The sequence below is a fragment of the Mauremys mutica genome, chromosome 3, assembly GCF_020497125.1.
Source record: "Mauremys mutica isolate MM-2020 ecotype Southern chromosome 3, ASM2049712v1, whole genome shotgun sequence".
NCBI classification, from domain to species: Eukaryota; Metazoa; Chordata; order Testudines; family Geoemydidae; genus Mauremys; species Mauremys mutica.
The window spans coordinates 46,416,253-46,560,431 of record NC_059074.1 but is presented as its reverse complement, the minus strand read 5'-3'; the positions used below and the strand labels follow the sequence as shown (position 1 = coordinate 46,560,431).

The following is a 144,179-nucleotide window of genomic DNA, read 5'->3' as shown; positions in this document are numbered from 1 at the left end:
CCTACATTCAGTGGACACAGAGAATAATTGCTGTTCTCTTTATAACAGACCTCAATATATTTGAAGACTTAACAGGTGCTCCCTTAGACTTCTTTTCTTTTCTCAAGAATAAACATGCCCATTTTTTTTAAACCTTGTCTCATAGGCCATGTTTTCTAAACCTTTTATCATTTTTGTTGTTCTCCTCTGGACTCTTTCCCATTTGTCCACACCTTTCCTAAATTGTTGGATATCATACTCCAGCTGAGGCCTTACCTATGGCTAGTAGAGCAGGACAATTATCTCATGCGGTTTATATACAACACTCCTGCTAATACCACCGAGAATATTAGCCTTTTTTGCAACTGCATCACGTTGTTGGCTCATATTCAACTTGTGAGCCACTAAAACCCTCATATCCTTTTCAGCAATATTATCTCTTAGGCACTTATTCCCCATTTTGTAGTTGGGCATTTGATTTTTTTCCTTCCTAAGTGTAGTACTTTGCACTTTTCTTTATCAAATTTCATCTTCTTGATTTTCACACCAATTCTTTAGTTTGTCAAGGTCCTTTTTAATTCCAATCCTGTCCTCCAAATTGCTTACAACCCCCTCCCAGCTTGGTGTTTTAAGCATACTCGCCACTCCATTATCTAAGTTATTAATGAAAATATTGAATAATATCTGATCCAGAACAGACCCCCAAGGAACCCTAATAGATATGCCCACCAGTGAACCATTGATAACTACTCTTTGAGTACGGTCTTTCAACCAGCTGTGCACCCACCTTACTTCATCTAGATCATAGTTTTGTAGTTTGCTTATGAGACTGTCATGTGGGACTGCATCAAAAGCCTTACTAAAATCAAGATCTATCATGTCTACTAACTCCTCCCGTATAGTAGGCCAGAAATCCTGTCAAAGAAGGAAATCAGGTTGGTTCGGCACGATTTGTTCTTGACAAACACATGCTGGCTCTTCCTTTTAGCCCTATTATCCTCTAGTAATGCATATTGGAAAACATAATCCTAACTATACATACAAAATGATGGGGTCTAAATTAGCTCTTACCACTCAAGAAAGGAATCTTGGAGTCAATGTGTCCCCCATGAGTTCTGGAAGATCATCACTAATGATTCAGAGCTTGCTTCAGCTAATTCTTTAAATACCATAGGATAAATTCCATTAGGCCCTGCAGACTTGAATACATCTACTTATCTAAATATTCTTTAATCTGTTCCTTTGTTATTTTGGCTTGCATTCCTTCCCCCTTATTGTTAATATTATTTGTGTTGAGTATCATGTCAAGACTGAAGCAAAATAGGTGTTAAACACCTCAGTTGTCTTGATGTGATCAGTTATTAGCTCTCCTTCTCCACTAAGTAGAGGACCTAGTTTTCTTTGGCTTTTTCTTGTGCCTAATGTACTTGAAATACCTCTTCTTCTTGCCTTTTATGTCTCTCGCTAACTCATTTTGTGCTTTAGCCTCTTTGAATTCGTTCCTATATACTTGTGCTATTTGTACTCCTCCTTAGCAATTTGTCCATGTTTCCACTTTTTGTAGGATTCCTTTTGATTTTCTGGTCATTAAAATGCTCCTGGTGGAGCCATATTGGCCCTTTACTATTCTTCTTTTCTTCGCATCAGAATAGTTGGCAATTGTAATTTTTATATTGTCTCCTTAAGAAACTGCCAGTGCTCCTGAACTCCTGTATCTCTTAGATTGTCTTCCCATGGGACTTTATCTATCAGTTCTCTGAGTTTCAGGAATTGTTTTTTTAAGTCTGTTGTTCTTATTTTCCTTCCTTTCCTTGGACTCATGAAATCTATTATTTCATGATCACTTTCACCCAAATTGCCTTCCAGTTTCACATTTGCCTTTAATTCCCTCCTGTTGGTCAGAATCAAGTCTAAAATGGCTATCCCTCTGGTTACTTCCTCCATTTCCTGAAACAAAAAGTTGCCCCCAATACATTCCAAGAACTTCTTGGACATTTTGTGCTTTGTTGTATTCGTTTTCCAACAGATATCTGGGTAGTTAAAGTCCCCCACTGCTACCAACTCTTATGTTTTCAGTATTTGTTATTTGTTCTAGAAATGCCTCATCCTCCACCTCTTCTTGATTTGGTTGTTGGTAGTAGACCCTCTCTCATGACATCACTCCTATTTTCCCCTTTTATCTTTACCCAGAGACTGGGTGGAAAGTGTTATTGTGGTGGGTGGTGCTTCCTGCCAACGGCCCTAGGGGAGGCAGATATTGCTGTGTGAGGGCTGTGGCCCCATTAAAGTTAGTTGGATTTTTAATGTGATCTCACCTCATTCCTTCAGCTGCCTCTCATGTTGCAGTAGGTGGAATAAAAATGACAGCATCCATATGAGGTGTCATGTACAAGCTAAAATAGAATAATTAACTGCATGTCTTGTCTAAACCAATACAATTTCCATTTGGCACAAACCATATGGTGTGTATTATAGCACTAATCAGTGTCCATGTAAAGGGCCAATGGTGGCACTTGAGATCAGTTAAGTAATGTTACCAGCTGAAAGATTACACCAAAGAGGGAATAAGGAAGGCTGATGATAGCGCTGACAAGAGTAGCTTCTTCACAGGGCATTAAGTCAATACAGGAAGGAGCTTGATCTTCTGAACACTGTGTAATAGCTTACATCCATGCATTCCTGTGATCAGCTATTGGGTTTCATCACACTCTGGCACCTGAACAAAAGACATTCTACAGAAAGTTACACTAATTTCCCAAAGTGCTGTTTAGCAATATTACGTGGTGTTTCGATGAACTGTGATCCTCCTGCCAAAAGCATTCCAGGCTCCAGATTTTTTTCACCTACTTGTGATTTCTTGTAATAGAAGAAATATCAAAGGAGAGTGTATGAGATTTGCTGTGGCTATGGTTTTAAAGAGTGTCCTTCCAAACAATGAAACACAAATTGCATCGAATTAGTGTGTATGTAGTAACGTAGGAGTTGCCAGACTGAATCAGACTCGAGGTCCATCTAATCCACTGTCCTGTGGCCAGATAGTTCAGAGGCAGATACAAGAAAGCTCCTAGTCCCTTTAGGAATTAAAGATTGGCTTAAACACTGAAGCATGAGGTTTAAATATCTCTTCCAAAAGGTCTGTTAGCTTCTCTTAGATGTTCCACAGATGTTCATATTAACTATTATAACACTGATTATTGTTAGCCATATACATATTCATTCCCTTTTAAAATCTTGCTACATTTTTCATCTCAACAACATCCTGTAGCAATGAGTTCCAGTCTAATTATGCATTGCACGAAAAAGTATTTCCTTTTTTCAAGTTTTGAATTTATCATGTTTAATTTCATCGAATGGCCTCTTGTTCTTGAGTTGTAAGAGAGACTGGGAACTTCTGTTTTACCTGCTCTTTACTCTTCCGTATTTTATACACTTTTATTATACCCCCTCTTATTCATCTCCTTGCTGAAATAAACAATCCCAGTTTTTCCATTCTCTTATGAAGAGAGATTTCCCGTGCCCCTATTTGTTTGATTTTTCTGAACCCCTTCTCATTATACAATATCCTTTTTGAGATGAGAACAGTACTGCACAGTATTCTAGATGAGACCACCGCATTGGTTTATATAATGATATTATAATATTTTCTATATTATTCTTCACCTCATTCCTTATGTATCCTCACATCTTGTTTGCTTTTTTGACTGTTGAACAGAAGTCATCACTGAGCTGTTCACAGTGATCCTCTAGCCCCTTTCCTGAGCTGATACCGTTAATTTAGAACCCTGTAAGGTGTGTATATTAAATATTTAGATATTTCCCTGCAGTGTGAATTACTTTATATTTATCAACATTAAACTTCATTTGCCATTGTGTTATCCATTCACCTTCCTCTGAATTTCAACACAATCATCTCTGGTCTTGACTAACCTGAATAACTTTGTCATCTGCAAATTTTGCTACCTTACTGTTGGCATTCTATCACACACAAAAACAGACTGACTATCTGAATATTTAAAGGAATGTGGTACAATTTATGTGAGGGACAATATGAGCTGGAAGCCAGACCCCAACCTCCCATCCTACTAATGCTGTAAATGAGTTAACGTATAGGACTCTTTACAAGTTTTCTTACCAGTCTCTGGCTGTGAACATCTAAGTTTTGATTGGATAGCAGCCAAAGCACATTAGCATATAGTATCTGATCATGGAATAGAGTACACCTACTGAGACTTGTAAGTGATTGAAGCCTGAGAGTTCTGCCCTCAAAGAATCTCTTCATTCAGATGACACTACATCAGTTTCATCCACATAAGAAGTTAAGGAGGTAAGATATGCCATAGAAGTCCTAACTGGTGGTTGACTAAGAGGATTGCTTTAAAAAAACCAGAAGGATACAAACTTATTTGCCATAAAGTAAAATTTAGATTTTGTAAAGTTGATATACTCCAGTAAGAAGATAAACAAATAGCAATCAAAATAATTTGAAAGCCACCATGCAATTCAATTACTAGAAGTTTTGCAAGTATTTCAGTCCATACCAACACCTAATTGTACAAACATGGTTCTCTGCAACTGTCTTCTATGCTGTATTAATCAGCCATCGTTTGTCATTCACTGGATTTTAAAGTAATATTTAATTATGCTTTTTTCTTTGACAAGCCAATATAAAAGGAAAACGCTCCACTATAAATTGTTAATGATTAATTCTTATGAAGAAAGAAATTAAAAATCAATTTTCAAGCCAGTTCATTTTGAAAAGTAATTGAAGAAAGGTTTGGACTGTCTTTCTGAATTATATAACAGGTCATTTAATATTCAAGGGTAATTTGTTTCATAAATTCAACACAGCTTTCCAATGCAACTTCCATTTTAGATTGTCTGTTCTAATGTTACTGTGCCTGTCTGCAGCGGTGACTATATTAGCCCTCATGGTGTAATATGAAAGTATATGAAGACCTGATGTTTTCTATAGCCTTTTGTATGTTCTATGTAGTAAAGCAGCTTTTCCCGGAATAAGATCATTCTGATAACATCTTTTCTGGAGCAAAAATGACTTAGTTGCCTACTAAGAATTAAATTGCCAATTCAGATCGCTAAGCAATTAATGTTAAATCCCAAGTGTCATGTTAGTGTCTTTCTGCATGCATTTTGCTCTGAATATCTGATCACAGTACTCTGCAATTCCCTTATTGTTTTACCGTTGATATGGTCTAATTTACTTATTGGGGAGTAATACTTTGAATATACTGTTTATGTATATACCTTTCATCCATGGATCTCAACATGGTTTACAAATGTTCACTGAGCCTGATAACACTCCTGTGAAGTATTATCAGACCAATCTCTTAGATGGGTAAACTGAGGCACCTCTCCAAGATCCTGTCACTTGCATAGCCAATAAAATAATGGCTCCCAGTTCCCTATTCCAGTTACTGGACAAACTGCCTAATACATTATGATGCTATATATATTATATATTTGACCACTCAGCATGCTGCAGCTGATCCTTAGCTGGTGTAAATCAAAGTAACTCCACTGAAGATAATGAAGCTATGACAGTTTCCACCAGCTGAGGATCCAGCTGATACTTTTCAGATTTATCTTCTCTCTTCAGAAATAATAATGATTTCACTCAAGAAAAAATAACTTTTTTATGTGTGCACACTGCTGTTGTGGTGCTATGCTTAGCTGATACTGAAATTATGACTGGAAAGCATAAGGAACTACAATAATTTTTAACTAACATACCAAATTGTCTTCTGTTTGCCTGCTAGTTGAGATAGGAAAATGCATGAAGCCTGTGCAGTTCCATCCATTTTTGTAACTGATGGGCTCTCAGAGGTGCATGCAATTTAGGAAATGGCCAAGAACCATTTCAATTTAAATGACATGATTAGGGTGACCAGACAGCAAGTGTGAAAAATTGGGACAGGGGGTGGGGGGCAATAGGCGCCTATATAAGACAAAGCCCCAAATATCGGGACTGTCCCTATAAAATCAGGACATCTGGTCACCTTAGACATGACAGAGTCACCTATTGCACCTTATCTTTGTAACGTACATTATGAGAAAATCCTATTGTGTAACCAACAAGAAAAAAGAGGCCTTAGCAAGTGCTGAGCTTCCCAGTGGTTTTGGCTCTGAAAATATAGGGCCTGATTCTGATCTCACTTACAAAGAGGTATGGGAGTGGAGTTACGTGAACATAAATTTGGTCTGAAAGGAGAATGAGCAAAACAAAACCGTCAATAAACTCATGGTGTGCTTTCAGTTAATGATGCCTCCATAAGATCACATTCTATCTCTAAGCTATATTTTCCATTGCTTTGTCTGCTTGCAAAACTTTTAATGGAACAAGTTTTTCTGGCAGAAGAACACTGATTTTTATCTTTAATGGGCAGCCTCTCTATCGTTTAGCTTCAGGAAACAGGTTCCTCATTGTAAACTGCCTGAGAGTGGTGACAGCTAGTCAACTTCAAAAGAAGGCAGTGGAGATTTGCTTGCTAAGTTTGGGAAGGAATTCAGAAATGCTGAAAGCTGCAGATGACATTATGGACCAGGAGGATTCTACTTCTCAAAGTGGAGAAATGACAAGCTGGGATATCAATGACATCAAACTGCCTCAGGTACATGTGTTTGTTTTAGAAGGTATTTTAGAAGTTCAGCCAATCATGGAATACCTTCTGAAACATCCATATTTTATCATCTTTCCTTTTTTTCCACTTTCCCGGTATCCCTGGTGTAGATGGCAAAATGAGACATTTTGTTGAACAGCTAGAAAATGATTCAGTAAACCATGTAAGCATTCGTACATTTATCCTTGAATTATACACCTGAAAGAGCTGTCTATGTGTTAGAACTAATAGTGATACTATAGTTTCACTAGTTTTCTAGTTCACTGGTTGGATGATGCAGCTATTCAATATTTTATTTTGTCATCTCTCTTGAATGTCTTATTTACTGCATATCATTCAAATGTGCTTTGAACACACAATTATTAATTTTCTCATTGGTGTAGGACTATAATATCTGAGTGCTGCACAAACACTAGTGAATTTTTTTAACAGCAGCACTGTGAGGTGAGCGGATGGTATTTTATCCCATTTTACAGATGGTACCTGAGGCACAGAGATTATGGTCAAAGTGCCCAGTAACTTTAGGTGTCCAATTTGCGATACCTAGGACTTAATTTTTCAGAGTACTTTGCATTATATAGCATTTTATATTTTCAAGAAGCACAGCTGCCACTGCTTTCAGTTGCAGATGTGAGTTCTTAACACTTCTACACATCAGAGCCCAGATTCAAGCTAGGTACCCAGAAACTTTGCAGCCTTAAAGTTCTTTTAATGTAGTTTTGTATGTGTGTAGTTTTCTAGGTGTTTTAAAAAAGCAAACTGAAAAAAGGTGAAACTCCAGTAAGTGGCAACATCTTGACACTAATATGGGTCATCAGCATTGTTGGAACATTTAGACCCAAGCCTCTGCAACTTGAGCTACCAGCGTAACAGAGGACACGAGCTGGTTGTCATCCTGTATGGCATGAGACACACACTTTGGCTGGAGGTATAAGAGATTTGTTGACAGCAGATGAATGGTGACCCCCAAGCTCTTTATCCCAGTCCCAGTTTCCCTCTTCACGCTCCCCTTCTGAGTCCCAATCTTCCACTATATCAGCATCAAGTCTCAATCTCCCTTCCTGAGCTTCTCATCCCAATATCCGCTAGGCTCCTTGTCCCAGTCTCCTTATCAAGCCAAGCCAGTCCCTCACACACGCAACCCCAACTCCTCATCCAATCCGTCTCCCCACCTTGGCTCCCACTCACAATCACCCTCCCCGCCCAGGCTCCTTGTCTCAGTCCCCCTTCCACACCAAAGGCTCTTTGTCCAAATCTACTGCCGCCACTGGCCCTCCTCCTGTAGGTCCGTCTCTTGTCCCATCTGCATTTGAATCAGGCGGATTCGACCTCCACACTGCCTAGGAGCCAGCAGATGGAGCACAGAGAGCATAGAAGAGATGTCTCCCTGTTCTCAGTTCCCAAGCCTGGAACCACAGCAGCTCCCAGCAGCTGGAAGTAGTGATTTCTGGGAGAGTTTTTAATCAGCCATTGGGTTCCTGGGCTGGAACATGTGGAGTGCAGATTAAATCTTCAGGGAATTTAGCTGCCAAACTCTAACAAGTCTCTACTGAGCATGTGTGAACTGAGTAGAGCTGGCCATAACTCAGGATTTTCACTTCCCAAAATTTTTTGGTACTTTGGAATTTGTTTTTTTGTTCTGAACTGAATCAAAAACAATTATACCAAATTCTTTTTGCACCCACAAAGCCTGAAAAGTTTCATTTTGGAAGCAGGGAACTATAATATTTCCAAAATTAGAGATGTGAAACTATATCTGCTGCACAGATAGCAGCAGAATGTCACTTTTATTCAGCAGCTGTCTGGGCTTCCCAGGTCCAGGCAGCACCACCATGTAGATTGTGTCAGTGCTGGGGACCCCAGGGCTTCCAGATTCCTGGGCCAGTTAGCACCTTGGCTACCTACTCGGGTGTCTGATAGACCAGGGAGCCTGCTGGCCTGGGAATCTGGAAATGGTGCACCTCCTCCCCCCCAGTGGGAAGCTGTCTGCATAGAAGAGCTGTCCGGTGGCAGCCATGAACACTGGAAGCCCGACGCAGGACTTTCAGGTACCCAGTTCTGCAGCAGGCAGCCTGGAAGACCTGAGAGCTTGTCTACACAATATATAGTTCACGAAAAGCTGGGGTATAAATCCACCCCACATGAGCCTGCGGCACACTAAGTGTCCATGTGAACCCTGCTACTGCACACTAAAAGTTCTGTAGTGAGCTTTGACCTACCCAGCTTTGAAACAGGAGTAGATTAACTTACCCTGAGTGGGGTTCACAGGGCTTCCAGGCTCTGAATCTGCTAGCTGAGCTGTCTCTAGAGTCAAGGCACCTTGAAGCCTGCCATGATGGTGTTGTCCTAGAGCCCGAGCTGGAGCTCAAGCTTGCGGAGTTCTATAATTCCTGCTCCAAGGCAGAGAGATGGGCAGTGCTGCTGCAAATGAGGGGAGCATAGCAGCCCTGAGAGCTCCAGCTGGGGGTGCTAGACTCAGGGCTCCTGGGCTTTTGTGCTTGGGGTTTCTGGAGCTGTCAGGCTCTCTGTGGAAAGGGGAGCCTGGAAACCCTGCAATCCCCAGCACAAGGCCGTCTGCATGGTGGGGCTGCCCCAGAACATGGGCTCCCCAGCAGCCATCCAGGAAACCAGGTTTTAAGTAAAGTTTCATCAAATCTGTAATAGATTCAGTGAAATATTTTGCTCTGCTGAGCTGATACTTTCTGATTAAACTCAGATTTGTCAGAAAATTTCTGGCCAGCTCTAGAATCAAGATTTTCTCAAAGGAACAGAACTTTTCAAACTTGGGTAGTTTTTCACAGGGATGGCAAAGAAATAGCCCTGATGCTAGTCTCTCTCCATAGATCTCCCAGCCAGTGCAAATTAGCAAGGTGCTTCTCTACTGCTTTTGTGGATCTCAGTCTCCTTTGACCTTTTCTCCTTTCTTTGCTTTCATTACACTCAAGAAAAAAACTCAGTGCTTTGCTGAGACTAATTCATGTTGTCACCAATCTATTGCCCATTAAGGCATCAGACTGTTTGTTTGGTTCTTTATAACCTATTTACATTTTCTTCTTTTACTGACTGTAGCCATTGTGTGGATGTCTGGCTGGCCCCTTGCTAAAATGTCATTCTCTTTGTGTAGTTTTATATTTGTTGGTTGCAATATAGATTTTGGCTCAATCTCTAATAGAAAAATAAGGTCTGACTGAAATGCTGTATTGGGGGGGCTAACCCAAACCAAATGCTTGTCTCCACTTCCGAACTTTGCAACACAGGCGCATCTAGTAATGGTGAAATAGGCCATGGAGCATACAAGACATTAACCAGCTAACAACTGCTAAGCTCGATGGCTGTGTAGGGTACTTCATTTAAAGTAGGTGGCTTAAAGTCACTTGGCACCTCACCTTCCACTCCTGAGGCTGCTCTGCACCTGGCTGGGCCCTGGAATGAGTTAGAGCAGCCTGAAGGCCAAAGGGCTGTTCTGGCAGCTGTTCAGATCATTGGAGCAAAGGGGAACTGTAGCCACAGTCCCTTTCCCCAGCCATCCCCCAAGCCTATACTGAAGGAATCCTCCTGTTACTGGCTAGTCTGGATTTAGGCCTGCTACACACTGCCAGAGTGACAAGGATCTAGCCTATTGTCCTCATATTGAGAAACTACTTTCTTTCCTTGGCTAAAATGTGGCATTCTTTGGGTTCTTAACAGGATGTGAAACAAACAGATTGGTTTCAGGAATGGCCAGATTCCTATGTAAAGCATATCTATAGCTCGGATGATAAAAATGCTCAGAGGCACCTGAGTAGCTGGGCAATGAGAAACACCAATAACCACAACTCTCGCATCTTAAAAAAGTCCTGCCTTGGGGTAGTGGTCTGCAGCAATGACTGCTCAGCCGCAGATGGGAGGAAGATCTATCTGAGACCAGCCATATGTGATAAAGCCAGGCAAAAGCAGCAAAGTAAGTATGGCTATGTGGAAATGGCAACACCTGCCCTGGTTCTCTTATTAATACCCTACTTAATAAATTATTATAATATCATAGACGTTAGAGATGGAAAAGACTAATTGCATCATCCAGTCTTTCCCACTGCCATTACAACAGTATTCCCTATTATGAAATACAACTTGCATATTTCAGAAGAATTCTAATGAATATTGATTCCTTTTTATTTTTACTGATTTGGCTTCTCAAAGCTTTCTTTTGCAGCCTGGCTAGTCTTAAAAGTCAGCATATATTGTCTATTTTGCTTTAGCTAAAGCTGGATATCCAGCTTGGTACAGATGAGTTCCTAGTATACTTATCTGCACAGGAACCTCACTTAAAGGTGAGGAAATATTTTTACTTAAAGGTGACCTCCAAAGGGAAAAATGAGTTGATTTTTTTATGATGCAGAAAAAATATTTTTCTAAAGAAAAAGTATTTGGGTTTTTTTACTTGTGTCTGTGTTAGAAATTCAGCCTGTCTATGCTGGAAGACTCTATGATTAATAGAAAATTACTGAAAAAGTGACAACACAAAAGCTGAGCGATCTAAACTTGAGTAATTGAGAAGGGAAGAGATTTTTAGCTAGACTAGTTAAAATTCTTTTTGATTGTTTGGTTTTGTTAATGGTGACTAATGAACATTTTAGATAAAGGAAGATTTTGTTAAAGACTTCAGTTAAAGTTAGACTTGGAAGGATTACATTTTATTGGTAAATGTCACAGTGATATCACAGTGCATAAGTTAATTGACAAAAAAAATCCTTCAATAATAATCAAAACTTACAGATAGGCAAAGAAAGAAAAATGCTGGTTGAGAACTTCTTAGAGTTTGGTTTAAGGATATTTACTTAGCATATTGTTATATGTGATGTTATCCCCCTGATAATTTTGCACAACTGTGAAAATTTAAATCTATAAAAAAATATTTAAAGTGTTTAATCATAAACATTTATATTATCCATTGAAATTTATTTTTAAAAAAATCAAATTCTGCCAAATCTAGTTGAAGTGTTGGAGCCCATAATAAACATCCCTGAGCTCTCACGAAGGTCCCCCAGCCAAACCAGGGAAGATCAGACTTGAAATTCCTGATACTTCAAGATAGAGCTGGTTGAAATTTGGCATTTCCATTCCTCAGGAAATTCTGGCATTTCAAAATTTCCTTTCATCCCAAATCCCAATGAAAAGTCAACATTTCTAAATGTCCCACAAAATAGAATTGCCAAAACAAGTGGTTACAGAACTATCTAAATGACCTGATCAAAACTTTTTATTTTGATAAGGTTGAAGTACTTTGTTTCAACTGTATCATTCAAAATATAATATATTAGTTGAAATGATAAATTTGAAACAAGGCACTTGAATGCATAGTCAACCTGTGGAACTTCTTGCCAGGGGATGTTATAAAGGCCAAACTATAACAGGGTTCCAAAAAAAACCAAGATAAGTTCATGAAGGATAGACCTTATCAATGGCTATTAGCCAGGATGGGCAGGGATGCAACCCCCTGCTCTGAATGTCCCTGGCTCTGTTTGCCAGAATCTGGGAGTGGCCAGAGGCAATGGATCACTCGATAATTGCCTGTTCTGTTCATTCCCTTTGAAGTGCCTGGCATTGGCCACTGTTGGAAGACAGGATACTGGGCTAGATGGACCATTGATCTGACCAAGTGTGGTGGGTCTTATGATAATTTTTTATTGAACCTTTTGATGAAATTGGTGGAGTTTAGCAAAATGCTTATTGTATTGAATCAGCATTTTCCAGTGGAAAACATCTATCAAAATTTTTTTAACCAGGCCTACTTCTAAGTTGAAAAACAATCAGAAAACGAAAACCCTCATTGCCCAGTCTTTCAGCCCTTTTTTTATACTTCAGTGAAAAACCAAACTAAGTGCAAAAAAGTACAATTTTTAAAAATATCCTTTGCAGGTCACCTTGAGCTATAAAACAGGAGAAAGGTCATTCTTTGCCAGTGTTTGATTGTCTATATGTATGAAAGGGTTTTTTGCACAGTTCCACTCAATGCATCTTCTGAGCACACAAGCACCATAAGGTAACAATCCACTGCAAATGAACCATTCTCACAGATTGGATTCAGCTGACTACTAGATCCCCTGCACAGATGCAAATGTATCTTCCTACCCTTGTTACAGGGAAATGTTGTCCAAACTGCAGTGGACCTTTAAAGCTTATTTCCTGTCGAGGCCATGGTGGGTACCCTGTCACCAACTTCTGGAGGCATGAAGGGCCATTCATATTTTTTCAGGTTGGTGTAAAACAGTTTTATCCAGACCAATTTAAAAAGATATTGAATCCGATTAACTAAAGACATTTATTTGTCCTACCTAATAAGAATCCTATATTATCATTACTTTGTACTGCATCATACCCATGCGGGCAAGTCTACACTGCAACTGGGAGTGTGCTTCCTAGACCGGGTAGACAGACATGGCCTAGATCTGCTTGAGCTAGTGCACTAAAAATAACAGTGTAGATGTTGGGACACAGGTGGCAGCACAGCCTAGCCACTCGAGTATGGGCCGGGAGCGGGAGGGAGGGAGGGTGTTGTGTGTCAGGCGGGCTGGTACTTAGCATCCACACTGCTATTTTTAGCATGCTAGCTAGAGAAGGGAGGGAGATGCTCTCCCAGCTGCAGTACAGACATAGTCTAAACTATAGGACAAAGCCCTGACCCTTACAACTTCAGGAATGCTATTTTGCTGTTACGTCCTTCCCAGAATGCACCATCCAGGAATAAGGATTTCTTCGAGCAGTAAGGAGTCATACCTAGGCATGTGTCTGTGGTAGCCCATCATATACACGCTATACTTTTTTTAGCATTTAGTACCAATTGCTCAAACAGTTAGATAATGGGCCAGATCTTGACTGGTATAAACAGATTTTTTTTAAAGCTTTACTGTGACCCTTTGGGAAATTTGGAAGGAACCATTACCATAGTTTTTGAGCACCTCACAATGTTTAACATATTCGTCCTGACAACACTACCCTGTGCGGCAAGGTAGTGCTATTATCCACATTTTACAGATGGGGAACTGAGGCATAGAGAAGCTAAGCGACTTGCCTAAGGTCGCAGAGGAAATCTCTTAAGTCCAAGGCTAAGTTCTGGACTATCCTTCCTCTCCTCCAGGTCTTTGCACCTGCTGGGGACCTGGCCAAACATATTTCATTTTAATAACTAACATATTGTATTTACAAACATGCTTATATCAAGTTAATTCTCAAAGAAATAGAGATGGAAACAAATGTTCTGATTAAGCATACCATCCATCTATATATCTATATCTCTATATATAGATATACACACACACAGATTCTTAGTTTTGAAAGATATGTGTGTGTTCATTAAAGAAGCAACAAAGAGTCCTGTGGCACCTTATAGACTAACAGATGTATTGGAGCATGAGCTTTCGTGGGTGAATACCCACTTCGTCAGATGCATGTCATTCATTAAAGAACTAATGGAACTGGCTTCTCACACATACTATAGAGAGAGAAGCTTCCCCACACCCCTTAGTTCTGACTGGCAGCAACCCTGCAAGTCCGGCCTCTGTTGAGAAGAGCCCTAGCTGTAAATGTTGTGCAATGGTTTTGTGATTTCTGCAAATGTTCATAATCAGCAGAACACCCTATTCTGTTTTTCTGAGTTGAATACACCATGTGAGGTGAAAGGCTCTAACCCTCTGGGACACGCAGCCCCTATGTGGATTTTAAATACGTACCGTAAGTGCTGAACTCCTAAAGTTACTGCTTGGGCTCTGATTTAACTTGAACTTAACCCATTCCTTTCTAAAGTCTAAGGGGGCCCATGATCACCCCAGGCCAGAAACAAAACTAGAAGCAGAAGCAAGAAGATCAATACAGAAAGCACAGACAGCTGTTTCTCCCACCTCTCCAAGACTAAAAAGATGCCGGGAGGCTCAGGTAACTTTTATTATTAATATACAAAACACAGAGGGCTCAACAGTCTCTTGTCCTATGTGCCATGCTGCTCAGGTTACCTGGACCTTGGGTGTGGGAGTCAGCAACCTTGGCATGCCTACCACTGAATAAAAACTCTGGCCAGATTCTCCCCTCCCTTAGAAAAGCCCACAGGAGAGGAGACATCTGTCATTGCAGAATGAGCTGTGGTTTTATCAAAATAACCTGCAAATCCCCATGATGTGTAGATATCAAGGATCCACAGGCATAGGATTCTCCATGTGTAGGCTGTGCAGTAGCTCCAGGTTTCCTTCCACCACCACACCACCACCTCCATCTAGCTGCCATGCTATTCCAAATGGGAGTTGTACTGACAAGACATTCCCCACTTGCTATGTAGGTCCTACCAATGATGTCGAGGGGCCATCACAGAAAAGTTAATGCCACCTTAGCTTGAGTTCAGTTTCTATGAATTCCACATGGTTGGTGAGGGATAACGTGCATCCTTCATGCTTAGTCCTGTCTGGCCCCCTTCCCACATGAGCATTTCTAGACCCATGGAGAGTTCTCCGCAGAGCCAAGGGGAGGATGATACAGAGATGGCTTCTCCCTGTCCTGACTGTGTGGAAAGGGTGAGAATCACACACACAGAGGGCAGCATCCATGCACAGATCTCATGACTGTAATCCAGCCCTGAGTAAGGAAATCAGGTTGGTCATCAGAGCTATCCCTGGTGTGAATTATCAGCATTCTTTGAGAGAGGTCACAAGTACCCAGCTGCATCTGCCGTTTGGTGGATGGAAGACAGTGACACTTATCACAGGTTGGTGCGCTTGACATTGAGGCTTCTTATGGCTGCTGAAGGAAGGGATTAATAATTTTCAGAGGGGGTAACTACCCACCGATCTCTCAGTTCTGTATGAATGTGTGGGGAATCAGAGAATCCTTGAAGCTCCCAGGAATGAGTCAAAGATAGAACAGCGGAGGTTAAACCAACCAGAATGAAACAACGATGTGGAAGATCTAAGTGACTTTTAGTGAAAATATGCTGGGAGGGTGTGAGAAAGTGGCACTCAAGAGTGACTCTCTGTGGGAGATACTGGCTTCTGAGGAAACAGGGAGCAAATACATCATGCATTGCTATGGCAGCTAATGTCTGATACAAGAACAAGGGGACATGAACTTTTGAAAAAGCCAATGAGCCAACAGCTGTTCTCATATGGTTTCAAGTCTGTCCTTATTTGCATAGGTGCAGTTCTTCTCCCATGTAACAAGATTGGGTCCCATTTGCCATTTTTCCTGTGTGCCTGATCCTGATATTCTAATTCAGGCAAAACTCCCATTGTCCACTTCTCAATTCTTCTCCCATTAAAGTCAATGAGAGTTTGCGCCCAAGACTCCATAAATACATGTTGTTTGGGATAGATCCTCAGCTGGTGTAAATCAGTATAACTTTTCCAATCATAATTTGGCTCAGTTTCTCTCAAGCTCATTTGTTTCTCTGCTTTTTCTTTTCCTGAAATCATGATCCCTTGTTACAGACTGATAATTCCCACAACAACTAGTTGTGAGGTCACAGAAGATTTTGACTTCAGATGAAGAATAATTTGCTGAAGCAGAAAAAACTCTCAAATAATAGGTCTTATTATATCATGCCTGGAAGTAGAACTATAGAAAATATATGATCTAGAAATAGAATAATTTTCAATAGAATGTTTTCAAACTTTTCCATATGGCTTCAGCTGGTCTTTAACTAAGGCAGGGCTGGGCACTAAAGAATGTACAGTCGGTGGAATTTCTTCATACAGATAGTTCAAGAATATGTGAAGGGAGTTTTACTGTGGTTGGGTCCATCAAGTCATAAAGTTGCAATAATTAAAAGGATGCAAAAGTAAAATGACAAAGAACAGAGGACTGTAAGCACTAATCATTAAATGTACACAAAAAGAAGGTGTTCTGCAAGGAATTAAACCTTGTAAAATTATAATCCAATAATTAGAGTATTTAAAGAGATTGCAAAATACCCAGAAAGTATGCTTAGCAGAATACTTCCAGTGTGCTGCGCCTTCATTGAATGAAACTGACATTCATGAAGCTCTGAATTTTAAAGAAATAAAAATGTCAACTAAAAATAAGGGGAAATACTTTTACAAATGTCTGAAGAATCAAATTTATTGGCATAGCATCTGAGCACTCCACCTTTAATATATTTATTTTCACAACCCCCCATATAGTACTATTATCTCCATTTTGCAGACAGGGCAGAGTGATTATGTGACTTGCCCACGGTTACACAGGAAGTCTGTGTCAGAGAAGAGAACCCAAGTCTTAAAAGTCCCAGACTAGCATCCGAAAACTAGGGCCATCCGTCTTCTTTCTCTGAACTTTGACTTTCCTTTGCTGTTTATCATTTGGGGCCCCAACCATGCTCCTCTATTAACAGACAAGTTCAAAGGAAGAGACACCAGACTTGGATGGGTTTCTTTCCATTTTAAATTTCTCTTATACTGTACCATCGGCCTACTAAGATTCACCATTACGATGCACAATATTAACATAATGCAAGGAGAGAAGAAATATAAATTCAGATACCTTTGGTAGTCTGATTAGATCTGTTTTATTGTTTACATTAAGAGTATTAATTGGGCTGCGTTAGTTATAAAGGTTTCTTTTTCTTTTTTGTTTGTTTTGTTGAGTTAATTATTAAATTTTATTTTTCTTTCTTAAGTCCCTGACAGGTGAGATGCAAAGTCAAGAAGCTTGGCCTTTACTTCTTTCCAATCAGGAAAACTACATATCATCCTGTAGTTTTAATGGACATTTACTAGACAAAAACCCTCAAGAGCAAATAATAAATAATTGTTTGTCTCTTGCTAAAAACTATGGTTTTGGAAGATCCCCTTACCTAACAGAACACTCTCAGGACATAGGATCTAACAAATACTATGAGAAGTGCAAAGAAATTGGCAGCAGGGAGCATGACCGCAGAGACCTGTCTGGACCGTCTGTGTGCAATATGTATGCTGACTATGGAGAGCCACAACCCTGGAATAAGAACACTACCCTAGAAAGGAATCCATGTACTGACAAGTGTTGCAATGGTTCTACTTTATCTTTGGCTGATCTGTATTGTGAAATTGTTTCTCCACAAAACTGTATGGACTCCAGTATCCAACATGTTCCCAATATACCACCGACAACAAAGGCTGGCTACCATCCATCCAGGCCTAACCCAGGCCTGTCTGGAGATGATTTTTATGAAGGGAAATTGCATGTGAATTACAACAGCAGCTACATCCCTTCCTCTTTCTACCATCTCTCTTCGGAGGATCCCTACCTCATTATGAATTCTGCACATCACCATCAACAGCCTTCGCCACTCACGAAAGGAAACGAATGGGACTTTGAAGAAGAAAGAAAATACACCAATCTGGATTACTGCAACAATGAAATGATTTTTAGTCTCTATCCTTTACGATGATCATGTTGATCATTTCCCCTCTTCCCTGCACCTGTAAAAGTGGGCCTGATTCTCTGCTCTGTGTAACGGGGATGTAAAATGCTGCCTTTCTGATTGGGCAGCCCTCTACCCCTCACTCTACATAGGCATAGAAGACTGTGCAGGGAGTAGATAAGCAGGGTTAGGGAGCACAGCCACCCTGCACCTCCCTGCAGGCCTCTCATCTCCCCTGTGCAGCAGGACAGGGGAGCCATAATCAATTCCAGTTCATTTTACCCCTACATCATTCCCTGGGGTGTATCTACTCCCTGTTTGTGGCCATGTCTATTCATGCCTCACTGATCTCTTCTGTCAGTCACCCTTGAATTGTTCTTAACATTAGCCATTTTATGTTTGCAAAACTTGCCCTACTTTTAGTTTAAGGCTGCAACAGTCCTTGAATATGTATGTCCCTTATTCCACTCCACATTTAAATTATGCAAACTTGATTTTAATGAGAGCTATCAGAGGGCACCACTCATGAAAAATCAAGCCAAGTATGTAGATGCCTAAATATGAGTTTTGCTGCCTACCTTTAGGTGACCAACTTTGAAAATGTTTGCAGATTTCTTTAAACTTCCCTTGGAGCATGTATCTTTTCAGCAGCTATATAATCTGTCGCTCTTTGGATTCTGTTTCTTTGTTCTCCATTCCACAGCAAAGTGTACAGTATTTCAAATCTCTGGACTAAGTCAGAATTTAGCAGTGATCACTAGAAGAGACTGCTCTGGACCCAGATACTCTGAGGAAGTTCAGATCTAGATCCACATTTCATGGCTGGCTCCTATTAATATAATGGGCTGAACCAAAACCCTGGATCCAAACACCCTTGGGCTTTGGGATCCAGATCCAAACTTTGTAGTTTGAGCTCATTTTTACTCTCTAGTCTTCCAAGCAATGCCCTGACAATATGTTATGATGTGAGATGCCATAAAGTTTTTATTGGTACTAGCCTGGGTCAAGAATATTACAAAATAAGTGGCAGTAAACATGTTATAGTACTCCACACCATGAAATACTTGGTGTCTGTCAAACAGGTTCAGTCTAATCATTTGTCTTTTGTTTGCATGTTTCCTTTCATTAGATTCTCTCTGCCTTTTCTACTTTGAGGTACTTTCGTTGCTATGGAAATGATACCATCAGCAGTAAGGGTGGAGTTTAGTGACATTTACAAGAACAGGATAAAGTATATTTATAGAATGTTTCAAAATGTATATTGCAGTTTGTGAAATATAAGGGTCTGCAGCAGCTTTCATGACCAGGTATGTTGTACAAATCTAATATATATCCCAGTGTGGTAGTCATCTTTTTAGGTGTTGGCTAATTCAGCAACCTCCCTATTTAGTCTGTCAACCATTATCAACCCAACATATAATTTGGCACCTTTTATTTTTATTATTCATCAAATCTATCTGAAGATTTCTATGCTAAGTTTCATTAATGACAATAGCCGCATTTATATTCAATAAGATAAAAATATTTAAGACGGGTTATAAACCCTCCTGCTTCAGGACATAAGCCAACAAGTAATTGATGAGGGTGAGGGAGGAGCTCTCTTGAGCTGGTTATTCTGTAACTGTTTCTGCTGGGAATCTTCTTCAAAAGCTTCTAGTGCAGATCCTTGCCAGAGACAGAATACTGGGCTAAAAGAACCACTGGTCTGATGCTGTATTGCAGTTCCTGTGTTCTTTGCCAGATCCTCTAAATTTGCTTAGTCGGTAGTACTACTGTTACTATAGCTAATACTTGGTATTGATACAGTGCCTTCCATCTGATGTTTTCAAAATGCATCACAATATTAAAGACTTGGATTTCAGAAGATGCCTGAAGGGAAGTATTATTAACCCCATTTTACAGATGAGGAAACTGAGGCAAGAGTAGTTAAGTGATTCTCCTAAAGTCACACAAAGTCTGCTCAGATCTGCAAGCTCCCAGTCCGAAGCCATTCACTCAGCCTTTCCATACTTCTAGATTGGCAATCACACCACTTTCAGTATGATCAGTACCTGGGAGCACTACGCTGCCAACTTTGCAATTACTTGGCTCATGGTCTGGAAATAGGAGTCCCATGGGTGAGCCTTGTAAAGCACCATTTAATAGTGACATATGTTGCAAAAAGAAACACATTTCCTTGTTTCTACTTCCTTGGCCAACTACCTCAGAGTTGGTTGCAAGTAAATTTAAATTTGCTCACACTTGTAGGGATTCAGTGGTGAAAATGGGAGCAAAATCTATTTTTGTCCTGCAACTAGAACAAAACATACTAAATGTTAAAGTTGGTCTGACAATAGAAATAGAAGCAGCATGGAGACACCTGCTTGGATTACATTCACCAGGGAACATCACAGCACAAGCCCTCTGCAATATACTGCTTTTTACAGAAAATTGTTTTAGAGATGCCAGGGATAGCTACATTGTTAGTAAATATAGACAGCAGAAATACAAGTCGGTTAGGGACATGGATGTTTTCAGGGACAATGCTGGGTTCCAGCTTACTGGGTGCTCCTAGGATCAAAGCACTGAGCTACAGAACTACTATTTAAGCTTTACTAAACATGCTTATGTTGCAAGAATACTCTCCTTATGCTGAAATCTCATAGTCTTATCCAAGAATGCATTGGATTCAGTATAAAACATAGGATGGATTCTTGGGGTGCAGTCTCTTCTTTGGTTGCTCCAAAGCAAGTTCTGGTCAGGACTATACAGGAGCTGTTTTAAGGATATTACAGGCACCATCTCTACTGCCACAACACGGTGTGCCACATGTTGCATACAGTCAGACTGTGACTATCTTATAGATACACGAATCTTTCACAACTTTTTAATCTTATGCAGCATTTAAAGATGAAACCCTATGAACCAATTTGTTAGAGGGATCACTCTATTGTAGGTACTTACATGACACCTACTACCATAGTACGAGTGCCTCACAATCTTTAATATATTTATCCTCAGGATACCTCTGTGAGGTAAAAGTACCATTATCCCCATTATTTACATGGGGAGCCGAGGCACAGAGCGACTAAAGCCTCGATCCACAAAGGGGCTTTGACATCAGGAGTGGCCCTTGCCATTTTGCCAGTCAGCTGTGGGGGGGGGGGGGAAATTACACATCCAGCCAGAGTGGAGCAGAACAAAAAAAAAAAGAAAGAACAAGGCAGAGTGGCAAAGCAGCTGGGCACCCCCTGAAAGTTGACACCCAGGGCATCCGCCCCTAGAATCAGCCCCACTTGGCACTGGGACACTGAGCATTGTAACACCTAACTTTTAGGCCTCTTGAAAAATCACTGGACTCCACAGAGCCTGAGTTAGGTGCCTAGTCTACTTGTACAATGCCTGGGGGGAAGAAACAATTCACAGAAGCCAGCATGCTAGGCAGAGAGCCATCTAAAATACCCAATGGGAGCTGCTGACCAGAGGGGTGCGTTCCAAACCCCGCCCCTCTCACAGAGCTAGGTGCCTAAGTCTGGGCTGCAAGGAGGCACCTGTCTCAGCTTGCAGTCCACCAACAGGAATCTCTTGCCTATGTTGCCATTTCCCTTATAACTTTTAGCCCAGGGGTTAGAGCACTCACCCAGTAGGTGGGAGACCCAGGTTCAATTCTTCTCTCACCTGATGTGTAGAAAAGATTTGAACAGGCATCTCCCTCAGCACTTAGCTAAGCACTGAGCTATGGGATATGCTGACATGGTGCTCCTTCAGTCTCTCCTGTGAAAGCTGCTTCACTTTGGCTACATCATTAAATAGTCATCGGAGCAGGGGCACTGGACCCTGCCTCTCCCCTCTCTCAGATGGTGCCCTAACCACCAGGCTACAGAGTCATTCTCACTCTCTCTCCCTGGCCCAGCGAGCACACCTACCAGATCAGGCCATGAAACACCATAGGCAGGTTTGAAGATCCTACTAGGCCTTAGGTGTGAGATAGGCATTCAGATGCGTAGAGTGAGGCAGCAGAGAGTATGCCCAGAGGCAGATAAGTAGGCACCTAAGGGACTTTTACAACCAAAATTTAGGCTCCAAGTGAGTTTAGGCTCATACACAATTAGGCAGCAGCTGAGCAGGGGTTTTGTGGATTCCATGAGAGCCTAAATCTGGAGTTTAGGCACCTAAGTCCCTTTGTGGATCCAGGCCTAAGTGACTTGCCCAAGGTCACACAGGAAGTCTGTGGCAGAAGAGGGATGTGACTCCCACATCCTAAGCTAACACTCTAACAACTGGAACATCCTTAACCTGATATCTATTTTGCACCTGAAAACAATTGCTACTTCAGCTCGATGCAATCAGGTGATTGGATTTCTAAATAGTGCTCTGTGGAACGGCCACTGAGGCTGCAAACTGCAGTTGATTCCAGAGACAAAATTACAGGCTGCTTTTAAAATTTGATCCTAAATATACTTCTGAAATTTTTGGAAAGGAAAAAAAAATGTATGTATCAATTTGCTGCTGATGAAAGGGAGTCTAAGAGCACCAGGTGTACTCTGTCACAGCTATTCTCAAACTGTGGGTTGTTAGACTTGCTGGGGCCTGGGGCTGAAGCAGAAGCCTGCGGGCTTCAAGCTGGGGCAGCAGGGCTCAGACTCTCCCTCTCCCCGGGGTTATCTAGTAATTTTTGTTGTCAGAAGGGGGTTGCAGTGCAATGAAGTTTGAGAACTGCTGCTCTATCATGTAGCTTGATCAAAGCATTTTACTCATCATGGCTTTTGAAAGCCTGGCTATTTCCATTGCTCCTGCAAATTGTGCTAACCATCAGCTCACATGGTGGTTTCTCTTTTAAGTAATTGTGCACAGGGGATCGGGATAGGACCATCAAATGTATTTCACTTGTGACTTGAAGGAAAGTTTAAAGTGATCCACATGGCATGTTTCAGAAGCGAAAAAGTGACTGGCTCCAAAAGGAATACTAGCTAGTTCTTCTTGGGTGGGAGGATGGTGACTGGAATGTGGGATGGCAAAGGACAGTTGCATAGTTTTTTAAAGTGGAAAGGACTGGAAAGTCTGTAAGTAATTGAAGTATAATAATCATTTGAAGCAAAATAGAGATGGTCTTTTATTGCATCACCTAAGAACATTCTCAGTTGTTAAAAGCTGATCTTGCAAGGTGCTGAGCACTCTAGCCCTGAGTCAGCAAAGCACTTAAGCAGCTGGTTAACTCTACAGAATTTCAAGAACTGCTGCAGACCCCATGTACAATGAATCTTTCTTGCAGAAAGATATCTTACCGAGGCCAATCAAACAACACTGAATTATCAAATCTACTCATTCTAATAGTTCATTGGTCAGAAAGACACAAGCAGGCCACTTTGCCTCATGACAGTGCAGGTGCCATTGCCTGTGGCATCTCTTTGTAGAACTATGCGTGATATGAAGATTGACAACTCTTCCAAAACCATGTATAACATCAATACCTGACAGTTACGGCAAGAGATAGATCAAGTCAGTAAGTGTCCTAAATTGCACTTTCTGCACTGAATATAAAGGAATGTGGGTTTTCATTGCTTCATTTATTACTAACTGAGGAAAAAAATGGATGTATTAAAGAGTTTGAAGGGTTTGTTTTAGGTGATCCTGATTTTTGTTTCTCAGAAACGGTTACATTATAAGCCAACTCACCATTATGTGCATTACTTGGTGCAGTAATTGTATCATAAGCAATATTTTTATGTCTGATGTAGCTGAGGCTTGCTCAATGTACTTGTTTCTTTGAAGACAACTAGTCATAAATAAAGTTACCTATACCACCAGGAATTTCCACTCACTGCTCATAACTTTTATTTTAACTAAAACTGTTAGGCAAGGGGCCAATCCCACTACATCCTGGAACTCTGCAATATATTTGCAATGAAGAGCAGGTTCCTCAGATTCCATATACATGAAGAACAATACCATGTCAACCCTGAAGTTGTGGTTGAGGCCAGAAACACCGTGCAGTGAACTGCTGACCTCCTGCGAATCTACAGCGAATATTGTAAGTGTAAATGTCTGTGCACACCATTAAGAGATGATCAAGTGTTTCTCTCACCAATTCTGCAACTTCTCCCCTGGTATGTGTGGAGATGGAGGCAGCTTTGTTGGCCCCTGCAATCATATGCTTATTCAGGTAGTCCCCAGACACATTCAATAAACAGCTGCTATGTGTGAAGCAGCAAAGAATCCTGTGGCACCTTATAGACTAACAGACGTTTTGCAGCATGAGCTTTCGTGGGTGAATACCCACTTCTTTGGATGCAAGTAGTGGAAATTTCCAGGGGCAGGTATATATAAGCAAGCAAGAAGCAAGCTAGAGATAATGAGGTTAGATCAATCAGGGAGGATGAGGCCCTGTTCTAGCAGTTGAGGTGTGAAAACCAAGGGAGGAGAAACTGGTTCTGTAATTGGCAAGCCATTCACAGTCTGACATGCATCCGATGAAGTGGGTATTCAGATTAATTCAGACTGTAAATAAGGTGAAAATTTAACAGTGAGTGTAATTAACCACTGGAACAATTTAGCAAGAGTTGTGGTGGATTCTTCATCACAGACCATTTTAAAATCAAGATTGGACACTTTTCTAAAATCTCCTTTAGGAATTAATTCAGGAGCGTTCTCTGGCCTGTGTTATACAGGTGGTGAGACTAGATGATCACAATGTTCCTTTCTGGCCTTGAGATCCTGGCCATCTCCCCACAAAGCTCCAGGAAGCATGTTAGTGTGACAGGAAAGGCCAGATTACTCACTAGGAAAAGTTGTGGTAAGGTGCTTCACACACAGCACAATCATCACTCTGACCATGTGCAAATGGCAACAGAAATATTCTCCACTCCCAAAAGCCTGATACAAAATGCTCGCATTCTGCCTGGGAGAGAGCCAGGTTACGGTTGGGTTGTGTGTGAAACAACGCTTAACTGGGCAGACTTGATTTGGTGTTTTTATTTGTAGCACTAACATTTTTGGGGGAGAGGGAGACCTTAACTCAGCCTCACCTGGTTTTCTAACATTTAGGGGTTTGAAGTCCTATGTACTAGAAAGGTTCAAGAAGACTGTTGTGTGGGAGCAACTTTAACACTACCTGGATTAGGGTTTTGTATGTGTGCTCAGTTTAGCTGAAGGCTCTTTTATGACTCAAGACCCCTCTGTTAAAGTAGTGACAAACCTACTGTTAATTAAAATGCTTTAAAATCAAAACAAAAAGCAGAACTTAGATCCCGTCAATTGTGCAAGTCTCTGGTTTTCCTGCCTTTTCCAAAGCTGTGTTGCCTTTCCTGTGTCCTAACCCACACAGCCAGGCAAGCAAGGAGCAGCTTTCTGACAGCTAATTAAGCTTCTAAAAATAATTGGCTTCAGCAAGTTATACTTTGTTTTGTTGATTTACTTCTCTCTATAATTTAGATGTAGCCCCTAGAGCTGTGTGTGTGAATGGTGGGTTGTTGTTTTTTGCTTGTTTTTTTTTTAAATCATACTGCAGTTTGCTGTTCCCAGCATGCTCTGCTGGGGCTTGCAAACCCCACACCAGCAGGGAACCAATGTGTATCGCCTATGCATGGCCCACACTTCTCTGCAGATCATCACAACCTGACCTGACTCCTGCATTCAAGTGCTGAATACCTTTGAGGATGTTGGCTGAACAAATGGACTCTGCAGAAAGAGAGAGTCATCATTTGGACCCACAAAATATTCCCCAAGCCTGGGACAAGCAGGTCAGTTCTGCTTCTCTTCCTGTCCTCTCCTCCCCGCTGACATCAGCTCCTGAAAGGAGGGGCCTGGAGCTTCCATTCCTCCAGAGACATCTCCTGCCAGACAGGACACAGGACGGGGTGCTGAGGTGACAGAGGCAATTTGGTGACGTGTAGAGATATCAGCAGCACCTACTTTGGGGAAAATGAGGTGGGAGGATGTGCTGAAGTGTACATAGTTGGGGATGTGTAACAGAATTATAGGGCCAGAACCTTAGCTGCTGTAAATTGGTGTAACACCATTGACTTGCTTTTTTTATACACACTTAATTCAGGCCCTGATTATTCATCCCAGGTTTCACCTAATATGTGCCCCTACACTCACGCTCTTTCACCTACACCTGCCATTGAAGACTTACCCATACCTAGTCAAGTTCAGTGATTCCCCAAACCAATCAATCTCCCCCTGTCTCCTGCCTCTTCCCTACACAGTGTCCTCCAGCTCTCCACCCACCTCCTTCCCCTCAGCAAACAGCCAGCTGGGGATGCTGCTGTCAGAGAGGTCCTGAGGCAATGGGTGTGTAATGACCATTTCACTCAGTGCTGCTTCTGATGATCTCAGTTGGGGAGTTTTTACTTCCCAGGGAACCAGGCTCCTCCACCCACGGAAGATAGTTACTGGGATTCTAGCCTCACAGGGTTCCTTGGCTTAGAGTTCTCCCCCACTCTTCCAGTCACTGGATCCTGTTATACCATTCTCTGCTAGAGTGAAGAATCCTTTATTAACTCATTGTTCCCAGGTAGGCACTTACACATTGTAAGCAAGTCACCCTTTAGACTCAAAGAGAAGATTATCACTGAACCATGTTTTCTAATCCTTTAATCATTCTCTTGGCTCTTCTCTGAACCCTCTCCAATTTATCAACATCCTTCTTGAACTTTGGACACCAGAACTGGACACAGTATTTCAGTAGCGGCCATACCTGTTCTAACTACAGAGGTAAAATAACCTCTCTATTCCTACTTGAGATTCCCGTGTTTACAAATCCAAGAATTAAATTAGTGCTTTTGGCCACAATATTGCTGTAACAGGGCACTCACCCTCTTGAGCTCCTCCAAGCAGTGAGGTGCAGTATTATAGTCCTTTTCTCACCCCTGGTGCCCCTTGAAGGCTGACCTTGGTAGGTCTTCAGTGGCTTGACCCTCTAGTAACATTACCAAGGCTGAATGAACTCCATTGGGGGTACCAAAGAGTGCAATAACTAAATGGTCTATTTTACATTGCTAATGTCTTCAGCCCTAGCTCTGGGCCCTTAAAATTCAGCACTTTGTTCAGGCTCTCAGATAAGCCTTGTCCCCTTTTGGGGTTTATATAACTTTACCTGTGGGGGAACCCCAGACCCACCCACTATGCCAGATTCTAACCCAGGGACCTTGCACACAGCAGCCATAGACTGTTTAGTCCCATCCATCATTGGGATTTCTCTAGGCTCCTTCCTACCAAGGCTCTTATTTGTAGTCCTGGCTCAGGGGCCTCAGGTTCTTCTCTAGCACTAAACTACAGAGGAGCACCCTTCTTCATTCCTTCAGTCCCAGCCAGGAACTGATCTGTTAAGTTCCTGCAGCTACTTTTATTTGAGCCTGCAGGGCTCTGATTGGCTGTTGCTAGCCCTTATGGCTCTTGGAGAACCAGGCCACTCTAGTTCCTAAAATGGCTGCTTTAGTGATGTCTTGTGAGGCAGGCCTAGAAGACCCAACTTTACTGCTCTTTTGCTCTCACCTTGCTGTTTCCTGAGGTGGAGTGTAACAGAACAATGGGGCCTCCATCAGGGAAGCAGGAAGGCCTGGCACACCCCATCACTGTTACACCAGGCACTCATGTTCAGCTGATTACCCACCATGATCCTCAAATCTTTTTCAGCCTCATTGCTTCTTGGGATAGAGTCCCCCCGCATCTCCACCCTGCCTGTAAGTACGGCCAACAATTGCTGTTCCTAGAAGTATGTTATTTACCCATATTAAAATGCATATTGTTTGCTTGCACCAAGTAATCCAGGCCGCTCTGTATCAGGGGCCTGTCTGCTTCCTTATTTATCCCTCCCACCATTTTTGTGTCACCTGTACGCTTTATCAGTGATGATTTTATGTTTTCTTCCAGGTCATTGGTAAAACTGTTAAATAGTGGAGGGCCGAGAACTGGTCTCTGCAGGACCCCACTGAGTTCAATGATGATTCCCTATTTACAGTTACATTTTGAGACCTATTAGCTAGCTTTCAATCCATTTAATGTGTGCTATGTTAATTTTATATCTTTCTAGTTTTTTAATCAAAATGTCACGTGCTTCCAAGTCAAATGCCTAATAGAAGTTTAAGTACCGGTATATTATGTCAACACAATGCCCTTTATCAACCAAACTTGTACTCTTAGCAAAAAAGATATCAAGTTAGTTTGATCCATTTTCCATAAACCCATGCAGATTAGCATTAATTACATTACCATCTTTTAATTATTTATGAATTGAGTCCTGTATCAGCTGCTCCATTATCTTGCATGGGATCAAGGTCTATAATTACCCAGATCAGCCTGTTTACCCTTTTTAAATATTGGCACAACATTAGCCTTCTTCCAGTGTTCTGAAACTGTATGGTTTCCTAACATTTGGGGGGTTGAAGTTGTACCTTCCAGAAGGAGGTGGGGAGAAGGCAGTATTGAGCAGCAGTGGTCTTAACTCCAGTGTTTCTTGTAAGTGAATACATATTTAGTACTTTTCTTATAACTCATTTCCTCCAGCCCCCTAGACATTTTGCTGTTGTCCTCTGAATACTTTCCTGTTTGTGGTAATCTGTCTGGGCATACAGTGACCAGAACTGAATATAACATCCCCAGCATGGTTGCACTGAGTGACCTAATTTTCTCAACCTCAGTCGTGCAGAGATTAACTTTACCATAACAACTGATGCAAACTCCTAGTTAGCTGATGTAAAACATGGAAATAAAAAAGAAATATCCACAAATAACAACCAATCTGGTGGCAAGTGCAATTTGATGACATTTCTCTTGCACTAGGCAAGGCAACTTAAGAGAGGACCATGTCAGGGTGGATTCTTGACTGGTCTCAATAGTCAGTCATCCTTCAGACAAATCATACATTTTTGTAGTTTTTCCTCAAAACAGTCTCCCATCCCCTAATGATTGTGCTTATGCTATGTGCCAACTAGTCTTCTCTTGCACTGAGCAGTGAATGGAGATTTCTAGAGGACACTCAGAGGGAAATATTGTCAGAATCCTAGGACAATATCTCAGTTTTGTGACAACATTCTGCAACCATATAACTGCAAAATACCAGTACCCTTGAACTTGAAGCCTAGTCGAGAAACAGGCTCCTTAGAAAGTCACTTAGCCTTTCTGTGGGTAGAATTTTCCAAAGTGCCCAAGTGATACAGGAGCACAAATCCCCCTGGAAACTAAGGGGGGTTGGCACCTAACTTCCTTAGGCTCTTCTGAAAATCCCAGCATGTGCCTCCGTTTTCTTGTCGGTAAAACAGGACTTTTCTTTCCACTTCTGGGTGCTGTGAGGCTTAATTCATGTATATGTGTCAAATGCAAAGAGATCTTCAAGGCCTCATGGGGCAACAGAGCAGGACACAGTGTAAAATAATCAGAAATGGTGGTTTCCAAAGCTCAAAGATCACAAACTGATTAGCACAAACAGTGCCCTTAAGATGAAATTTTACACTAGTGAAGTGTGGTAATCATATACATTTACTGTCCAGTGTATGATCTTGCTACCATAAAAGACCTCTTAATTAGACCCCCTTGAAAACGAAGAAGTAAAACCTGATTCAGAACCTCCCTGTATAGTTACATACCCAGACAAACATTTTTGTCTTCATATTTTCTGTAGTTTTTCAGGTTCTTCAAGATTTTTTTAATCTATCTTAAAAGGCCACACTACAGAAGGGAACTAGCTTCAGATTGAACAACTTCACTTTTGGGCAACTTTTTATTCATAGCATACAGACAATTAAAAGAACAACCTTCCCACTGTTATTACCAGTAGACCTGGTCAGGAATTTTTCAATGAAATGTTTTTTTTCATCTCATAATGCCAGTTCATCGAAACTGATGCTTTTCAAGGAAACGTATTGGTTTTGATGACTATTTTGTGGGGAAGGTTTCTCAGGTCCTGAGTAGAATTTCTGGAAGAGAGGGAATGGGGAGGCGGGGGGAGAGAGACCGACTGACCAACTACCCCAGAATAGCCACCAATAGTCAGAAAAATCACCTAGGATGTGGGAGACCCATATGGAATCAGCCTGATAGCTAATTGCCCCAGCAATGTGTACTAATACTTAAGAGAAACAAGATGGGTGAGGTAATCTCTCTTACTGGACTAACGTCTGTTGGTGAGAGACACAAGTGTTTGAGCTACACAGAGCTCTTGTTCGGTATGGGAAACCTATTCAGAGTGTCACAGCTAAATACAAGGTGGAACAGACTGATTAGTATAAGTAGTTAATATATTTTAAGGGACCATTCAAGGTGAAAGAGGCCTTTTACACCCCTCCAGTCATAGGGGGGAAAGGGAGCAGAGGATGGGAGGCGGCACCCAAGCAGGAGAGTTGTTAGTGGGTTACAGCTTGTTGTAATAAGCCATAAATCCAGTGTCTCTATTCAGGCCATGATTTTTAGTGTCTAGCAAAAGTATGAATTTAAGCTCCGACTCATCTTTTGAAAGCATTATGTAGGTTGACTTCTGGGAGAAGGACGTCACTTGACATCCAATGTCTAGGCTGGGATCGCTTGCTATTAATATAATATCCTGGGACCAACACAGCTTCAACAACACTATATACTAATCCTTACGCCTATTAAGCCTTTTACCCATGTTAGAGAACAGCAATTAAACTTAGCTTAACTACATCTCCAGCTAAAATTGTTCCTAATACAGTTTGGTACCAGCCATGCTGGGTCCTTGTGTGCAGTAGAATTTTTCAGCCACAATTCCCAATAGGTGCGACTCCACCACTGTTAGTAACTGTAGAAGATGGATTGATGCCATGGCTCAGGTGAGCTTGTGCAGTTTTTACCACGGAGTTTGTTAATACTGCTCTGGGCACGGTTAGATGACATGATGGTTAAAAACCTGAGGTCTGTCATTGCTGGTACCACTGGTGAAAAAGTGGGAATTATATGTCTGAAAAAGTCCAGTGTAGACGCTTTTGGCAGCCTAGAGCCCCTCCTCCCCCCACTTCATGCTTTAACTTTTAAAAAAACTTTTGCTGTTTTTGCTGATAAATGATTTATTTGCTCCTTTGTATTCTGGTTTCTCAGCAACTCTAGCATCTCTGCCTAACTATTCATATTGGACCTGTTTTGCCTTTCTCTCACACAGTTTGACAGTGGTATAACCCCACTGCCTTCAATGGCAGTTTCTCTTACTTTATACTAATGCAAAGGGAGACTTGTGCATTAAGGCTGTGTTGGACTGACCCAAAATTTGTTGCACTGTATGCAAAGTAAAGTTTGGAGACCTTCGTGATTTCTGTAACTGGCTTAGCAGACTTTCAGGGGAACAACTTGACAACCAGGTATCTGGAGTGGGAGCTCTCACTATATTAATATAGTTAGAAGGGGGAGGATTTTGGCAGCTGCAGGGAGTTGCACCATTTTATATTTATTCCACTCCAGTAAGGAGGAATGATAAGTGGGGAACGTGTAGTTCTGTGCTGAAGGGGTTGCAACACCATGAGTACCCTCACAATGCACCTTTCTATCCATCTGGACACTTGGCACTTGCCTAGGGTTAGATCAGATGCTAAGTCATAACTTGCTGTGTGTTATCATTATTAGTGGAACATTCAATTATTTTCAAAGGAGGGGGGTATGAACAAATGTATATTTAGACTTTATCAAGTACTGTACAAAACAGAATTTAAAAGTTTGGGGCGCCACCTAGTGGCAGCAAAGCAATATGCTCAGTTTGCAATAATGGCTCAGGTCAGAAAGCCCCACTGAGGGCACTGTCCACTGCTGGATTGCAGCAGATGATTAAAACAGGACAATGCCAATTTAAAAGTCGTATATTGTAAACTAACTAATTTCTTTGACAATAACCTCATCATTAGAAAGTTTATATTTTATTTATTTTTATCAGTCACTATTGATGTTGGCTGTTCACTTTCTGCACTTCTCTCAGATTGGCCAATCAAATATCAAGGAAGACAGTCTCACTTTCACGTCCTCAGCATACAATGTTTGGGCTGTAAACAATCTAGAGAGATGTTTAGTTGTTTAAAAACAATATATGGGTGGAAACATTTCTATTAGGTTATATTTAACTAGATAGTAGGGTGACTGCTCTTCGTATTTTCCATCTAGGTCCCCCTCGCTCCTGTATCTGAGTACTTCCCGTGCATTAATTGAGTAGCAGAACACCTCTGTGTGGTAGACAGGTCGTAGTATCCACATTTGACAATGGAATAGTGAGGCAGCAAGATTAAATGGCGTGCCCAAGGTCACCCAAAGTCAATGGCAAAGCTGCCTGCAGATTCCCGGTCCAGCAACTTAACTACAAAATTGCCCTTCTTTTCAAATACAGAATGTCCCATTACCTATATCTTCTAAGACTTGATGCATGTGAATAGGTGAAAAGTATGTTTTCAAATGCACTTAAGTTTCATTTTGTGATTTCTGCTATAAATAATACTGTGTTCCTTAAAACTAAGCTTTGTCCCTTTATTTCCTTGAAATATAGCTGGTTACCCTTTTGACAGTGTCCCTTTTAAAGAACACATTTAGTGCTTTTCTGCCTGTGTGTATGGGTTAGGGTAAAGGGTTTCTAAAGGAATTTCAAACATAGACATCTAAAACTATCTTGGGCTAAACTGTACAAAACCAGCAACATTTATTCAGGTCCAAAGACTCCATTTAATGGTAGCTTCCAGCTCTTCTGTCCCAGCTGAAGCAATAGAATTGCTATTCCTCAGGACGGACTAGCAATTTTGAACTGATTTTTAAAGGCTCAATTAGGGGCTACATAACAGCCCCATGGCTAAATTCCCAACAAGATAAAAGTTTACAGCATAGCATTAACTGTTCTATTTCTTTTAGGTCAGCTATTGTGTAAGAGGTTATTTTACCTTGAAAAGCAGCCAGACTTATCCTGAGGCAGCAAAGCTGCAATTCAGAATTAAATAGAGCCTGGACAGTATTATCAAGTTAAAATTCACATTTAATTACATGCATTAATAATCTTATTAAAGTAGGCCTAATTTCAAAAAACTTACTTCTCACTAGTTTTTAGTTTTCTTTTTGTATTTTTCTCTGCTTGGGCAATGAAAATAAATAGTCTAGTCAGTTTCACCATTTTCACATTCTCTTGCACTGGTGAGCTGTTGCAAATGTTGTAGTTACATCCATTGCAGGGGAATATATTTTAATCAAAACTGATTCCACTGAAATTTTTTTTTAATTATGTATCCATTTCTATTGCTATTCTGTTGCTTGCTTTTAAACATTTTAAGTGGGCCAAAGTACACTTGATAATGCTCCCTTTAAAATGTTTTTGTATTTTTTTTTCACTGACACGATACAGGATCTATAGTGCATCCAATTTCAGAAAGCTTTTGTCTTTTAATGCAATAAATTTGATTTGTACATAATAGCTGAATTAGCTTTTGCAATTAGTGTAATATTTTATGTACAGGAAGTAACACTTAACACCACTACTCAATGCTTACCATTTCACAGAGCACTACTCATGTTAACTAACTAACCCTTGCACCATCCACTGAAGCAGGGTAACATTGCATATTTTACAAATGGAGAAACTGAGACAAAAGTTAAGGATGGGATCTTCAGAAGAGCTCAGCATTGGCCTAATTCATATCACATTGCTTCCCAACAGTAAGTGGCAGAGCTGAGAATTTAGAAGTAAGTAGGCCTGAATCCATAAAAGGACTTAGGTGTTGTAATGCAGAGCATTGCAATGCCTGTTAGGTACCTAGAAAAAAGTCACAGGAACACTACTGCAATCCACAAAGCCTGAGATAGGGAGCCAAGAATGCAACCCACAAAGCCAGCGTGCCAAGGGGGAGCTACCGAAGGCAGCCACAGGGAAATGTGCACAAAAGGGATGTGCCCTAACTCCCACTCCTGACATAAAGATAGGTGCCTAAGCCTGAACTAGTGATCCATGAAGTGGCAGAAGATGGACACAAGTGACTCTACAATGAAGTGCAGTGGTGCCTAAAAATGGGATTTCGGTGCCTAAATCTGGGGATTAGATTTACCCAAACACATTTATGGATTGGGGCCCTAAAGTTGACTCCTGTGCTCCAGCCATTAGACCACACTAGCTCTACGCTCTAAAGCAGTGGTTCTCAAACATTAACAACCCGAGGAACCCCATTTTGATTCAAAATTTTTCAGACTTCCAAGCCCCTCGCTCAGCCCCGGGCCCTGCCCTCATCCCTTCCTGTCCCCGCTACACCCCTGCCTCTCCTCTTCACCACCTCTTTCTGCCCCCCTCCCCCAAGCATGCCCCATCCTGGCTCCTTCCCCTCCCTCCCAGCACCTCCTGCACGCGCTGAACAGCTGTTCCCCCACCGTGCAGGAGGAGTTGCAGGAGGGAAGTGGGGGGAAGAGTTGATCAGCAGGGCCCGCAGACCTCCTGGAGTACCCTTGTAGACCCCAATTTGAGAAACACTGCTCTAACAGATACAAAGTACGCTGCCTGTATAACAGAGTGGGACCACTAATTTTCTTTTATTTTCTATTAGATCTGTCAGACATGGGGGGGGGGGGGAGGGGGGGTTACTCAGATCAAGTCAACCAGGTAAGATTCAATCTTATTTGGCCCCTGTGGTAAAGCATTTAGTAGAAGCTTCCAGGCCATTTAAAAAAAAAATAAAGGTTCTTGTTCCTTTTGTGATCAGAAAATCTTTTTGTGGACCAAATGCTGAGGAGCAGAAATTTCCTTTAAGATACTGAATGTGGGTGTCGTTGATCCAACCCACAATGATACATTTATAGGCACATGCAACAATATGTTCATTATCATTGTTATAACTGTCCTCCCTCTGTTTGTTACACCCCCTTGTCACATCTTGTCTTAATTCAGCAGGAAAGCCCACTGGGGGGATGGCCTCTGCCTGGGTGCTACTGATGTACAAGTAAACTTGAAAACCACATGCCCCTTCAGCATGTTGACTATATTTACTATTGTCCCTAACTGCTGATTTAGCACATGAAGTCTTGAGGGACAACTGTTTTGAAATACTAGAAGTAAGAGCATATTTCCTTAATAGCTGGAGGCCACACCATGGGTTGTTAAAAATTGGTAGACAGACAATAACATTATTGATGGGCTGAGTAAAAATATAGGATCAAACAATCAATATCTTTGCTTGTCACATATATACTTATATACTACAATACTATATAATACTTATATAATACTAGCATGTGAACAAGTGTTAGTAGCCTTTGTTGCTGGCAAACCACCTTGACCTTCCCATATTACTAAATGGGATGTGGAGACAGTACTAGCGACTTCCCAGCTAGGTGGAGAGAAGAGTCCTGGTGTTTCTTTAGTATGGAAAAAATGAGAACCTCCGCTGTAAAGCTGCACTAGTGATTAGATTCTGAAACTATACCATGCCGTGGTTACTGTGCAACAGGACATGTGCCAGCCTTGAAATTACCCCCAGACTTAAGCCTCAGAAGTGTATGTGTACAAGAAATCTAACAAACAAAAGATCAGAAGCAGCAGGTAAATGTCAGATATAGTGTTTTTAAAGCCTTGGATTGTAAGCCTCAGATTGCTTTTATTGTACAGGCTAAAGACTCAAATAGGGTTAGGTTACATACATTATTACACAGTGCATATGTGCAACAAGCTTGAAGTATCACTAAACTACCAAATCAAGAACTATTGATGTCACCTAAATAAAAAGTTGGTATCATCTTTAACCTCTTTCATACAAGTCAAACTGATATTTCTTTATGTACAGATGATATTTGTGGACTAGTTAAAGATAATCTCAAAATCAGAGCTTTAATCATAACCCTTACAATGGATAACTTCGTAACAGGCTCTCCTAGTTTATGTACTTGACAGAACTTCATTATCCTGAAGACCAAAAACTGAGATTTTAAAGCAACTGATATTTTTACTTCTCTCAATCATGCTGTAACACAATGTACTCCTTACTGAAAATAGTGTATTGTATAGGCTCCTTACTGAATGCAGAATGTTTTACTATGTGAAAAAAAGTTAGTGACTTATGGGTACATTAAGAAATAGCAATTAATTGTTTGCAAAATGCTAATTTATTGATATATTTTAACTGTGTAGCTCCATGCAAGGGTACACTTTACAAATTACAGAACAAGTAAAGTTCTTTCAACAGCATTTTGTACTTGCATCCCCTTTAATTCCTAATCAGTATTGTGAAATGAGTTGTTCAGAAGGTAAATTTCTAAGGAATTACTTATAAATCTAGTAGAACAAAAACATTTAGAAGCTTTAGTTGTTTGAGAACCCAAAGTATGTATTTATCATAAGCAGCATATGGTATCTGCACCAAATCCCCAAATTATATATGCAGGAGAAGCCACATACAGTATCTGCATGAAAATCCAAGGAACACTTTAGGTACACATGGTACCTGAAAATCTGTAGCAGCCCCAGAAGTTAACTTAATAAGAATGACAAATGCCCAATGAACTTACAGTTTCTGTAGCAGGGCTAGATGAAGGATTAACAACAAAATACAAACAAACATGTTTGAGTGAGCCCTGTTCTCATTTGCACAATTAAATCTGAACAGTGCATACTCAAATTCAGCACACTAGTGACATCTGCACTATGACACCACCCCAGCAGAACCATGCACTCCAGGAGCCCTTCCCTAGACCACAGAGGAGAAAGCCAGCCATTTGCCCCTTGTGGCTGGCTTACAGATCCTGACAGTGGTCTGCCACCCTGAGATGGTAGGCTCTACTGGGCTGCTATCAAGATCAGACTACATTTATGGTGCAGTATCACCATGGTTTGGCTGAATTTTATGGTTGAACTTCACACTTTTTCAGGTTTCTTTGCACTTAATTTGTCATTTCTTAAAGGCAAACAAAATACATTTACTTTAAAAGAAACATTTATTTTCTCAAGTCACACAGTTTTAAACAGATGTAGGACAACTTATTTCACATTTTGAGCCTTCACCAAAGCGCACACACACTAAGTCACATGTACAGTAAGTGTTTTTCTATTATAATTCTTCCTGGACTGAAATATCATTAAGGTGCATAGGCAGATGAAGACTCGCATTTTAGAGAATGGTTCATAAATCTGTATGAAAAGTGACATGTAAAAACTTTTCATGTTATCAAAGTCTTTTCACAACATAAATGTTAAACAATTCATAAGCTTGATTTCAAAACAATAAAAACCCAGCCACCCTAAATCAAATAGAACATATTACCAGTATATATTCTTCCAAAAAGATTCCCAGAACTTTAAAATAAGTTTCAAATATTTACAGATTTATAACTTAAGTGCTCATTTGCTCTAATCTTTTAATCATGCAAGAGTTGCAAAAGGAGAGATGTGTTTCTTACAGAGGCTTTTCTGAAAATGCAGTAAAACTCTTCACTCGTGCAAAGAACAAAGGGGTGTACATCTTGTCAATGTCAAAAGCAGAGACGGCAGTCTCACCAGTAGATCTACAAAGAATGGTACAAAAGTGAGTTACCTTCATCAAATATAAACTGCCATTTAAATCCTTCAATCCTGTATTCAGGGGAGTGATAAGAAGTAATCCAGTATTTTCATAATGCAAAGTGTGCACAAAGCCACAGACACACAAGCTAACCTCGTACATATAATGCCATGTCACGTTGAAAGCGTGACTTGTATTTTGGCTATCTCCTGTCTATCCAGTATGTGCTTGTATTATTAATAAAATGATTATCAAGATAAGCAATGACATTCCACACTGCATTATACTTTCTATTCCTGATATAGGATTCAAAATTTGGAATACAAGGAGGAGGATATTGCCCTAGTAAAGCAGCCGCAGCTAGGAATGTTTCATGTAAAAATACCATATATGCATGCTTCAGTGAGAATCATGGCTCTATACTACAGTAAAGTGATATATCTATTAGCCTATTTAATGCTCACAGAGTTAGATTCCCAGTTATGCTCTCTAGCACGAGGATAGCCTCCTGACCTATACAAATTGATTTGTGCAACACCGTTGTTCTGCACCAGTGTGAAATTTGCCCGTTGGCTGAAGTCTAGCATAAGGGCTATACACCATGTAAGCCCTGTTTGGAGGGTTTAATTGGGACTTAAATAGTGCATAGCCCTTGTGCTGTCCAACAAGTGAACAACTCCTATAAAACACAATGTCACAGTGTAAGAGTTAAAATCTTTTTAAGGATAACTCAGGTTGAAAATATCAACTACTTAACTTCCCTGAAGTGGGATTCCCCCCCCACACACACACCACAGAAACCATCATTCTGCTCATTCATGATCAACTGCAGGCTCAGTGCACTAAGAATTGGTCCCTACGCAAAACCGGAGCAGAAAACCTATACATGGGGTAGTATAAAAGAGTTGGGGGGCATCACTCTCTCCCCCACCATTCAGCTTCAGGAACATCTGGGTAGCCAAGCTATGGCTGCTGCTACTATAGTCAACAGGCAAGAGTAGTGACCACAGCCCTCTGTGCCCCTACAACTCGAAGGTCTGAGTTAGTGGGTATGCCACGGGTCATCTGCTCATCTCTCTCACAGCCAGACATAGTAGTTGGGCACATTACTCCACAGCTCACAGGGGCTTGGAGAGTATCCTTGCAGAGGCTCTTTGCAGCATACCCTGCTTTTAAAGCTTCACAAGCCCATAGAAAGGAAAAGGTGTAGCTCTAGAGAGCAGAAGTTTTCCAAAACCTCTTTACTAGGAACAAAAATATTTCTGCTTAGGATTGCCGAGTACAGAAGATCAAATACTATTCACGAATCTTACTAAACTGCAAAAACTCCATGCCTTCATGTTTAGGATACTTTCCCATACTTTACATTGCCAAAAAGTAGTGATCCTGTAAGTTCTTAGAATGCTAACAAAATGCCAAACCAAGACCATAATTTTATTTTCAAGTCATTTGTTTAAACCACAAAACTCATTTTATCATTGAACAGATGAATGCTTCCGGCCTTATTACACACAAACATCTTTCCTTGCTCTTGTTCTCAATTTATTAACTTACTTGTAAGTTATGTTACAAGAATGATGTATCCAAACAAGCTTGTTGAATCTCTGGCGGCCACTGGAACACAGCTGTAGTCCTACATGAAAACTGTGCTCTGTTTCTGGTACAGAAACACGGCGGAAATACCTGTATTTGTGGTAGTCAATTGGTTTCTGTACAATAAACACAAAGTTTAGTGACACACAAAGAACATGCAGCACTACCATGGTTTATCATAACACTTTAAATAAGCGTGAAGACAGATCCTGAAACAGCAAAAACTCCATGCCTTCATATATAGGATACTTTGCCTTCATATATAGGATACATTGCCAAAAAGTAGTGATCCTTTAAGTTCTTAGAAGGAAAGAGTGATAACAAAATGCCAAACTAAGACCATAATTATTTTATTTTCAAGTCATTTGTTTAAACCTCAGAACTCTTAGCATGTTTTACCACTTCCTTATTTAGCACATATCCTACACTATACATAGGAAACTCTAGAATTAAGTAGTAATATTACTTGAAAAATTGTTTAACGTATACCAAGCTACATATGGAACAGGATTTCATAGAAAATAAAATTTCTCCTCAAACCCTATATTGAGTTTAAAAAACTGAGACTAAGTTAGCTGCATGTACAATACCACAACCTTGTCATTACTTTGACGCCACTTACTATAGGTGTTTCTTTTTTTGTGCAACATCTGTTGTTGAAAGTTATTCCCAGTTAAATTCTTGACCAGGTATTGATTATTTAGATTCATTTATTTAATGCTGCAAAAATAAGTTTCCTACAGATGAAGGGTGATGTCATAAAAAGGTCTTTGCTGTTCCTTCCACTTTTTTCTTCTTCCTCTGACTTAATTCTCATGCCACCATCTTGTGAGCTGGGGATACACATCTTTTTAAATTTAGCAAGGCTGTTATAAATTAATACAGGCCTTGTGTAGCAATCAAGCTTGGGGAACAGCTGTCAGAAGAGGGCTTACTGGGGGAGAAATGGTGTCTAAGTGTGAACAAAGTCATTTTACAGCAAACAAATAGGCTTGGCACGATAATATTGATTCAGAGAGACTGCTTTCTTGCTTCAGAAAGTTAATATATTTTTGGAAGGAGACAAGTAAGTTGTTATATTTTACAAGTGCTCTAATGTGTGGTAATTTATCTGACATCACTTCATGCACCAAGTTCATTAGCGAGTCTCTGGTACAGTCACACCTCCATATGCTCTTTAAAGACTCAATTGTGGGGAAGCCTTAAGAAAAAAAAATCCCACTCTCCTTACCCTCTTGTTCTCTTATTGCTCCATATTTTATTTTGGTACCTACCTCTTCCTTCTTCTTCATTAATACAGCAAATACTTTGGTTTGATTGTCTGTATCCTGGGAGAGGCGATAATGGCCAAGTAAGATTGCATCAGTTCTAGAAGGTTAAAGGGATGGTGTCAAGCATGTACTGTTAGGGATACTAGTTTTTATTTGTTACAAAAACACCTAAGCATTAAGACTGACAATAGTTGTAAGATCTATTTTTCCTTCCATTACTGACTTGTGTGCCCATTTTAAGGATGTGAGCCTTTGGCCCAGGGAATATTTCTGTGTTTTGTAAAGCATCAGGCCTATTATAGGTGATTAATTATAATGTTCATAAAATTGCTTTTTAGTATTTTTCTTAGGTAGGACAGAGTAGATTGGCTAGTCAGTTTTTTAAAAATCTAATTTCTAGTTATTTTCACTTTCAAATTCTTATGTAAATAGCTCAAAACTGCATTGTTTTAGAGATGCAAACACATTTCCACAATAATTTAACAAGTTCATGGGAACATTTCAAGGAGGAAACATCCTCCTTGACCCAGAGAAACGAATATATTTCCTTGATTTCTTCAACTCCTTCCTATACGTTCACTTCTGTTCAGATAGCCTTTCACGATTTGCCCTCTTTTCCTACTTCCTTGCCTTTCTTGGGAGGGGGAGGGGGGAATCCTGAAATCACAAGACCAACAGTGCAGGTCTCTTACATCTGTTCACTCTGAGTTTCTCCAGACATTGTCCCAGGCCTTGATCTTACAATCAGATGTCTGATTCCAGAATCAGGGTCTTAAATTGTAATGTCCCTTGAAGCAGGGACTAGGTCTTGTATTTTTCTGTAAAGAACTATGAATATCTCTGGCACAATAGAAACAATAAATGATGTTTCCGTTGTTGTTCTTACTTTTTCCTAAATTTAGAGGCTAACACGAGTTAACATGGTTAAGGACTGGAATAAATTGCCTAGGGAGGTTGTGGAATCTCCATCATTGGGGATTTTTAAGAGCAGGTTGGACAAACACCTGTCAGGGACGGTCTACATAATACTTAGTCCTGCCCTGAGTGCAGGGGACTGGACTAGATGATCTTTCGAGGTCCCTTCCAGTTCTGTGATTCTATGAAAAGTGTCCTTTTTCTGCAGGGTAAAAAACAAGGAGTGAGGCAGACAAATGTGCAATTTCAACATACCTTGTATTTTTAGTTCGTAAACGAGGAACAATAGATTGAGGATCTTCAGGAGTTGTTAGCATCATTACCTGACCATCTGGGAAGAATCTCATGTATCTGCAAAAAAACAATTATACAATAAAAACCTGGAAAAAGTAGTAGACATTCTGTTTTTTCATGGGAGCCCTTCACAGAAAGGTGTAGTATTAGAGATGCTAATTCCTGGCATTTAAAAACAGATTTTCAGACGCATAGAAACAGCTCATCAGAAACCAAAAGCCCTGGTTTGGGAGACTACGTGATGAAACTATGCAGACTTTTGCAAGAGCACAAAAGTTAAGAACTTTTGTTCAGAGGAGGAATACAGAAAAGGAGCTACTGTCCAGAAGTCAAGATGAACCTTATATAAACTTTGGGAACCTTCTTCCTACCCAATACCCACTGAGATAAGTGTAATTAGCTCTTAACTCATATTAATCTGAAGTCTGTGTGATGGTGCTGCTCTACCTTAAGTATCAGATTTGAGATCTGCTAAGATCAGATACCAAATCTAGAAATACAGGTTGATACTTTCCAGATCATATGAATGATTATGAAATTGACTGGTATCCTGTAGCTCATTTTAGACTCAGGATGGGACAGCAGAGTAGAACAATTAGCTATGTGAATAGTGGAATGAGAAGGCTAAGAAAGGCAGTGAATGAATAATTGGAAAGAGTTAAAAGGCAGATTTAAAAAACCCAGCCTTTAAATCTACTTGCTTGGTTATGAGAAAATTTAAAGTAATTTTTATTTGATCTCTTTTTTTTTCTTTCTGAGCACTATTTTGAGGGACACAAAGGAAGGAATGATTTGGAAAGAGGGAGAAATCAGTGGCATCTTTAAAGTTCTAGTTTTACCGACATGAGCAGAAGGTGCAACTGAGGAGGAAAATTAGTTTCTAAACCCATCTCTATTGACCAGATCTAACAGTATTCCTTATGGCCTTGATCCTGGAAATACTTACACCAAGTAACTTTACACGCTTAGCGTTTCACTGAGCTCAACTGAACTACTAGTGTTTGCAGTATTGAGATCTATATTTGAATGAACAGTACTTGAAGAGAGGGGGAAATACTTCCCTCACTCAGTTTACTACAGTTCTACCTGTAATATTCCACTTGGTGCCATGCTCTATAGAAACCATCAAGAGACTGCTCTCCTTGACGTATGTATGTTGTCTTGCTGATGTACACACCTACAGAAATGAAGCAAATAAGAAAATAAGTACCTAAATATTTAAGCATCTTTTAAAAGTGCATAAACATACAAAATTAAAAATTATGGCTGTATAGGTTTTCAGCTACATTTTTATTACCTAAAGAGGAGGAAGAAGTTTCTTTTAAAGATGATATGCATATTCAAAACCCAACTGAATTCAGATAAGGCCTAACATTTGTGGCACTATATAATTAGACAGAAATAAAAAATTACCCAACTTTTTTCTGGCAAAATCATACATAACAATGAAGACATCTGTTTCCAAAAATACTCCTTACCATCAAATCGAACACGGGGCCTTTCCAGAAACATTTCTCTCCAGGAGGTATAAGGAACAAGTTTGTTACAGCTTCTGCCCCAAACCCTCAAACAGGCTTGATGCCAGATTTCAGGATCCCTAGTGAAGATATAAAAGCAAAACCCATAGCTTTACAGCACCTTGGTGAACTCCAATATCAAAGCACAAAAGACGAGTGGGGAATTTTAAGAACGTAGTGGTAGATGGGGTGTGGATAGAGTTAAAGGCACTTTTCTTAGACTGCTTAATTACTAAATAATTAAACCACACAGAACTTGGAATCATTGAGAAGCTAGAAAGCCATTTTCTCATCAAAAAGTACAACATATGACGCAGTGACAATAGTGTGTGAGTGTGAGAGAGAGAGAGAGAGAGAGAGAGAGAGAACAAAAAAAAACCTGGCATTGCTTTGTGATGTCTACATGGTGATCACAGTCAGGCTATTATTTTAGGACTCAACTCCATTTAACAATATGTCCTCTCTTTTGTGAGTAAAGGTACTCCTTGCTCGTAAACATCATTCAAATATCACCAAAACATATTAGCTTATATTAGACTAATTGCTTCTATCTATCCAGACATTTACACCACAAACATCATTGGTGTATTCGAGCACCTGATTAGTATTATCAGGAGTTTAATATGGGACTAATGAATAAATAGAGCAGGATTTAGCCCAATATATAGATGTAACAGCCTAAAAGTAAAAACATTTTCTTAATACAGGCAGCTTTCCTCTATGGATTCACTACCAGTCTTTATATACCAATACTAATAAGACCAACCTCTTATATAGTGTTTTTTTCATCAGCAGATCTCAAAGCACTTCACAAAGGTCAGTATCATTATTCCCATTTTACAGATGGGGAAACTGAGGCACGGGGAAGCAAAAAGACTTGGTCAAGGTCACCGACAGGCCAATGGTAGAGGCAGGAATAGAACCTAGGTATCCTGAGTCCCAGTACAGCATTCATCTATGAGGCAGGGTTTTTACACACAAAAATGTACTTTTTGGCAATTTTAACTGTTTATACAGCTAATATACAGTCTCTGCTCATGTTGTTAAGGTAAACAAACTGTATTCTCAAGAAAATGACAATTTGATTAAGCTGAAAAAATTGCTGGTGGCATTTAATTCCCACACGGACTTTTTCTACCTAAATAAATGTCTACAGCTATAATCTTAGTCTTTAAACTATTATAAGTATAAGATTAAGAAAAGCTCCTTGTTTTCCACCCAAAAGAACAGAAGGTGAATCTCTCACTCTATGGATAATGTTTCAATTATACCTGGCACAAATGTAAAATCCTCTGCAGACCAGAGATAGCTGCTCTAATGACCTTAGGTCCAGATCACTGGAAACCACCCATCGAAAAATGTACATTAGCACTTCCATAGGCAGCACTGTGAACAGAAAATAATTAAGTGATCACATGGTAACATGATAATAATCAAAGAAATTATTTCCCTGATCCTATTTTTGATAGCTACCAAAATCCTGTTCTTCACAGGAAATTAGAGAACAAGTTTGACTGGGAATAATCAACCAAATACCTAACATAAAAATACATAATGCACTATAAAGAACTTCACATAATATACAAATGTAAAGACACAACATGGTAACAAAATATTTTTTAGATGTGGTCTTAAAGATACAGCTACATATCTTTACAGGGCACAACAGGCATATCACTGATTTTATGAAACAATTATTCTCCAGCGGCTTTAATATATAGAGAGCTCTTTGCACACATCACACATGTAAAGTAACATTTTATTTCTTACACAACATTTTACATCTTGAGTGGAAGCCAAGATATGATTCTCTGACCTCAAAAGTTAAGTAGGTTCAGGCAATTCAGTACTTGGATGGGTCACCACTAGGAACATGTATAACCTGCAGGAAGTAGTGCTGGTGAATCAATACTGTGTCACTCTTCCCTCTGTCAGTAATGAGCCAATGAGACCCAGGTGTCCGATAGCATGGTACTGTTGAGGACCCTTTCCAATGACTTTAAACATAAATAAATCAAGATCCTGACCAAAGTTATTGACAAGTGAGATACTAGGAAAATTCTCATAACAGTAAAGGTAGAGTAAGAAAATTCGGGGGTTTTAGCCAGTATTCCATCTACTTGCAGTCCAGCTCCCTAAATTTTCTCTGTAGTTTTAGCTGGATATAATCGTCTTTACTACTTAACCTTTACTGTTAAGAGTGTTGCTGTATGCTATTAAGCAGCTGCTGTTTCTACTGCCTGGGGCTGAGTGATTCCTAAATAACCTTTACACCTATTTCACAAAAGACAAGTGTTAGATTTATTCAGTCTGCTCTGATACACTTTAGTAAAAACAGCTAGAGAAGTGTAGTGTTCACCAGTAACAGATGCTGTAGTTAAAGCTACAAAACTGTTTCTATTGAATTATAACTGTTTTTATATGTTTTGGAAAAAAGTTCTCTTTTGAATTGAAGTTTTTTGATATTTGGTCTCAGCCCTAGGTGACTTTTTTCCTGGAAAATCTGGGCAAACAGCATTTAGCCATTTGAGTAGCGAGATAGATTGGGGGGCGGGGGGACACTTATTTTTATGACACCAGATTATTTGTTCACCAGATACAAACATCTGAACTTTGGAAGTTAAAACTCAACATGGAATTATTCCTAACTGAGGAGTCATGCCTTTGCTCTATTTTGAAAACTTAATTTAGTAGCAGATACTGTCAAAATACCATTTGAAGCATATGTAATTTAAAAAAACAGGTATATTAACAACTATATTGCTCCTATACCATTGATAGCTGTACACACATGCATGCTATAGATATGCATGCATAGCAATACAGTACATAAACAGGCTCCAGTAAGTCTTTGGCAACTTAAGTGCTTAAAGGTGCATTAGCTATAACTCCTTAGAATGTAATATGCTGCTTACACAGCTAAGATCTTAAAGAAGCTTAAAAATCTTGAGCCTTTGACAAACTGGGACTTATTAACTTGAACAACACCAATGGTTATCATTTGATAGTCATCAGTCGGCCAAAGCACGTGAAACTGGATACTTATATTCTTTTCTAGTTTAGCAAGATCTAGGAAATCTAATGCAAAAAATTAAGATCGCACAAGTCAATTAAAAGAGATTGGAAAATACATATCTTCCAACAGCAATGTTAATGCAGCCCTGTTGTAAATATGTAGTAATTTTTTTATTCCTGTTTTCTTTAACATGTTACTGATTATGTTAAATGTATGCTTTATGTAGGATACGCAACATGGCCAAGTGAACATGGTACCTTAGCTTTTGACTTTCCAGACTTCTCTTTAGTCAGAATTGTACAGCCATAACATTGCATTAATGCTGATTTGCATTTTGTTATAGAATTTTTGCTGCTTGCCCCATGACTATGAACATCTTCACCTACTATAGAAAGCTATTATTTCAAATTATATGTCCACTGTATGTGTTCAAATGTATAATATTAAACTAAAGTTTTTTTTAAGACTACTGGTGAGGAATGTTGTCCAGATCATAAATATCTTATCTGCTAAAAACAAAAATTATCTATACTCTTGATGGGAAATAAAAATCTAGCATTTATGTTACGTAGTAGAAGTCTGATCTTCCCCTGCTGTCTTGCACCAAGGACTAATTATCACTCCTCCCCCTCCAAACAAACAAAAAACCTGTATGCCACTGCCATCCTTGATTAATCTAGTGTTCTCTCATTCTCTGGGTCTCACTCACATTCTAATTTCTTTCTGTATGCCGGACACTAGTTATGGAAAAAATAATAGAAGTACAGCTAAAGCACTCTTTGCTGGCATTTCAGTGTTGTAAAGGTGAGGAAGTAATGTCAGTTCAGGGCAGAGACAGTGTCTTATGTACGTACACACAGGCAGACACACACACATACACCCTACCTTTTCTCCCTAGGCCAATGGATCTGTGACTGCTGCAGAAATGATCAATAGTGATCCTTCACCCGAAATGGATTACAGATCAAGATTTTAGTGACTTTCAACTCTACTACAAGCTGAGCAGAGCAGCAGAATACTAAAATGCAGGAATATCATGGAGACTGAGGAAGAAATACCAACAGGGAGAGGAGGGCTTGGGGCTTTCCCCCACTCGGCCTGGGATCTCATGATAATATAGTATATAAAGTGCAAGCTTCCAAATTCTTTTGGCAAAAAATCAAGAAGAAAAATGGTCTTTCTAAATGGTCTGAGTTAAACACAGAAGACAATAGAAACAGTGCCAAAGTTCTGAAGTTCCATAAATTTACTCTATTTTGCTTCCTTTGAAAAGTAATGAGGCTAAGATTTTCAAAAGGTGACCAGTGATTTTGGGGAGCCAGAATGAGATGCTTCATAGGGGTCTGATTTTCTGAAAGTGTTGAGCACCTACCCACTGATAATCAGACCCCTCCTTAGATGTCAAGCTGGGTGCCCCAAAATGGAGGCACCCAAAAATCACTGGCCATTTTAAAATAGGGTGGCCAGAGTTTTTTAATGTGTGTGTGAATGGATTCATTTATGATAACAGTTGTGAAAGTGTTTGCTTTCACTGAAAGGAATCTGATACTCTCCATCGTCAAATATAAAATATCCACTTCCCATAAAAGAAATCACTTTCATTCATATAATTGTAGCAGACTCATGTGAAAATGTGATACTGTTTCATTTTTCCAAACACAAATCCACTGTTAAGGAAAGGTATATGGCAGCGTTGAAAAAAATATGCCAGAGGCACAATAATAAAGGTTAAGAAATCAATTAGGACCCACTCCTGCAAAGACTTATACATGTACTTACTTTTACACAGTGGGGGTAGTCCCATGAAGTCAATAGGACTACTCCACAGTATGTAGGACTGAACATCTGCTTATGTCTTTTCAGGATTGCAGCTTAAGTGTTAAGACAGTCCTTCCATATTATATTCAAAAATAAATCAATGTCAGCCTATTCCCTCTCCCAATCCCAATAAACTGTCAGAGGTAAGGAAGACAAGTAGCATGTGAACATTTTTCCCAGGGAACAAGCTAAGTAAATTTCAAAGTAAAGTTCTGATCCTGCAAGCCTGCATGAGTCTCTGCCTGCATGGAATAGCCTACAGGAACAAGGCCAGAATATGTATGAAGAAAGAGCTGTTAAAGCAGTTGATGAGATTTCTTCCCATACATCTAGTTATAATAATGAACAAATAGATACCTTGAATCATTTACAAGAAAGTTATTTAAATTTATATTTTAGAATAAAAAGAGACAAGACATTTTATTAAAGCTGAGCTAAAAAATATACCTCTAAGAATTCCTTCCTTACAAACTTATGACATAATTAATCTCACACCTGAGATATGAGTCTGACTGACATCAAGATCAGGCTGACAAAGTTTGACTGAGGATTCCTGAAGAGCGAGCTGCTGCTGAAAGTAGGACAAAAGATCAGCCATCTTGCCATCATCATCACCATCCTCAATGCTAAAGTAAAGAAAAATAAAACAAAACCTGAGACTGGAACAAAACATGCCAACATATAGTATTCACACTGACCTTTTCTTCTCATTTGATATGATTTCTGATTTGTACTTTGTAATTACTGTGTTTAAGATCAAAGTATAGTCATTAAGATTTCTTATCACATAATGATAATCTAATTTGCGAAGGAAAAAAAAAAAGAGGCCTAATCAGGTTTATTTAGGTTTTGTTAAAACAAGGATGTCTTTTTAAGAGAGTATAATATTAACAGAAACATTTCTGTAGTTATCTATCTTTAAATCCCAAACCAAGCAGTTTCACTGTTTTGGATTTTTACATTCACCTGCAGTATGTGCAACACAATCATTGAAGAACTGTGCTAGTCTATGAGCAGCAAAATATTAACACAATTAATTTATTTTTGTCATCTAAGATGAACAGCACATAAGAAATAAAACAGCAGCATTACCAGTGAAAAGTAAATTATATTTTATAGAGCTCATTATAGTAATTATTATAATGATTTTTTTGGGGGAGGGTGTCACTTTTTAAAACTAATAGTATCCCCTTTATGGTTTTCCTCATCAATATATTGATCTTTTAGAAGAAGTGGTTTGGACAAATCCTGTTTTTTGGCATTATTTGGGAAATTAGTTTTATGAAGTAGTGAAAAAGATGGCAACAAAGACACTATGGCCCAGATCCAGAAAGGGACTTTCACACTATGACACTGAGCATTGTGGCACCTAGAAAATCACAGGAACAACACTAATCCACGAAGCCTGAGTGAGGCACCTGTGCTTCTATACAAGCAATAGGGAGAAGTAAGTACCTTAAGCTCGAAAACCTGTCTTTTTACCAACAAAAGTTTGTTTAATAATAGATATTCTCTCACCCAGTTTGTCTCTCTAACAGATTAGAATGTCATTCTAACTCTTTCTGGCCCAATTAATATTATTCAATTATTCATTTAATGTGGAATAACTTCAATATAGGAAATTGAGGGGGGGGCATCAGAATACCCCATAACCCAGTGATTAGGCAACTCACATGAGAGGTGGCAGATTGCTGCTCAAATCCCTTCTCACCCTCAGAAGGAGGGAGTACTTGAACCAGGAATCTCCCACATCCTAGATGAGTGCCTAATCACTGGGCGGAGGTCCTCTTACATGCCTTTCCCAACCTGTTGTGTGTATTCAATGAGGAGTCCAATCCAGTACGCAACCTCTGAGCATGCCCACCAGATCAGGTCCGCATGCCACTCAGGAGGCTGAACAACTATCTTCCTCAGTTTTCTAGCCCACGAAAGTTTATGCCCAAATACATTTGTTAGTCTCTAAGGTGCCACAAGGACTCCTCGTTGTTGTTGCTTCCTCGGTTTGTAAATCAGAGTGCATGCTCAGAGACAAAAACTTAGGCACTGAGTGACTTCAGGTGCCTACAGGGTACAGTGGGAGTTCTGTGGATCACAGTGGTGCCTAAAAACAAGACTTAGGTTCTTAAGTGCCTTCATGGATTGCTCCCTATGCTAAAGGGTTAATGAAGATTGTTTAATATGCTATAAAATTACATTACTGCAACATAAAGATTAAACCTGAGTTCTCTACAACAGGTGTAACCATTCTACACAGGTGTGTACAAGTAGCCACTCAAACCACATGACTCTACCTAACCTTACTCATGAGGTGCTGCATATATTATTTTTGATTGTCCTTAATACTAACAAGCTCTCTGTGAGAACACACAGTTTGTGTAGAACTTCCAAAAGCTTACTTATATTTCTCTTGTGCATGTTTAGTTTAATTGGGATGGGTTGGAAGGGAAGTGATGGAATAAAGAAAGCTCCAACTCCAGTTGAAAGAGCTAGAAAAGGATCTTTAAAATACTGTAAAGAGAAGATAGAACTCTGTTTTGGCCTTCTAGGCCTAAAACTCTAGTAAAATATTATGGAGAAAGGGAGTGATAATTGATAAAACAGTGTTCATTACTTACCTTGTGTTACAGGAAGAGATGACAACTATTACACAACATTGTTATAGTAGCTTGTTATACTTTTTTGCTGGTGTGACATAGAGAACTTCTACAACTGTTAGAGCAGAAGTACTAATAGTGCTAACAAACATTTCTAGAAAGACATACACTCTGCAGATGCTACTTTATAAAACAAATAAGGGGGCAGGCTAAGAAAGCTGGCTCCAGCCTTAGTATCACCTGGAGTTGGGGAGGGGCAATAAGAAAAAAAAATTTTGAAAGACCACATGGAAGTTCATGTCCTCATCAATAGATTGAACTGACTAATGGAAAGTCACTCAAAGAGGGGGAGGAAATACTAGGAATACAGAAGAACTTAATAAAATTCTATTCTATAATCTAGTATTTTTCTTATCTCACTGTGTGATGTTAAGGGGGGTTCACTTAAATACCCAGATAGTCCTTGTAGCAAGGCAGTGGGATCCCCCACGGAGGGTCGGAGCCTCCCCGAGCATAAATGTGGGAGGAGCCAGCGGGTCCTGTGCCTGCCCCCCAGAGGGCAGGGCACAGGACAGGAAGTAGAAAAGCCCAACTGCAGAGCTCACTTGAAAGCTAGCTGCTGGACAGGCCAGATGCCTGTGGCCTAGCTCTGGGTTAGGACACACTGGCAGGCTGCGGCTGGCATGAGGCCTGGCCCGGCCCGGCCTAGCCTACCTCTGGCCAGCTACCCTAAGGAACCAATGGTGCTGGAAACCTCCAAGGACACCACCCTAACCCAGGTACCCTCTAAGTGGGAGTCTGGAAGTAGCCCAGGGGCAGCTGACCCTGGTCTGGCCGCAGCTCAGCCAGAACCCAAGTCAGTGTGTTGCAGTCAGGATCCCCATTAACACAGCAGCGAGCCTCCTGCTGCTGCTAGGACCCTGGGCTGAGATGCAGTGGAGTGGGTGGGTGGGCTGGTGTCCCCCCTGCTACCCCACTCATGGGTGGCAGTCTCACCCTCACACCAGATACTCAGAAGCCTGAGCTCCAGACTGTTTATTTACTGCCCCGCCCTGACATAGGGCTGGGGCCTATCGTGAACTATTGCGAGGTGGAGGGATTCCCCCACAGCCTTGCGGAGAGACGAGCCTTGGCTGAGCCCTTCTACAGTCCTATACTTGGCTATTATATAGCAGTTAGACTTATTTTCCTCTTAGGGTATGTACAAGCCTACGAGTGCAGACTCTTTTGATACTACAGTGTAACTTTCAAGAATCAATATATCAGCTCTTACTAGCCTAAAAATGATCCTGCCTGCATAGCTTATAGATCTGAATCTCCAAGTAAAAAGTAATATGGTGGTTTCTGTATTTTTAAATCACCTAGTAACTATTTTCTGCTAAACTATTTTAATCCCGCAATTTAAGTTTGAATTGGCGCCAAACAAATTAAGAACTGCATCTCATTGTACTATTTGGTATAAAATGTGTTCCCAGGCCCATTAAAGGATCTACTAATTAAATTGAAGTTAAACAAAAAGATGCTTCTCAAACATTAGGTGACTATATTACAAACAGATAGGTGGCACCTTAATGAATGTCTCTGGATTAGAAACAAAATGTGTAAATTTGTGCACTCCTGTGCTGCTCAGTGGTAAACTTGTCATACTTACTAGTTCTTTCCGACACCATCACCTTCCGGAGACCACGTATAGGTGATCTTAAACTCTATATCAGGTACAAGTTGCATGGCTAGACGATAAAACTTGATGGCTGAAAACAGAGGTAATATTACAACTTGGAGCACATGTAATGCCTACTCTAGTGATCAAAATTGAGCTTCTCCCGAGACATGACTTTAGCTGTAACTGTACTATAACTAAGGCCAGAAAGGCTCTATAGCATTACACTTTTTAAAAAATCATTTTTTTTTGAAGTGGCAAAGCTGCTCATCAGGGTGCCCACTTGGACACTCATCCCATCCCTCCCAGTTATTTCTTTAATATCCAATTTAACCTAAACCAATTGGAATAAAAATGGTAATCTTAGCAGGGAAGATAGACCTATTTGAGACACTTATCAGGGCTTGAAAATCCACTTACCCCTTTTGTGGAGGACACATACCATCAGCTTCTACATAATTAATTTTCATTCATATCTTCTATGGGAGTGCCAGTTAAGGCTTGATACGTAAGGGTGTTTTATACACTTAAATTTTATAAAAGCCTGTCCCGTCCCGTCCCCCCCCCCAAAAGGTGTTGGGCACCCAACAACTCTTACTTGCTTTCAATGTCCATAAAGTTTCTATGTCTTTATGGTTGCAAAGAGCTTTGCCAAATATGAACTGAGCATGAAAGGATGACAACAGTGCACTGGAAGTCTGCAGACAGATGACTCCAGTTTCAGATGATTTCAGATCAGTCTTTCAGATGCTCATAACTTTACCAAGCTAAAGCACAGTAAAAACGCTGCTATTCAGAACCTTGTAGGCATCAGTGACATGGACAAGAATCAGGTCAATTTCACTTTGCTGCTCAATGGCAAAGCAGCAGCAGTGATGGCAGGCACTGGAGCTAGACCCCCAAATTAGCCAACAGGAGATGCCAATGAGAGAGGCGTGTCCTAAACCCCACCCTGCCCCTCTCACAGAGATAGGCACCTCCCTGCTGCCTGGACTTAGGTACCTATCTGCTTGTGATCCACACCTGGGAACCCTTCTCTTGGAGTCAGATGACTTATTTCTTGTGAGAACAAGTTAGGTGTCTCCTTCACTCCACACAAAATGTGTGAAGGAGATACTGCTGCATACCTTATAACTTTTAGCCTAGTGGTGACAGCACTCATATGGAATGTGGGAGACCAATTCAATTCCCCACTCCACTTGAGGGGGGGAGAGGATTTGAAAAGGGGTCTCCCACCTCTCAGAGTGCTCTGACCACTGAGATATAGGATATTCTGATGTTGAGCTCCCTCAATAGCTCCTGTTGAAGTTGTTCCTCTTTAGGTAAATAATAGTCACTGGAGCAGGGGGACTGGAACATGGGTTTCCCACCTCCCTGGTGGGTGCACTAGCACCAGGCTATAAAGTTATTCTCTCTCTTTCATGCCCCACTCCCCTGATTCTGAATGGGACTCAATCCCATAGGTGGCCTAGCAGATCAGGCCTCATGGCTAAAACAGGTGCTCCTCTGCCTATCTTCACCCACTTTGTGGGTCACACTGGGGCTCAGGTGTGAGGTAAGTGGCCAGACACCTAATCTGAGGCAGCAGTGTGCATGCCCAGAGGCAGAAACTTAGGTGCCTAGGGAACTTTTAAAGTGAACATTTAGGTGCCTGCAGCGGTTCAGTGGATCACAGTGGCTCCTAAACCTGGGGTTTAGGTGCCTAAGTACCTATGTGGAGCTGGGCCCAAGGCCTCTGTATTTCTCTTTACCTAGAGGTTTAGTCCTCTAGCTACTGGGTGTCTGAAAAAATTTCCATGCCCTGGATAGAAATGTACAGAAAGAGAGAGCAGGGAGACTGGGTTTGGGTGGAATGAAGGGGAAGAGATAAGGGAATGGAGAGGGAGAAGGAAAAGTGTTAAAAGATACTGAAGACAAAGCTCTCTTCCTGTGTTAGTGTGAGAGCTGGATTGCACCCAGCCAAAAGTGACCGACCAGTTAAGTTTATGCCAGGTGGTCGAAGACGCTGGAAACCAGCAAAAACTGTACTGCAATTTATCTTTTCTTTATTGGGGGGGGGGGGGAATAAACAGGGCTCATTGGCAAATGGAGACAAATGCACCATGATATACTGCATTGATACACTGCTTAAGTTACTTCTGATGTAGATAATGCCTTAAAAGAAGTGGACCTCAAGTCAATGGGCTCCAAATGGCAACTCCTTTCATCTGTAAGGCTGGCTTTTGCATCAGAATTTCAAAGCAAACTGAAGGCAACCATATCCACAATGTAGCCAATGGACTCTATGGAACAGGATCTCTTTTTGCCAACCATTTGTCCAGGCACAGATGTCATGCAATTTAGCGACTACAAAAATATTCTGTGCATTTTTTCCTTGCCTGGCAGAAGAGTTCAAACATGATTTTGACTTATACTGTCAAAGGGCACTTCATATGTCATGTACAACAGCACTTGAATACTGGAAAACTGAAACCCAATCATTGGATTATGTGCACTCGCAGTGCCAGTAACTTCAATGTTTGTGAAAAGATCATTGTCTGGTCAGAAAAGTTCAAGACAAATGTTGCATGTGCCTCTGAAGACCGCCTTGAGCAGCTCCAATGTTTTGTACTACAATAAGGACAAAAGTTTAATTTTGGAGAACTTTCAAAATCCAGAACTGTCTGCTGGCTGTAGCAAAAAATAATTTTGCAGTCCAATACCTGTAACATAAGCCTGAGACTTGTGTGTGTTCAAACCTCCTAACTGTGGGAACTGAAGACTCTCTGGGCAAAAGTCTGATTGAGGCCTGTCTCCATCTAAAACTTAGGTCAATCTAGCTACATCACTCAGGGCTGTGAAAAATTTCACATCCTATGCAATGTAGTTAGGTTGACCTAACCCCCACTGTAGATGCAGCTGTGACTCAAGAGCCTCTGGATGCCAGCTGCCAGAGGGCACAGGGGTACAAGGATCCACAGGTTCACCAAAAGAATGTCATATAAGATCTCTAATGAAAGCTTGTGTCACACTGCTCATCAGTATCACTGCAAACCATATGTACAGATGGGGGGGGGTGTATACACACATTTTAAAGGTCTATATCTAGGGATTGTACACCAGATATATAAAAAGCAGGTTTTCTTTCAGGCAAGTAATGTTTATCTGTTTAAATGTAAATTAAATATTGTATGGTTCACAATGGACGTCCATTTACAATCTGAGCCAAATGCTAATGAAGGATTGTGAAATCTTCAAAGAGGAAATTTTACAGGAAGAAGTGAACCAGCAATGGAGAGCTCTGTTTACAACGAAGGACAATGAACTCAGGGGTATAATAAGGGGTATGGAGGTACATCCTCACTCCTTCAATCTGTGAAGACAAGCTGCTAGCAAGCTTGATCTTATGAAAAGGATCTCAACAAAACTGATTGAAAATATGGGGGGAAAGGACTTGGGGTAACTATCTTGCAGGAGATAGGAAAATGCCTTGTTAAGTTTGAGCTCTAGAAAGCATGTTATGATTTTGTTTGATATGTAACCATTTGTTTCCACTACTCTTTATATCACTTGAATTGCTTTTCTCTGATAAACTTATTCTTGTGTTCATTATCTAAGTCCTGTATGTTAAGCAAAGCAGTGATCCTGAGTTGAATCTTACAAGCTGCTATGCATTATTCCTTTAGGAATAATGGATCTAAGAGTGCTGTTAGTGCTCAATGAAAGAGGGGCAGAGCACTCCAGAGGAATGCTCAGAGGACTCAGGGGTTGGTGTGTGCCTATTACTAACCTGTACAGAGAGAGAAAGGCAGTGCTTGTTGCCAGAGGCTGGTGGTTTCAGGGAGGTGATTCACAGCAGGCACAGACATGACTTCCTCATGCTAAGTGCAGGGGGTAGCATGGTGTTTCACAACCCTGACTACTCTATAGAAACATTGCAGCAGCTAGGTCCATGGAAGGATTCTTCCATGGATCTAGCTGTTGCCTCTGGGAGAGGTGAATTTACTACAGCAACAAAAAAAATCCTTTCTAGTGCGTGTAGTGTAGACATATCTTAGACTTTTGAATTAGGCTATATTGTTGAAGGTTGTCTTTTCTCTTCAGTGAGTATTGGCATCTGGCCAGAGAAAGCTAAGAAGTTATATTGGACTGAGTCTCCTGTCACTTACACTGATTAGCCTATTTTTAATGGAGGCTACAGAAAGGTTTGGAAAAATGGGAGTTTGATTGGGAAAAGCCAGGGGTCTTTACAACAGAGTCCAGTTCAGAGGTCAGCCAGTTCAGGACTTTAACTAGATTGTACAGCATGCCTCTTGCCTTTAAAGTGCCATTAGACAGTAATTGCTGATATTAATACTTGAACTAGTGAAGGGTTATGTTGTTCAACTTCTTAATGCTATAGTACTTCAAAGAAACACTACTAAAATTAAAGTAGCAGGTTACTTAGTCTCCATCCTTGCTTTTCACCCTAATTCAGGCTGAGCCCTCAATGCCACAGTTCCCAAGCTACATTAATGGCATGGTAATATCTCATCTTACTGGAATGAATGTAAACCTGGATGTTACAAGAACTCCGTGTGACACTCCTATGCAGAGCTGAGGTTCATTACCTCTGCATGAATTAGCTTTACCCTATTTGGTTGGCATATAACCCACTAAACTACAGCTGAGATGAAGTTTGTCATTTTGACATGGTTCCATTAAGCAGTCAGCCAAGGAGCTGGAGTCAGAAGAAAAACAGCTAGCCCTACTATAATAGTTGGACTTTTGATAGCTTTAGGGGGAAAATGCAACTCTTCAAACAAAATTAGCTGACCAAAGGATCATCTTAGGGTGAAGGATGGAAATGGCCTTTTAAAAAACATTGGAAAGATGACTGCTTGATGTAAAGCTGAGGACCACTCATGAAATAACTGAGACCTCTGGTGCATGCTGGCAACCCAACCCCAAGGTGAGGCAGGAGCCTTCTCTAATCTCTCTGATGGAGAGGCTTCTGGGGTTCCAGCAAAGATTTCCTTTTTCACACTTTCAGTAGGCATTTACACTATACCATCCAATGGGAGATTATTTTGCTTTAATACATGCTTATGATGACCCAGAATCTTTCTCTAAGGGGGGCCGGACACATGGAATAAACAATAGTGGTACAGATCAGTCTTGACCTGTAAGATCACTGAGGGTAGAGGACTAGGGAAAATTGTTAATAAAACCTCAGCCATGTACCTTTGAAATGTATTGCCTGAGCAAAGCAAATTCCTACACACAAATCAAAAGCATTTCTCTGTTTGTATGTAAGCGGTAATTTTAAAACTGCATTGAATCAATTCCAGAATTTCAGGAAATGTTCTAGGCACTACTGGGCAGAACTCTCCTGATTTTGGTGAAAATCAGAAAAGCCTGACTTCCACTAGCCCTGCAAGAGCAGAATTAGGTCAGGTGGGCCCAATCAGTTAATTAGGCTGCAAACAGGGGAGCTTTAGGCTGGAGGCAGCTCATTAGAGGTTCATCTGTACAGGAACAGATGGGGAAGGCCTATAAAGTCAGGTAGCAGGGTATAGGTTGGTGCTGAAAAAGGACAGTCACTCCCTGGGAAGAGGTGTGTGTGGCATGTTTGGGGGCTGTAGGGAAAGGCAGTAGTCACTCTCTGGGAAGAGGGTTCTTGGAGCTAGTACACTCAGGAAGAGAGAGGGAAGCAACCCAGGAAAGGAGCAGTGAGAGCAAAGAGAGGAAGCCTACAACTACTGAGCTGAGGGTCCCTAGACTGGAACCCAGACTAGAGGATGGACCTGTGTTCCCCTACCAGCCACTGAAGTAGTGGCACCAGGGTGGTGAATGGAAAGACTGCTTAGGATTGTTGATGGATTGAACCCCTGAAGGGAGAACAGTGAGTGGTGTGGCCAGAGGGCTGAATCATAAAGAGGATGCTGCATGTTCTGGAGTGAGAGGAGTTGCTGACCTGAGAGTGATGCCTGTGACAGCATGCAAATTGTGGAAGAGCACATCTATCTCTAAAGTTAATCCCCAGAGCAAGCAGGAGGTGGCACCAGACCAGGGGTGAGTGGTGTACCCCATGAGACTTAGGATACCGGGGTGAGGCAATGATCTTAAGTATAGGGTTAGTGGGCCCTTTGCTTCCTCCCATTTCTCTCCCTGCCCACCCCCGCCCCCTTCCTGGACAGCCTCCTCTAATCAGAACCCTATTGATTTTGCTGAAAATTGGAAAATACTCATTTTCCACTCTTCACCAAAATCAATAGGGTTCTCACCTATATCTCTTCCTGTGTTCATGCAGCACCTAGATATAGTTGTGCTGGGATTTTATGGTATAGTATTTGAGCCCCCTCAGCTGGGGCTCATTACCCAGATGCTTCAATCAGGAAATCACTCTTGCTATTTAACATAGGAAGGATAAGTTACTGGAGCTTTACTCTCCCTGAACATAGGAGCTAAAGTTACAACCACCAGAAATAGAATTCTAACCCTATAAATCTTGAGATCAGATAGATCAAGTGGCTGTAATGAAGGCTTTATTAGATGTCAAGCATTACAGGCTGTCCAGGATTTTTTTCTAACCTTTGCTTGTTCATGTAAAGTGCACCTCTATCCCGATATAACACGACCCTATATAACACAAATTCAGAGATAATGTGGTAAAGCAGCGCTCCAAGGGGGTGGGGCTGTGCACTCGGGTGGATCAAAGCAAGTTTGATATAACACGGTTTCACCTATAACATGGTAAGATTTTTTTTGGCTCCCAAGGACCACCTTATATTGGGTTAGAGGTGTACTAGTAGAAAAGCCAAATAACTGAACAAGAGAATTTAATTTACTATATCAATAGTCTGGAAAATATTAAGTTGGGTCAAAATAAAGACCACTATTGTAACCTATTTATACTAGTGGAAGCTTGCTGGGAAACCTGCAGTAAAGCCCTGCTACTGTCTAGTACTAGAATCATGTTCTTCCAACAACCTAATAATCACTGTTTAAATGTCTTCTTCAAATGGGAATGTCAAGCTCTAGTAGATATTCTTTACTGAAGGAATGCAGAGGAAAACTTAGCCTGAGTTGATGCTGTGATGTTGCACTATGATTTTATGAAAATATGCTAATGTAACTGGAATATGCTTTATGCAAAAGGTCTCTTGTGAGGTATCATTACAAAGCTTATTTTCTGCTGCATGTGATCATCCTATTTGTATAAATGTACCACTCTTCTATCTAAAAGTAGAAATATGAAATATAACTGAGGGCCTATTGTAATTATGCAAAGTGTGGGCCATTAATGGTGGTTTGGAATCTTGATTCCCATTAACCAGGACAACTGACTGCAGATGGCTCTGTTTTACCTGTAAATCTTCCTGTATACCTGTGTGCTGGCAAGTGGGTAATCAAGTCTTACAGCGACATGGGTTCATGTCACCTGAACTGGAATCCATCTTTAACCTGGTGCTTTTCCATTGGGGGGGATGACCCAGAGGGACAATGGATTCCCACCTTATGCAAAAGATATATATAAATGGGTGGAACAGAACAAAGGATTCTCTGCATCTTGACAGGTTTCAGAGTAGCAGCCGTGTTAGTCTGTATCCGCAAAAAAAACAGGAGTACTTGTGGCACCTTAAAGACTAACAAATTTATTTTAGCATGAGCTTTCGTGAGCTAAAGCTCACATGATATATGCCATCATGTGCCAGCAATGCCCCTCTGCCATGTACATTGGCCAAACCGGACAGTCTCTACGCAAAAGAATAAATGGACACAAATCTGACATCAGGAATCATAACATTCAAAAACCAGTGGGAGAACACTTCAACCTTTCTAACCACTCAGTGACAGACTTGAAGGTGGCAATTTTGCAACAAAAAAACTTCAAAAACAGACTCCAAAGAGACTGCTGAACTTGAATTAATATGCAAACTAGATACAATTAACTGTGGTTTAAACAAAGACTGGGAATGGTTGGGTCATTACACCAATTGAATCTATTTCCCTATGTTAAGTTCTCCTCACACCTTCTATGGGCCATCTTAATTATCACTTCAAAAAGTTTTTTTTCCTCCTGCTAACGATAGCTCATCTCAATTGATTAGACTCTGCCTGTTGGTATGCATACTTCCACCTTTTCATGTTCTCTGTATGTATAAATATCTCCTGTCTGTGTGTTCCATTCTATGCATCCGAAGAAGTGAGCTTTAGCTCACGAAAGCTCATGCTAAAATAAATTTGTTAGTCTTTAAGGTGCCACAAGTACTCCTGTTTTTTTTTCTGCATCTTGAGGTCTTCAAACCACAATTTGAGGACTTCAATAACTCAGACATAGGTTAGGGGTTTGTTACAGGAGTGGATGGGTGAGATTCTGTGGCCTACATTGTACAGGAGGTCAGACTAGATGATCATAATGGTCCCTTCTGACCTTAGTCTATGAGTCTAAAGTGGGAACCATCATGAGGAATCCCCTAGCTACCACCTGAGCTGGAACAAGGGCTGTACCAGGGGAAAGGATTATGCCCAGACTAGGAAGGCATCTAGTCTGTGAAAGAAATATATTGAAACATCTTTCAGGGTGAGATATTATCTGTACTCAATTGTATTACTATATTAGGCTTAGATTTGCGTGTTATTTTATTTTGCTTGGTAATTCTTTTACTATATCTCTACCTCGATATAACACCACGAATTTTGGCTATAACATGGTAAAGCAGTGCTCCGGGGGGACAGGGCTGTGCAATCTGGTGGATCAAAGCAAGTTCGATATAATACGGTTTCACCTATAACACAGTAAGATTTTTTGGCTCCTGAGGACAGCATTATATTGAGGTAGAGGTGTACTTGGAATCACTTAAATCCTACTTGCTGTATTTAATAAAATCACTTTTTACTTATTAATTAATCCAGAGTATGTATTATGTGGGGGGGAGGCAAACAGCTGTACATATCTATCAGTGTTCTAGAGGACAAACAATTTGAGTTTACCCTGTATAAGCATTATACAGGATAAAAGGATTTATTTGGGTTTTAGATCCCAGTGGGAGTTGGGCATCTGAGTCTTAAAGATAAGCAAACTTCTGTTAGCTGCTTTCAGTCAAGTCTTGGGGCAAGTAATTCCGACCCTGGGTCTGTGTTGGAGCAGACAGCTGGGTCTGCCTCAGCAAGACAGGGTGCTGGAGTCTCGAACTGGCAGGGAAAGCAGGGGCAGTAGTAGTCTTGGCACATCGGCTGGCAGCTCCCAAGGGGATTTCTGTGATTGAACCTATCACAGATGTGTCCAAGTTGGAAAGGAGAACTTAGCAGATTTATAGTTGATTCTTATCAACTACTTGGTGGCTTCATTTTTGTACCAACCTTACACCACCATGAGAAAGTAACTCCTCAATACATCTGAAACATACTTTGAGAGCTGCAGTGGACTCGTGACATTTCAAGGGCAATGTCACACCCCATACAAGCCCATTTCAGGACCTCCCCACTAGTCAGCAAAGGACTTGAGTACATGCATAAGTGCTTTCCTTAATCAGAGCCATCATGACTTACAAAAAGGAATGTCCTGTCCAAAATTTCCCTTTCTTAGGGTAGGTCCATACTTACCTGCCGGGTCGACGCAGAGAGTTCAACTTCTCGGAGTTCGAACTATCGCGTCTAATCTAGACGCGATAGTTCGAACTCGGAACGCGCTCCCGTCAACTCCAGAACTCCACCACCACGAACGGCGGTGGCGGAGCTGACGGGGGAGCCGCGGAGTTCGATCCCGCGGTGTCTGGACAGGTAGGAAATTTGAACTAAGGTAGTTCGACTTCAGCTACGCTATTCGCGTAGCTGAAGTCATGTACCTTAGTTGACCCCACCCACCCCTGTAGTGTAGACCAGGCCTTAGTGTAATGCAGTATCTCATCTGATCTGATTATCAACATGTATCAGTTGACTGAGTCTTGAATATTAGTACTCAGATCTTTAACTGGATTCAATTCAATAGGGTGTGAGTGGAGACAGAAGATGCAGCAGCCTGTCTACCTACCAGGCAGTGCTCTGCTGTCAGCTGAAGCTATCTCAGGACAAAGGCTTCATTCCTACACAAGTCACTGATTAGGTAGGGAGGAAAGCATGAACTTTTTCTAAAAAATGAAGAAATTAGGATTTAAGAGGTACTGAATTGATAGCCTACACACCTTTTTATCCACAGCAAATGTAGCACTGTTGCAGGTCTGTCTGCCAGTGTAGTGCACCCTTTACCTAGATGCCTAGAGCAGGGATTCTGAAACCTTTTTACATGGCATGAGTCACTTGGTGTGTCTCAGGGATACTTTTCCTAGTCATGATAGCACAGACCTTTTCTGCCATTATCAATCATAACATGTTTTTGGCAGCCACACAGTAGCTTACTGGGAAAAGTAATATAGTGTTTTAACAAACAAACTAGAAAGTAAACTAACACCGGCTCTCCAGCCTACCAGCAAGTCTTCCATTGACTGGTGATGGCCTGCTGTTCTAAGTGATCCCCTCTAATTCAATCATCTTGATCTTTTGTCTAGCTAGAACTTTCAGGTATAGTACAACCTAAGTAATCTATGTACTTTAATCAGTACCAAAACTAGTTAAGGTTTTAGCATGCTGTAGTGAAGTCTCTTTTCTAAGCATCTGGTAAAATATTCTAGAGTGCCTAATCAAAAATCTATTACAATTGTCAAAACAGAGTACACTTTAGCAAATTAAAACTATGGTTATGTTTTAATGTGCAAAACTTAACGTGCAAAGAGTCTCCCACTTACAGAAAGTTAAAGTTCTACTGTGATAGATGTGACCTGATTATTGGCAACTGTTTAGTGGTCTTACTGTGATATCAAATATCTAAAAGATGTTACTGACTCGATGAATGGCTCTAATTCTTACCAAGCTTCTGAGCAATCTAGACCCCTTCAGTTATCTTGAGTAACTTAGACTAGTGTAAATTCTCTAATGCAGGGTTATCAGAACTTTCAACACTAGGCACCATCCTCTGTTAAATTGTTTCACTATTCCCATCCCCCCCATATCTTATGCAGAAGAAATTGTTACAATAATCAACTGCAACTACTGGTTCTGAAGAGTAAACTTATACTCTCCCTTTAAGAATGCATGAGCCTGTCTTTCTGAGGGGAGATTCCACATAAGGTTGAACTGAGTTATCTATCCACAGGTGACAGCAACTATTTTTGATCACCACAAAGAAACCTCACTTAGAGCTACAAGATGGAAAGTTTTCAAGGCTTCTGCAGCTAAAGCAGATAATCTGTCAATGTGTGAAATTCCTCTTCAATTAGGTGCAGGAACCAGTTTCAGGTCTGTCTGTCCTGCAATGGCACATTCAGCACTGATAAAACGGTCTTCTGAATAAAGGGGTTGATGGTCCACCTCTTTACCCTCTGTTGGGTACCAGGCTAATAGTGCCAAAGCTGGGCTAAGGTTTTCTCCGATTGACTGAATTTGATAGTTCCTGACCAGCTCCTCAGTTCCTTCAAAGTTTGAAACCAGGCTTCAAGTTGCAGGTTCACAAGTTTCTTCTTTGTGTCCAGAAAGCCAATTTAGAAGTATTCACCAACACTTGTACCTTCTCATGCAGGGAGAGAACACTCCTATTCTGCTCCTAGGGACGAGTCCAGCTCGTTTAGATTACCAAAGATGCTTAAATTGTCACCTTTGTTAGGCCTGAATAAAGATGTAGCAAAAAACCAGTTATGCCAACCTGACTGAAGTCAGGCTAACAGAGGTTTCTGGGTAATCCCAGCATGGAAAAATACTGAGAAGCAGCATTGTCTCACAAAGCCCTGGGAAAGAGTGAGATAAGTGAGGGGCTGGTACCAGCTGTGTTATGTTAGACACAGTGTTTGAAGAACTGATAAACACTATCCCACAGTTCTGACTCCAACTTTAACTCCCTTACATTCCTAACTTTTGGTGCTTGTTAAGATATTAACAATTCAATATTGTAGAGACTAGGCATGCATATATATTAAAAGGTGTCTAATTTCTAGTTGTTAGACAAAGGGGTGGGTTGCTCAAGTGAATGATCTATGACATAATAAAACTGTCTATATAGGCTAATACTAAGCTGTAAAGGGGGGGGCTGGTTCTCTTCGGATACGAGCTGTTCTCTATTGACGCGTCCACTTGTCAATAAAGAGCTTTTGATCGGACCTTGCTGGTGTTGCCTGTCTCTCTGCGGTCAGACAACGAACTTCGCTGTCGGGGTTCGAGTCCCTGACACCTTCAATAACTTCATCTCTGGTATCAGCAAAAACAATTACTGATAATTGAGATTAAAGATAATCCCTGCCCCAAAATGCTCACAGTCTAAGTAGCCAAACAACATAATGAAAGTTTTTTTTTGGGGGGGGGGGGGGAAGCAAAGATGGAGCATGTGTTTTATTATACAGGAAAACCTAAACTCTGCCTCATGAGTCACCTCACTTAAATGAGAAAATTACCAGTAAAAGGAACCTGTCATCAGAACAATGCATAAAGTCAATTCACTGGACATCTTAACAAAATTCACTATTTGCAACAGCTTCCTGAATGTCCAGGTACTGCTTTACAGGTGCTATTAGTAGCAACAGTTCAGTGTAGAAGGTGACATCCTGGCATTAGTTGCGATGCGTTGGATCTCTCTGATCACACTGCTGTTCTCACCTGTCATTGCCATAACAGCAGCTGTAGCGTTTACAATAAACCATTCTCCTTGAAGGTGGTGGAAAGCTTCAACTACTTCTTGGTACAGCTTTTCAAGAGAGGAAGTCTCCAACAAAACAGTCCAATGTACCAGTACAGCAAAGACTGAAAGCTGTGCAGCACCAGACAGTGATTAAATCTTCAAACTGAATTCTTTAGTCAATTTTCCTAAGCCTTGAAAGCAATTGCTCAGATTTACCAATATAGTACAATATATTAACATACACTTTTCAATGTGGTAGTCACTGTAGGCGCTATAGCTTATGAAGCTATGTTTGTTGCACAGGGAAATGTAACTTTCTGCAACAATATGTGCCTCATGCCAAAGGGATGTATGACACTTAGTTTAAATCAACACTTGCTGACTTCTGTCAAGGCCTCACGTTTATCTTTCACCGAGTTATTGGACTTTTAAATGCTTTAAGAACTTAGAAGGCTTCATGTTCTGAGACAACTTCAGGACAGTGTGTTCTGAAGTTGTCAAAGTATGAAGACTTCAAAGTTGCTGGGTCAACATAAAGCAGTCTCTTTTTTTTTTCTGTGCTCTTCTTAGCAATCATTAGGACAAGAAGCAATAGGCTTAATTTGCAGCCAGAGAGATTTAGGTTGGACATTGGGAAAAACTTAACTGTCAGGGTGGTTAAGCACTGGAATAAATTGCTAGGGAGGTTGTGGAGTCTCCATCATTGGAGATATTTAAGAGCAGGTTAGACAAACACCTGTCAGGAATGGTCTAGATAATACTGAGTCCTGCCACAAGTGCAGGGGACTGGACTAGATGACCTCTCAAGATCCCTTCCAGTTCTATGATTAGAATAATTTGCTGTCCTTCATGAGACTATATTTAATTTGCTTGTTAGCCAGAATCTACCTATACAGATGCAACAGTAAAGTGAGGTTCAGTGTCCTTGGGTCTCTGCAATTACAGCTAACAGGCTGTCTGCATGCACAGCTTAGATGCAGCAGAATGCAAGTTTAATAGGACCTGTACTGTTTTTTTTTTTTTTAAAGGAGTAAATTCAGGCACATAAGTATAGATTATAATACTGTTGGGAACAGAGGGTTGAGCAGTCTCCTACTCACTCACACTGCACTAGACTAAATTGCTAATTGGAGTTCTCAGATAAAGGACATCACTAAGGGCTAGTCTACACTAGAATCACTACTCGCAGTGCAGTTGTACTGATGTCGCTATAGTGCTGCTAGTGCAGATGCTTTATGCCAATGGGAGAAAACTCATCAGCATAATTACTCCACCTACCCAAGCAGCAGTAGCTATGTCAGCGGGAGAACGTCTCCCACCAACAGACGTAATCACCAGTGTGGACAGCGCTATATCACTTACGTTGCTCGGGGGGTGGCTTTTCCACTCCCCTGAGCAACTTAAATTATACCAAAATAAGTTCTCGTGTGTTCAAGCCTAAGTGTTTATCCTTTAAGCATACTAAATAACATTTTTGCAAAGTTTTACTATCTTGCCACCTGTGAGGTCCCTTTGCCCCAAACCACTGCATGATCTCGGAAATGGTGACCCATAACGTAGGGAACCCTGACTCAAGTTCTGACATCGTAGTTGAGCAAGGTAGTTAATTAGGTGCTTACCTTTAGGTATGAGTAGTTCCACTGACTATAGTGGGATTATCCATGTGTTTAAAGATAGGTGTCGCAACCCTAAAAAATGCACGCTCAAACACAGCTTCTTTATGGCCAATCGTCAGTCTATGGCCATTTTTTTTTTTTTTTTAGTAAAAGGACAAGACAGCCTCCATTTTGGGTCAGGTTCTTGTTCCTCGAAAAGGCGAAAGTCTAGCCTTGCCCAGTAACACCGTAGTGCCGTGTGCTATATTATAGTGCTAGGTGCAGCCCCTGTGAGCCATATACAGACATGCAAGCCTGTCTCAGACAAAGGAGAAACATGCCAAGTGCAGCCTCTGCTGACGTAAGGGGCTCCAGCCCAGAACCCGGAAGGCGAAGGAGCTAGGAGCCAATCCAGTGCTAATACAAGTAAAAAGGGAACCAATCCGAAACTGGCACGAGTAAGAGTCCCCAGACAAAACTGTATCCCGTGCCAGAATCGGGAGGAGTCCCCATGTGTTAGCTGAAAGGACTGATCACCCTATCAGCCAGGAGCCTCCTCCGATTTTGCCAGCTCATGTCATGTCATGTATCAAAATGTCATGTCGTCCCACTAACCTGTCATGTGTTCGGGCTGCTGGTCAGCTGCATCTGGAGTGTGGTACATATTTTGTAACTTCTGCAAATACTTTGCCTTTTGCTAAACCCCACCCCCCCTCTTTTTTTTCCTCTCTGCATGCTGTTTTACTCTGTGCATGCGCAGAAGCGTTTGCTTTCATTGCCAACCCCCCCCCCTCTTTTTTAGTTTCCCTTTTGTTTTAGTTAGATAACAGTTTTAGTTGATGATTTGTTCTTCCCTGGCCCAAGTTGTAACTCATCCCTGTTACTGATTAAAGAAAATAAACACAGCCACTGGGCTTTAAATTTAATCCTGTCTGTTCCGTTGTTCCTCCCCCATTAAATAGCTACTCGAACCTTATTTGTCCCGGTCAATAGGCACATGATTCAGTACCTTGTTTAATTGGGGCTTAGGTATAGCTCTTTTTCCCTCCAACTATTCTGAACCTCTATTTCCAGAAGTGTGCCAATAGGGGAAGGAACAGGAAGGAAGGCTGTCTAAAGGTGGCTTTTAATCTTTCATTACATAGGAATTTTCAATTTGGGGGGCAAACCTGACAAATTAAAGATTACCAGATTTAAGTGTCAACCATTTAACACTTCTAAGAAGGCATCTACTAGAAAGCTGTGAACATGTTAAATGTGACAGTTTGTTTTAAAAATACAGAAGCTAGTTTACAGTTAAACTGAAGGTGTAACTGCACAGCAAAGAAAATAATTAAGATATGCGCTTTCCTATTAAAGAAGCTGTCCAGGGCCCTGGTAAAATTACTCCAGACAAATTTCAGTCTACTGAAACTTGGGTGGAGACTGCTAAAGATGGCAAAACATTTCCTTGCCCAAAGACAAGGAGAGACTCAGGGTTGTTTTTAGTCTGCCTTGCAGTCATAATTTTGCTTAATCTTAACTATAGTAATGAGCTTCTTTAGCATTACTGTCTGTTCTTTCTTAGGTTAGTTTAGTCTTGGGAGTGCTTGAGTGACCCAAGGACTCCAGTTCTCAAATTCCTAATTATAATTCTCCAGCTATTAATTAGGAGCGCACAACTCTCACTATTTCAGTAGCAACTAATAAAAAATGGCTCCTGATCAACCATATAGTACTTTTTCTAGGCACTAGATTTGTAATCTCAGAATTGCATGTTACCTTCATAAAGAGCCCCATTTTGTTCTTGTTCCACAGCCTTCAGGAACAATTCTCTTGCCTGTACAATAAATTACACAGAACATTTAAAAAATGTGTTATAAGCACCCAAGCAAATTCAGTTACCAGAATTTTCATCCAAGTTGACAACTCTCTATACTATGAGGTGGTAAGGAAAACAGTAAAAGCACAATTGCATATAATAACATGGAGGTGATGTTTGGGTTCTACTAACAATAACTGAATTTCTGAGCCAACACAGCCTGATCCTAAATCTTGCTTACACCAGTTTTAATTAAATCAGGGCATTAAGCCCTTATAAATAAGGAATTGCATAACTTCTAACACCGTTATAGCCATGGTTGATATAGCACCCACACTATAAACCTATTTTCATAGGTTTCTAAACTAGTAATTCCTTTGTGTTTTTAAAAGAGTCTAACTGTGCCATATTGAACTTACCGTCTGAATGGAAGCTTATCTCAGGAATGAACAAGCTTTCTAAAGTTTTATTGCTTTGCAAAGAAGGATTGATAATTTGTCCATGTCACCAAAATTGGCAGGGGAGTGAAGATCTTCAACTTATTTAAAGTATCACACTTTTACCTCGAGACACTTTGGCTCTAACTCAGTTTTGTTTTCTTAAAAAAAAAAAAAAAAAAAGTACAAGGCAATTCTGGAAGTGTCGTGTAAAGCACTTGTGAAAGCAATGCTCAGGAAGTGAGACAGAAAGCATCTGGCTGATATTAAAGAGTCAAATCCACAGAGTTGACCTACAGGAACAAAAGCACATCAATTGCAAATCCAGTCTGCAACAATAAAGAACAGTGGAACCTGCAAAAGAGTACTAAGTGATCCAAGAAGTCAAGAGTATTGTAGGGGCCATACTGCTACACTATGCTTGGAAAGAACTTTCACAAACGCAGGTGAATAGCCAGAGCAAAAATGGAAATGTGTGCAAGAAGTCAGGAGCGGCACGGGAAGGAAGGCAGGAGAGCTCTTGTTGTTTCCTTTTCTTTAACTGGAGAGAAAATGCCCATTGAACTTAACCAGAACACATTAGTGACTGACCTAGTTCAGAAGCTCTTTAGCTTTCTTAGTGTTTGTAAATATCCATTACAAGAAGATATGATTGACAAACTTTGTCATTTTACCTCTGACTTCATTCAACTGGAACACACACATACATAACACCCACTGTTAAAGGAGGTAGGCCACTATCACTTCACAATACCTATATTTGGTGAAGGAGGCAAAGCCATGCATGAGGAGGAAGGGCTTTGAGGGAAGGTGGCAAACGGTAAGGAACACAGGACTAGATTCACAAAGGGACTTATGTGCCCAACTTCAACAGTTTGGCACCACTAGCATTCACAAAACCCCTGCTCGGCTACCTCCTTACCCTATAAGTGACTAAACTGCCTCTAAATTTTTGTAGTAAAAGTCCTCTGGGTGCCTAAGTTTCTGCCTCTGTGCACACATACTGATGTCTCACTAAGCATATGGACACCTAAACCCCAGCAAAATCCACAAAGCAGGGGAAGATAGGAGTTCTTCTGCCTCTCTCAGCTGCAGGGCCCAATCCAGTAGGCTGAACTTGGAATTCACTTACCAGACCTGGGCCCATTCAAAATCTGGCCAGAGAGGAGGTGGTAGCAGTAGTGCCCACCTTATAACTTTAGTGGTTAAAGCACTCACCCAGGATGTGGGAGACCAGGGTTCAATTCTCCCCTCAGGCTGAAGGAAGAAAATGCCCTCAGTCTCTCCTGATGAAGCTGTTGCACTTTGTATAACTAGTCATTAGAGCAAAGGTACTGGAACCTGGGTCTCCCTCCTTCCAGGTGAGAACCCTAATCACCAAACTATAGTCTCTCTATCATATGCAGGAGAGGCTTCACAGCGCAGAATCCCAAGCAGGAAGCAGCACATTCCTGCAGCCCAGACTTAAGACCCTAACTCCTTGGAAGGAGTGAGACTTAGGACACACCCCGTCCTTGGCATCTCCCAATGGTTAGCTAAGGCAGCTTCTCACTCAATATGCTGACTTTTGGAAATCCCATTCTTAGCATATGACTACACTTACAGCAGAGTACAGACACCACACACCCAGCTAGCATGAGTATAAATAGCACTGTAGACTAGGTACAGTTTGTGAGGAGAATGCTCTTCACACCTGAACCCTATCCCCTCCCCGGGTATGTAACCTATGAGGGCTCTCTACACACCTGAGTAGTGCCTCCCACAACTACAATGCTATTTTTAGCAGTGTAGTGTCCCACTGCCAGAGGCTTCCCCTACTGCACTGAAAGACTCCAACAGCTCCTGTCTGCCACAGTCCTTCACTGAAGCATATAGCTCACACCACAATGCCAAGTGTGGATGCAGCCTGCCTTTTTCTGAAGCAAGTGGTTACACGTGTAGTGCTTGTACTCTACGTAGTCTTAGGTACCTATCTTCCCTATGCACTACATAGGGGGCTTGAGCACCTAACTCAGTTTGTGAAACCCAAATCTCTAGGCTCCTAAAAGTTAGGCACCACACCATCCCTTTGTGAATCTAGCATACAGAGAGGAAGTTATCTGCCTGATCTTTTTCAGGTTTAACCAGAAACTAAACATTCGATGTTAAAAGCTAATGGAATGCTAACAAAGACAGCCCATTAGTAAAATAAGTGATCTCTTTCCTACCTTCTCCTCTTTTGCTAGCTCCTGCTTTCCTTTGGTATCTATAGCCTTTACTCCAGGGCCTCTTGCACGTGGCACAGTTTCCAAACCACCAGAACTCATGCCTGGGGCAAGTTCAAAAATCCACTGAGCTCGAAACATCTGGAGCTCTGCCTAAAAATGCAGAAACATTAACTCCTAATAGGCTTTGATTTAGCATCTTCTGGGCAGACAGTACATCTCCTGTACAAGAGATTACACAGCTCTACAGGTCCAATCTACAAATAAGAACTTTGAATATACATTACACATACAATACTAGCTATACAAGGGTAAATATAGGGACTTTATTTAGCAAACTCAGGTTCAGATTAGAACTGGCATTTCCTCTAGCTTCACTTACAGTGGAATTACCAGAAAAAAATTCACACAAGGAAATGCTATGGTTTATGGACAATTTAGTTCCAACAATGCAATTACTTCTGTTTGGACAATTCAGTATGCAGAAGAAAATTTAGGTTGTTGCAAGAAGTGATCATGATATAGTTAATACTGGCCTAAATTCATAGAAATAATCTCACTGTCTTCTTTCTGAAGATGTTAGAATAAGTCTACTTGCTCATTCATATTTAGTTTAAGAAAATGTCAGCTCAAAATGTTTTAAATTAATTTCAATTTTATATAGAAAAATTGGTTTATTACACTTGTGAATACATTATTGTAAATTAGCTTTGATTACAATGAGGTCTGTCGATTAATTGCAGTTAACCCATGTGATTAACTCAAAAAATTAATTGTGATTAATCACACTTTTAAACAATAGAATATCAATTGAAATTTATTAAATATTTTTGGATGTTTTTCTACATTTTCAAATATATTGATTTCTATTACAACACAGAATACAAAGTGACAGTGCTCATTTTATATTTTTAATTACAAATATTTGCAGTGTAAAAATGATTAAAGAAATAGTATTTTTCAATTTACCTCATACAAGTACTGTAATGCAATCTCTATCCTGAAGGTGTAACTTACAAATGTAGACTCTTTTTTTGTTTTGGTTACATAACTGCACTCAAAAACAAAACAATGTAAAACTTCAGAGCCTACAAGTCCACTCAGTCCTACTTCTTGTTCAGCCAATCACTAAGACAAAAAAGTTTGTTTACATTTATGGGAGATACTACTGCCTGCTTATTTACAATGTCACCTGAAAGTGAGAACAGGAGTTCACATGGCACTATTTTTGTAGCCGGCATTGCAAGGTATTTACGTGCCAGATATGCTAAACGTTCGTATGCTGCTTCATGCTTCAGCCACCATTCCGGAGGACATGCTTTAGCAAACTCATGCATTTAGCTGATGATCGTTTAAAAAAACGTGTGTTAATTAAGTTTGTGACTGAACTTCTTGGGGGAGAATTGTCTGTCCCCTGCTCTCTTTTAACCGCATTCTGCCATATGTTTCATGTTATAGCAGTCTCGGATGCTATCAAACATAGCACATGTTGTTTGATTTACAAACACTGTCATTGCAGATTTGACAAAATGCAAAGAAGATACCAACGTGAGATTTCTAAAAATAGCTGCAGCACTTGAATCAAGGTTTAAGAATCTGAAGTGCCTTTCAAAATCGAGGGATGAGGTGTGGAGAGTACTTTCAGAAGTCTTAAAAGAACAGCACTCAGATGCGGAAACTACAGAACCCGAACCACCAAAAAAGAAAGTCAACCTTCTGCTGGTGGCATCTGACTCAGATGATGAAAATGAACATGCATTGGTCCACTCCGCTTTGGATTATTATTGAGCAGAACCCATCATCGGCATGGATGCATATCCCCTGGAATGGTGGCTGAAGAATGAAGGGACATATGAATTTTTAACCGCATCTGGCAAGTAAATATCTTGCAACGCTAGTTACAACAGTGCTATGTGAACGCCTGTTCTCACTTTCAGGTGACATTTTAAACAATAAGCAGGCAGCATTATCTCCTGCAAATGTAACCAAACTTGTTTGTCTGAGCAATTGGCTGAAGTAGGACTGAGTGGACTTCTAGGCTCTAAAGTTTTACATTTTTATTTTTGAATGCGGTTATTTTTTGTACATAATTTGACATTTGCAAGTTCAATTTTCATGATAGAGATTGCACTACAGTATTTATATTAGGTGAATTGAAAATACAATTTCTTTTGTTTTTTACAGAGCAAATACTTGTAATCAAAAAAATATAAGGTGAGCACTGTACACTTTGTATTCTGTGTTGTAATTGAAATCAATATACTTGAAAATGTAGAAAACATCAAAAAAATTTAATATATGGTATTCTATTGTTTAACAGCTCGATTAATTTTTTTCAATCGCTTGACAGCCCTAAGTACAATCAAGGTTATAACTTGAATTCGTAGTTTGGTTGTGTGGGTTTGTTTTGTTTTTTAATGGGGAGGATAATGTGGTATAAAACAAAGGTGAAGTCACCATATGACGCTTCCCTCATTGAAGTTTGCCTTCAGTGTATATTTGAAAGTATATTTTAACCTTAATGCCAAGGTTTTTTTGTATTAGTATGTGGAAACAAGTACTATAGGAAAAAGTATCATATCGCAGAATGTGCTTTTACTTATGGGATGGCTTAACTGCACCATATCAGATTTCTACTACAGAAGAAAATGCCAACTGAACTTCATTTCAAAATGATAACATAACTTTAGACATACCTGAAGATTTGCTTCACCAGGCCTTTCATTGTCATCAGCTCTTATCAGATCAGAGTGACAATCTTCTTCAGCTTCTGCCTAATAGAGAACAGTTAGACATGAATATATAGTCTGTATATGTACATACATTACTCTGATGTGTGCAAACTGCACAAACTCATTACAAAAAAAAATGTTCCCTCTCAAAATAATGTCCCTGTTGACATCAACTTAACATTTGGCTAAATTAAGTTTAGTGGCATTACCTGTTACACTAAGCTATAGAAACTGATAATGAAATAAGCATTTTGTATTTCACTTAAACTCGGTAATGCGGAGTCCAGCTAGATGTCATTTGCCATTTTATATGCATCAGTGCACTGCCGCAATGTTTGGATTGAAAACACTGTAGGGGAACCTAACTCCATAAAGAGGACTTTGAAATTTCACTTATAAAAATATATTTTAGACAACTGACTGCACCTTATACTGTCTTCTCCCAGGTAAAATCAGGAGTTCGATGTCATGGTGCCACTTCTTATTTAAACTTTTGTTGCTGAAAGGTGTTACAGAAGCAGCTTCTATATTAAAAGGGATTTTCAGCCACGATGTCTTTGCTGCATATAACTGGTACATCATTCAGCAGTGAAGTGATAAATAATATTAACTCTGAAGCTTAACCAATGCAGCTAGTACGTATCTCTTGGGGCTATTTCAGTTTGGGCTGCAAATGAACACCACAGTCCACCAGTTTGCATTTGAAGCAACCATCCCAAACAGAAAAAGCTGGAACCAAATACAGCTCTGATGTTGCTCTACTGATCTCAATGGACTACGCCTACTTATTTATACTGAAATCTGGCCCTTTAACGTTTGAGAGAGTTTGTAGAATTCTTCAGAACTTGGATGGAAAACTTAAGCAGATTTCAAACACGATGTAGTTATAAAACACTGACACCAATATGTACCTCAAAACTATAGTAAATATTCCAATATAATATATGGTCACACTAACAGCAACATACTTTAAGACTTATTGCAGCAAGCAAAATGTTCACTAATTCTGCTAGTCCCTAAGATACATATCAGTCACACATTTTCTATGGTCACTAAGCAGGTTAAATTAGTTTTACCCTAAGATAGTACTAGCAGCAATGCTGGAGGTATTGTGATGCTATAACTACAGTAGAACCTCAGAGTTACGAACACCTTGGAAATGGAGGTTGTTCGCAACTCTGAACAAAACGTTATGGGTCTTTCAAAAGTTTAGAACTGAACATTGGCTCAATACATCTTTGAAATTTTACTACATAGAAGAAAAATGCTGCTTTCCATTTATTTTTTAGTAGTTTATGTTTAACACAGTACTGTACTTGTTTGTTTGGTTTTATTGTCTCTACTGCCACCTGATTGTGTACTTCCAGTTCCAGATGAGGTGATGGTTGACTGGTCAATTTGTAACTCTGAGGTTCTACTGTATGAAGCTGATAGCTAAGCTATGGGGGTTACACCCTAAAGATGTTTCAATATCTGAGTGACAGAAGCTATAGTTTTGATCTACAACATTGTTCAACAAGATAAGATAATGCCCCAAAGATACTATGATACTTGCTGGAATATTTAGACAGGGAAAGAAAAGAGCTCCTGCTGGAATTGGAACACTGAAATGTTAGTTTACACTCTGCCTACTGTCTTGTTGTTCATATTGTAGTTAACATCATGAGATGAAGTGTCTATTTGTCTCCTCTGTCATGTATTAAGATACATTTAAAGTTGAGACTTAGTTAAGAGCCACATCTGATCTTGTTGGTTGACCTTCTTGCTGGAAACAGATAGGAGCATCCATACTAAGAATAAGTTTGAAAGGTTGCAAACCTTTCAAGAGTCAATTTTGTTCAAGTACTGGTAAAACCAGATATTCACCATGTAAGTTGATTTGCGGAGGGTGGGGTATTTAAACACAGCTAATCAAAATAGAAACTTTACAGTCTTTTACACACGCATCTAGGATTTTGGAAGAGTTATGGTAGTGTCCCCCTGATCTAGACATAAACTTATGCAAACAAAGTTTTCAGTCTAGTCTTATTTTTTCTAGGCTGAAAGTCTGTGCCATCATGCAGACCTCTGTAGTAAAGCTTTCTGTAAACATTCTATTCACTATTACTGAATTAAGTGCATGAATCTTTATTAAATCAAAGCATATAAGCAGAGCCAAAAGAAACATGAAGTGCAGCCTCTGCTTCATGAACACAGTGCCATTTTAAAATGCCCTCAGAGTTACATTAACTGCTATATTTAAAAAAAAACTTGTGGTTTTTTTAGACTGTAGTTTGAATATTTTTTATATATTGCACATTAAGAGATTATTGCTTAGAGTTATAAGATGTAAACTATAACAGCCTCACTTATGTGGATAACGTGAGAAAACTTGAAAGATAATGTTTAATACAGATTTACAACCTTTATTGATGATAAAAAGATAAGGAACTGGAACTGCCAATAACTTTAAAATGAAAGTCTTATTTACAATATTTTATATTTAAGGAGCATGAATCAAGTTCAATAGGACTGGCATACATGTTAACTTGAACAAAGCTGAACAGCCCCCACTCCTAAAGAGAGCCAATTCTAGAACAGAGGACTGTAAACAAGCTATCCTAATAAACTTCTGTCTTGTTTAAGTTTGAATACCAATATGACAAATTTCTACAAATCATGTAGCACAGCACACAAACAGACTTGTCACTCAGTGATCAGTCTGACGGCCTGAGAAAGCAGCAGATTTGGTCTTGTCTAAAAGCTGCTGTTGCAGGTGAAATATCCCAGAAATTGTACTCCACTCTGATTAAGATTAGAGGAATTACAAGAGCTGTTTACATTTATAGTTCTGCAAAAGCCTGTTTGATAGGATGCAAATTCACCTTTTAACTTGAGTTTTAAACTGATTTTGGGGGAGGGGGAAAGATGTGGAATTCAGCATTTTTTTCATTGCATAGTAGGTCTCTCCTAGACGTTGCTAGAATTCTCTGTCATGCCAAAGAGACTTAGCATTACATTTTTTGTACTTCTTAGTGGGATTCTCAGCAGTCCTAAAGGAAATTAAGGGAAAAAATTGTGTGATTACTCTGTTTAATCTCGTGATTAAACAATAGACTACCATTTATTTAAATATTTTTGGATGTCTTCTACATTTTCAATTACAATACAGAATACAAAGTGTACAGTGCTCACTTTATATATATTTTTATTGCAAATATTTGCAGTGTAAAAAACAAAAATAGTATTTTTCAATTCACTTAATATAAGTACTGTAGTGCTATCTCTATCATTAAAGTTGAACGTACAGATGTAGAATTATGGACAAAAAAATCTGCATTTAAAAACTAAACAATTTAAGACTTTCGAGCCTACAAGTCCACTTCAGTCCTACTTCTTGTTCAGCCAATCGCTAAGAGAAACAAGTTTGTTTACATTTGCAGGAGATAATGCTGCCTGCTTCTTATTTACAATGTCACCTGAAACAGAGAACAAGCATTTGCATGGCACTTTTGTAGCCAGCATTGCAAAGTATTTACGCGCCAGATGCTCTAAAGACTCATATGTCCCTTTATGCTTCAACCACTATTCTAGAGGGCATACATCCATGCTGATGATGGGTTCTGCTTGATAAAGATCCATAGCAGTGCAGACTGATGCATGTTCATTTTCATCATCTGAGTCATATGCCACCTGCAGACAGCTGATTTTCTTTTTTGGTGGTTCGGGTTCTGCAGTTTCTGCATCAGAATGTTGCTCTTTTAAGACTTTTGAAAGCATGCTCCACACCTCGTCCCTCTCAGATTTTGGAAGGCACTTTAGATTCTTAAACCTCGGGTTGAGTGCTGTAGCTATCGTTAGAAATTTCACATTGGTATCTTTGCATTTTGTCATATATGCAGTGAAACTGTTCTTAAAACGAACGATGGGTCATCATCCGAGACTGCTAGAACATGAGATTCACCTCCATCCTGATATAATGCTGTCCTCGGGAGCCAAAAAATCTTATCGCATTATAGGTGAAACCACGTTATATCGAACTTGCTTTGATCCGCCGGAGCACGCAGTCCCACCCCCCCGGAGCGCTGCTTTACCGTGTTATATCCAAATTCGTGTTATATCAGGTTGTGTTATATCGGGGTAGAAGTGTATATGGCAGTATGCAGGTAAAACAGAGCAGGAGACATACAATTCTCCCCCAAGGAGTTCAGTCATGAAGTAATTAACACTTTTTTTTTTTTTTTTAAGGAGCATCATCCACATGGAAACATGTCATCTGGAATGATGGCCGAAGCATGAAGAGGCATATGAATTTTTAGCATATCTGGCGCATAAATACCTTGCAACACTGGCTACAAAAGTTCCATGTGAATACCTGTTCTCTGTTTCAGGTGACATTGTAAATAAGAAGCGGGCAGCATTATCTCCTGCAAATGTAAACAAACTTGTTTCTCTTAGCAATTGGCTGAACAAGAAGTAGGACTTAGTGGACTTGTAGGCTCTGAAGTTTTAAATTGTTTTGTTTTTGAGTGCAGTTATGTAACAAAAAACATTTGTAAGTTGCACTTTCACAATAAAGAGATCGCACTACAGTACTTGTATGAAGTTAATTGAAAAATACTGTATCTTTTGTTTATCATTTTACAGTGCAAATATTTGTAATCAAAATAATATAAAGTGAACAAGGCACACTTTATTTTGTTGTAACTGAAATCAATATATTTGAAAATGTAGAAAAACATCCAAAAATATTTAATAAATTTCAATTGATATTCTATTGTTTAGCAGTGTGATTAAAACTGCGATTAATTGGGATTTTTTTTTTAATCGTATGAGTTAATTGCTATTAATCGACAGCCCTAAAGGAAATACTGTAGGCTTCTTCAGTATAGATTTAATTTCCTTCACAATATAAATGCAAAACTTCTACTTGCATCACCAGATTATTCCATCTGAAAGTCCTACGATAAGTAAATTACATCACATTGCAGTGCTCCATTTAAATGAAATATGCCAAGACTATATTTGTTTTACATAATAGATGAAATGACGGCCAGAAGATCCTTTTTGTTTTCTGGAGTCCCACTTGGGTATCTTCTGATCCAAATTACTACAAGTTAGCTGGGCTAGCTTGTTATCCATATATGCATTGGTTTTAATCAATATTTGAATGATTTGTCCCAGGACTGCTCTGATATCTTTCAGAATTTGCATAGCAGACTGCACAACCTGCAGAATGGCAGAGTGAGTAGATAATACTACATCTGTTTCTGCAGTCTGTGATCTGATCTGAAAACTGCACTTGTTCTGAATTTCTTAATCTTGCTTCCTCTACTACAGTACTAGTAATGAGGTTATCCAAAGCAGTCAAAATATAAAACCCTAGTCTGAAGCAGACATTCATCTTAGAATGCACGTTTCACTCTGCTGGCAACACTGCTTCTTAAATTTGGATTATAATGGGACTCTGCCCTTACTTCCTGGTAGACATTGTGTACTGGGCTACAGTGCCCCATCACTGTAGCATCTCAGTATCTAATCGTGTTCTGTAAACCCAACAAACCCTGATATCTTCTAGGAAGTGAGGGCATGATCCCAATAAAACTTAAAAAGTGACTACCTGTTTGACTAGACAAAGTGGTGACCTTTTAAATCTTAAAATTGACAATTGTCTGGAACAAAATACCTACCGTAACTTTAGATCTAATCTGTTTTAAGTAACCTACTACAAGATGTCTTTGGTGGAATCACCATTTTTCCTCCAAGCTTGTGTCTGAGCCAACTCTGACTCTCCTTTGTGCCAAGAACACAACTCCTCGCTTTGCCACTAAGACTTTACTCTGGCAAGTAGCCTTCCAGAGTGCAATTCAATGCTGTTCAGGAAGAGAGAGTCCTATAACCGCTCATCTTCAATCCAAGCAAGCAAGACTGCCACTCTGTCTGAACTTCAAGGTCCTGACCAAAACCAACTGTCAGAACTGCTGAGCCTTCAAGCTGCCGTTATAAGCTGTGAGTTCTGAATTCCGTTGGTCTCCCTTTTGTTTGCACTCAGTACAATGCTCAAACACAAGTCACTTCTAGTCTGTAAATTTAAGTTTCTCCTACTGATTTGAAAGTCCAATTGTGTAATGAGTCAAGATCTGTATTTTTGTGAAGGTCACTCAAATACTGTTTTAATGGCCACTTAACACTTACACTGACCCAATAAGAGAAGTTACTCTGCTTCTCTACACAAGCAGTCTTTCCCCTACTAACTTCACATTATCACACATTCGGTTATACTACATCACCACACAAACAAGTAAAGTAAACCCAGTGAAAGACTTCACCCTGCTGCTTTAAAGGTATTTTCACCTTTAATCACTTCAACGTGAACTAATAACTAAGACATACAGAGTTTACATTAATCTTCCATTTCCCTTAACACTGAAATAAACAGCCACAAAGGCAAAAATAGTCAATTTGTTACTGGCTATACAGGTCAAAATCTAAAAACAGCTGGGTCAGTTTAATTCACGTTTGTTTATAAAGAACTTGCCACATTCCAAAAGCTTGTTATTTGCAGAGCTCGGTTATCACTGTCCTGCAAACCAGCACTACATAGTGCATTTCTGAGACAATACAGCAGACTACCAATTACTGAGGGAACTCCATTGAAGTTTTACTGTAGCCAAGGTCTGAAAAAAGACCTTCACAGAACCAGTATTAACAGTGCAAAGTGAGCCTCCCTGACTCAGCAGGTGCTAATGTACTCAACTAATCTAAAACAAAAAAGTCACCCTTCACATCTTTCCATAGCTAACATACCATCTTTGGGTTTACACAGACTTTAGGCAAAAATGACATCATTATTCTTCAAACCAGAGCTGGCAGAAATTTTTTCCTTCACCTATAATGTTACAGACTTAGAGACAGGAAAGTCTTTGACCTTGCCCTATTATTTCCTCTGGTTAATATTTTTACCTTTCTCCATGTATCTAATGAGCATTATAATTTGGGTATACTTCGAAAGAGCTCTGGGAAGATTAAGGACTTTTCACAGGATATTTCCTTACAGATAAGATCTGTTATGCACAAATATTTTCTCTCCCTAGATATCAGACAAACACACCTAGACCTCAGATACAGCCAAAGGGCATCTATACTGTGCCCAGCTAAAAAGCACATGGGAAATGTGCACAAGTTAGTGTAGACTCTAGCCATCCAAAGATGAGGTTAAAGCACAGAACTAAAAGCCAGGTGTCAGTGGCTTCTTTTTGGCAGCGTAAGACAATCAAACCTTGCCCGGGGGGAAGAGGGATAGCTCAGTGGTTTGAGCATTGGCCTCCTAAACCTAGCATTGTGAGCTCAATCCCTGAGGGGCCCATTTAGGGATCTGGGGCAAAAATCTGTCTGGCAATTGGTCCTGCTTTCAGCAAGGGTTGGACTAAATGACCACCTGAGGTCCCTTTCAACCCTGGTATTCTATGATTCTAGCTGTTTCCACTTAAAGGGGAATAATCTTCTCTGTTCTGCAGAAATATAAAAGCTTAGTTGCTGGGGCAAAGTGTTTTGAGATCTTTTGATTGCTACTATCAGCACAAAGTAGGGCTGTGTCCAAATAATCTGACGATTGGTGTCTTAGACATTCACAGGGAGGTGCAGCCCTCGGGAAAACAGTCCCTGTATCCATTGCTTTGCACAGAGCCAACAGCAGGCTTGACCTCTGCAGCAAATAGTTCCACCAAGCAGAGAGGCCTGGCCTACGAGGCTCTTCAAAACAGCCCTGAGCCGTCATAGTCTCTGTAATATGTTTTATTGATATGGTCATATACACAGCCATGTATAATTCCAATGAGTGTGGGGGAGAGGGACTGTCCTGCTTCAAACTGGGCTTGCAGGGCCCCTCCTCCGCTGCCTTGTGGCAGGCGCAACAGCCCGATGGCGCACCGCTGTCCTGGGGCACGTGGTGCCGCGACGCCACCATCCTCCTCCAGTACCTCGCGCTGGGATCTCCCCGCTCCAGGCACGTCTGGTCCCAGGCAGCTCGTCCGACAGGACACGCCCCACACGGACCAGGCGCTGAGGGGCGAGGTCAGTGCAGCGCTAGCCCGAGACACGCTCGGGGTTACGGCCCCAGGGGGAGGCAGGGCCCGTCCCACAGCGGCGCGGGGAAGGTCCCCAGCGGAGCGGAGCGGAGAGCAGGGCCGGGCTTCCAGCGGTAAACACCCGCACACCCACCGTTGCCGGTTGCCGGGGACGCCCCCTCCCCTCCGGCAGCCAATGACAGCCGCCGCCTCGGGCCCGCGCTCTGCCCCCGGCCCCCTCCCGCCCCAGGGCCCGCACTGCAGCAGCCGCCGCCGGGAGCAGGCGCGGCCGGGCCGGGCGCTGCTCACCATGCTGCGGTCGGTCAGGCGGCGCTGTCCGGGGGTCCTTGCCCCCTGCTCGGTCCGTGTCTCCTCCCCGCAGGGTGACTTAGCAGAGTTCTCGGTCGGAGAAGCGCACGACGCAGCGGGAGTAACTGCGAGCCCTGCGTACGGCAGCCATCTTCCCGGAGAGTGAGGGGCAGGAGGACCAGGAGCAGCCGAGACCCTGGCCCAGACAGACCCCCGACGCACGGGCCGCTTAACTACGCGGCGTCGGCCATGAGGACTGCAAGTCCCAGCATGCAATACACCATTCTGCCTGGTTCCCCGCTTGGATCAAGGTGGAGCGTTGCCTCCTGGGCAATGTAGTCTCCATGGGCCACTCCGCCCCAGGAGAAGCATTGCATGCTGGGAATTAAATTGTTTTTAACAGGCCAATCAAATGGAAAGGAAGCACGGGCTGCTAGGAAGTGTAGTCTCTCATGGGCTACTCAACTAGAGATGGGAGCAGTGGCTGCTGGGACCTGTAGTTCCTGCGGGTTGTACGTACCCCTGCAGGTAGGGCGCTGAGGACATGGGCTGCTGCTTGCTGCTCCACGTTGTAATGACAGTGTGTTTCTGCTAGGGCTAGCCTGGTGCATTGTCCGCCTGCCCAAAGATCAGGCCCAGGCATTGTTGAAGACCATACGTAGAATTACTCAGTGTGGACCAAAGAATAACGTATAATAGCCTAGTAATACAGCACCATTTTCAGCTAGTCGAATCCAACGGATATAACAAATGTTATAATTGTATATGAATCGCTTCGCCCACCACTGACATGCAGCCATCTCTGGAGTGAAATAGGCACCTGTCTGACAATGCTACTCAGCAGTGTAGGATCCCACTCCTAAATTGGTATCAGCTAGCACAGACATCTGGATCATGTGAACGCCTCTTGAATTGTGCACAGGAGCAGGAGTCTGTGTTTTCTAATAGAGTTTGATGCAGGATCGTGGCCAAGCAGACTTGTGGACTTCCACTTTAAGTAGCATAGGGAATCTTAGGGAGGTAGAATTGAAAATGTGTGTGCACACACACACTCTCTCTCTCTCTTCACTTGTGGTCTGAGAATAAGAATGAGAAGTTTCCACTTTAAAGGAAAATGTTATAAAAAGTTATGAGCAAGTGAAAATATGAATTTAGAACCTGATCATCCTTCAATTGCAATCGATTGCATAACTCCCATTGACTTGTACAGGATCCAGGGTTCTAGGACTAAATTTTGCCCTTTGTTGCACTAATGCATCTTAGGGCAAAGTTTGCTTCTTGCAATGGAAATTCTTTGAAATCCAATTAGGTCATTATATCATTACTCTGGCTGGCAAAACAGAAAGTCTTGTCTTTAGCTCTGACTCGGAATCCTATCCTGCTTCCCTCTAAGTCAACAGCAAAACTCCGAAGTCCTCAGTAGGAATATGACTGAGAGCCTAAAGATTATTTCTAAGGCTCTGATCATGTAACATTTTTCATGCAGGATGACCCCTATAACTGCACACAGCCCCACTGACTTCTCTCGGGCTCCATATGGGCACCAGGATGTATCCATGTGGAACAAATTGCAGAATCTGGACCTAATTTTTTTAGTGCTAAGTATGTTTAGTAATAGCCAAGCTTTATATGGATTTTCTCAAGAACTTTAAAAAAAAAAATCAGTAAAACTCTCCAGGTCACCTGTTATTTAAAAATAATAAATGTAGTGGTGCCTCAATTAGCCAAATGTCAAAATGAGTAAATTTGGATAACAGAGGTTTCTAATAGCTGTGGAAATTTTCAGAGTAAGTATAAATAGACCTCAGGGGATATGACCCTGTTTTAGACAGCTAAGAGTTTTGGATAACAGAGGAGTAAATGACAGCTTTTCAGAACTGTCATGAACATATATCATCCCACAAACAAAATATACTTGTGTCCTTCTCAATAATAAATATGAAAACATTAATTATATTCTCATATTCTTTTTTTTTACAGATTACCCCGAGTGAATGGGCTAGTAGAATTTTGTAAAACTGGGGCATACACTTATATACATAGTTGTGAGACATCACAATAATGATTTAATGCCAGATTCTTCCCTTCAATAAGCATACACTACTCCTATTGGCTTCACCACATTTCTGGACGTTCTATCACACTTTCAAATTAAGGCAGTTTGAGGAAGCCACTGTGAAATAACTATTACTCCATGTCACTGAGTTGTATAAAGTCAGGCTTTTAAAATGTATGTATTCCAGTGCAGAATATATTGTTAGGTAACATTGAAAGGCTGAGCAGGTGGCATTCCTGAGTTCTAAGCCCCCCTCAGATACTGCCCTGTATGGTTGGTGGGAGGGGAATAAATATGTGCCTCAGTTTCCCCATTTTAAAAAAAAGTATAAATCGGGGTGGAGGAGGAGGGAAGAGGGAGAGAGAAGACATCCTCTCCTGGCAAAGATGTTGGTGCTTAAGTACTTGGTGCCCAATTGATTATTCTCCTCCACTTCCCAGTTCTTAATTCAGCCTTATATTAAAGTCAGTGGGAGCTTTGGGTACACAAGGAATGAAGGATCAGGCCCTTCCGGTTTGTAGGCCTTGATCTCAGCAGCTCTGTGTTGATGAATCCCTGGGCAGCTCACTGTAGGATCAGGGCCTAGCTGATCATTATAAGATATTTACACTTACTGGCTCAATATGAGCCCAGTAACAATTTATTAATGGTTTATTTTTTGCATTAGCTTGTTATTTTTTTATATTTACATTTGTCTTAAAAAGTTACTAGATTCTCTCACGTGGAGATAGGTTTTTTTTTTTCCATTAAAAACAAACCCTGTCTATATAGTAAATGAATCCCATGCTGTTTGGCTGTGGAGAGACAGCACTGTGCAAAGGAAAGGCCAGAGAGGGGAGCTGCTGCGTAGCTTTCAGCAGGGAAAGCTCCTGGTTGTCCTTGATTAGTAGCCACATTGTCTTTTGTTTGTTTTTCTCCTGGCTGGTGAGCGGAAAACTCCTTTTCTTTTCTTCTCGGCCTAGTGCAATGATCCTCTGGCAGCTAGATCAGCCCTGGCTTCCCTCGGATGGACTTGCCGCATGGCTTCTTGTAGCTGGGTTTGTACTGTGTATGTTGTGATTTACTAGTGCAGTTTTCTCCTCGACGTAGACAGCATGTTGTACAAACTGTCTGACTACTCCTCTTAACAGCTTTTCCACTACTTTCAAATTGCTGCAAATCCTCTTTAAGGGCTCTACGAGCAATTACAAATTGTCTTTTAGAGCAGTATTAGTAGGTTGTAACATCAGTGTCCCTAGACATGATGACAGATTTGGAGGCACCCAAAAATGTGGTTAATCCTCTGTTTTTTCTATCCACAGTCGTGTGGATCTCGCCCTGATTCTAATAGTTGGGTTTAAAAGGAGAATTGGTTCTTTAACATCATTTGTCTACCCCCCTCCCCACACCATGGTTTTAGGCCTTTTCTTTTGACATCTCAAATAGAGCTGTACACGAAAGTTTTCTGACTAGGCCTGCATGGGAGGGACTTGAAGATACGAATTTCTTGTTTAGTAGCAACCATTTTTCATTTGATTTTCAGATGATGTTTTGATTTAGTATGACTTCATTTATGTAAGTGTATATGAAAATTATTCTATAGGGAACATGCCGTGTGGCCTACAAATAAGACCAGTTAAATTAATACAAATTGTCTTTTGTTCTTGCTTTGAAAATGATAGTTTAAGACTGTTCATGCGCAAATCATAAGGCAAATGTTAAATTTGTTCTCTGTATAGACAACAGAACAGACAACTCTTATAATGGAGTTTAATTATCCTTTTGCTAGAGTTGCGTAATACCGAGTGACTACCATACAATGGGCTGGATTCATCAAAGGTAAATAGTTTTGATTTTTACTAATAAATGGCATGTGTGTTCATGGAAAGTGCTGTTAGTTAGGATGCTGCTAGCGCTATGGCTAGTTACCAGATTTCAGATACACTTCTTTACAGAGAGCTAGAATTTCATAAATACTGTGCTATTGCCTCCATCCTTGCAGGGTTTAAAAACAAATAATAAAATTGAAACTCGGTCATAGGCATTAGCACTGTCTCATTTGCTTTAGAATTTTTTTTTGTTTAGAAGTAACTTTTGTTAAACAGAAAAGAAAAATCCATCGATACATACCATCATCACATGAATCCAGGTCAATATCATACATGTTTGTAAAATGTCCCTACTCTTCCTAACGGCCTGATCTTCCAAACACTTGTGCATGTGGGTAAATTTAGACATGAGTAGTGCTACTGAAGTCGGTGATTTCAGTAGGATTACTCACCTGCATACATGTTTGTAGGATGGCACTCTGAATCAGTCCTTGTCCTTCCTGTGGGGACGATGGTAAGGGTGAGGAGCCTACCAGCTGCTGGATGTTTTTGGCACTGTGGTAGCCAAAAGGCATATAGATGAGTTTAGAGGATGTGACTCATACTTAAACACTTATGAAATTGTCAGTGGGAGCTTTTCATTCTTAAGAGATTATTTCAAGTTAGTTTGTATAATGTTCTTCATATTGTATTTCAAAATGCTTTACAGATACAGAGCTAAACAGTGTTCATTTAAAACAATATATTCTAAACCAACAGATTTATTTGCAGAGATTACTAACAACAAATTAGATGATCACAATTGAAAGAATTTTTAAAATTGACTTGTCACTGTTTATGCTGGGGTTTTTTTTGGTTTTTCTTTTGCATTTCTCAATTTTTGACAATGAAAATTAATGAAGTCAGTTTCAATTTGTTTTATAGTCAGTTTCACTTTCAGATTCTCAGTGCTGTAAGGTTTGTCTTTCAAACACCAGAGGGGAATAAGTATTTAAGCAAATACAGTCTCAGTGACAAAATCTCAAAAATGAATCATTTTTATTGAGTTTACAAAAAGATGTTGGGCTGAATTTCAGTTCACAATGCTCTGTAAATAATAATTAACACTTTGTTTAGTGATGCGCGATAATAAAGTGTTTGTTTGTTTGTTGTTTTATGGGACTCTGTCCTTTTGATTTAGGCCCCAAATTTATGGTTTGTTTTGATTTAAAAAAAAATAAATTCTACAAAACTGAAAATTGCTAGTCTCTCTTTTTATTATTATTATTATTATTATTATTTTTATTATTACAACAAAACCACTATTTTGTTAAATTTCAAGCCAACCCCAAACCCCCACGCTCAACATTAAAAAAAACTTCCTATAGTTTTTACTTTCTGCAGGGATTATAAATCAGATTATAAACAAAAGTGAAACTGACTAGGGCTGCTTTACACAGGCAGATGCTTGTGCTACTACTGCCAAGTCACACTGAGGTCAGTAGGACTCTATCTGCATGGAGCATCCTGTATGATTTGGGGCTAAGCTGTCTCCACGATCAAAACTGAGAGAACCATAAAGTGAAAACAGAGCATAAATAGGAAATAGGATTACTGGAACAAGTTTAAAAACCTAAGACCCCTTCAACCAGAAAACTGTACTGGTTGAGATAAATCACCTTAGAAATTGACTTAATTAAATGGGGTTCAGTATTTTCATGTTCACAAGGCCTATCTGGTTTTAGTAATGTAGCTATGGTCAAGTTTTAAAAACGCAAAACCAGCATCTTTTTTTCAATTTGACCATTGCCTCTGTGTGGGTGTCTCTGTCCAAATAGTTAGACCAAAAGTTTCAAAAGTATCCATTAATTTTGGTACTTAAATTCCTGTTTAGCAAACTTGAAACACCTATAGCTAGATTTTTCCAACGTTCAGAGAACGTAGGACTCCAGTTGACTTCAGGTTCCAAACCTCTCCAACTGGCATCCAAAACTAGGCTCTGATCCTGCATTGGACATCTGTGGTCATGTGGAGCCTCATTAACTTCCGTGCACAACAGTGTGATTTTTTTTTAATATGTATTTTTCACTTAATTTTCTAGTCAAACTTTGAAATTTGCATCTAATCCTGCTCATTAGGCACGTAACTGAAAGTTATTGCAAGAGGTGTATGGGGATGCTGTCAACCACACCCCAACAAAAAGCAAAGGAGGCAGATAGTGGCAAAGTTTGCAGATGATACTAAACTACTCAAGATAGTTAAGACCAAAGCAGATTGTGAAGAACTTCAAAAAGATCTCACAAAACTAAGTGATTGGGCAACAAAATGGCAAATGAAATTTAATGTGGATAAATGTAAAGTAATGCACATTGGAAAAAATAACCCCAACTATACATACAACATGATGGGGGCTAATTTAGCTACAACGAGTCAGGAAAAAGATCTTGGCGTCATCGTGGATAGTTCTCTGAAGACGTCCACGCAGTGTGCAGAGGCGGTCAAAAAAGCAAACAGGATGTTAGGAATCATTAAAAAGGGGATAGAGAATAGGACTGAGAATATATTATTGCCCTTATAGAAATCCATGGTACGCCCACATCTCGAATACTGTGTACAGATGTGGTCTCCTCACCTCAAAAAAGATATTCTAGCACTAGAAAAGGTTCAGAAAAGGGCAACTAAAATGATTAAGGGTTTAGAGAGGGTCCCATACGAGGAAAGATTAAAGAGGCTAGGACTCTTCAGCTTGGAAAAGAGAAGACTAAGGGGGGACATGATAGAGGTATATAAAATCATGAGTGATGTTGAGAAAGTGGATAAGGAAAAGTTATTTACTTATTCCCATAATACAAGAACTAGGGGTCACCAAATGAAATTAATAGGCAGCAGGTTTAAAACAAATAAAGGGAAGTTCTTCTTCACGCAGCGCACAGTCAACTTGTGGAACTCCTTACCTGAGGAGGTTGTGAAGGTAGGACTATAACAATGTTTAAAAGGGGACTGGATAAATTCATGGTGGCTAAGTTCATAAATGGCTATTAGCCAGGATGGGTAAGAATGGTGTCCCTAGCCTCTGTTCGTCAGAGGATGGAGATGGATGGCAGGAGAGAGATCACTTGATCATTGCCTGTTAGGTTCACTCTCTCTGGGGCACCTGGCATTGGCCACTGTCGGTAGACAGATACTGGGCTAGATGGACCTTTGGTCTGACCCGGTACGGCCTTTCTTATGTTCTTATGTTCTTATAGTGATTTAGGCCTCAAAAGCCTCTTCCTTCTCTGCAGGAAGAGATGGGGCAGGAGCACAAAGGAGAGGAAGCATCAGATCTGCTGAATGATCCTCCCTCTCTGGGAGTATTCAATTCCACTGTGTCAAGGCTCTTAGACCTGGTCTACAATTAAAGTTTAGGTTGACCTAGCAACGCCATTCAGGACAGGTCTACAATATGGGGTTAAGTCAGCCTAAGTTACACAACTCCAGCTATGTGAATAACGTAGCCGGAGTCAACATGTTGCAGTGTCTTTCCCATAGACCCAGCATGGTGTAAACTCTCATGTCGATTTACCTTCCGCTTCTCGTTCCAGTGGAGTACCGGAGTAGACGGGAGAGCGATCGGCAGTCGATTTACCAGGTCTTCACTAGACCTGCTAAATTGACCCCCAGTAGATCGATCGCTACAGCGTCAATCCACCGGCAAGTGGAGACAAACCTTCAGAGTATGAAGAAGTAACACTCCTGAGCTCCATAGTTAAGCTGACCTAACCCCCAGAGTAGATTATTCTGTCAACCTAGCTACTGCTGCTCAGAGAGGTGGAAAAAATCACTTCTGTTACCGTAGAAAGCATCTGTGGTACAACAGCAGCCTGTGCCATTGCAGTGTGCTGCTGTAGAACCAGTAACCTAGACCTAGCCTTAGATACATAGATTCCAAGGCCAGAAGGGATCATTGCATTCATCTGTCTGACCTCCTGTATAACACAGGCCATAGAAGTCCCCAAAATAATTCCTAGAGCACATCCTTTAGAAAAACATCCAACCTTGATTTAAAAAAATTTTCCCGAGGTGGAGAATCCACCATAACCCTTGGAAAATTGTTCCAGTGGTTAATTACCCTCACTGTTAAAAATGTATGTCTTATTTCCAGTCTGCATTTGTCTAGCTTTGGCTTCCAACCACCATATCCTGTTATACGTTTGTCTGCTAGATTGAAGAGCCTGTTATTAAATATTTGTTCCATTATGTAGACTAATGCATTATGACCCTGACTAATGCATCGTGCCCCTTTCATGAGGAAAGTATTTGCTGAGACTTCTACAGGTCTGCCAAATTTTTCGTGTTTAGTTCAAAATTGTACAAATTCATTTCTTGCGCCATTATTATTTATTACCTTTTCATTGATGGAAAAACACAAGGAGTCTTGCTTTGTTGTCTAAATTTGATATTGAGAGACCTGAATTATTGATCCGATCACAGGTCTGGGAACAAGGAGTTAGAGTTAAAATCCTTGGTCTGCCACCGACTCCTCAGACTTGGCTTAAATCACTTAAGCCAAAACTTTCACACTTGAATACCCAATTACCCAATAAAGTGGCCAACAAGCAAGTGGTACTCCAGAGCTCCCCAAAGTGCTGCTGCTATGGACCAGGTCTTGCCTATTCCATGGCAAGTTGTCAAGCATAACAGACCTAAATTCTGTGACGATGTCCCTTGATTGTGCAGTATTCTGGTATGGCAGGCTGGAAATTCATTTAAATTACTGACAAACCTATAGTATTTGTATTATTCATTTTTAAGTTTACATTAATCAGCACAGTAGCCCCTCTTTTTTTTATGTTGTTTTAAATATATCTTATACTTCCAATCTTTGAGGGAGACTGGGATTGTGAGCTATACATATTTACTGGATAGTTCTTCTAAAATTATAGAGTGAAATACCCTGTTGACATTTAAATTGCTATCTTTGGGTTTCAGTTAGTAGTCTATTGGGATGAATGAGCAGTTCACACCTCTCAGAAACATTGGTTCTGGCTGTGCAGCCCGTCTGCATTGTTTATATTTAGTTTCCATTTCAGGGTTAAAAAAAAGTTTAAGGGAAGCTTTGATGCAGCACAACTGTTCAGCAAAGTGTGGATTTTGAGGCAAATTCTGATGAATTGTGGAGTCTAAGTGCCTTCTAGGTAGGGAGAGTGATTGTCTCCTCCGTACATGATACATAAACTGACAAAAGCTGTTTTGACATTAATGGATTTCTTTCCCACATCAGTGCAATAGGTTTACAGATCCCAGTGGGATGCAGAAGCAGCCTATTTCAGGCAGGGCTTAACTGCTAAGAAAAAGGGAAAAAATTGCTAACATCTTAATTCAATTGGACCATTCCAACTTATTGTAACACACCGCTGTTGCAGCCAGCATCATTGCAAGAGTAGATATTAATGTACTGGTGACATTGACAGTGGTTGGGCAACCTATCCTGTTGTTGGGGGAAAAAAGGATGCAGGAGATTTATTTGCAGCTCTCTCCATCACTAAAACAGTCATCTGTTTTCCCAGTTAAGGCAGCACAGGGAGCATGCGGTAAGGGTACTGCAGCAAATCTGTTGACAAGTAATTCAGACTACACACACAGCTTACAAAGGCAAAAGCCACTGCTCTTCTGCTCAGAGATGATATTAAGTTCTTAATAAGAGGAGTAAGAAGGCATGGAACTGACCATAACACAGACAAGCTTGCAGTTGTGATTCTTGTTCCCACTACTTAGCTTAATTCCAAGGGTATGACTAATTTACATAGTATAGGTCACATTTTGTTCCTTTTTGTAAGTAAGATGATTTAAGCATTAAGGAATCATTGGCAGGGGTTGGACTAGAGAAGCTAATAAGCACTATTCATCTTTATTTTCTATTATTCTTTTATTTGCACTGTGTCAGGGTGATGGGTCTGGTAGGTAATTTGAGTATATAAAGTATTCCTGGAGCCAGACTTTATCCCTGGGGTAACAACCCTGAGATAAACGTGGTCTTGTCTGTCTTGAGTATCTTTTCCCTTTAAAGGATATGTATGACTCTACCCCTCACGCAGAGGGACATCTTGGAAAGTTAGGAAAGCTGGTTTGTCAGAGCTCTGCACTGACTGCAATATGACCTGTGAGTTACCGATCCATTTGCTAGATAATTTTGCTAAAACAGATTCCCTGCCACGTAATTAGAGATGCTCAGTTCCCTTGCTGGGGCTGCTATTTCCAGGCCATGAGAACTCATTCTGTGCTTTTGGTAACTGCAGTGTTGCTTATTGCTACCCATTGGGGTTGCCATCACGTCTGATGCTAATTACAGGCCCTGCAATGGCAGCTGGGATGGTAGGGTGTAAAGGAGTGGGAGGGTGTAAAATAGTGCACATGCCTATTTAAGGCCAGACCCAATCTGGCTCTTTTGTTTTGGACAACCAGGAAAAAAGCCTGTTTGTGCTCCTGGATGTCTTTGGGACGAAAGGAGGCTTGAAACAAGACAACTTTGAAAAATGCAAATAGTCCAAATCCACTGGATTGTGTTCTGTATTTCAGACCAGAGGCTGAGCCTTGAAAACATGACTCTTGTGGCTCTTTGTGTAGTCATGAGTACTCTGTATTTATGCTGCCACAGAAAGAACTGGTTACACTCAGAGTAGAAACACGTCAGCTGCAGGGAAGCATGTACTAAGGACTGAAATGAATTTGCAGCCAAAGGATCCACATCATGAATAGATACACTACTATCAAACAGCTTGGCGATGGGACGTATGGCTCCGTCCTCCTAGGGAGAAGCATTGACTCTGGGGAGCTAATTGCCATTAAAAAGTGAGTCACTTTGTTCCTTGATGTAATAGTATTACATTGGTACATAGCCAATTAATATATATCATGTGTTCAGTATATACAATTGGTTTTGCAACAAGGTCTGAGAATATACAACTCTGCATCTTAATTCCCAGCCACTAAATATGGAACATAAAATGAATGGTCTAATCACCCAGTGACAGTTGTATTGAGGAGTGAACTGATTATGTCACCTTTGTCTGTTACTTATGTCCCATTGTAATACACAGCCCTCACATTTCACCCAAATTGTTTGAGGCCTATTTAATTTTCAGTGTCTCACTTAACGGCTTCAGAGACCACTTAGTGAGGTTTTTAAATGGCCCACCTGTCTAAGGCCTGATCTACACTTAAAATGTAAATTGACATAGCTGCATTGCTTCTGAGTGTATAAAATCCACACCCCTGAGTGCCAGAGGTATGCCAACCTAACCCTTGGTGTAGATGCAGTGAGGAGGACGAAAGAATGCTTCCATCAGTCTAGCTACCACTGCTCAGCGAGGTGGATTACCTAGAGTGATGGGGAAAAAAACCTTCCGTTGCCATAGGAAGTGTCTACACTACAGTAGCCTAGCAGATCAGCTGTGTATTCTCATGGCCATTGCAGGGATTGTGAGCAAAGATTCATGCTAGTAAAAGGCAGAGTTACTACTACAAATCTGTCATGGGAATAGATACAGGCATACCTTCAAATCAGGTATTTGAAGGTATGCCTTCGCACGGTTTTCTAATCGATTACATTTTCTATGTGGAGTGAAATGGCACTTGTGGACACTCCCCAAATGTTTCCACCAGTCAAAACTAGCCTTTACTAATGTGTTAGAGTATGTCTACACTACGGAGACTACAGTGGCATAACTATGTTGGCGTAACTATGCCAGTATAATTCCTTAATGTTGACACAGCCTATACTGATGGTAGGGTTTGTGCCCTCAGTGTAGGAATACCACCTCCCTGAACAATGGTAGCTATGCCAGTGGATGTATTCTGCCCTCGACATAGCTGTGTCTATACTAGGGGGTTAGGTTGGCATAGCTATGTTTCAGTTGGGTGTATATTTTTCATACACCCAACCAAAGTAGCTAAGTCAACCTAACTTTTAAGTGTAAGCCAAGCCTTCGTTTCCTCAGGTGAATTGGCAAAGTCAGGTGTACACAAACCCTTGAAAGGGTAAGACTCAAGTGAATTTACCTCAAACCCCCACGACCACCACCACCTCCCAATACCATAAATGCTTTGTTTCCTGTTTTAAGAGTTAAGTGTGTTCTCTCTGTAACAGATGAAAACATTCTGTCCTGAACATTAGCCCTTATTGTTGCTCCTTGGGTGTCAAGACTATTCATCTGGAAAGCATTTCTTACCGTTTCCATAGCAGAATGATCCAATCATATAAACTCCCTGCGCCAAATTCTTGGTATAACCATGAAGTAACTGTTTTTTGACAATGGAGTTAGTCTATATTGACACACTGGTGTAAGTCTGGTAACTAAGGGCAGAATTTGGCCCCATGTTCACAAAGCTCCTATTCGAGTATCAGAGGGGTAGTCGTGTTAGTCTGGATCTGTAAAAGCAGCAAAGAGTCCTGTGGCACCTTATAGACGAATGCAAGACGAAGTGGGTATTCACCCACGAAAGCTCATGCTCCAAAACGTCTGTTAGTCTATAAGGTGCCACAGGACTCTTTGCTGCTTTTAAAGCTCCTATTGACTTTGAGAGTTTGTGCAGAGCAGGTTTCTGTTCTGGGTCAGATGTTTTGTTGCTTGTAGAACAGCGATTCTCAACGAGGGGTCCGTGAGCCCTTTCAAGAGAGTTGTGGGGCCCTGTGGCTGAAACCCAGAACCTGAGTCCCAGCACCCCCTGCGGGGCTGAAGCCCTGATCCCTGGGGCCCCCCATAGGGCTGAAGCTGGGAGCAGCGAGTCTGAATCCTGGAGCCCTGAGCCCTGGTGTTCCCCATGGGGAAGAAGCATGGAGTCCCTGGGCAGAGTTGGGAGGCATGGAGGGTGTTTTTCCCCCCCTTTGTTCATTTTGAATCTGATTTAAGTGTTAGAGCTTGATTGTTTTTTGTAAACAGCTTACTTCCTTTGGCTACATGTGGGGACCAAAGTCACTTACCTTGAATTGTAGGGTGTTTTCTTAATACTATTAAAAAAAAAAGTTTATTCTTCTACAGCATTGTATTATTTTGTATACTAACTCCCATATAGCACCTTTCATCTAGAGATGTAAAGTGCTTTGACAGATGGGGAAACTGAGGTGCAGAGACTTATGGAGTTCAGATTTGTAATGGCACTGACTGACTGTTATTTCTCTTCTCCTCCCCACCCCACCCCTTTCCACAGGATGAAGAGAAAGTTCTACTCTTGGGAGGAATGTATGAATCTTCGAGAGGTTAAGGTACTCGATAATTCCAAGGATGGTTACTTTTCAACCCAACATTTACATGGCCTTTTACATTAGAACAGTTCTCCCTGGTGTTTCTAGGTAACATAGACCCATTCTAGCTCTGAGAAGAGCCTCATTTGCAGTCCCTGCAGTAAGACCTGTGGAGTATGTTTGTGGTAGCTTTGCCATTTCCTCATTCTTCCTTAAAACTATTACATGCTGTTTTGTAGTAATACTAAAAACTATTGATTGTAGACAGCTGGTGCCAGATTGTAGCTGGTGGGGAGCAGGCTCCTGCCAGCAAACCTGAGGTCAGCAGCAGCTGCCCAAGGGAGAAGATAGCCATCTGAATTCTAGCTGTTCCTATGGCAGGACTGCACTGCAAGAATTCTAACCGGAGCTGGGAATAGCATTGCAGTATGGATTTTAAGGTTTAAATGCTCTTCATTACCAACTGTATCTGTGCATACACTCCTTTCCACGCAGGGTAGTCCTGTTCCTGGATAATTAGACCAGAGGCACAAATAATGCAGCTCCAACAGCAGTAGTGTCAGTGGGAGCACAAGTGTAGAAAACTTTTAATCACATCTCCTCTAACCCTGCTTAAAGCAGGATTTGTCTATGCTGTTTCTACCACTGGTTATCAAAAAGGTGGGACATTTTAGAGGGAAGAGACCTACAGGTGAATTAAGGTCTTGAGTTCACTGCAAAATCTGATCTGGCTTCTGGCAGCATAGGTGCACAAGTAGAGTGGAAGATCCTCCAGTGAGAAGTTGTGTTGGGAGAAGACACAGCCAGAAGACACAGATGTGTAACAGTGAGTCAGTTGAGTGTGTCTAACTGGCAAGCTTAGCACAATTAAAAGCCAATATGTTTGCACAAATCAGCCTGCACATATAACTCAGAGCACTTGCGAATGTATATGTCAATTGCTTTCTTAGGAAATCTGGTCTTTAAATCTGTAGCTACCTGCTACTTAAACAATTAAACAGCATTTCAGTTTAGCTTGTGCAGCAAGGGCTTCAAGGTAAGTGAAATGGAATCCTTCCTTATAACAGTATGTGTTACATTCTTTCTTTTGTATTTTGTGCTTCTAGTCTTTGAAGAAATTAAACCATGCCAATATAGTAAAACTGAAAGAAGTTATCAGAGAAAATGATCATCTTTATTTTGTGTTTGAATACATGAAGGAAAATCTTTACCAATTGATGAAAGAAAGGTATGTAAATTACATCATAAACACATTCCTGATACAAACTTAACTATAACAGTAATGAGTTCATGTTTCTGAGCTCTCTTTGACATCCATATCTTTTAAAGGTTGCAGTTATATTTAGTCTCTAAACACAATCTTAGTTTAAAGTTGTATATTACAGTAGAAAATGTGGCCCTTGCTCTATTTAAGGGCTCAGCTACATCAAGGATTTTTGCACCAGTGTAACTATATCTGATGCAAACCCCCAGTGTACTCACATTGCACCAGTATAAAGCAAAGCAAGTTATATTGGTACAAGCCCCTCTTCATATGGATGCAGCTCAGGGATGTACTAGGGATTTTCATTGGTATAGCAAAACCCGTGTAAAACTCCCTAATGTGGACAAGCCCTTAGTAGAGTTCAACTGATAGGCCAGGCTTTCATAAATTGAAGACAAAGGTCTAGAACATATTTGTTGCAATTGCAGTACCTGTACATTCAAAGCATACACAAATGGATATTTAGAAACTAAAATGACATTTTGGTTGCACATGTGGGCAATATGCATACCCAGGTGTGGTCAGGTACACTAAATCAGATGGACAAATGTGTTTTAGACCTCAGGCCTTTATTGTATGAAGTTCTGTACCTCAAGAAAATGAGTACTTATTATACAATACTGTCATAGGCTACCCCCTTGGGACCCCTCTCACTGATGTCCTTTCCTGAATGCTGACATATCTATAGAACTGGTTTGGGGGTGGTCCTCCAGCTGTATATTTTGGAGACTGCACCCTCTTCTGGGGGCATAAAGCAATCCAAATGAAACTGGCAAACAAAATAATCCTCCTGCCCTCAAAATGGTCCACTGCTGTTCTCCATGAGGCAAAAGGTGAGTAGTCTCAGGGGGTTGGGAACCCAGATCCCCTTTACAGAGTGTCCATAGGCCAGTTCAACCACTCCAGGCTCTAAAGAATACAACAGAGCAAAGATGACCCCTCTGTCACTGCATCAGTAACTTTTCTTTACTTTTTACCCTACAGAAACAAACTGTTTCCTGAATCTACAATTAGGAATATTATGTATCAGATCCTGCAAGGGCTTGCATTTATCCATAAACATGGTAGGCTGTATTTTGGCTCTAAATATTTTTAACTGGAGCAAGATAGTGTCTGCATGTTAGTTTTAAAATAAATATTAAAATTCCTCTGTTAAATGGAGTCATGGGGGCTATTGATAGGAGATGGGCTGTTCACTTTTAGGTCACTGATTCCAAGTTGGACACGGTTGCCAGTGACCACAAATAATTATCTGCTTGGTAGCCTGTGATGTTCAACTAATCTGGCAGCTTGTCCAGTTCCTAATGCATAAGATTCCACATCACAAAACTACCAACACAACTGGCAGTAATGGGCATCTTTGTTGACCATCCTAGAAAAGACCCCAAAGATTGGGCATGGAGACTAAAGCCTCTCCAGGCAGTCATTTCAGGTGATGGCTAAGGCATCTTGGTGGGACAGTGTGATAAGATTTGCACTGGTGCTATCTGTGCTGTATCTGTTCTCTGGACAAATGAGGGTTTCCACCTCTAGAATTTATAACTTGGCACTTCTCATGACAAATTATGTAGTGTGTGTGTATGTGTGAAATGTATTCATACATTATTATACTTATGGTAAAATATCCCTGTGATAAATAGCTTTGATAGTCTTACGATAACAATAAGAACTGACTTTGTTGGCCAGCCAGCACTAATAAGACCAATGTTTGAATCAAGCAATTATTTCTTTTAAATTTAGAGTTTACTCTTAGTGTTCCCTATGCATTGCAATACTGTCTTGTAAGTATATTAAAATTACAACAGTGGGTTCCAATCCTGCAAACCTTCCATAGGCAGAACACCATCAGTGGAGCTCTGTGGGTGGTGGGCTTACAGGAACACTGTCCCAATGGAAGAAAACACAAAATCATCACTGATAAAGTTTACAGATGATCCAAAAATTGGGAGAGTGGTAAATAATGAAGAGGACTGGCCACTGATTCAGAGTGATCTGAATCACTTAATAAACTTAAGCAAACAATATGCATTTTAATATGGTTAAACATAAATGTACACATTTAGGAACAAAGAATGTAGGCCATACTTACAGGAGGGGGGATTCTAACCTGGGAAGAAGTGACTCTGACAAAGATTTGGGGATCATAGTGGATAATCAGCTGAACATGAACTCCCAGTGTGATGTTGTGACCAGAACTGCTAAGGCAGGCCTGGGATTCATAAACGGGGGAATCTCAAGTAGGAGTAAAGGGTTATTTTACCTCTGTACTGGTCACTGATGTAACCGTTGCTAGAAAACTATGTCCGGGTCTGATGGCCACAATTCAAGAAGGGTGCCGATAAGTTGGAGAAGGTTCTGAGAAGAGCCACAAGAATGATTAAAGGATTAGAAAATATGGTTTATAGTGCTGAGACGGTTAAGGCATGAATTGAGTACAGTCTATCTGTTTTGGGAACAAAATATTTAATAATGGGCTCTTCAATCGGGCAGAGAAACATATAACACAATCCAATGGCTGGAAGTTAGAGCTAGACAAATTCAGACTGGAATAAGACATGCAATTTAAAGGTGAGAATAATTAATCATTGGAACAAGTTACAAAGGGTAGATGCTCCATCACTGACCTTTTTAGGAAAATATCCAATCTTGATTTAAAAAGATCATAGAACCATAGAATTAGAAGGGGCCTTGAGGGTTGTCCAGTGTAAACCCCTGCCAAGATGCAGGATCATCCAAGACTGATGCCTATCCAGATTCCTGTTGAAAACCTCCAGTGAAGAAGTTTTCACGACTTCCTGAGGCAATTTGTTCTATTGTCCAACTTTTCTTACAGTTAGGAAGTTTTTCCTCAGATTTCATCTAAATCTGCTGTGTTGTAGTTTGAACCTATTGCCTTTTGTCCTGCCTCTGTGGCAAGAGAACAATTTTTTCTCCATCTTTAGGAATGCTAGGATATACTCTAGGAACTACGTTGGAGAAGTTCTCTGGCTTGTGTTATACAGGAGGTCAGACTAGATGATCACAATGGTCCCTTCTGGCCTTGAAATCTGAAAATTACTTCACATGCTTAGATTTTACTTTTATAAGATGTGTTCCTGCTAATGGCTTTATTCTCCTTCATTCACATTAGTGGGCCTAAGACAGGGGCAGGCAAACTTTTTGGCCTGAGGGCCACGTTGGGTTTTGAAAATTGTATGGAGGGCCAGTTAAGAGGTGGGGGCTGGGCCACGACCCCCTCCCCATCTGCAGCCCCCCACCCCGGGACTCCTGCCCCATCCAACCGCCCCCCCCTTCCCTGAGGGCCCCTCTGGGACCCCTGCCTCATCCACACACACCCCGCTCCCTGTCTCCTGACTTCCCCCGGACCCCCACTGCCCCATCCAACCTCCTCTCATTCCTGACAGCCCCCCAGGGACCCCTGGACCCCGTTCAACTCCCTGTTTTTCCCCCCCAACCAGCATCCACGCCCCCTGACCACCACCCTGAACTCCCCTGCCCTCTATCCAACCCTCCCTGCCCCCTTACCTCGCTGCCTGGAGCACTGGTGGCTGGCAGCACTACAGCTGCGCCGCCCAGCTGGAGCCAGGCCATGCCGCCGCTGCTGCCACCACCACACAGCACAGAGCACCGGGTCAGGCAGGGCTCTGCAGCTATGCTGCCTCAGGAGCTCACAGCCCTGCCGCCCAGAGCATTGCGCCGGCGGTGGAGCGAGTGAGCTGAGGCTGCGGGGGAGGGGCCGGGGGCTAGCCTCCTGGGCCAGGAGCTTGGTGGGGGGCGGGCAGGATGGTCCCACGGACCTGTAGGTTGCCCACCCCTGGCCTTAGACATACTGAAAGGGAACAAGAAATCTCTGCCTGTCACAACCACAGAAAATCAAATATTTTAAAATATTAATGTAAAATGAGCTGTAGACAAATCTCTTAAGTCCTCACTAGTACAACCTGGCAAAGAAAGCACAAGCATTCAGGATGTTTTGTATCTCTGTCCTGCATATTCTTGCTGTACAAAATGTAACTAATCAGTCCTGGATAAACCACTGTATTGTTACGCTGATCTCCTGCACTCTGGATTGTAAATTATTTCTACCAAGATGTTGTGAATCACAGTCACAAGGAAGAGTTGGAAGATTTTGCCACACCAGAGGCAATATGGTCTTGTGGCTAACTGCATAAGACTGCAAGTCCTGAGACCTAGGTTCTCTTTGTATTTCTGCAACAGAGAAACAAGTCACAAACTCTGTCTCTGTTTTCACTAACTGTAAAACACACACAAATGTGATATTTTTACATCACAGTAAAACAAGTATATTGATTATTTTTTTTCAGTATCTTTGGTGCTTACCCAGATCTCTAAGCATCTTCCAAAACTTAAAACCCACAAACCAAAATTTTCAATAGTGAACTTTATTCAGTTGTTCTAGCTACAAGTTTGCCAGTGAATAGACTGTCTCCTAAGCCATTCTATCCAACCATAACACAAAAATCCTACCTAAATCCTCCTTCAACCTTCAGTCACTCCATGTCTGAAATGACAGCCCAGCCTCACCCCACCCTACCCCCACACACACCCCTCCCCTAATGCCTGCAAGAAAAGACAGGCTTTCCAGCATGCCCAGAAGTTTAAGAAGTCCAGGCTTTGGCAGCGCAAGAAGGGAAGCAAATTCTATAGTGAAAGACTCCTTATGGTGAGCACTTTTCTAGCAACTCCCTCATTTGTATCCACTGTAGCTCAAGTGCGCCTGCTACTTTCCACCATGGCTGGGAAGACAAACTTTTGTAAAGTGTTTAGAGATGCTTAGATGGAAGGAACTAGAAATATAAAGAATCATTCTTTTTTTCCCCCGCAGAATTTTGCTTAAATTAAACTAGGGGGAGATTTTGCTATTTAGGCACTCGCCTATTAAAACAAAATAAAACTAACACCTTCCATTAACATTAAAGGAAGATGGGCAGGGAGTTGGCCACGCTGCTTTGAAAATCTCAACATCTGTGTTCTTACCCTCATGGGCTGACTAAAATATGTAGACTAGCATGGTTAAGATTATCTTAGACAGTTGTGACCTGCTGTTGGACCTGCAATAGTGGCAACTGAAATGAAGACATCTAGGTAGGAAAAAATAAAGGCTACAAATGGGTGTAAAACTGTGGTGCAGACTGATGTTTAATTTGAATTGCAGGGTTCTTTCACAGAGACTTGAAACCTGAAAACCTCCTTTGCATGGGACCAGAACTTGTGAAAATAGCGGACTTTGGCTTAGCCCGAGAAATCCGATCTAGGCCTCCTTATACAGACTATGTATCTACAAGATGGTAAATGCAATGTAAATGTTTGGCTCTGTTTTATGAAATGACATGTCTAGAAAAGACAAAACTTTAACATAAGCTAAGGATAATGTCATTGTTGGTCTAGAAAACCAGTGCATCACATTTTTAATTTAGCATAATTAAAAAGCTTCAAAATGTGTAAGACAATGGATGTACAGACAAATGGCAGTAGCATAGCTGAAATGAATAGATACTGCTTAACCTACTGTGAATATGAAGAATAGTCTCCAGAACCAGCAATGCTCCGAGGCCACCACAATCACTATAGAGCAACTGAAAAGGCTGTTGCAGCACTAGTGCTGTTCTGGCTGGGCACTGAGAAATAGCATTTGGGGGTTGGGGGAGTTACTATAAAAGCAAGCAGGGAAAAGGAAGACACAATAACCCAGTTTAATCAATGATTCCTGCCGTCTGCCCATCTAATACTAACAGATGATCCCCGCCCCACTCATCCTTCTAATCTTAAACCAAAAGCATCCATACTTTGTCAGCTTCCTTCATCAGCCCATGTGGGTGGCTGAGGCAAAAACGCAGATCTTGCTTCAGCAAAGAGGAGTTGGCCAAACACATCTCTGAACTTTGAAATAAATTTGAATCTGAGACAAAGAACCATAGGCAAGAACAGTGGGGGGGGGGTCCTGATAAGCAGGGTTAGGACTTTGTCCGTGATGACCAAAATCTTCAGCATAGCTTGTGTTAAGCACTTTTTTTTTTTAAATGTTCTCACTGAAAATCAACTTTTATAAGAAGCAATGAAAGTGGGAGGAAAATTGCCACACAACTTCAGTTGTTGAGAATAAATCTCTACTTTGTGCATACGGCCCCATTCTGCAAAGTGCTTGGCCCTCTCTACTCTCATTGACTTTGTGGGAGGAGGAATGCTGAGCATTACCTCACAGGTTTGGGCCTTCAGCTCTTAACGTGCCTCATGATGTGCATTGTCTAAGAAATAATGGAAGGATGTGAAGGGGCATTCTGGGAATATTGTGTGACTTCAAACCCTGACTCTAAAAAATATAGTCTTGTGCATTGGGTGGGGGTCCTTTAAAGGATGGTTTCTGTCTCCAGCGAGGCAAAGAATGAAAAATCACAGGCTGGCCCACTTGAGGTAACCGTGTTCTGCAGTACTTGTTTGATTTGTGAATGCTATAAGCTGTTGTTTTTATAGGTATAGGGCTCCTGAAGTTCTTCTGAGGTCCACCAGTTATAGCTCTCCCATTGACATCTGGGCTGTCGGCTGTATAATGGCAGAGGTTTACACATTAAGGCCTCTCTTCCCTGGTGCCAGTGAAATCGATACTATATTCAAGATTTGCCAAGTACTGGGGACACCGAAAAAGGTAGCTAAGTGAGATCCACGTCTTCAATGTGTATTGCTTAGTGCATCAGTGATACTATGCCTAGGACAGGGGTGGGCAAACTATGGCCCACAAGCCATTTTAAGCCGGTCTGTGAGCTCCAGCCAGGGGGCCAGCTCGGGGGCCGCACCACGTGGCTCCCGGAAGCTGCGGCATGGCCCCGCTCTGAGGGTTGGGGGCCACTCCATGTGTAGGAGCTAGAGAAGGGACGTGCCACTGCTTGACGTAAGCGCCGCTCGGAGCCTGCACCCCTGAGCTTCTCCCCCCCGCCCCAGCCCTGATCCCCCTCCCAATCTCCAAATCCCTCGATCCCAGCATGGAGCACCCTCCTGCACCCCAACCTCTCATCCCCAGCCCCACCCCAGAACCTGCACCCCCAGCTGGAACCTGCACCCTTTCCTGCACCCCTGTCCCAGCCCTGATCCCCCTTCTGCCATCCAAACCCCTCAGTCCCAGCCCAGAACATTCTCCTACAACCCAAACTCCTCATCCCCAACCCCACCCCAGAGCCCTCACCCCCTCCCGCCCCCTAACCCCAATTTTGTGAGCATTCATGGCCCACCATACAATTTCTATTCTTCGATGTGGTCCTCAGGCCAAAAAGTTTGCCCATCCCTGGCCTAGGATATAAGATAGAATGTCACTTTATCCTCTATCATACTTGTTGTTGCCATAGTCCAGTACTGATGTCAGAGGTGAAATAACAAAAATTGCATTATCTGTGAGGTCAACAGTTAAAATTTATATCCTTGAAAATTGTGACATTAGAAAAGACCTGTCCAGAAGGAAGAATTTTATCAGATAACAATTATTTGAAATTTCCAATGTCCTTAGGCCCTTTCTATGGAATTAAAGTCTCATTTACAGTTGGGTCCACATGTCTGTTCTGGTTCAGTGGCCAGAACAATCGGGGGACGGACAGTCTCTTCTGCTCCCATTTCTGCCATTGACTTGGTGTGTGATCCTGTATGGCAGGTTTCCTGGTGTCTTTTAAAAAAAAAAAAAAAAAAGTCACAGCAGTGCTTTGAGGTTAATTCATTAAGCCTGTAAAGAACTCTAAGATGGTTGATGAGAGGTGCTGAACGTGAACAGCATTGGTACTTAAACATCAGAGCTCTTTATGGTTGGGCTTTTCAGTGATCAGAATACTGATTCTTTCAGAATGACTGGCCTGAAGGCTACCAACTTGCAGGTACCATGAATTTTCGCTGGCCCCAGTGTGTACCTAACAACCTAAAGACCCTAATTCCTAATGCTGGCAGCGAGGCAGTTCAGCTCATGCGAGACATGCTACAATGGGACCCCAAAAAGCGACCAACAGCTAGTCAGGTTTGTTTTCCATTTTCTTTACTATGTCTTTTTGTGCAACTGATAGTTGCATTCACTTGCACTCTATCTTTGCCCCGACTGTTGTTAATTACCCTTGTGGCTGTCAGGGGCGGCTCCAGGCACCAACACCCCAAGTGCCTGCTTGGGGTGGCAAGCCACGGGGGGCGCTCTGCCGGTCGCCGCGAGGGCGGCAGGCAGGCTGCCTTCGGCGGCATGCCTGCGGAGGGTCCACTGGTCCCGCGGCTTCAGCAGACCTCCCGCAGGCTGCCGCCGAATTCGCGGGACCGGGGACCTTCCGCAGGCAAGCCGCTGAAGGCAGCCTGCCTCCCGTGCTTGGGGCAGCAAAATGCCTAGAGCCGCCCCTGGTGGCTGTAAATTGGAGAGGGTGGAGACAAGAGCCACAGGAATGATTAAAGGTTTAGAAAACATGCCTGATAAGACTCAAGGAGCCCAATCTGTTTAGCTTAACGAAGAGAAAATTAAGGGGTGACTTGATCAGTCTAAACAGGAAACAGAAATGTAATACCAGGATCTTGGTCTAGAACACCAAGATATAACAAGGTCCAAAGGTTGGAAATTGCGGCTAGAGAAATTCAGGCTGGAAATAAGGTGTAAACTTTTAATGATGAGAGTAATTAAACATTGGCACAATTTACAAAGGGTTGTAGTGGATTCTCAGTCACTGGCAATTTTTAAATCGCGATTAGAGGTCTTTCTAAAAGATATGTGCTCTAGTTCAAACTGGAATTAATTCAGGGAAGTCCTATGGCCTGTGTTATTCAGGAGGCTTGACTTGATGATTATAAAGCCTGAAAAGAGCTTTGTGATCAACCTATTAATTTAATCTTAGAAAGGGCTTGATTTTGCAAATCCGAAGGAGCTGAGGATGCTCAGCAGTTTGAATGATGGGCTTTAAATAATCAATATTGGGTTAGTCCACTGACTTCAATGGCAGTTAAGGGAATTCAGTGCTGTGCACGATAGGTCCCTACGTAATGAAACAAGCATTTGGTGGATAGACCCAACCTTAGATCAGAGCTCCCAGGGAGTTCAGTGGGAGCAGGATTGGGTGCTTATTTTGCATAAAGTCTTTCATTCAAAAATCTGTAGACTTAAATAATGCAGTTACAAAGTAAAATTGAGGGAGAGGGGAAACCTGAAGGGAAGGACAAGCTAAACTGTTTTCAGATGATTTAGTATTAATAATTACAAGCAAATAGCACTTCATGCGAAACAAATGAGACAAGATTGTAATGTGGTGGGGAATCTGTGAGGAAGAGAGATGTTGAAAGCCTGTTCTAGTTGGCAGAAGCTAGGGAGAAGACCACTATTGCACCCCCAGCAGCAACTACTTAATTACCTGTAAAGCGGAGCAAGATTGTCATAGCTACATGATGTATCTTTCAAGAATTGGGAATGCTGGTATCTCCCAGAATCAAATACAAGTTAGGCATGTGGTTGAAAAAATCTGCTAGCACGTAGGGACAATTATTTGTTGATTACAGCTACACATTTAAAAGTCTTCAGTTCTGGAGGATGTTATTTCTCTTACTTACTGTGCAGTGCCTGATCCTGACTGGGCCTTTGCACGCTATTGCACTACAATGTAAATAATAGTATATTGACTCTGTACCAAAAAAGGCTAGTATGGAAACCTTTTTTTAACTACTTTTGCATTACATGGACAAGCTTTTGCATAGAGGTTGAGCCATCACTAGAACTTACTCTAACCTGAAGCAGTAGGATGTGTTGTACAGAGTCCTATCTCGATAGTCTAACACATGGGAAAGAGAAGAGGGTAAGGTAACATGAGAGCTGTCCCATATGACTAAGCTAAGTCAGCAACTCTGGCTTCCCCTGTTGAATACTGATGCCTTTTATTGTGTTTTAGGCACTTCGATATCCCTACTTCCAGGTTGGGCACACACTGGGCACCTCTCTCTGCATTCAGGAACTGGGCAAGCAGCCGAAAGAACTCCATGATAAAGCAGCACTGCACCATGTTAAACCGGTCCCTCCTGCACAACCCCCTCCAAAACCTCATGCCCATCTCTCATCTAGACCATTCCAGCAAAGCCAGTCTTCCCAGTACCTCATGTACCCGTATAAAGCAGACTCCTTGGTGACTGACCACGGGACCCAGTTAAGAGAGGACGAGCCTACTCCGGTGGTTCTGCCAGCACTTTGTAGTCAAGTTGCTCAGCAGGTGAGGAGAAATCTGGGATAATTGATAAACCTGCTGATGACTTTGTGCATTTTTCCTTAATAGGATATTTTTTTTTTTGGTACCTTAAACCAACATGGTCATCTTTGTACCTTTTTAATAAAAAGGAGAGAAATGGGAATAAAGACTAGTTTGGCTCTCTTCTCATGCTGGTGTAAAGTGAGAGAAGCTCCACTGAAGTTGATGGAGTTTTTTGGTGTAAAACAAATAGGTGGGCCCAATTCTCACTTACTCCAAGACCACTTTACGGTGTTCTGGCATTGTAAAATGGCCTTAAAGAGGATGGAACTGTAGCTTACTCACTTCAAGCCATTTTACACTGCCAGAGTGATGCAAAGTGGTCTTGGTGTAAATGAGACTCAGGCCCAAGGTAGAAGAGAATTGGGCCCACGAGTATTGAAACTAAGAGCCAAGTCTTCAGCAGAACCAATACGTGACCTTCACCTTGTGCATATGCAGAATTGTACAAAGTTCAAACATGCATATGCACCTTAACAGCTGCAAGGACACAAGTGTCAGAATTTGTGCCTCCAAAATCTGTTAAGACAAATAGGTTTTGCTGGCACAAATTTTAATGCGGGCACTGGCAGCTGAAGTGCAGGCACATGAACGTTTTGCACCCACAAGTGGAGTCCAGGGCTAAAAATTAACATAAGCTGATCACTTTTTGTAGCCTGTACAGTGAAAGAAGTATGGAAATTAGAGATGAAAGAGACTTAAGAGCTCCATTCTTCTGCCAGTGCAGGACTCTCTATCAAGGCAGGAGGAGATGCAGAAGATAGTATGAACATGTGTGTGTCACAGAGCAGATCCTCAGTATATTAGTGGAGCTGGCGGGGATTTATGCTGCTACAGCAAGATCACCACTTGCTTTGTGAAGGAAAAACTGTGTTTTGATTTCCCTCCTCATAATTCCATAGCTCTGTATTGCAAATGTTTTGGTTTTCTTCGTCATAACAGAAAATACCAGTTGGGACAGAGAACACGAATGGTGAACTTAAACCAAAGACTAGGCGAAGATGGGGACACATTACTAGAACAATGAAAGGTTCTGAAGAGTGGGATGACTTGGAAGACTTTGATTTTAGCTCTTCCCTCACCAGAACTGATCTGAAAAACAAAAGGCGACAGAGCGATGAAGCTCTTTGTAGGTAAGTTGATATCTCCTCTTCTCACCCCATCCCAGCTAGATATTTGTTTTCATTTCCTCCTACATCTCTTACTCCTTAGCACTTTCTTCCTGTGCTGTCCCTGCCTAGCTATAGTGCCGGTAACTGATTCTCTACATTTGTACTCCCTTTTGGTTCTTGACTTTTTGATTCTTCCATGCTGTCCCTTATGCTTAGAACAGCCTCTCTGATTTCTTGCACTAGGGTCCCACCCTTCTGTTCAATATTCTCTCTGACAAACATGCTTAGTTTGTGAAGTCTTTCAGTATCTTTACCACTTCATGTTTGATCCATCTTAGTGTGTAACGTATTATGAGCTGTATCATGTGTATCTGAATTAGGCTTCCGGTTTCCTTGGATAAGGGTCAATGGGAAAAGTTAAGCTCCCTAAAGGCAGGTCTACATTTAAAGCACTACTTTGGCACAGTTGCACCAATGTAGCTGTAGCATTTAAGTGAAGATGCTCCTATATCAGAGGCCCTCAAACGGTGGGGCATGCCCCCCTATGGGGATGCAGAGGAACATTCAGGGGGGCACGGCTGGGGCCTAGACCAGCCCCCACAGCTCCGCTCCTGGCGCCGGCCCCTAACTACTGGCCCTGCACCCACTTTCCAAGGCTCTGTTCCCAGCCCTGCCCCCACCTTGGCCCCCTTACCTTGTCCACGTCCCCTGCTTCCCAGAGCTGTAGGAAGTTTGGGGGCTACTGTCCTACACTGACAGAAGAGCTTCTTCTATCAACATAGCGCTGTCTACATAGGGGCGGGGGTTAACTGTTGCTTTTGCACACCCCTGAGCGATGTAATTATACCAATTACAGGTCTGTAGTGTAGACATGACCTAAGGTATGTCTACACTGCACATTGAGCCCAAGCCTCCGTCTGTACATACATATGCACGCACACATCAGTCTGACATGGGTCAACAAGTATGCAGGACCTGGGTCCTAGGATTCTGCTGGGGAGGAAGGAGAGGGTCAACCTGAGACCCACTGGGACTTTGGTCCAAGCCTTGTCATTCTGCAGTGCGGCTGCATCTCAGGCCACAGACCAAAGGTCTGCATAGTGCAGTACAGACTTGTTAGTATGTCTGGGCGCTCTGTGTCCAGCTAGTGTAAGCCCAGGTTTACAAAACAGCATGAATGCTGAAGGTCAGGCTTCGGAACACTGAGTCCACAAGCCTAGGTCTCTCAGACCCTACAATGCAGCATAAACATACCATCAGCAAAGTGCCTAAGGGTATGCAATGTCTTCCTTTATCTGTACAGCACCAAACCCATTTTGAACAAATAATTTGTGGAGGTGAGGTGAAAGGAACACTCTGTGCGGCTTAAGTGTAAGCTTTGAGCTTGGGGCTAAGCATGGTGATTTCTCTTGGTACAGGTTTGAAAGCATTTTGGATCTGAAGCTTTCAGACAATCTAGGTTCTGGCAACAGTGCCCCTTCCCATGCGTCCTTTCCACGGCAGGACACACCAACCTTGCGAGTTTCTGCGGCCAAGCAGCATTACTTGAAACATTCTAGGTATTTACCTGGTTAGTAGGAAATATTTTCTTGAACTTTTAACAGTGGTGGGAAATGGTAATAGATACTTTGGGCCTTACCTTTGACTCAGAGGAAGGGCTCTTGCTTTAAAGAAAACAGAGAACACTGGGATGGGAAGGGGCTACCTTGTTAATGGAAAGAGGCTTACAACAAAGAGAGAAGGTTCTAGCATGCCAGAAACTGAGGTAAATCCTGCCCATTGGCATGCTAGAAAGGGGTAAGGTGTCAGGAGCAGCTTTCCCGTGCACCATGAGAAGTCATGCAGAATAGCTCTTTAGCACACAAGACTATGCTAGGAAATGTGTCCAGCTGATGCACCAGGCTCTGCCTTATGTTCCCAAGAGTGGCAGAGGAGGAGGAGCATACCCCCAGGCTGCCTAGTGAATATATAATACTAGTACTAGCAGCAGTAAATGCCAGGTGATAGCAGGTTGGCATTAATTTTTCTGTTGCCCAGGGCAGGAACTAAGTGCACCCTGCAGTGTATTAAAGCAACCCAATGTGTGGAATCAAACCTCACTCGTATGCAGAGGAGTCACTTGCATGTGCGTCTGCTCATCTTCAGTGTGGTGGCACCAGCAATGGGGGAGAATCTAAGTGTGTGTACATGTGCGCACACACGATTCTCAAGGGACATCTTGTTCCCAGTGAAGGCTATGCCTCAGGAGAATCGTGTGCATAGCCTTCACTGGGAACAAGATGTCCCTATTTGTGTCACTATAAGACTGGGCCCTCTCTTGTCCATCCATGTCACAAGGTTCTAGGCAGTGCTTACTTTGTAATGAAAGAGGTGCCATTGCTCAAGCAATTTTTTTACATTCATAACTGATGCAGCAAGCCCTGAGGTGCTGAGGCAATGAACTGGGCCAGGGCAGGACCAGGTACAAATGAAGCTCTGGTTGTAGGCACCTCAGGCGTGTGTTTGTGAGCATCCAGCAGGAAAATAAGCAGCTCATGATGTCCTGTTTTTACTGAATTTATTTTGACTGAGTTTCAGTGTGGAATTCCACAGTTACAAGATTTCAGCTATGCACCTCTGGCAGAACACAGTGCAACAAGTAGAGAGATCAGCGTACCAGGTAGTCAGTGGGACTCCACATGAATGTTGGGGGCAAAGCTACTGTATTCGGCTTTGAGCTGAGTAACTGATTTTTCAGTTTGGAGGCCAAACAAAAAATATTCAGTTTGTTTCAAACCACAACTGATTCAGTTTTTTCCCTCAACAAAACTTGTTTGGGTCGACATAGAATGTTTTGAATGTTGAGTTGGTAGGGCTTTATTTTTGACATGGAATGTCATTTCCATTTTTATTCTAAACAAATTACTTCCGCATTTCAGAAATTTTTGGCTTTATGGTTGAAACAATTTGCCAAATTTAACCTGAATTTGTGAATTGTTTCAGTGTTCTTTTAAAAAAAAAAAAAAAAAAACTTTGTGCAGCTCTAATTTTGATGGTGGCAGACTGGGTCTTAATTATTTTTTTTTCTTCCCTTAAATACAAATGTGCATGTAGTTGTAAGATGAAGGTTACAGTTTTGAACACTCAGTGTTTTAATGGTATTTTTTGAATTACAATGCTAGATGTAGATCTTAAAACTCAATCAGACCGAACCTTCTATCACATAGAATTTATTGTATCATGCCCAAATGTGCATTAGGCACTCCACATAAAATTTAAAATAAATATATATATATATGGACCCTGTCCCAAGGACCCTACAATGTGTGCGCACCACTCTCATTGACTTCAGTGTAAACTACACAGATAGCAAAGTAGAATATGGTATAGAATAGGATATTGTGAAAACATTAAATTGCCTTTGCTAATTTGAGTGCTTAAAATGGTAACCAGATATTAGCATAAAATTCTGTATTTAATAAGAATCATTTACATTTTATGTAGCATTGTTCACCCACCAGGATACCAAAGCACTCTAGAGCCCCTTGTACGATTAGGACAAGTATGTAAATACCTGGATCCTTATTCTGACATGGACTCACTGACTTCAGTGGGACTTGGTACAGTAGCAAGGGCCTAAACAGGTGGTTATCTTTGCAGGAAGAGGGCCCATGTAACACCAGTGATAAGCAACTGGTGTGAGAGGATAGGAAGTAACCCAGGTATAGTAAAAGCAGCAAAGAATCCTGTGGCACCTTATAGACTAACAAACGTTTTGCAGCATGAGCTTTCGTGGGTGAATATCCACTTCGTCGGATGCAAATTAGCAAAGGCAATTTAATGTTTTCACAATATCCTATTCTATACCATATTCTACTTTGCTATCTGTGTAGTTTACACTGAGGTCAGTGAGAGTTGTGCACACATTGTAGGGTCCTTGGGACAGGGTCCATATATATATATATTTTTTTTTTTTTAAATTTTATGTGGAGTGCCAGGTATAGTAGATGCTGAATAGTAGAATGTGGAGAGATTTTTGGCTAAGGTCACTGGGGCAAACACCTGCTCCATTTATATGCAGGTGCAAAGCTGCATAATAATTGTGTGTGACAAGGATTTCTTAATGGTTAATTATCTCTTTCTTTTCCCAACAGGGATAAGCACAAGGAATAGCATAGTCTCCAGTTCAGGCAAGGATTCTATTACGTCTAATCCATGGCCCACTTCTAGTTTGCCTGGAAAAGCTTCAGGTGTGGGAGGAGGGGTCAATGGAATGAATTCAGGTAAGAAGTGGTATTCAGACGTTCTAAGAGCACTGCGAATGGGGCAGGGTGAGAATTTTTGTAATGGCCTCTCAGTTACTCCAATCCACTTTGGGTCTTAAGCTCTCAAAATCCAAGTTGATCTATCTAGTGTTTAGCTTGACTGACAGTTTGAAATCTAATCAGTTTAATATCTTTTCACATACTACACCAGTCCCTGAGTTCCCTTGCCAGTTTTTGTGAAATCATTTTCTTATTTCCAATTTTTTCCCTTCTCCCTGTTGCCATATAAACAAATCGCACAAATGGGGAGAGCTGACTGTATAGAAAAATGAATTAAACTGTACAAAGTGTCAAATACATAAATTGTTTGATTACTTTTTCTCATTGATCCTCTTTTAGTATATTAGATGCTATTGAACAATTGTAGCTAAAAAGAAAAATACAGAAGGAAGCATGATTTTAAGTTGGTGGTTAAAGAGACAAGGTGGGTGAGTTAATATTTTATGGACCAACTTCTGTTGGTGAGAGACACAAGTTTTCAAGCTTACACAGAGCTCTTCTTCAGGTCTGGGAAACAGGGTTTGTCTATACTGACAGCGCTGTAGCACTTTCTGAAGATGCCATGTATGCCAACGGGAGAGCTTCTCCCATCAGCACAGGGACTCTACCTCCCCGAGAGCCAGTAGCTACGTTGACAGGAGAAGCCCTCCCATAGACATATTGCTGTCTACACTGCAAGTTTGGTCAATCCAAGTGCATTGCTCAGGAATGTGGATTTTCCACACCCCTGAGCGACTTAATTATGCCGACATTAAGTTTGTAGTGTAGACTAAGCCATAGCCCTGGTGTCCACTACAAACACATATCTGTATAACTCTCCTATCATCATAAGGAGCCGGGGTGGTGAGTTATATGTGCCTGTGCTCCAGCAAATTCAGGGCACAGGACCCTGATTCCTCCAATGTTTGGGGCCATCACTCTCCCCTGGCCCCACCTGCTGCCCCATCTGCCTCCTCCTGGAGCATTCCCCACCTGCGCCCCTGGGGCAGCAGGCGACTGCCCTGCCACTCAGCACTGTGCTCCTTCACTGGCCGCTGCCACCTAAAGGGAGCAATGCCAGCGGCAGGCTGAGGTGGCAGCTGCGGAGGGAGGAGGCGCACATGTGATGGCAGCACTTCCCCCTCCCCCACCACAGGGGAGGTGAGGGGGCTTCCTCGATCTGAGAGGGGCCCAGCTCCTAGGAGCACATGTAGTGATGGTGCTGGGTGAGTGTTCTGTTAGGGGGAGAGGGGGGCCCTTCACCAGAGCTCGCTGCTGGCGGCAGGGAGAAGGCTGGGGGGGAATGTGGAATCCTCCTCTCTGGCCCCAACCCCGGGGCAGCCTGCCTTCACCCAAACTCCTCATTCCCAGCCCTGCCCCACCCCACAGCCTGCACCCCCAGCCTGAGCCCTCACCCCCCAAGCCTCTGCCCCAGTCCTGAGCCCCCTCCTGCACCATGAATGCCTCATCCCCACAGCCCTCGCCCTGAGCCCCTCCCAAACCCCTCATCCACAGCCAGAGCAGTCACCACCCCCTCTTGCACCATGAACTCCTCATCCCTGGTCCCACTCCGCAGACCTCATCCCCCCTACATCCCAACCCTCTGCCCCAGTGCTAAGCCCCCTCCCGCACTCCAAACCCTCAGCCCCACCCCATTAATTTTGTTATATGCACTAATATGGAGGTGATTCGTCACACATCACCTCCATATTGGTGCACATATGATTCATTTCGAGTGAGGAAAAATTAGAGGGAACACAGCCATATACAGTGAGTGCCTGAGGGGAAAAAATATGCAACTTAAATTCGGCAGTCAGTTTGGGGTATGATCGTGTTTAGCACAATACTTGATTATTTTATACTCTTTAAAGTATATAATTGGTTTTATAAGCATACAACAGAATTTAATGTATTGAAGCAGGTGAGTGTTGCTTCTCACTTTCCACTTTTAATTGGCCCTTGTAATCTTGTGGCACCAGCACACTGTAGCTTCATTTTATCTCAGCAACAAATTCTTGATTTGTGGGACCAGTAATAATAATCAACGATGGATAAATTCTTAATAAAGTTACCCAGAGAAAAAGAAAAGGGTAATTCATCAAGTGACGGCCTGAGTTCGACACCCCGCTTGCAAACTAAAGTTATACAAAAAGAAAAATGCGACAAATCTACAAGATTGCTGAAAACTCCTTTTCTTTTCTTGGTTATCAAGATTTACATGGTTGGAGTACAATAGTGAATTAGACAGAGCTTTTTGCTCGGTCTGCAAAAGCTGTTCTGAAAAGGTGGTCTTAATATTTTCTACGAAGGCCAAACCAACGTTTATCTCATCCAGATTTCAAGATTGGAGAGACACAATCCATGGTTTTACATCAAACAAAAAATCCTTTTGTCACAAGGAAGCAGTAATGAAGTATTAGCTGCGATTGCAGAGCAGCAATGTTTCTGCACTAATGTCGGCCAGCTACAGAAAAGAATCACAATCAGCTAGGAATGCACTGCACAAAATTTTTACCAGTGTTCAGTACCTAGCTCAACAAGGAATAGCATTACGTGGACATAATGAGAGTGATTCAAATTTGATGCAGCTCTTGTTGCTATGCAGTACAGATTCAGAGGAACTGAGACAGTGGCTTAGTTGCACAAAATATAAGTGGCTGTCACATGAGGTTATTAACGAAATAATTGAAATGATGGCAATGATGGTGCTAAGACAAACTGTGCAAAAGATAAGGCTTCTAAGTTTTACGCCATCATAATGGATGAGACTACCAATTTATCAAGAAAAGAACAAGTAAGTTTTTCTTTAAGGTTCTTTTCTAGTGAAGACTGGGAGATTTATGAGGAGTTTATTGGGTTTTAGCAAACTGACACAATGGATGCTGCTTCTCTTTTCAAAATTGTGGAAGATACACTTCTCAGGTATGATTTGCCCTTTTCTGATTGCCGGGGACAGTGTTACAACAGAGCCACTAATGCGTTCGGTAAATTTGCTGTGGTCCAAGCCAGAGTGAAGGATTGAGAGCCAAGAGTGGAATTTGTGCACTGTGCTACACATGCCCTTAACCTTGCCACGCAGGATGCCCTGCATAATATTCCAGAATGTTGTAATAGGTTTTCGATGGTGAAAGATCTCATCAATGCCTTTAGGGAGTCACCAAAGTGTATGGCAGCATTCAGAGAGTTTCAGAGTGAAGGGGAACCTTCTTTAGACCATAGTGTCCATCTTGTTGGGCACAAAGGATCAGCAGCATTAAATCACTGCTCCACATCTACGAGGCCATGACGAACTGCCTGGATGAATGTAGTCACTCTTCAGATGAATTTAGCTCAAAGTGTAGTGGATTCTCAAAGCAACTTCAAGCTTTTTCAACGTACTTTACACTGACAGTTCTTGTGAAATCCATGGGTCCTGTAGACTAAGCTAATGCAAAAATTCAAAGCCCAAACGTATCATTGGCAAGCGTAACAAAGAAAGTTGGCCTGTTGCAAGAGATGTTGAGCGGGATGCACACCAACTCGTCATACAGTCACTTCTGGGAAACAGTTGATAAGGCAAGAAATCTTTATTTAGATGATCCCACACTCCCGAGAAAATGTAAGCCACTGAGATCAATGGAAGCCTTCCTCACACCTTCAGTGACCCCAGAAAGTATTTTCATCAAATACATGTTGGGATCATTGATGCTTGAGAAGTTGCCATTTAACAGAAGTTTTCAGTGGAAAGCTTTACATTCACAATAAAATTGGATAAGCGTATAACTGATGCAGCAAATGACGCGAAACAGGACATTGTCTCAATAAGTGAAGCTTTCCATGGTGACATTAACACAGAGAGGCTATTTCTTCATTTAGAAATGCTGTGTGATATTTGCAGCTTAATTCGGTGAGCGAAGTGAAGCAATTTCTGAAACAAAACGAAGGTTTGAGTGACATGTCAGAAGTTACAATTCTCCTGAAATTATTCCACTCAACCGTGCAGGTTGTAGTCAGAATTGTGTAATCATTCAGTTGCCTGTGCAGACTGAAAAATTATTTGCGAACGACAATGAGCCAAGAATGTCTAAATCACTTGGCATTTCTGCACATTCATAAGAACTCTACCTCTGAATTGGACATTACAAGTCTCCTGGATGACTTCATTTCAAGAATCAAACAGTGACAAAAAGTGTTTGCTGCCTCCTGAAGAATATCACAAAAGAAAGGGGCTACATTTTGTTTTAATTTTAGAAAGTATTTTTGCTTTTGAGGATTATTGATACAAGAGTGCTTGGTTGTTTCTGTATTCAAAAGAGTATTAATAAAGTTGATAGTCTTAGTTAAATACATTTTTCTTACGATAGTGATATTGTGCAATATAGGGAAACTGTTAAACACTTACTGTTTCCAGTCCATTTTTACATTATTTATTTTATAAGGCAGGTGTGGGAGGCAGGGGCGGGACTTGGGTCCATTCTGGGCACCACCAAAAATTATACAAACCTGCCACCCCTGTAGGCAGCATCTTCTAAGTGCTAGAGTGGCACAGATGCAGCGCTGTAAGTGTACACAAGCCCTCAGAGTATCACAGCTAAATACAAGCTGGAACAGATTGAAATATCTGCCAACTACTTATGCTAAACAAGGGACTATTCAAGAAGAAGTGGCCTGTTAACATCCCTCCAGTCATAGAGGTGAAAGAAGCAGGTGGGGAAGCTGCTAGTCGGTTATAGGTTGTTGTAATAAGCAAATTCAGTGTCCCTTTAAAAAAAAAAAAATCTTAAAAATTTATTTTTTCTTTCAATCCCTGTTACTTGATTTGTAGTAAATAATGAGGGAGTTCTTATATTTTTTTAAAAAATTTAAATAATTGCTATGAATTACCACTCTACATTATAGTCACCGGGCCGAGGAAAGAGAATGAGATTGACTCTGCAGTTTGATAGACAGGCCACTCATCACAGTTCAAGTTCCTGCTCCAATTACTATTTATAAAAAGTGGAATCATTTCAAGAGGAGCTTGCAAAGGCCCCCCACTAAACTATCCCATGGCCCACTGGCAAGGGCACTCTCCTGCAATGGGAGAGAACCAGGTTCAAATCCTTTCTCCACATCAAGCAGAAGTGGGAATTGAAGCCAGGTGTCCCACATCTGAGGTGAGTGCCCTAGGCCAAAGCTTATCCAGGAGCTGTCACCACAAAAATCCTCTGCCTGCTTGTGTCCGAATGCCTGAAAAAGTTGGTGATTATATTACTGAAACATTAACACAGACTTTTTTTTTTTAACTTTGATTTGCTGAAAAATTACAAAACATGTTTCAGGTTGAAACAAACTTATTATTCTTAAACAGCAAATCAAAAAATCTGTTGTTCACCCAACTCTGTTTTGGGACATGTTCCTGCTCCCATTAGTTTGGTGTAACTCACTGATTTCAATGAGAATTTTGCCTAGCAACAAAGAGCCTAATCTTACACTGTAATAAAAGGTCCCTAATGTAGATGCTCAGCGCATTTAAGATCAGCTGTAAGGAAAGACTGCAGGAATTGGGCCCCCTCAGCTATGTCTCTTCTCTGTGAGGCCATGTCTACACAACTGGTGCTATAGCAGCACAGTACAGCACTATAGTTACACTGCTGTAGTGCCATAGTGTAGACACTTCCTACAGTGACAGATGGGGGTGGGGGGGCTGTTTCTATTGCTATAGGAACTCCACCTCCCCAAGCAGTAGTAGCTAGCTGTGTCTATGCTGGCGGTTAGGTCGGTATAGGTGTGGCGCTCAGCCGGTAGTGTGTCAACCTCACTTCCAAGTGAGACCAGGGCATAGTGTTTCATGCAGTGTGATGGTGCCAGCCTTCCAAATAAGTACGTAACAGGCCAGATCTGCAGCTGGTGTGAATCAGCATAGCTCTGTTAACTGACTTATACCAGGTAAAAATTTGGTCCTGTCTTCAGTGTGCCCCACCAATGCACCATTTATGAAATACCTTCACAAGATCTGCAGGAAGGTGGGGTGTTGGGGTGTGTTCCATTGCGCACTGATTTCAAGTGTTTCTCATCATTTACAAATTCTTTCAGGGCACTCAGGATCGAGCAGGTTGACGGGTGGTTATATCCCTTCATTTCTGAAAAAGGAACTAGGCTCTGCTGGGCAGAGGGTTCAGTTAGCACCAATTGCAGATCCATCTTCTAGTAAGTATAACTCTGAGCTTGGTTGTTTGCTCGTTTGGGCAATAATGCTGTCTCTTGATAAACTGTATAGTCAAAATTGCTTGACCACACTTTTTCATTATGGAATATACTCGAGACACCAAATAACCACTGTCAGTCAGGTTTATTAATATGATACGGGAGACAGGTTCTATATGATACCCGTCTCCAAAGAGCAGTCCTGTGCAGCAACATTACATTCACCTTACACAGAAAGTGTGCTCCTCAAAATTGCATTCCGAAAGCCATCTTCTTATACTGTGCTTGTTTACCAATAAAAAGGTACTACATATGTCACCTGAAACTAGATTCAATTAATCAGCTTTTTTACCTTGTTTCTGGTACCATGATGTACCCTTTTATCTTTTATTCTGAACACACACATTCCAGGTCAGGATGCACCCTTATCTTTGTTCTGTGTGCATGCATTCCAGGTACTAAGGGGTGTGAAGACCCCTCCTAGGCCTGTACCAAGATAAATAGGTCTGAGGGTAACTCCCTTTCTGTGGCTATGAGGAAACAATTATATTTCCTGATACTGACAGTTTTCCTATCTACTTAAGCCAAAGCTTACCTCGGCTAATGCAAAGTGTTATCGGCTACTTAGCATAAGTGAACAGGACTGTGATATAGGCCAGTTTAGGCTCTATCACTGTTACAGTATTTGTGTTTAATGTATACTAATATATGGTGAGGATAATGCATATTATGATACATGGTTAGGGGGCTGGAGCACATGACTTATGAGGAGAGGCTGAGGGAACTGGGATTGTTTAGTCTGCAGAAGAGAAGAATGAGGGGGGATTTGATAGCTGCTTTCAACTACCTGAAAGGAGGTTCCAAAGAGGATGGACTTAGACTGTTCTCAGTGGTACCTGATGACAGAACAAGGAGTAATGGTCTCAAGTTGCAGTGGGGGAGGTTTAGGTTGGATATTAAGAAAAAACTTTTTCACTAGGAGGGTGGTGAAGTACTGGAATGGGTTACTGGGGGAGGTGGTGGAATCTCCTTCCCTAGAGGTTTTTAAGGTCAGGCTTGAAAAAGCCCTGGCTGGGATGATTTAGTTGGGGATTGGTCCTGCTTTGAGCAGGGGGTTGGACTAGATGACCTCCTGAGGTCACTTCCAACTCTGATAATCTATGATACAGGCTAGCCATCATATTAGTCAACATAGTGTCTGTAGTTACTGTCTGTAGCTGCTGTAATCCTCAGTTCTTATATTTGACTGAATTGTAAAGAAGTGAGTCACTAGAACTATAGGGCCTGATCCTGCAACACTTACTCTTGTTACAAGGGTTGCAGGATTAAGTCTAGTCTGACTTCTTTAAACTGTTATAAAACATCAGTTTTACCAATTAAACAAACATATAGCCTGTACTCCACAACACAGTCGTCCCAGAATGCACAGCTATTATTACCACCAAGGGTGGGTGTCACGGTGCACATCACTCACCACTGCTATGTCTCCCGGGCCACTTCTCTATAGCCCCAGCACCTTCTTCACTCTTCATCAGGGCCTGCAATTACCCAGTCTCAGCAGCCAGCCAGGGGCTCCTCTTGCTCCTCCAGTCCCTCCCAGCAGTTGCTTTGTCCAAGGTACCACAGGTCTCTCCACCTGCTAGAGAGACAGACTTCACCCCTTAAGCTCCAGGCAGAGGCTGACACTGCTCTGCCTTATGGCTTTTTTAATATGGGGCTGCTAGGCCCAGATTGGCTGCTCCTCACAGCCCCTCTCCTATTGGCTGCTTCCTGTGCAGCCTCCCTAGGCTGCTTTTAACCCCTTCTCTGCCAGTGTGGGTCAACGCCCCATCACAGTGGGGTTTTCAGAATCACCTTAATGATTTAGGAGCAGGTCTCAAAAACCCCCACACTAAATTGTCTATTCTTTATAGAAAATTGAATTTATTGTTCACTTGAGTAAGGACAGAGTAAACACTGGGGCACAGATTCACACTCTGCTCCATCCCTCCTGTACCCCTTTTGGCAACGCAAAGGGGCTGGAGAATAACCATATCTCCCCAGCTTGGGATTCCCTTGTCATGGGGACTATACTGCTGGCACAAAACCTGAGTAGTCCACTTCTATACCATTCCTCCAGTGAAAGGTCTACTCCAGTTATTCTCTGCTAGCAGGTAGCCTTGAGGCTGCTCTAAAGTATGCTGGGGTGAGACATAGAACTGGCCCCAAAATCTGCAAATTGGTTCCTTTGCAACCCATCTCTTGCTGTATCCAGCAGATACCAGGCACAGTAGAGAATCTGGCCTGAGTAGGGATCTTGGCAAATGGCTCACAGTATTATTTCCCATATCCTAATTTTTTACTTTATTTTTTTAAATACAAATTGGCTCTAAAGTTGCAGCTTCTAACAGAGAGAGTATCCAGATTCTGTATCCAGTGGCTTTTTAAAGGAACTACTCCTCCAGCTGAGCTAGTCTGTAACAGGGTATAGCAGGGCCTTCTTTGCTCCTGCCTCTGCTGTGTTCCAAAAAACACTCAGAGACCTTGTGGCTCAGCAGTCACCAGTGCAGTTTATTTACAGGGTGCAATCCCACCACCTTCTCACCACATACAGCTTGCAGGTTTCAGCCAGGAGGAAAGAGTTACCCCTGTCCTTCCACTGTCTGCCTCCCCTGCTCTGGGCCTGTATCTAGCCATGGCTAATTAGGTTGGCAGCTGTTTCCCCTTTGCAAATCAGACACAGATTTCTCTAGCCAGTTCCAATTCACCTCCCTGGATTGGGGCTGGTGTGACAGAGGCCAGGCTCTGGGGTTCCAGCCCAGCACCCTGTCACACAGTCACTGAAACTTTATCTAATGGCTTTTCTTCTTCTCATTTGTAGATTATGCTTCTCTGAAGTCTGTCAGACCTCATATTGGGCGGCCATCATTTAATACACCTTCAAAAAGCACACCAGCATTAATGCCACGTCCACCGCCAATTCAGCCAATCCATGGACGCACTGACTGGTCTTCAAAGTACGGAGCTCACCGGTGACTTGCAGAAAGCACTTTCTGTTGAATCAGTGCACATTTCTCATGAAATGGTGACCAATGCTAGACCATTTGCCATGACTTTATAAGCCTGTGATTTAAAAAAAAACCCTATCTTCTTTGAGTGAGACATTTCAAGACTTTTTTAGTTTTATTTGTATTGATTTGAATGCAATCTTATACCTTTTTGTATAAAATTGTTTTGTTATATGATCAGGTCCAATTATTTTCTTAAAACCAATACATTTTGTATATATGGCTTGAAGTTTTTGGCATTTTATATGATAAACTTTGTAATGAACTTGATAAAAAATTAATATTTCCTTTGTCAGGTCCAAATATTTTATATAAGTAAATAAAACGTAGCAGACTGAGGCAGTATTGCAAAAGAGATGCAATTGTGAGAAAGAGGCATTCACCAAATATTGTTTTGTGATCGTTACGCTCTGAATGGGACGTATGAGGCAAGGCGGTCAATCAAACTGAATAATTCAGCCTTAGTTTAATGCCATGCTGCACCAGCTGGATGCGATTGTCAGTCTTTCACCTGCTTGGGGCATCAGTGACATAACATGAAAAACTAAGGACCTGAACTTGCTCTCCTTGAGGTCAATGGCAGGTGGATTGGGCCCTAAATCAATCACAGGCTTATTGAAGGGTGTTTTTTTAGCTTTGGCTGGTGTTTGTAAATTTATCTTCACACTGTTTGTGCTGCCTGTCAGTTTTTCAGTTTTGGGGTTGATCCTGCAATCCCAAGGCCAAATCCCTGCTAACCACACTGTGAGTTTGGCCTGAATGAGACCAGCAGAATCAGGCTGCTAGTTTGACTACATTCCGCCTGTTTGTAATGCTATCGCCGTTCAATAAGTATTCTGTGGGGTTTCCTCATCTGTCCTGAAGTGCCACTTCAGACTTAACTGTTGTTGTCTTTCAGAGTGAAAATAAAACATGCTGCATAGGGGGCTGCTCCTATTAGTCAATTATAACTTTCCTAAAGACTTCCATGAAGCAAAGTCAGGCCCTGTTTAGGTAGGGCAAGTAGGAGCTGGAGAAATATTTGAGGCAATATTGAATATGACAAAGCTGGTTCACAGGCACAGTAACATAGTATTAATGATGCACCAGCAGCGAAGTTTAAGAAACTATATATGCAGCTGATTTAATTTCTATTACTTTGTTTTCCTGCCTGATTCCCTTAATTTATCCAGATTCAGTTTTTATAAACAAGTAAACGTCAATCAACAGTTACAGTGCTGATTTAGCTCACCTTCCCATATTGTTAAATATAGCTCGGTTTCCATAAACGAGGTCTTGTTGGTTGTTTTGTTAGAGTAAGCCTTTAGGATCAAATTTTGGTCCCAGTGATGTCCATGGCGAAATCTCAATTGATTTCATTGAGACCAGGAGTTGACTTGTGGAGGAGGGGAAAAGTAACATGGTAGAGAAGTTACAAGGGTTACTGACAGAGGAAAGCAGCTAAATAGCACAGATACAAAACTGAGTGGGGATTGTTCTCTCCATTCTAAATGCTTAGCTTATCAAAGTGCACTGGAAAAGGCCACCTCCACTTTCTAGCAAAAATGTGCAAAAAGGAAAAAAAATCATCTGTGTATTTCACCACACAGAAAACCTTCCCTGATCTCTCGGGGATAAGGGCTTAGGAATGGCCTCGCGTTCATATGGAGCCTGATAATCCACAGGAAGGCCTGGGCCCAACCCCAGCATATCCATGCAGAGTGCCTCTTTCTTTGCACTCTTTCCAAGACCCTTTTCCCTTGAGCTATCCTAGGAGCTACATTGCTCTTAGGATTCCCCAGTCTACCTGCACGCTGCCTCCTCTTCCAAAGGGCAGCAGCTGGATTGGAAGGTAATTCTGTGGACTAATTTCTGCTGGACTTTCCTACAAAAACCATTCCATTTTGGGTGGAGCGTATACCCTAGAGCAATTTCTCTGCCAGTCCCCTTTTGAAATCAGAGCATCAAATATGATTTACTCATGTGGAGAGAGAGAGAGAGCAGCTGCTGACTCAGCTGTCGGAGAGAGCATGATGGATAGTGGCCAGTGCCTTTGTTCTGTGCACTGTGACCACGTGGGCAGCATATGCTGCTCTCCACATGATGCAATGAAGGAGCAAAATGATCTGCATTATTTAAAAATTAATATGCACGTAGGACCTTCACAGAACCGCATCATGGCTGTCTAACCTTCACCACCCAGGCTTTGTTACCAGTTAACTAACAAACACTCATTTCAAACCTATAGGTACTTGCTAACAGAGCTGTGATGTTGGTATACACACAAGGAAGTAAAACCAAGCTATTTTGAATTATGCAGCACTAGATGCATGTACTTGGGAGAAAAGGTGGGGTGGGGTGGGGGGAGAAGTGTTTGCCAAGTGGAAAAGGACAAAACTGTGTATTTACATTTCTTAAAACCATATAGAATAAGAACTGACCGTTTCTTCTCTGGAAATCAAAATCTGCATTTATATTTAGAGATTTTTAATTTATTTATAATGAATGAACTGACACTAACAAGGGAGATGTTTGGACCTATACAAATACCTAGCTAGCTGTTTGTAAATAGTCTATTCTGCTGTGACCATATGCCCCTAATTCTCACTAATGGTTGTAGTTCCTATCATTGTCAGAATAGAGAGCCCAATCCTGCAACCCTTACTCAGGCAAGCAAGTAATTTGCCTGAGTAAAAGGTTCAGAATCATGGCTAGTCCTGAAAATGGATCCACAAGAAGGGTCATAAGGTTACTCGGTGCAGGAATAAGGATCTGCATTCAAACCCCTTTGCAAATATGGGGCCTTTATTTGTCAAACCTAAACAGCTCACATTCAAAAATGGTCTACTCTAGTTTTAAATTAAACAGATACAATGTATAGATTCACTCAATAGCAAATGTATCGTGGGCACAATCCTGCAGTCTTTACTCAAGCAAACTCACACTGAGCTCAGTGAGCGTTTTTTGCTTGAATAAGGACTGCAGGTTGGGCTATATCTGTTTTTGCTTGTTTGTTTTTTAATGTTTTCTCTGATTTGTGCCATTTAGATGGAAAAAAGTAGAGGCTGTACATTACATTGAAAACCTGACCAAAAGCAATATATTTGTAAGAAAACATATCTCATGCAAAATATTACCTATCTCTTAGCAGGTTCTGCAGCGTTTTTATGCTAAGTATGTGATTTTGATTTTTAGAATTATTTTACAATTTACAGTTTCTCATACCCCTGTGTAATAATATGATCTTAATATGAAGGAGTCAGACCTTGGGTTGGCATATTAATCTGTATTATCTTGATTTTCTTAAGTTATATACAGAGAAATAAAATGAAATTATTACTGAAACCCTCCCCATCCTGTTTACAGATTCATTAAAAATGCTTTAGTGGAAGTACATGCCATAAAATGGGGAGAAAAATATTTATTGAAAGAGATGAAAACCCAGAAGATTTTCTTTGTTGGGTTTTTTTTTTGTTTTTTTTCTGGGTGTGGGTGGTGGTCGTGGTGGTGGTGGTGTGTTTGTTGGAGGGTGGATGTTTAAACTGTTTAATTCCTTCTGTGTAAAGAGCCTCCTGCCCAGAATAAAGTTACTCTTGAAGAGATGTTGACTTAAGTGTTATGTTTTTCATTCAGATGCTAATATCTAGAGATTAATTATATTTTTAAATAATTCACTAACCCTTGCATTTAATCCCTTTTGAATTTTGCATTAAAAATTTTGCTTCTACCAAAGATCATCTTGCCTGCAAGTTCCAGGTTATAATCTTCATCCAAATATGTGACATTTTGTAAGCTTCTGTCCCTTACAGTTAAACACAGGGATCCTCTCCATTAAAGCCAAGAGGTGACAGGTGTTGGAGAGTTAGAGATTGATGGCTGGGCCAAACCTCAGTGGCTCTGCAACCCCAACCACCCAGCAGCAATGCCCAAAGTATGGACCTGGTCTCAGGAGTCACTGCTGTGTCTTGTGTATGGGGTGGGCTTGCTCTCCCACCCCATGGCCTCCTTGAGCATCTAGCATGAGACTTGGCCTTAAAACCATTCAAAGACTGAAGCTGGTACAGAATCCTTATTAAACGAGGTATACCATCGGCAGTATGTGGTACCAGTGCTCCTGCCTAGATCGTTTCTAAGATGTTCATCATGATTTACAAAGCTCTAAATGGTCTGAGACCTGCCTATATGAGATTACCTGTGAGGCGCTGCCACAGCTGTGGTCAATGGAGATGCTCCAATTGGATCTGCCTTCTTATAAAAGCAAAGGAGACTGTTGATGGGGAATACTCTAAGAGCCACAGGTTGCCCAAACTTACTTCCCACCGCCTTCCACCCTTTGGATCACAGCTGGAATCTAATTTCCTTCTAGGTATGGAGCCAAAGCCATGTAGCTGAGAGAGATTGTGAGGAAGATTGAAAGGCTTGTTCCTGGGAGAGAGGAAAAAGGGCTTTTCTGGTTTTGAGTTGCTCATCTGCTCAATGTTAATGCTGAGTAGTTAATGCTGCTGGTGGTCATTGTTACTGCAAGTTTGGTTACTTTTTAGGACACCTAGAGCTGTTTGGCTCCCCCCCCTGTTTTTGTTTTTAATGTTTACATCTAAAATTGTCTAATGCAACATTTTTAATAATGCAAAATCTTGTTTTGAAGTATGGTGAAATAAAACATCCTAGAAATATTTTACTAATAGAGATTATAACTGTTCTATCTAGGGGAAAAAATACATCAGCAGAATGTTAAGGTGTCCTGATTAAATACTCAAGTCAAGCAATAACGTGTAAAGTTGGCCATGTACCTTTAACAACCCCTATCTTCATATGCATTTTAAACAGCCATCTATAGAACTACAAGGCAAATGTAGGTAACCCACATGTCAGCAGACTTTCACTATTTCTCTATTATTCCATTTGTATTTCTTTTACTGCAGTACTTCATGCTTTTTGTGTGATGTGGGGTAAATCACAGTTTCTGCCTCAGCTCCCCATGGTAAAATTACTATAGAAAAGACATGCTTTTTTCTTGCACATATAGCATCAGCATCAACTAAAAGCCAATCCTGATCAAATTTCTTAACCATTGTACTTTCCAAGTAAAGGGCTGTTAAGAAAGGAGCAGCAGTAGTTTGTGGTTTGGAAACAGAAGGAAAAGAAAGGCAGACTGCCACATGCAGCGCCTCACTTGGATGTGTCTGGAGTCTTGGAAGCTTGACTACCCTACGTTCTCCTACAAATGGACCTTGAGCTTGTTTGGAGGTTCTAGCAGGGGAGCGCAGCTACCGTAAACCCTTGACCGAAGAACGGTACTCCTCTATCTGGGAGGTCGTCCTCTTCGACCGAGCGCGCAGCTTCGGGAGGGACGCACATGGAGCGGTGAGGGAGGAAGGGGACACCCGCCTAGCCAGCCAGATCAGCCGAATCAACCCTGGCGATCAATGGGGTGACAGATGTCGCAGCCAGATCGCCCTCACATCCAAAGCAAGCTGGGGCTAGCTCGGTATATAAAGCTTGGTCGATTCAATTGCTTACTCGTTAGGGTGAACCAGGTAGCTGGCGCTTATGGGACCAGTTAGGTACATCCAGTGCACTTGAGTGTGTAACAGACACAAGGACTGGTGAAAAGCGATCCTGTCCAAAGAGAGCCCCAAATGTTTGCACTAAATTTATCTCCCAAAAGCCTTTGCAGCATTTGCAAATTACCATCCTCTCTACTGGCGGTTCTCCCCGCTTGCCCCCGCCCACTGGTGTTGCAAACCGTGAGGCGGGCGGGGTTAGTGCGTGGGACCCGGGCTGGGGGCTGCAGTTCCGGGCGCGCAGTGATCCTGCTGCTGCTGCTCCGCGTGAAGGGTTTTGTGCCCCTCCCCTCCGGAGGGCGGGGGCGCTAGTCCTGCTTGTATGTGTCACCCCCTGTCGCTTGTGTGGGGCTGGGCTTGGTTCGGGACCATGGTTGCGGGCGGGTCTGGGTCACTTCAGCTTGCTGCAGCATTGGGGGGAGTGGGGCGCGGTGCATGATGCTTTCGTTAGGTGCAGGTCGATGGCTTTTGTGCAGCTGGGGCTGGGGCGTGCGCGCTGTTAGGGCTGCGTTGCAAATCCCTTTCGGTTTAGTGGGGTTGGATTAATGCAACTCTCCTTGTCGGGGAGAGGGGGAGGGGTTAAGTGCAGTTTTCCCTTTCTACATATAAAAGCAAATCAGTCTCCGCCTCTGGCTTTGAGGCTGGACGAACTATTTTTGTGTTCTGTAAAATGTAGTTTGATCCTTGTTTTATAAGACAACGGGGGGACGGGGACGACACAGAGCAACACCCCACCCCACCTCACCTCTGAGAACCTTTCCAGCTTTACATATTTCAAGGAGAGGTCCAACAGCTGTTACTTCTGGCTCTGTAAATCCCCATATAACACTGACCGGGAAAAATGTTGCCAATTTTATATGTGACGCTCCTCTGTCTTTTGTGGAGCTGGGCTCCCATACAAGGGAAACTGCCTGTGTGGTGTCCTGAGCTAGAGAGCAACCTGGAGGGGAACAGACTGCACGATAGAGCTCTGCTCCCTGCCCTACGGCCCTGCTGCTGGCCATATGTGCATAGGGACCACCTCCCCTAACAGCTGGCAGCCACGGCGTGCTTGGGGAGGAGGCGGAGCAGGGGTGAGCTGGGGCGGGGAGTTCCCCTGCGTGCCGCCCCCACCCTTACTTGCTGCAGGCGGCCCTGCCCCAGCTCCCTCCGCCTAAATGCTGGCGGTGACCAGGCCAGATGAAGATCCGTCCACCGCGCCAAAGAAAATGCTGCCCCCCAAATCCTAGCTCGCGGTCGCCTAATAGATTGCACCGGCCCTGGGTGTTAGTGTCGATATTTTCATGGTGTTTGGTGTATTTGAACTAGCAGTGGCAGTTACTGCTTTTGTTGACAGTTTTTAACTTTAGTTTCCTTTTCTCGCTGCCTTCCAAACTAGGCTTTTTGTCCGTGCATTCCAAGGAATGCTTTTTTTGCTGGTCATAAAAAGCTATCTCTGGATATGAGATTTTACTGCAAATATTATTACGGGGACCTAATATTCTGGTTCTACATTGTGTAGCACTTCTGAGGTATGTGTATCCCCTGTGATGCCATTACCGCTAGTGAGAATAATGTGATGGAATTGGGCAGGAAACAGGGAAGGCTGGTTGCTAGGTTAAGTGTCCCTTTTGTGCCATTCTCTAGTCTTTGATGACTAAAAGCTTAAATTGCATAATTAGGATAAAATAAGAAGAAACATGTTAAACTACCCTAATGACTTGGTCTAAGGGACAGAGATGAATATAGGAGCACAATTTAAATAAACAATTAGAGGAACCACATACAGGAGAGTACTAACGCTAACCTATTCTGAGTCACAGCACCGATCCAAGACTGAGGTCCAAGCACTTCCGTAGAACTGCATTGACACTCTCAATTTTTGGGAGCCCTTGCTTTGTTGCACTAGCAGCAGTTGAGCTCCACCATACTAACAATGGTGAGAGTATGTGGTGTAGATATTCAGAGCAGGTGTTGACAACGGTGTATTAAAAACACTAGCAGCTGGTCTATTCTAGCCCTCCCTGCTGGAGCTGGACTGGTGCTAAAATGATGGTGGGAGAGTTCCTTAAAGTGGCCTATGTAGAGAAGCCCTAGGGAACTCTGGATCCTAAAACATCAGTCTCCATACAACTTCACTCATGTACCTTAAGGTACAGACAGCCCTTGCAATTTCAACATAGCAAGGTGACAAACTTTCTCATTTTCCTGTTTACCATTTGTACACTTCTTTATTTATTCTCCCAGAAATGGGGACAAAGATGGGCATATTTTGTTACCACTTCTGTTCGCCTCCATTGTTCACTTACAGTAAGGTTAGTGTAGGTTCTTTAAGGCAAGTGTAACAGGGTAGCTGAACCCAGTTTAATTTACTGGTCCAGCTCTGCTTTTCCAGTCCAGGTGTCTCCATTTGGTCAGTTAGCAGCAGGGGTGGCTCCACACACCAGCACGCCAAGTGCGTGCTTGGGGCGGCAAGCCACAAGGGGCGCTCTGCTGGTCGCTGCGAGGGCGGCAGGCAGGTTGCCTTCAGCGGCATGCCTGCGGAGGTTCCGCTGCTTCGGCGGACCTCCCACAGGCTGCCACCGAATCCGCAGGACCGGGGACCTCCCGCAGGCAAGCCACTGAAGGCTACCTGCTTGCTGTGCTTGGGGCGGCAAAATACCTAGAGCCGCCCCTGGTTAGCAGGCTGGGAGAGGACCTCGGGCTGTAAGAAGCCTGGTAAGAAAGAGACTGTGAGCAGACTGAGACAGGAAAAGGGCAGGCGATGAGAGCTGCTAGAGACAGAAGGTGGTTCCTGGGAGACGGTTGAAGTCAGGAGAGCAGAAAGAGGCATTTTCTGGCTGGTGTCTGCAAGCCAGAGAGACAGGGCTGAAAGAAGGGGAGCAGCAGAGGGAAAGAAGGGGAGCAGCAGAGGAGCTTACCCACTGACATCTCCTGGAGATGGAGAACTGGATCCTGAGGAACAGTGAGAAGGCCAGGGAGAGTGATGGATGCTCCCAACCGAAAGACTGGGGAAGCCTCCCCTGGGAATAGTGGGGTTGCACCCCAGAAGGAAGGGCTGGGTTGGTGGTCCTGGCAGAGGGATGGATGAGGACTGATGAGCCTACCTGTGATGGAAGACACTGGGGTATGGTCAGAACAAGAACTGGGTGATATTGACTGTGTTTTGGGGATTCTGCTCTGGACTGTTTGCACTATGTTTTGTCAATAAACTGTTGATGGACTAGAAGACAAGCTTGCATGGAGTTACTGGGGACCTGAGAGGGCTATCACAAGGGGCACCTGAGAGGAGGCCATGCATTTACAGTAAGCCACAAGACATTTGGTGCTGTCTTCTGGACAGCATTTCCCTCACTTGCCTGAACAATGCAGAATTGCAGGTTCATGATTCAAATGCAAATTCTTTATACATTTCAAGGTGAGAATACCCTTTCCTGGGATGGTATGATGCTCTATACCTTGGAGGAGCACCCTACACCCCCATGTTCATCTTTATAAAATGATTGCGTGGTATCCAATTGAAAGTTTGTCATGTTGGGTGTCTTCGGAAGGCTCATCATGCACTGAGCATGGTTGTTACAGTAATGTTATAGTAAGGTTATAATTTCATGTATGTAGTAATGAGGCTGAAAATGTATCCTCATGGTTTAAAAATAAGCCCAGGCAAAAACACTCCAAGAGCTGAGAGACAGTTCACACCTCATCAGGGTATTTATGGGACCAGCCCAGCCCTATCGGAACAAAGGACGCTTGCCTAGTTAGCAACAAAAGAATCTGTTAGACTCTTGAGTGAGTCACCCCCCTTCCTTTGGTCAGTTTGGAACTGCAATGAGATAATGCCCACCTGACTCTGAACGGTGGGGGAGGGGCAAAACCAAGAGGAAAGAAAGGACATGATAAAAGGGAGAGGCATTTGTGCACGCTCTCTCTCTTCCACCTACATCTACAGCCACCACACCAAGCAACTGAAGCGCTGATCAAAGGGGAGAGCCAGGCTGAAGGGTGAGACGCATCTGAGGGCTTGGCTACACTTATGAGTTATAGTGCAATAAAGGAGCCCCGGGTGCCCTAGTTCACTACCTGTCCACACTGGCAAGGCACGTAGAGTGCTCTGACTCCTTGGCTACAGCGCTGCTGGTATTCCACCTCGGCGAGTGGAATAATGTTTACTGCGCCCCCGCTGGAGTGCCACGGCACCAGTGTGAACGAGGTGTTGCATTACTGCACTCTGATCAGCCTCCAGAAATGTCCCATAATCCCCTTAAGTCAAGTGGCCACTCTTGCTGTTGTTTTGTAATCACTGCAGGAATGCGGATATGCCCTTTGAAAGCTCCATTTCTGACAGCCGGATACTTATCTGCAACCATTACTGTGGAATGCTGTGTGTGAGAGAGGGAGGGGACGGGGAGGTCTGTTGTCTGAACTTACAACTCAGCCCTCCAGAACCCCACTCTCTCTCCTCCCACATACGCACAACACACTCCACCCCACCTCACCCATTTGAAAAGCATGTTGCAGCCACTTGCATGCTGAGATATCTACCACAATGTACTGCTCTCTGTGGCCATTGCAAGAGCTGCTAATGTGGCCACGCCAGTATGCTGTCAGCTGTCAGTGTGGACAGACTACAGCGCTTTCCCTACTGTGCTCTCCAAAGGCTGGCTTAAAGCACTCTACATCTGCGAGTGTAGCCATGCCTTAAGTTTGTAAGGGCACTGAAAGTGTTAAGATCAGCTTAGAATGTGTTTTGCTTTTATTTCACTAGATCAAATCTGACTTGTTATGCTTTGACTTATAATCACTTAAAATTTCTTTGTCGTTAATAAACCTGTTTGTTTATTCTACCTGAAGCAGTGCGTTGTTTGAAGTGTGTCAGAGACTCCCTTTGGGATATATCAATTACTTTGTTAAATTGACGAACTCGTATAAGCTTGCAGCGTCCAGCGGGTATAACTGGAAACTGCAAGACGGAGGTTCCTAGGGTTGTGTCTGGGACCGGAGATATTGGCTAGTGTCATTTGGTTGCACAATCCATGGAGCAGCTTACATGCCAGAGGCTGTGTGTGAACAGCCCAGGAGTGGCAGCAGAGCAGAGCAGGGTAAGGCTGGCTCCCAGAGTCAAGGATTGGGGTGACCTAGCAGATCACTGGTCCAGATAACACCAGACGGGAATGTGAAAAGCCTTCCTAGAGAGGCCTCTAGGTTTCTCAGTTGGCGAACCATAGAGCTGCACAAGGTGACAAGCATAAGAGACACACATCAATGTGTTGGGAATCCTGAGCTGGCTGCTGAGACCTACATATCTCTTCCAGGTTTGAAGAAGAACTCTGTGACTCGAAAGCTTCTCTCTCACCAACAGAAGTTGGTCCAGTAAAAAGTCCACCCACCTTGTCTACCTTAAACTCTGGCATTCTTAGGGTTAAATGGCAACCAAACACTGCCCTCTTCAGTCAGGTCCGCTGCTTTTACACAAATTGATGTAATTTTTTTCTCTCACTTTCTGGCCTTTAAATATTCTTGTGATGTTTCCTGTTTTTAGGCTTTTAAAGTAAGAATAAGCAACATCCCCACAGTTAAGAAATTTCTGGAGCCTGGCAGCCAGAGGAAACCTGTTGCTGGTGATAAATACATGGAGACTGTGAAGCGAGATCTCCAAATGAACTTTTAATGTGTAAGCAAATTAATGTGGCTGGTTGCTAGCATTGAGCTCATCACTGCTATTTTAAATACACACATTTAAACTGCTTAGAATGTACACGTGCTGGTAAACTACAGATAAAGGTACATCACACTTGAATGGAATAGCTAACTGAACAATATGTGACGCTAGAGAGGTGGATAACAAATAGAAAACACAATATACAAGTATTAATTACTAAGCTACTTGTCTGCATTTAGTAAGGTGTATTTTTATTACATTTCTCTTGCTGTTCTGACTTAATGAAATTAATACACACATTGTCTAGCTAGAAAATTTTGATTTTCTGGGGCAAAGTGAAACCTCCAGCATGATCACTTTTCACTAGTATAAGCGTTTTCTGCCAACTCCAAGGGTTTGCGCTAAAATCCAGATAAGATTTCAGTGGGATGAAGGGTTCTGTTTTGCTTGCACTTAGCTTTTTGATGGTGGACTTACCCCTGGAAAACAAGTAATTTTTTTTAAAAAGCCGAGAGGATGTTAACTAGATCTCTCTAGTGAGTCAAGTTTGTGAGACACAAACCTCAGAGCTCTAAAATGTCCACATCCTGTATTTGTATCAAACTTTTATCTCCTCCTGTGCACCCCTCTCCCCCCTCCAGTATTAACCATCTTAGGCTGTTATATCACATGAGTGTAGCCGTCTTGTATCTAACTTATTCCATAAATATTCACAATAATATGGAAGACCTTTTCTAACCTAATAAAATACTTTCATTCATATGTGGGTAGTATTGCTTTTTTTATTTTTTTATTTGTTGATCTAATAATTGAAACATGTTTTATGTTAAGTGGACATCAGAGCTTAGACATTCCCCTGATTTTAATAACTTGATATAATGTTTTTCTCTCCCAGTTTCAAAATACAAACTATACACATCTCCTAAAACGTATCCATTGCACATGGGTTAATAAAATTCCTAATCTAATGCTGCCGCTATTGTAGACAGACAAGGCATACAGGGGGGCAGGAGAGAAAATTGGCATGCTTCTCTTACCCCAACCTGTGTTTGGCTCTTAGTACAGTTTCATGGAAAATGAATCTTCAGAGGGATTTCATGTTTATCAACTCTTGAGCCAGGTGATGTACAGTTACGCACTGTAAAATGCTATCACATTCTATATTTTATCAAGTGAGCTCATTTTACAGGTAAAAAGACTTCCCCCTATTCTCCTATTGGCACTGTTCAACTTCTGCAATAGTTGCAGGGTAGGAAGGGAGATGCTGCTCAGTAAGAATAACCAACTTATGAGGCAATTGTGGTGTAATTGGAAGCATACTCATTACAATACAGTACGCTTGCCAGCACCCTACAGGATTCCCTGCTCTTCTGGGAAGCTCCCCAGCCTGAAATTGACCAGACATTTCAGCATTAGGGCTGTATTTCCTTCATTCAAGAGAAGCTTTGGGCTGATCTGTCTACCTTGGCTCATGTCTGTTGACACCTGCCTAATGTTAATTGCAGCTCCAGTTTAATCCTTGGATTAATCTGAGAAATTTGAGCTAGAAGAGACCTGGAGATTATCTAGTCCAGCCTCTTACCCTGAGGGAGGACCAAGTACATCTAGACCAGAGGTCGGCAGCCTTTCAGAAGTCGTGTGCCGAGTCTTCATTTATTCACTCTAATTTAAGGTTTCGCGTGCCAGTAATACACTGTAATGTTTTTTAGACGGTCTCTCGCTATAAACCTATATATTATATAACTAAACTAGTGTTGTATTATAAAATAAACAAGGTTTTCAAAATGTTTAAGAAGCTTCATTTAAAATTAAATTAAAATGTTGATCTTACGCCACCGGCCCTCTCAGCCTGCTGCTGGTCTGAGGTTCTGTTCACGTAGGCCAGCAGCGGGCTGAGCGGGGCCTGTGGCCGGGACCCCGGCTGTCAAGAGTCTGGCAGCCAGACCGGCAGCGGGCTGTACAGGGCCAGCAGCCGGGACCCCAGTCCCCTGACTGCCCCTACCCCTTATCCAACCCCCCCTGCCCCTAACCCCTTACCATGAGGCTCCTAGCAGCATGTTCTGCTCTGTGCAGAGCCAGACATGCTGCCCCATGGGATTATGCAGCCCCGGCCCCCAGAGCGCTGTGTGCGCGGTGACAGGGCTCCAGGGGAGGGGGAAGGTGGGGGAGGAGCCGGCGGCTTGCTGTGCTCGGCCGGGTGCTCTGGCCCGGGAGCGCGGACCCCGCAGCTTGCCGTGCTGGAAGAGTGGGGCCATTTGGCAGGGTATGCCTGGGCACACCCCGTGTGCACACCTATGCTTCTGCCCCCCTACCCCCGTGCGGGGGGGTGAAAAGAGCAGGCCGGGCCTGGCAGGATTTTTAATGGCACGCTGCTCCGGCAGGCAGCAGCATGCCATTAAAAATTGGCTCATGTGCCGTCTTTGGCACACATGCCATAGGTTGCCAACCCCTGATCTAGACCATCCCAGGTAGATGTTGGTCTAAGGTGTTATTAGAAACCTCCAATGATGGGGATTCCACAGCCTCCCTTGGAAGCCTGTTCCAGTGCTTAATTATCCTTATCATTAGAAAATTGTTCATAATATCTCACCTAATTGTCCCTTGGTTAAATCCATTACTTCTTGTCCTACCTTCAGTGGACATGGAGAACAATTGATCACAGTCCTCTTTATAACAGCCCTTAACTTATCTGAATACTGCCAGGATCCCCCATCAGTCATTTCTCAATATTAAACGTACCCAGTTTATTTAACTTTTCCTCTTAGGTCAGTCCACATCACTCTTAAAGTGTGGCACCCAGAACTGGACACAGTGCTCCAACTGAGGCCTCACTAGCATCAAGTAGAGCGAGACTATTGCCTCCTGTGTCTTCTGTATGACATTCCTGTTAATACACCCCAGAATATTAGCATTCTTTTCCGACTCCATCATGTTGTTGGCTTATACTCAATTTGTGATCCACTATAACCACCAGATCCCTTTTAGCAGTATTACCACCTATCCAGTTATTCCCTGTTGTATATTTGATTTTTCCTTCCTAAAGGAAGTTCTTTGCACTTAACATGATTAAATTCAGTAAAGGTAATTTCAGATCAATTGTCCAATTTGTCACAGTTTTGATTTCTAATCCTGTCCTCCAAACTGCTTGCAACCATTAACAAAGAGAACATGAACTCCCTCATTTACCCTACCTCCTTTGCCATGGGAGCTTTCCATACAGGCTGTGGTATCCTAGTACAGGAGACCTGTCATGTGACACTGAAATAATTTACCTTCCCAAGCCTGAGTTCCAGGAAACTTAGAAGATGAACACCTGCCAGGCCTGGTCTACACTACACGTTTAAACCGAATTTAGCAGCGTTAAACCGATTTAACCCTGCACCCGTCCACACAATGAGGCCCTTTATATCGATATAAAGGGCTCTTTAAACCGATTTCTGTACTCCTCCCCAACGAGAGGAGTAGCGCTGAAATTGGTATTGCCATGTCGGATTAGGGTTAGTGTGGCCGCAAATCGACGGTATTGGCCTCCGGGTGGTATCCCACAGTGCATCATTGTGACCGCTCGGGAAAGCAATCTGAAGTCGGATGCACTGGCCAGGTAGACAGAAAAAGCCCCGCGAACTTTTGAATTTCATTTCCTGTTTGCCCAGCATGGAGCTCTGATCAGCACAGATGGTGATGCAGTCCAAAATCCAAAAAGAGCTCCAGCATGGACTGTACGGGAGATACTGGATCTGATTGCTGTACGGGGAGACAAATCCTGTTCTATCAGAGCTCCATTAAAGAAGATGAAATGACAAAGCATTTGAAAAAATCTCCAGGCTATGATAGACAGAGGCCACAGCAGGGACTCAGCACAGTGCTGCGTAAGAAGCGTAACGGAAAGCCAAAGAATCAAATGGACGCTCATGGAGGGAGAGAGGGGGTACTGAGGACTCCAGCTATCCCACAGTCCCCGCAGTCTCCGAAAAGCATTTGCATTCTTGGCTGAGCTCCAAATGCCTGAAGGGTCAAAAACATTTTCCCAGGTGTTTCAGGGTGTATGTCATCAATTTACACCCTTCCCCTCACCCCCCCCGAAAGAAGGGAAAAAAATCGTTTTTGCCTTTTTTCAATGTCACCCTATGTCTACTGCATGCTGCTGGTACACGGGGTGCTGCAGTGCTGAACACCAGCAGCCCCTTCCCAGTGGCAGACGGTGCAAAATGACTGGTATCCATCATCATCATCAGCTCGTGAGTGCTCCTGGCTGGCCTTGGTGAGGTCAGCCGGGGGCGCCTGGGTAAAAATGAGAATGACTCCCGGTCATTCCCAGCAGATGGTACAAAAAGCTTGGTAACTGTCCTCATCATAGCAGCTGGAGGCTGAGCTCCATCAGCCCCCCCTTTCATGTCTAAAGAAAAGATTCTGTACTGCCTGGACTATCATAGCAGCGGGAGGCTGCCTCCTCCTCATTTTACCTCACTAAAAGTCAGTGTTTCTTATTCCTGCATTCTTTATTACTGCATCACACAAATGGGGGGACACTGCCACTGTAGCCCAGGAGGGTTGGGGGAGGAGGGAAGCAACGGGTGGGGTTGTTCCAGGGGCACCCCCTAGAATGACATGCAGCTCATCATTTCTACGGGATCTCTGGGGCTCTGACACGGAGCGGCTGTGCTCTCTGGTTCTCTAGTACACTTGCCCCATATTCTAGGCAGGACTCACTCTCATTTTAGACAAAACATAAAGAAGGGAATGACCAGGGAGTCATTCCCATTTTTGTCCATGCACCCCCGGCTGACCTCAGCAAGGCCAGCCAGGAGCACCCATGACAGCAGCAGACGGTACAAAAGGATTGATAACCATCATTGCCAATTTCCAAATGCAAACAGTGCAAAATGACTGATAACCATCATGTCATCACCAATTTACAATGGCAGACGGTACAATTGGGATGGTAATCATCTCTGCTACCTTGCAAAGGCAAATGAATGCTGCTGTGTAGCACTGCAGTACTGCCTCTGTCAGCAGCATCCAGTACACATACGGTGACAGTGACAAAAGGCAAAACAGGCTCCATGGTTGCCATGCTATGGCATCTGCCAGGGCAATCCAGGTGAAAAAGGGCGCGAAATGATTGTCTGCCGTTGCTTTCACGGAGGAAAGATTGAGTGACGACATTTACCCAGAATCACCCACGACACTGTTTTTGCCCCATCATGCATTGGGATCTTAACCCAGAATTCCAATGGGCATGGGAGACTGCGTTAACTATGGGATAGCTACGGGATAGCTACCCGCAGCGCAACGCTCCGGAAATCGATGCTAGCCTCGGTACATGGACGCACACCACCGAATTAATGTGCTTAGTGTGGCCGCGTGCACTCAACTTTATACCATCTGTTTTAAAAAATCGGTTTCTGTAAAATCGGAATAATCCCATAGTGTATTCCAAAGAAACATCAGGCCATTCTCCCCATTCATGCAGGTCAAAGCCTGTGGAGCCTCTCAGATAGCAGTGGAAGGGGGTAGGAACATGGCTAAGGAGGCAGCAATCCTTACTTCAGTGCTGTTCCCATCCAGGTCTGCCAGTGTCTAGTCTCTCTGTTACTAGAGTCTATAGCAGGGGTCGGCAACCTTTCAGAAGTGGTGTGCCAAGTCTTCATTTATTCACTCTAATTTAAGGTTTCACGTGCCAATAATACATTTTAACGTTTTTAGAAGGTCTCTTTCTATAAGTCTATAATATATAACTAAACTATTGTTGTATGTAAAGTAAATAAGGTTTTTTAAATGTTTAAGAAGCTTCATTTAAAATTAAATTAAGATGCAGTGTGAGTGCCACTGAAAATCAGCTCGTGTGCCGCCTTCGGCACGCGTGCCATAGGTTGCCTACCCCGATCTATAGAATATTCATTATTATTCTCCAAACTTTGGGGAAGGCAGATCGGTGAAATTAGTTTCAATCACACCTCTCACAGTTCAGAAGAAAGGAGTAATAGACTAAAGTCCATTGCTCTTCAGGAGTCCCGAATATTTAATAACTAACCAAAAAGAGCTGTAAAATACTGAACCATGCCCTAGTGCAGCTCCCTGGTACTAATGATAATGGGCTTTGGGCAGCCTTTGCAATATAACTGAGACACATTGCTCTGCAACTTCCTCAGGCAAAGGCCCTGTTCAATTGTGAGCACTGAGGGATAAGAACAAACATTGTGTACTGAGCATCCCAGTGTCTTCAGCTTTCTTTCCATTGGATCATCATGTTTTCCAACACCTTGTTCAGTGACTGAATTTCAGGTACGCCACTCTTATGACTCTGGAATTAAGCTCACGCCTTAATATCTAGAAGCACTGAGATTTTTAGATGGTCAGTTGGGATGTACAGATGCCTGCAACCCTTTGTCCTGCTAACTAGCCGCTTCAGCTTAATCACAACCACTCAGGAGTAAGTACTACTTAGCATAAGTAAGGGAGTCACAGAATTGGGCCCCAAGCGACAGGTTTGGGTGCAGCACTGGTTTGGAATGCTTGTGCCCTGGTTCAGGGGTCAATTGCTCCCCCGGTCTCTCTGTGGGCATCTTTTCCATGTGACAGGTCTTTACTTGCACTCCTCCCAGAGCTGGACTCTGCAGTTCATCCCACTTAAGGCTGGCTCAGCAGGCTACAGCACACCCTGTTCCTACCATCCTGTCACTGTGTGAGCAGTGCCTTCCATCCCTTTGCTACCCCTCAGGAGAGCACACCTCAGGTGACAAGTTTCACTTCCTTCTCCTTTCTTCACCTACACTCAGACTGGTCCCTGTTTTGAACTGTTAAAAGGACAGGCCTGGCTGCAGTTAAAGTGACTCAAAAACAGTATGTTTAAAACAAATGAATTTTTGAGCAGAGTTACACAGCAAGCAGAGAGAAGGATATAAACAATAGTCACTATGCATCTGGCCTCACCTAGACATTACCCTTTCCTTGCAAATTTTGGTCATTTCCACTTCGCTCAAGTGCCTCCACCTTTGGACTGGGAAAGACAGACTTTCCCCTTGCAGTGTTTTCTCTCACAGCTCCCTACTTCCACTCCTGCTGCTCACACCTCTTCCACTGTAAACTGGGGTCTTTAATGGTTTAGTGCCCCTTGGATCCTTGGCTCCAACCTGAGAAAAATGTACCTGCTAGCCTGGAGCCAGCTGGGGGTATTTCCCAGTTAATAGCTCCCCCATTGTTGCCTAAAGGACCCTACAGATTCTCTCTGGTGGTACCTTGTCTTTGTCATTGTTTTGTTTCCTGTTTATTTCCCCCTAGCAGGTTCATTTGATTGAATTCCAGGCACTGAAGCCGGACAACATCAAACAGGTAAACTGAGGTACAGATAATGTTAATGATAAATAATACAGGTAACCACCTCATTCTCCACAGCTTGCGCTTCGCAGGCATTTGGACCATGTTGCTTCCTGTACTTTGGGCCAAATCCTGCTCTTGTGAAAATCAATGGGAACTTTTCCATTGACTTTAATGGGAACAGGATTTGGCCCTCAGTACACGTGGTGGCCAAGGGCTCGCTGGCTGCTGGTGGTGCAAGGGGCTGCATTGTGGATGAAATTTGCCCTGGTCAAGAAGGCTAGAACAAGGCTCTGCACCACTTAAATCCGAGTTTTGCCCTTCGTCTGAGCACTTAAGTGGAACCTGGACCTCATATCAGCCCTCTATGGGTATCTGAGGAGCTGCACCTTAATTCACATTAGATAAGAAAAACTTGTTTCTTTCTCTGCTGTAGAGATTTGTGGAAAACATTAGTAAACTAATAGATAACAGTGACCAGGTGGACATTGCATATTTGGCTATTTGTAAAACTTCGCAAGTTCTTTCATACTAGGCTGTGATGGAAGATAAATAACTACAGAGCAGATGGCAAAGTCTTGTTTTAGAATGAAAAATGACTAAGCAGGAGGAATCAAAGAGGAATAGTGAGCAGCTGCTCCCAAGGTGCGGAAAAGATAACTGGGGTCTGTCTCAGAGACTGCCCTTGAGTCAAGTGTTAGTTAAAATAGTTAATAATTACAAAGAAGAAATGTGAACGGAATTACTGATTTCTGCTGACTGCAGTGTCAAATCTATACAGCAGGGGGTGCTGCCCTTTGCCATGAATTAGAAAGCTGCTCTCTCTCCCCATTCTCTTAATGCCATAGCCTGGCACAGTTATCATGTCTCTGTTTTCTCTGTTTCTTTCTTTCCCCCATTTCTTCTATTGACTTTTCCTTCAACTTATTTCCCATCCATGCAGTTTCCACTTTCCGCTCTGTGTATTTTTATTCACTTTCTGAGGTTCTCTCCTTCCTTATTTCCACGTGCCCCACAACCGCTCTGGGTACAGGACCGGCAGAAGTGCCCTAAAAGTGGGGTGAGGATGGGGGCCCATAGGTGCCCAAACTGTAGCCCTATGCTTCACTGCCCCTCAAGCCCCTAGTCCTGCACCACCCCTTCTCCCCAAGGCCCCGCCCCTCTCCCCGAACCCCTGCCCTTGCACTGCCCCTGCATGCCTCTTCCCCCAAGGCCCCACTCCAGTGCTGCCTCTTCCCTTCCCAAGACCCTGCCCCACTCCACTCACGCCTCTCCACCCCCTCCCCCCATCACTCGCCCTTACGGCCTGGTACAAAGCAGGGGGGGCATGGTCCCCTGGCCCTCCCAGTTCTAGTGCCCCAGTCTGGGTACCTATGCTGGGAGAGGACATCCATCGGTGGCTCTCTAAAGCCACGTCTAGACCACAAACCACTGCCATCATAGCTATGTCAGTCAAGGGTGTGAAAAAGTGTGAGTCCTGATCGATACAGCCATGCAGGCAGGAGTTCTTAGTGTAGACAAAGTTATACTGGCAAAACTGTGCTTTTACCAGTATAACTTGTCTCACTTGTGGGGGTAGCTTTACTATATTGGTATAAAGCACAGTTTTGCCAGTATTGCTGTGTGCACATCAGGACTCAGAGCCAGTATAGTATCCCAGTATACTTATAATAGCAAAGCACTCCTACTGTAGACATAGCACTAGTACGTGTAAACTGCTTCTGTGGGCAGTTGTATTAGTACCTGACACAAGAGCAGAGATTAAGTGACTTCCCCAAGGTCATGCAGAGAGTCTGTGGCAAAAATGGGAATTGAAGCTTGGTTTACCATGACCCAGTTCGGATCTCTATCTGCTAGAAGCTAGATCACCTATCTACCCATCCAGTTTGATGTCCAGATTCGAACATTTCACCTTAAATGCAAGCAACAAAGCCAAAAAAATTGTATTGAATGGAAACTGTGGGTAGGACCTCAGGCAAATTGATTTTTTCTCATGTCTGGCTCATCTTAAAAGTTGTAAAATAGGCACTATTAATTAAAAACATGGAGCCCAATTGTGGCAGAAATTGCATATCCATTTTTCATGTCCAACTAACATGAATGCATACACAAATCAGATAACTGCATGTGTGAATGACAGGCTCTAGCAATTGGATTTTAAAAATCAGACCCATGTTGTCCCCCATTTTAGGTGTCTTTCTTGTACATTCAGCGAGAGGACAATCCAGAATTACTGCTGAAAAGTCAGGTAAGGGGCAGAACATATTGTTAAACTGTTAAATAGTATCACCATCAACCTGAAATATAGTAAATTCAAATCTAATATTTTCTCTGCTTTACAGAATGTTTTTCCTCCGTTGATGTGTGAAAAACCCACTCAAACAACAGGAGATACTGAGTAGTTATGTAACCATGAAGCAGACTATGTAACCAGGAAGCTGAGCACTCTGTGTATAGTCAAATAAACAAACTGAAAAGCATAGAGAAAGATATTTTTCTTTCTCACCCATAGTAATTTTATAACAGTAGTAGGTACAACCACATTTTAAAATGGCAGTGTAACTTTTAATTTTGCGGGGGTCTCTTCAGGAAGTGAGGAACTTTTCTTTCCTATGAGGTATGCATGTGACTCCCCATGAGGGGAGGAGTTTGGAGAAGCTCCATACTCTCAGACCCTGAAGAGACAAATTCTGTTCTCAGTTAAGGAGGAGAAGAACTTGGCCTGGGTCAAAACGTGAAGGTTAGTACTGACACTCGCATACAAAGAAATTAGTTTAACCTTAAACAGTTTGACCTCCTGGTTTCAATAAAGCTACTTTCAAACACCTTAGCATAACTGTTGGTAATGGTAATGTAAAATCTTTACAATATTTAGTCACCTGCATCAAAGGCAGTTCAAGTGGTGTTTGCTATACAGGAGGATAAAAGAAGGGAAAAGGGACCTTTTAAATAGGAAATTAATCCAGAAAGTTAACTCGGACTTGAATAAGGCATTTTGTAAAGTGAGGGCAAACAGTGAGAGCAAAAAGCCAAAAGAGAGGGGAGGAAGAAAGCAAGAGAAAGAGTAAAGTTCAGACTTGCAATGAAAGCCTGGAACTTAGAGCTGATTTCCTCTGTATCTGAGCATGAAAGCTGGCTGATATAGCATGCCGTGCTCTGCTCTGAACTATGGTGGCTGATCAAAGAACAGTGAAAACCTATCTCCCTCCTGAGGGGTGAATGAAAGTAAAACCATCTGCTGCTTTATACTGAATGCCGGCAATGTTGCTTTTGAAAGACTTAACTTTGTTCCTTGATTCTTGTATAGTGAAGTGTCTGCTCTAGAAAATTCAGCGAGGATGCAGCCCTAGAACTCATTATAGAAAACAGACTGCTTTAGGGGAAATGTGGAGATTAGACAAAAACATTTAAAACATTTTCTATCCTTTTGTACATAGCCATGTGTAACCCACACACCTCCTGGGTGTTGTGTTCTGACACATGCACCATTCTCATCTTGGTTGACAATAAAACATACATACAACTTTCCACCCAAAATGTGAACTGTACATTTTGCTTTCTGTATCACTGGTGTAAATGCAGTTGATTAAAGTTGATGGAGTTATTCTGGATCTACAAAGGTGTAACCCAGAGCAGAATTTGGATGTCTGGGTTTGATTTTACTCTGGTCACATTCTATGCCATACTGTTCATTATTAGTTGGCCATGTTAAATAATACCTTAAGCTTTTTAGTCCATTTGTTCTGTTTACGTGTACAAAATGCACAATCCTTCATGAGGGTTGCACTTCACATACTTGATGTAGATACAAGATTACAACAGGGGATCTGAAAAGAAGAGTCTTTATTCCATAATTTTGGTTTAAAAGCACTTTGGCTTTCACAGTTAATGGAAGAGCTTTAGTTACTATAAGTTTCTGCACACTGTATGTTGTCGCAATGTGTGTTGACATGATACAAAGGGTAAAAAGTATTAATTAAGTGTGATAACATATCAGGGAGTATTGGGTGTTGCAGGCTGTACAGACAGCAAACACTGCCAGCATGCACTAAACTTTATTTACATGCAAATAACTACAAATTTGTACAATATCTTTCTTATGGATAAAATGCCATGAGCTGCTGCAATTAGTTATTTGCTTTAATAAAAAGGCGGTGATTATTTCTGCCTTATGTTTACTGTGAATATAGTCTTAGTACCAAGACAGAAAACTTAAATGATTTGATTCTTAGAACTGTTTAATGGGTAATTGTCAATCTGAATGATTTCTAAGTCAAGATTTGGATTGAGTGGCCTTTAAAGAGTATGTACATCCTCAGGGAGGAAAAATATATGAGGCTTTTTTGTTTCCCCGCTGGTGTTTATGAGGGTCTATCCCACAGGAGTGAGTGGATGGGCCTGAGAGGAACACCACCAAAGATGCTCAGGCCCCACTTTCTCCCTCCCTGTTTGTGTCCTAGAGTGCACTATGCTTTTAAGAACAGAGGTTTCCAAACAGAAACTCACCAGAAAGCCCACCTGGCCTGGAGGAACCATTCCAGAAGGCGTAAAAACTGAGAATTTTTCAGTCAACCTAGTTACCACCTCTTGAGGGGGTGGATTTACTACAGTAATTGTCACTTTAGCATAGCT

General features: G+C 41.8%; 4 protein-coding genes across 18 annotated transcripts in view; 3 read left to right on the top strand and 1 right to left on the bottom strand.

Annotated features, from left to right (window-relative positions):
- The first annotated feature begins 6,506 nt into the window (after positions 1–6,506).
- Positions 6,507–18,000, top strand: GCM1 (glial cells missing transcription factor 1). The gene is made up of 5 exons (XM_045011985.1): positions 6,507–6,605; positions 10,302–10,554; positions 12,734–12,846; positions 14,394–14,522; positions 17,248–18,000. The coding sequence occupies exons 1-5, from the start codon at positions 6,507–6,509 to the stop codon at positions 17,998–18,000; spliced, it is 1,347 nt and encodes a 448-aa protein (XP_044867920.1).
- Positions 18,001–35,984: 17,984 nt separating this feature from the next.
- FBXO9 (F-box protein 9) lies at positions 35,985–82,044 on the bottom strand. 5 transcript variants are annotated; one of them, XM_045008787.1, is made up of 13 exons: positions 81,860–82,042; positions 73,470–73,547; positions 70,777–70,926; positions 68,093–68,150; positions 52,064–52,163; positions 48,314–48,444; positions 44,256–44,370; positions 42,946–43,064; positions 42,554–42,644; positions 41,429–41,524; positions 40,262–40,355; positions 38,949–39,103; positions 35,985–37,398 (listed from the first exon to the last, which is right to left on the bottom strand). In XM_045008787.1, the coding sequence occupies exons 1-13, from the start codon at positions 81,860–81,862 to the stop codon at positions 37,290–37,292; spliced, it is 1,299 nt and encodes a 432-aa protein (XP_044864722.1). In that variant the 5' UTR covers positions 81,863–82,042; the 3' UTR covers positions 35,985–37,289. The 5 variants fall into 5 exon arrangements, with proteins under 5 accessions (XP_044864722.1, XP_044864724.1, XP_044864723.1 ...); XM_045008789.1 differs by lacking the exon at positions 81,860–82,042 and adding an exon at positions 79,312–79,329 and having other exon boundaries at positions 73,470–73,548; XM_045008788.1 differs by lacking the exon at positions 81,860–82,042 and adding an exon at positions 79,211–79,278.
- A 65-nt stretch (positions 82,045–82,109) lies between these two features.
- CILK1 (ciliogenesis associated kinase 1) lies at positions 82,110–124,636 on the top strand. Of its 10 annotated transcripts, none has more exons than XM_045008777.1 (15): positions 82,116–82,387; positions 85,684–85,733; positions 92,417–92,533; positions 94,892–94,946; positions 96,032–96,153; positions 97,174–97,253; positions 101,366–101,498; positions 102,682–102,853; positions 104,033–104,200; positions 106,092–106,406; positions 107,385–107,575; positions 108,973–109,124; positions 111,688–111,816; positions 117,892–118,005; positions 120,863–124,636. In XM_045008777.1, exons 1-15 carry the CDS (start codon positions 82,235–82,237, stop codon positions 121,015–121,017), a joined length of 2,106 nt encoding a protein of 701 aa, XP_044864712.1. In that variant the 5' UTR covers positions 82,116–82,234; the 3' UTR covers positions 121,018–124,636. The 10 variants fall into 10 exon arrangements, 9 of the variants coding, with proteins under 9 accessions (XP_044864712.1, XP_044864715.1, XP_044864717.1 ...); XM_045008780.1 differs by having other exon boundaries at positions 92,261–92,533; XM_045008782.1 differs by lacking the exon at positions 82,116–82,387 and adding an exon at positions 84,414–84,428 and having other exon boundaries at positions 92,261–92,533.
- A 17,504-nt stretch (positions 124,637–142,140) lies between these two features.
- The window catches only part of LOC123367490 (glutathione S-transferase A4-like), a 14,402-nt gene continuing 12,363 nt past the window's right edge, over positions 142,141–144,179 (top strand). For both annotated transcript variants that reach the window (XM_045011771.1, XR_006578496.1), the window contains exon 1: positions 142,141–142,287. The gene's annotated coding sequence lies outside the window, so the exon portion shown is untranslated. The remainder of the gene's footprint in view (positions 142,288–144,179) is intronic.

Bases quoted from the DNA above. Each gene is read 5' to 3' on its own strand.
- GCM1 (XM_045011985.1), top strand. From the start codon at position 6,507: ATGCTGAAAGCTGCAGATGACATTATGGACCAGGAGGATTCTACTTCT. The intron at 6,606-10,301 runs GTACATGTGTTT...GGTTCTTAACAG, and splicing joins ATGACATCAAACTGCCTCAG to GATGTGAAACAAACAGATTG. The intron at 12,847-14,393 runs GTTGGTGTAAAA...TCCTTTCTAAAG, and splicing joins GGCCATTCATATTTTTTCAG to TCTAAGGGGGCCCATGATCA.
- FBXO9 (XM_045008787.1), bottom strand. The intron at 70,927-73,469 runs GTATGTCTAAAG...CTGCATTTTTAG, and splicing joins CTGGTGAAGCAAATCTTCAG to GCAGAGCTCCAGATGTTTCG. The intron at 37,399-38,948 runs GTAAGTTAATAA...CATTCTTTGTAG, and splicing joins TCTTGTAACATAACTTACAA to ATCTACTGGTGAGACTGCCG.
- CILK1 (XM_045008777.1), top strand. From the start codon at position 82,235: ATGCTGGGAATTAAATTGTTTTTAACAGGCCAATCAAATGGAAAGGAA. The intron at 82,388-85,683 runs GTAGGGCGCTGA...TCCTTTTGCTAG, and splicing joins GGTTGTACGTACCCCTGCAG to AGTTGCGTAATACCGAGTGA. The intron at 97,254-101,365 runs GTAGGCTGTATT...TTTGAATTGCAG, and splicing joins TGCATTTATCCATAAACATG to GGTTCTTTCACAGAGACTTG.